Raw genomic sequence first — 144,179 nt, 5'->3', positions numbered from 1 at the left:
TAGCAAGTGGAAGGGAAAAAAAAGAAAGAAAGAAAGAAAGAAAGAAAGAAAGAAAGAAAGAAAGAAAGAAAGAAAGAAAGAAAGAAAGAAGGAAAGAAAGCCCAAATTCAGCAGCCTATCCTCTTGGTTTTTTGTTGTTTTTGTTGTTTTTGCAAAGATCACTCTGAGAGATTTTTCAAAAATCCAGCAAAATTGCAAACGTCTCCAGCACAGATGATCAAAGCCCTTCCTATGGGATACTACTTCATAATTGAATCATGCCAACTGCCAGGAAGTTTATACCCAACCTACATTTTCTGTGATGTTAACCTATTATTCCTGGCCCCCTTGTGTACTTATATTATTCTCAAAGATATCTTTAAATAGCCCCATACCTTCCATCTTACCAGTCAAACAAACATGTACAGGAGAAGTTGAATGCATAAATAGTCTCAGTTCATCTATTTGCAGTTCAAAAGATTGGCTCACAAAGGGGAAAACTAGAGTTGAAATTTTCTCTTTAGAAGTGCTTAGACATTCACGGGAGCAGAGACAAAAACATTCGTTGCAGAGGGTCAGGTCGACACAGCGGCTTTTTATTTACTAGGGGCCATGACTACATTGCTGTTCTAAGACTGGTCATCATTTTGCTAGCTCTTCCAGATGCATAATAATTGGCATCTTTTCCGAGGTGGGAAACTCCATATTCTAAATTTCAGTGTTTGATAATGTTCTGTTAAAATGGATACATCTTTTGGATTTGGATTTACCTAGACCTTAGTTAATGCCTTCCATTTTATGGACATGAAAACTGAAGTCTGGGGAAACGAATGCACTCTCCCAAGATCAAACAGCAAGACAGTCAGAACTGGGATTTGAACGCAGAGTTCTTGACTTGTTCCTACAGCGTCTAACCAAAGACAGCTAAGAGACGTCTGTCGTGTATCCTGGGACTAGCGTAGGGGTGGGGGAGTAGTTTACAGTTTCGCTGGTAAGGACTGCTCTTGGGACATGTGACTCCCTGGGTATCAGGGAATGCAAAGAGACAGCGCTGTTGGGCTCTTGGAAAGAGTGAGCCTAGGAAACACATGTTCAGAAAGGATGGAAGGATCTACCTTTTAGTAATGGAGTCCCCTTAAAGTCAGGGACCACTGCACCACTGGGATGCACGCACTACAGGATGAAGCAGGCAACAGAATGAAGACAAAGGATGGAGATGCTCTACCTCCAGGGTAAAAGTATAGCCCTGGCACAGCACTAATGTCACAGCCAATTCCATTTCCAGGACCAACCAGGGATGAATTCCGAATCCCGTAAGATCTTGGGTGGATGTTGACAGAGCTTGGAGTCAGCCAACTGCCAGCTGAAATTTTCTGGATGACTAGAAGAGAATATTTCACCAGTCTCCTCCAGTTGCTGAAGGAGTTTTGGGAAACATGTACTACATAATTATGATAGATTGCTGAGACTGTGAACTGAAAAAAATAATTTCACCTCTGTCAATGTAGTATAATCTTCCTTCCACTCCAGGGTGTCCAGAAAGTTAAATGTTATCAGTGGGAAAATTGCACATATTAAAATCTTTCCAACTTTAATGTTGTTCCAAAGGAAACGACATCATTTATTTCCCTGTACTTTGGAAGTGGCCAAAATCCCTCCAGGTCAGAACCAAACAGCTGCAATTAGCCAACTAATTTGGACAAATGAGAGAGGGTCTGTTTGCCCAAATTACCCAAATAATTGGAACTCTGTAGTCCTGGAACCCCAAATAGCATCAGCCTAAGTCTGAATCTTTGTGGTTATCCTCCCAAAGGAAACAATATATTACACTCTGTAATTTGGGGAGATGATCTTTTTTTCTTTCTTTTTTGACGTTAGATCGATTGGAAACCTGTGGCAGGAGAATTCCACATGGATAAGGGAGAAAGAGATCCAATTAAGTAGGAAATGCTAACAAGCTGCTTGAGTGAGCTCCGAGGCATGCCGGGATATTGCATGTCCACAAAGAAAATATTAATTTTAAGCTCAAAGAGAAAAAGAAAAACGGGAATTTAAGGGAAGAGGGCGAATAAGAAAAAAGTGTCAGGATATTTATATAAACTGTCATGCCTGTGTTTTTGTGAAGGCTCATGCCCTCTAAGCAGTCAATCAACACTCTCTCTGATCACAGACTTCGCTCTGATTGAGTGGGGAGATGTCAGCCAAGGAGAAAAACATGTGGAAAATCTGTTAACCATGTGTGTCATTCCTGATGTCAACATGTAAAGGAAGTAGGGGAGAGACCAAGCATTTGTTCCAAGGATGATAAAGAGCACTGTTGACTTTTAAAACTATGTATTTATCACCACCATTGTTGTTGTTGTTGTGATAATGGTAATGATGATGAAAATACACATGATTCAGTGTTAGCCCAACATAAATAAAACGGGACCACCTGGTGCCTGGGGACTAATGGAACGTCAGCAACGTGTGGGTAAGTAACTGTTGGGGAGTCTAACTTTGTATTTCTTGCCAACAGAGAGCTGAAGACAGGCTCCTTTTGGGAGACACTGGGAATTTCTTTTTTTCTGGTCTTATCTTAAAACCTCTTTCCTGACAGGGTATAGAATTCAAGACAGCTTCAGACTAAGAGGTCAGGGAGAGCACCCGCAGCAGTTGTGTTTAGGGAATCACGTGTCGGCAGGTGTGCTGGGGTATCAGCGAGAACAGTGGGCGGGCGATCAGAATTGACTTCTGGTTGTAGCAGTATTAGCGCTTAATCTGGATGACAGTGGAAAAGGCATCGAAACTTCCGAGCCCTGGTTTCCTGCATAGTGAAATGTCTGGCCCAGAGCAGCACCCCTCCTACCATGACAGGCATACAAGTCACCTGCAGGTCTGGTCAAAACGCAGGTTCCGGTTCGGGAAGTCTGGGAAGGGATCTGTGCTTCTGCATTTCTAATAAGCTCCCAGATGATACTGGCCCATGGACCACTCTGAGCAGCAAGGGCTAAGAAGCTTAGGCGATGTTTGCATTGTCTCAATTAGGGCGTCCGGGTGGGGCTGATACTGACCCTAACCCCCAGCTCTTAGGATGGGCTCATGTCTTACGCCTAACCAATCAGGGCACTCTATCTCTGTGATAGGTGCACATTTGGGCACATGACCCCACGGCAGGTTAATAAAGCACAGGGCTTTTGCTGCTGCAGCTACTGTGAAAGTGATATACACTATAGCTAGAATGTTAGGGACTGTGGGAAGCCGTTTTGTCACATTCTGGTAAACCCTGTCTGAAAATACAGTTAATAGAGAGGAAAGCAAAGCTGAGAGATCCAGTGACATCATTTGAACTTCTAGATACAGCCCTGCCTGAAGATGAATATCCCTGGCTTCTTTATAGTTATACACGCCAGTTACCAATGTAACGGCTACAGACATGATACACTTATAAACTGCAGGTGCGTTTTCAGTGTTTTCTCTATCACTTTCTTAATATAGACCAGAGGTCAGCAACATTCCCGTAAAGAGCCAGATAGTAAATATTTGAGGCTTTCGGAACACAGGGTCTCTGTAGGAACTACTCAGTTCTGTGGCTGTAGCACAAAAGCAGCCATGGATAATATATAAACATACGGGCATGGCTGTGTTCCAATACATCTACTTACTATTTTATTTATTTTGTTTTTTAACTTATTTATTTACTGTTTACTATGGCTGTTTTACTAGGCATCCAGCCCACAGGCTATAGTTTGCCAACCCTGGTTGAAACAATTAACAAAGCCTTGATTTGTAGTATTTGCCAATTTCCATGGCAAAAATTAATACCTGCACCGTGGCTGATGTCAAGTTACCAATGTAATGTCACTGAATGCAGAGCTGGCAAAAAGCTAAGCACCAGGTCACCATTCTACAGTCCCTACCACATAGATGCAATGGAGATAACCTCATTAACATAGGTAATAGTAAAGTGTAGTAAAATTAGGAAGCAGTAAGTTTTAAATACAGTATTTATCTCCTTTGTCTTGGTATCATTTCTTTAGTTGTAAATTTATAGTGTTTACTGTTTAATAATAGTGTGTCTACCCAGTTCTTTAAAATTTCTGAAAATTTAGCAGCCGGCTCTTATGGGGTAGCATGAGCTGAGTTCAGAGCGTCATTGCACCCTCTGTTACCATTTTTTAAAGTTCAAAAGCAAAACAGAAAAATCAGGGTCCAAAGATACCACAAACAGTAGATCAAAGTTTGGAAAGGGATTAACGGCATCTTTAGGAATTGCAGTTTAAAATTCCAATGTATTAGACAAGACCTTTTTGAAATGGTAATGCCTTGTACCTGAGTAGAAAAGACAATTAAGATAATGTGTTAATTTTCCCCTCGAATCTGACAGTAATATTTTGATCCTGTTAATTACCCAGAGAACAGAAAATGTATATAATGCGATAGCTCTGTGCAGAGCTGACATGCTTGCTGCCTGGTTAAGTAGGCACACTTATCCTATAATTAGCTGCTTGGAATGCAATTTCCATTCCTCCCTAAATACACCCACTAAAAAATAAACCAATGTGGCGTTTCAGTGCTTCTCCAGCCTGGTCTTCCCCCTTGGGAAAGCAGCCAATGATTACTTACTAAAACTTACCCTCCTTTCAAAACTATCAGAAAATAGCAATCTGGTTGCTAATGATTTCTGGCAGGTGAGGGTTAATCAATGCCCTAAGAACACTGAAAGACCGTGTCATGACAGCCCCAGTGTGCTTGCCTTCTGCAAGGGATAAACTTATCGATGTCACTAACTGAGCGTTTTAATGAGAGTTCATTTCAAAAGGGCGACCTTTGAAGTGGGCCAGTCAATCTGTAATGGGGAGAAATGTGGACCCCAAATTATTTTCATAAACTGGCAAACAGGGTTTTTTAGCTAATAGTCTGGGGTTCGGGACAATACTTTCTTCGGAATGGCAATTGTGGCTGGTTTAGTTGTGCATTTTACCAGATGTTCTATATTTATTCTTTTAAAACAAGACACTCCAACATCTCTCCAGGAAAGCTAATAAAGAGGGTAAGTTTTTCCATTAGAATAGTGGCATTTAGGCTCTTACATAATGGTAATCTACCCATGGTATTTAACATGGAAAAGCACCAATCATTTCTATCTTGTTTCATTCCTATCACATGTCTGTTCTGATCTCTAATATTTTAAATAAGTGTGTTAGGGTGGAAACAACACTGAGTCTGGGGTCAGAACATCCAGGTTCAGGGTCTGACCTGTTGTTTCTAATCGTGGGAACATGACAAAGGCATGTAAGTTCTCTGGGCGTCAGGTGTCCACATCTGTGAAGAGGATCATCGGACCATCAAGGAAGTACTTCCTAAAACACTGTACCACGGTAAAGAGTTGCTATTTTTGCTTTTGGAGCCCTTGTTTATAACAGATGCTCCCAGATCTACACAATAAATAAACGCATGAATGCAAGTGTGCATCCCTTCACTTCAGTCTGCGGACTTTGGAGGAGGCTGTGTAGTAGAGAGCTTACGATCATGCACTCAGGGGAAACTGGCTGCCTGGGTCTGAATCCCAGCTCTGCTACTTACTCAATGGCTATGTGACCTTGGGTGAAATTACTTGATCTCTCAGTGCCTCTGTTATTCCTCATCTGTAAAATGGGACGGTGAAAACCGTTCTTCACTGGATGGTTATATGAGGTAAAACGAATTAATATAGGTAAGCTTCTTGGAAAAGTGACTAGCACAGAATTAGTGCTCTGTAAGTATGAACTATTATTGCTTTCAACACGATGTAGAACATTCACCAAAGAATATACTACATTCCATGTTCCACACTCAGCATTTAATAGTTCAGACTTATTTCTCCTGGGAACAGCCCACCAATAAGAAAATGTCATTTCTCCTTTGAAGTTTTGCTGGGACACACAGGCCTGGATTCAGAGGTATCCTCAACCTCTTGGTGGTCATTTGCTCTCCTTTTTCCTCTTTTTGTGGCTTGGATCTGCTCATGGGATACATTACAAGAAGCACAGGCGAGCCTGGGGCTTGGCTAAGACCGAGGGATCAGGGCTGTGCTGTCTCGATGAATAATGGCAACAGTTGAAGTTCAAGTTAAGCAAGCTTTGTCGAGGTTGGGAATAATAGGATCAGTGTTTAATAGGCCAAACAGTTTGGTTGACTTTTTTTTTTTTCCCTTCAGTGTGCAAACATGGGCTTGCCCCACATCCCTGAAGAAGTCCAGCTGCTCTCTTGGGGCCCTTTCTTCAATCAAAGCCAAAGCTCCTCCTCTCGGGCCAGTGGGCCATTGCCCACCTTCTCCCCTGGGGAAGTGGAAGGGGTATCTTCAGCACCTCCTCCAGGGTCCTGTGCCTACAGGGAAAGAACCCATCGACATGCCTATGATGGCATGTTCGTGTGTTCATTCATCCAGCATCCATCCATTCCTCCTTCATCTCTCATTCAAACACCCCTTCACTCCAGCTTTTGGTTCTTCAATTGCTTATCCATTCACATACTCCTTGAACACCTTCTGTATATCTGGCACTGTTCCTGGCCCTGGGAACACAATAGTGAACTAGAAACAGTGTCTGCCCACATCAAGTTCACATTCTAACAACACCCAGGTAAAGCTGATGTGGCCACAGACCATCCTTCAGGTAACAAGGCACCAGATAGTAGGGTGCCTTCCAAATGCCACACCCTCGAAATGAAAATGCCTTTTCTCAGAAGCATTCATCTCTCCAGGTGGTCTCAGTGCTGTGGTGGATCAAAAATGATCAGGCATAGGAAGTGTTCCTAATCGCCCGAGTTCCCCCTGCCTAGTCTTATTAAACTCTATTCCCAAGGAGAGGATAGAGAAGGATGCTTTTTCTTGAACCATTTTTCTTACTGTAAAATTAAAGAACTTAGCTTGAAAGAGGAGTCAGATGAGGGTGTGCTTTTAGGACAGAGGTACCTAGCAGGTACTCCTAAAATCACACCCTTTCAGCAGCTCTTTATGCTGCCTCTCACTGAGCATTTGTTTTCTCCCTGCCCTGTGTCAGGCATTGCGCAATCTACTAGGGATCTAATGGTGAAGAAGGCAGTTAAAACCTCTGTTCCCACAGACCACGGGGAAGCCTGACCTAGCCTGGGGCTCAGGAAAGCTCTCGTCATGAAAGCACCCTTGTTATTAAGATCTGAATGCTGAGAAGGGTTTAACCAGGAAAAGGGCAGAGTCTACACAGAGCGAACAGTATATGCAAAGGCCCACTGATGGGAGCAAACAGAATGTGTTTGAGAAACTAAAAGGCAAGAAAGGAGAAGACAACAGGGACATAGAAGATGGGACTGGAGAGGATGGGGCCAGGTCTTCTTAGGCCCCGTAAAGGCCTGGGGGCTTCATCCAAACAGCCCTCAGAGATGTTTTAGGGTGGGCTAGACGAACATAGGTCACTCTGGCTGTTGTGATTTCAAAGGCCTGGAGAGGACCGGACTAGATCTAGGGGGTCCATCGTTGGCTTCTGCAGCGGCCCAGGCAAGGAACAGTGGAGCTGGGCCTAGAGATAACACCTGGAATCACAAAGAGACCCAGGGAGGAGCTGCTCTTGCTCCCACGCCCATCCTGGGCTGTCGCTCCCACAAGACCCTCTGCCTGGTCAGTTAGGCTCCATCTCATCTTCTCCCTTTCAAGGCATGGACCACAGCCTTTCAACCAAGCAATCCTCCCTGGACTCTAGTCCAGTGTCTGCCTTGGTCCTAAGGAGCAACCAATCCAGATAATGAGACAAGATACAGAAATGAAACTGTTAGAGAAACTGCAAAGCAATGAATGAAATGGTTGCTTGGTTAGTAGAAATTTAATGTGTAAGTGCTGAAAATCCATGGAGCAAAGATGGGATTCAGAGGTGCTGAATTATTAACTGGAAATACATAGGAACTCACACAAGAGGCCCTATAATCCCCAAGAAGCAAACTGGTGCCTCATAAGCCAAATATGGCCCATTTGGTGTCTTTTGTTAGGGTGGCACAGTGCTCACTAATATAGTGATTTTTTTTTTAATTTTAGAGTTGAAATTAGATGCCAATTTTCTACAAATAATATAAAACATTGGGAGATTTTATATTAAAAAACTGAATTTCCAAATCCTGTTGGGGCTAAGGAGAGCCAACCTATACCAAACCTGGGCTGCACTTCCTCAACCTGGGTGTGTCCTGCTTTCCAGGTACCACAGTCCCCACTGCTCCCTACTGCCTCCCGATAGAGGCTGATGCCATTTGCTGTATGCAATCTCACACCTGTGCTGTTTTGTTCTTACAGCAAAGAGGAACGTGACCTACTTCTCATCCCCTCTTCTCTATCCTTGGCTGGAACATGAAAGCGAGACAGAGAGGGCAATGTGTTTCGGCGAAAAACATCAAAGCAAGCAAGTTTCTACGGGAAATTGAGGAACGTTCTTAAGTCTTATTTAATATGCAAGCAAAGTGTTTAAGTATTATTTTTGTTTGTTTGTTTTTAAACCCTGCATTGGGTTTGGGACTGCTGATCCAACCCACCGTTCTCTGTATAAAAGCATAAATGGGGCCCAGAGAAGTGAAGCAACCTGCCAAGGACCACACAGCATTAAAGGGCAGGGTGGGACCAGAACCAATAGGAGGAGGGTGGAGGAAAAAAAAAAAGAAAATGAGTGAGAGGTGGAAAAAATAGGACCACCTGGGCAGAGAAGGGTTAAGTGCCTGAATTAGTGAGTGGAGGGGGAATAAAGCTGGAAAGGAGAGATGCGAGAGAGAAGGAGGTTTTTCAAAAGTCCTGAATCCAAGAAGTATGGGGAAGTATGACAGAGGGAGTGGAGAATGATTAATGTTACTTTGCAAATACAAGCAGCAGGAAATACAAGAGATCCAGTGAGGGCACCCCTGCAGTAACCATAAGAAACAAGGAGCACCTGCCCAAAATGGTACTTATTAGAGTGGACGGGGAGTAGTAGATGGGGATGATGGGGGAACTCCATCTAGCTCAAGTCTAACGGGAATGGCCTGGGAAGCCCCGACTCTCTGCCTTTTGCCTCTCTAGGGTTCAGCACTGTTCACCCTGGGACTTGGATTGGGGAAGGCAGAATGGCTGGGATCTCAGTTATGATTCCTCTTTCTTGTTCTTGGTCAAGCAGATTTCTAAACGGACACTTTAAGAAATCTAAACACCAACATTCCTTTTAAATCAGCTAAATGGTTGGAATTGCCTCCAGTGTCATGCAAAATGTAGCTTTCATCTCTACCTGGTTCATTTGTAAGTCAAGACATGATCATAAGAAATGGAAAGAGATGACCATTTCTGTGACTCATAAGTTTCCCCATTGAGTTATTGTGTTTGAAACTTCAGTTTGACAGAGACTGAAACACACAAGCTAAGGGCAACAAATATCAGAACTGGGAAGTTGAAATTAGGATCTTAAAGAGGCACCCCCGTGTTTATTACAGCATGTTTATTCATGATAGAAGACCTAGAAGCAAACTAAATGTCCATGGATGGATGAATGAATAAAGAAAATGTAGTATATACATACAATGGAACATTACTCAGCCTTTAAAAGGAAAGAAATCCTGCCATTTGCAACAACATGGATGAACCTGGAGGACATTATGCTAAGTGAAATAAGCCAGACACAGAAGGACATATACTGCATAATACCACTTATAAGAGGAATCTAAAATAGTTTAACTCATAGAAGCAGAGAGTGGGATGGTAGTTGCTAGGGGATGGGGGGAGGGAGAAATGGCGAAGTATCAGTCAAAGGGTAAAAAGTTTCAGTTGTGCAAGATGAGTAAGTCCTAGAGACCTACTGTACAGTGGAGTGCCTACAGTTCACTATACTGTATTGTTACACTTAAAACATTTGCTAAGGGGGCAGATCTTAAGTGTTCTATCAAAAAAAAAAAACAGTAATAAAGAGGGCAGGGGGAAAATGTTGGAGGTGATGGGTAGGTTGATGTCATAGATTTTGGTAACGGTTTCATGGATGTGTACTTATTTCCAAACTCATCAAGTTGTGTACATTAAATATGTTCAGCTTTTTTTATGTCAATCATACCTCACCAAAGTGGTTTTAAAACAGTGAACATTTCCATAGCTCTAAAAGGATACATAAGACCAAGTGTTGGTGAGAACAGTAGGAAACAGGAACTCCTTCCTACACATTGCTGATGAGAATGTAAAAGGGTGTGACCACTTTAGAAAGCCATTCTGTACTGGGTAAAGTAGACAATGTCTAGCAGTTTAGGTCTAGGTACCTGTCCCAGAGATACTCTTTGTGTGCACCAAGAGACATTACCCCCACGATGTCCACTGCAGCCCTATTTCTAACAGGGAAAAAGTAGAAACCATCTGAATGTCTCTGAGGAGGGAGAGGGCAGTACCCTGGCTGCCATGGAGTCCCAAATATCCAGGTTAGCTTCATCTAACCAGGGTGAGGAGAGCAATCCCCCAGTGGTTGCAGCAGAGATAATGGCAGTGGTACAGACCGACTGATGTGTCCTGTCCCATTGGGGAATGTCAATGGGGAAGAGTCATGCCTCTTAGCAAGGGCTGGGGCCAGACCACCCGTAACAGTGAACCAACCCTCTCAACTCATATTTATATTCCCAACAGATGCAAACAAAATACATCTGTATTCAAACTACTGCCCTGTCCTCAAGTTACATCATCCTGCTTATGTTTTAGGGTCTAAGGGTATCAAGTAATTCAAGGGATGTTATCATTAGAAAGTGGCATTTCCAAGTCTCAGATCCCAAAAGAGCATCTTTTTCCTAGATACTCTAACTAGTACATACAATATATTATTAATGATTATGATCATAGCTCTGGGTTACCAAGAAAGGTTAACCACCCCCACCCAAAAAAAAAAAAAAAAGCAAAACAAAACAAAAAGAAAAGAAAAATGTGTAACTATCAAAAACTATTGAGAAAAAAATTCCCAGCTCTTAAATGTCTACATTTGAGGTATCTGGAAATTTTACTCATGCGAAACATCTTACTCCCATTGATACTAGATTAAGGAAGTCTTCTTTACATTATCTCAAATGAATAAAGCACTGTTTCATTGTTTCTCAAAGCATCTGTAAGAGCGTGGTGACAGAGGAAATGTCTGCCTTTGAAAGGAAGCCTTAAGGGGTTGTGAGGTCTCAGGAAGGTTCTTAAACGACCTAACCAGATGTTTTGAAGTCTGATACACCCCTAACCCAAACTTAAATTCAGAACAAAGTCAAAAGCAATAGAGTCAAATTGATTCCAAAATGCCTTCTCTAACAAATCTAATTGTTTACACCAACTGACTTAACTGGGACCTCATTCATTCCAACTTGGCATATCCACTGTGTGGGCATGGAAACAGTGAGATGCATCATAGAGTCTCAAAATGAGAATTCAGGTAAGTCCTTAGTGCTGGCTAAATTAAGACTCCACATTTTTCAGGCTATATGGAATCACAGCTAGGAGCCAGAGCCTAAAGCCAGACTGCCAGTGTTAGACTATCATTTGCTAGCTGGGTGACTTCGGGAAAGTTACTTGCTGCCTTCACCCCTCAGTTTCCTCACCTGTAAAATGGGAAGAAAAATGGTCCCCACTTCACTGGGATGTTATATGGATTAAATGCAATAATACAATAAAGAGCATAGAACAGTGATCAGAACAGAGCAAATGACCAAAAACTTTTCCCTACTGGAATTATTTTATTTTTTTAATATTAGCAATATTACGTAGATAGCGATACTATGAACAAACTGTTTTTTCTTTTTATATGTAAATGTAAGACATTTAAATTTTTTAAAACATTATTTTAAGGAAAAAATTTTTTTCAGAAAGAGAAAGAGAAATAAGAGTTTGTCTACATCTCTCCCACCAAGAAATAAAAATCATGGGGGAAAATGTGGTTCCTTTAGTTGATTTGTTTATTTTGTGGATGGGGATATTATTTGAATTTGAATGGGTCTGGTTTGGTACATACCACTTGAGACATGAATCAAAAATGCATAGACAGAGTCATACAGAATGGTACAGAACTGCATCCACTCCAGTCTAGCCCTCAGTTAAAAGAACCACACAAAATCAAAAGGACACCAGAGTGGGGTCTGGAGACCTGATTTGTATGGTTAGCATGATTTGACTGCTAACTTGATGGGTGACCCAGAAGAAGTGAGTCAGTTCTGCTCTCTGGGTTTCAACTTCTTCACCTACAAAATGAATGGGTTGAACTAAGTGACCAATAAGTCTTCTTCGGCTGTAACTGCTTACATGAAGCTGTGGTTTCTGACTGCTCCAGTGAGAGACTTGACTCTGGACTTTACCTCTAGCAGCACCATAGCTCTGGTCCAAAGCCAACCAGCCATGTACTCCATCCATACGGGCCACTTGCTCACTTCCTGCTATTCGTCTTCAGGGACCCAGGCATGAGGATGTGAATGGACAGTCCAAACCCATTGCCCCTCTGGGAGAAACAGCTCAAAGTACATGCCTTGCTGACTCCAGTTCGAGTCACGTTCTCTGTTATGCATAAAGCCCTGCTTATCCCACTGGAGAGGAGGGTACGAACCACTTTGTTTAAAGCAGGTTGAAGAAATAAATATTCGAGAAGCAATAGCTCATTATTTTGGGGGGACTCTAGAATGAAAGTCCAAGGTAGAAAAACAACACAACCACCACAGCATTTCCATTCTGAATAGACAATATTATGCCAGGAGCTCTGAAATAAAGATAGTGTGATTCGTTTATTATTCCTTCTCTTTAAAACCTGCATTAATTCTGATTTCTATTTAAATAAGAATGATTAAATTTTATCAGCTGAGATGGAAATATTGTGATAAACACTGGCTCGTGGCCAAACTAATCTCCCAAGCCCACAGCTTACGGCCATTGTCTTGTATAGATATTTGAATGGCAATGGGCTTTTATCAGTATTTCTAAAGGCACTCATTTAATTATGTGGTTGTAAGGATTTTCAAAACCCAGAAGAATACCATCAATACATATTCATTTCTTGGATTAATTCAACATTAACATCAGAAAATATTGTTATTTAAAGGATGCTAGTACTTGTTTTTGCTTTTGCAAAAAATGAGGCATCCAATTCCCATTGCAATGGTGTCTTTTAAATGTTCTGTTTAACTGAAACTATGAAAATGCAATACCCAGTGAGGTAATGCTGGAACTTAGAATTATAGAGATTAGAGGACTCCATACATCTTTAACAAAGAAGACTTCACAGAGGTTGGACTGTAGCAAGGGGGGAAAGAATCTCCAGACCAGGAAGTTTATACACATGTGTGGATCTTGTCAATCAAATAAAATATTTTTGAAAGCCCCAGGAAAAAAAATATTCAGGGGCAGGGGCAGTAGAGGTGCTTCCTGCACAAAATTTCCATACCTAGAAACTTGAGTGATCTAGATTTCATTACCACAGGGGGTACTACATTTCTTCAAGAACTGATAAAAGATACAAAAATATATCTGACATGTTTAGCATTAATGTTTCCTCCAAAGCAGGTCTCTATTTTTCAACATTGTGATGAATATGTTTGTGAAGCAAAGACTCACATTCTACATTAAGCTTGGGATTTCTTCTTGTATCAGGCTGGTTGACCGGGACAACTCCATTCACTGGAACTGGGACCCGTGTGGTTTGTGTCTGCAAACTCAACTCCTGCTGCTCTGTTTTTCGTTTGTCTTTCAATCTGACCAGACCAGCAGGCAATTCTTCCTATGCTGATCATTTGAGGGGAGATGGTAGGGATGGGGACTGGACAGGCAGAGGAAGAGAGCAATGGGGAATAGAAAATGAGCCCTTTGTCAGTCTTGTTAAGAGTGATCTATTCTTAGGGTTACCAACTGTCCTGGTGGTGACGGGTTTCCTGGGATGAGGAACTTTCAGTGTAAAACCAGGGCAGTCCTAGGCAAAGCAGGATGGTTGGTCCCTCTATACTATCTTTCTTTTGACTTAAGCTTCCAGGTCAAGGCTCCAACAAGCTAAGGAGGGGGCATTTAGATTGGGTTGAGGATTACTGAGAGGACCAGCCTGTCATAACAAAAAAGCTAACTAAAATTCACAGAGCACATTTATTTTATAAAATCAGGGAGGTGAAGAGGATTTTAAAAACAATTTCCCCAATTCCACAGGATGGTATTCAATTTTAGTGAAAAATGGTTTAGTGATCAAATAATGCTACTTTAAAAGGTTCTTTTATTGCAGGACTTATCAGAGCCTTCAATGAGCTAATATGTACTATTCATTAACAGCATGCTGTTAAACATGTTTGACCACAGAATCATTTTTTGCAAGGAGCATCTTATGATACTAGTGCTTGGAAGGTCCTACTTTAGGAAACACTGTTCTAGGCCAAATTCTTCATCTTAAAGATGGAAAATAATGCTCCGGCCTGTCTAGTTACAGGCAAGGCTGGTGCTACAGTAGTTTCTCAGACTTTAATGTGCATAAGAATCACCTGGGCTTCTTGTTAACCTGAACATTCTGATTCCACAGGTCTACAGTGGGGCCTGAGAGCCTATATTTTTCACAAGCTCTCAGGTGTTGATGCTGCTGATGCTGCTGGACCACACTTTGAATAAAGAAGTAAGTCTCCTAACTTTATGCTTGTCCCACTGCCTTGGAGGTTCTTTGTAAGTGGAACTAACTGATGCTTCTATCAAAGCAGCATCCTGGAAACAATGATCAGTACATATATATAAACTAAAAAAAAAGTGCAGTATATTGTATGTATGTATTTACATGCAATATAATGTATATGTGCAGTTAAAGCATAATAATTCTACCTAATAAAACTGAAAAAGGAAAAAAAAAAAAAAGCAGCATCATGGCCTTATTCTGGTTTCACTGGCTGAGTTGATATCTCCAGTTCTTCAAAGCTCCTCCCTGTAGTGAGAGGACACCTCAAGATTAAGGAAGAATTTCCTGGAAGCTAAAATAAACTTTCTTTTTGCTTTATAACAAATCAGAAACAGATAAAGCTTGTCAGCAAAGTGGTCTATTTGAAGGCCCTGTACAGAAATTTAGATTAAAAGTTATTCAGAATCATTGTTTAACTGGACCAAATCAACAAAAGACATTGTCCAGGCATTTTTCAATTGTTCTGGAAAGACATGTCATGCATCTCACCAAAACTTGCCCAATAATTGTGCAACTGTCTGGTTATTGCCAAAATATGAACAGACAGGGACTACCAGATGTTCACTCAGCATGCAGAGCTTATACTACAAGGAAAACACACTCATCCTAATACTTTCAGAGCTTTGGTACCTGCCTGTGTACAATCCCCACATGACTGCACGTTGCTGATGTTGCCAAGAAAAATCAGCCTTCTGAGATTGTTTCTGTATAATAGCCATATGCCTTGTCAGTTTAGGGTGGGGGAGGGATGGTTACGGAGGAACGATCCAAAATGAAGAAAAATGACTTACTTATTGATGAAACGTTTTACTTTGCAACAAAGGGTTGTGATGTAATTTAAAGGACAGACAGCCTGGGACAAAGAAAGAAGACGAACTGGACCATAATACAGATCTTAAACCAATGAAAAGAAAAGCTGGGAGGATGCAGGATTAGGAAGAAAGAGCCTCAGAACATAATGTTCATCTGATAAATTCCTAACCAATTCAACAGGAAGCTCTAGAACAAAGGTTGCCATTGGTGGAGCTCTGCATTGGGCAAACATGGTCAATACCTGGGGACTGCCAAGGAAGAGCATGGTCTCGGCTGAAAGCCGAGGTGGATTATGAAGGCGAACAACTGGAGGCCGTCAGGTAACTGTCTTCCTTGCAGCTGGATGGCAAGTTCTTTCTGGAAGGGAGATGTGAGCAGCACACACTACCACCTCCACAGCATGTAGATCAATGTCTGGTATGGTCCAGGCACTCATTAAATGCTTCCACCAACTGCTTATCAAGTGCAGAAATTATTAATGATGCTTATAAAATATCAATTATTATTTATGAGTGATGAATATTCATAACCACATCAAGACAGTAGCCAGCTGATGAGCCAGACATGCAGTCAACTAACAGGGCTGTTGGATCCATTGCTGCATCTTCAAAAGTTGAGCTCTTTCCTGCTCCCTCCAAGTGACCTTGGCTTTGTGCATACAGCCTTAGGAAAGAGGCCTGTATGGACCAAGGAAGCTCCTGATTGATGATGGGTCTTTCTGGCTCTTAGTCTTATAAGCTTTCCACTGAGAACAGAAACGCCCCAAAGTGCTAACGGTAGGAATATGATCATGCATCCTACATGTGGGAAGGACTTCATACACCATTAAACCCCAGGAGAACATATATTATTAAATCTGTCCTCCTCCATCAACTCTTCTCCACTAAAGGTTTGCTAAGTAAAGGCATTATTTAGCTAAAACAGTCTTCACATGCCATATCCTGTGGCATAGTCTTTTGAGAAGTGTAACTATGTTGTAATAGCTTGTGATTATCTGTTGAATGTCAGTTGCTCCTCTAGACTTGGCACCATGAGGGTAAGAACAATCCTTTGGATCCCCAACATCTGGTACTGGTCTGACAAAGACGTAGGGGCTCAATGAATGAATGAACAGTGAGACACACCCCTTTTTTGATCTGTTTTTGGGAATCTAGATTTTCATGCATCAAACTTGGTCTGGGAAGGAGGTACCCTTGTATTCCCAGGCTCCTCATGAAGACAGACACAGAATAGATCATCTAACTCAAGGGTTCTGGAATAATGTGCCCAGTTCAGTCAACTTAATGGCCAGGTTATATTTTGTTTCAATGTTGCATATTGAAAATCCTCCTAAAATATATTAATCTACAGGGGTGGGGGTGTAGCTCAGTAGTGGAGTGTGTGCTTAGCGTGGGCAAGGTCCTGGGTTCAATCCCCAATACCTCTGTAAAAAAATAATAATAATAAAAAATAAAATATATTAATCTAGCTATCTTGTCAACCAATAGTCATTAAGCACCTATCACATACCCATCTAAGAGATTAACAGTTGTTGATCGACTGTCTCTCTTTTATCCTACTTGTCCATTTATTCTCATTCTCATTTTTCTGTATTTCTTTATCCATCCATATATCCATTCATTTATTTATGCACACCATACCTCATTCCAATACGGACTAAAGGTGGTTTATAGAGATTCATAAAATACACCACTATAATATAAATTATGTGTAGGTGAAAAATGAAAATGAAAAAGCATAAACTCAATATGTATGGGCTGAATCACTAGTAATTCAAACTCTTAATGACAAAAAAAAAAAAAAAATGGTGGCCTGGACCCTACTGATCATAGCAGGTGATCAGGTGTAAGATCCTGGGGCAGATCTACCATAAAAAATTCCCTGTGGACTAAGTCCTGAGTTTTCTCATGGCCCTGCAGTTGCCTCATTGTGTGGCTTGGCAAAGTCTATCCAGTCTCTGGACCTCAATGTCCTCATGAGAAAATAAGGGGCTAAATGGACATCCTTACCTACATCTAAAGTTAAGTTATACAGGACAAACTGGATTGAAGCAAATCAATTCAGCAATTCTGTTGGTCCTGTCACATTCCTCAGTATAGCTTGAGAAAAATGATCAGTGATGCCTAGAAGGTGTATTTTGAGCATTTTATCCTCAGTGGGCACACATATCACGTGGAAGTGTTCTGCTAACAACACCCCAAACTGATGTTACCTAATGAACCTTTCAAAATATTTTGACCTAAAGAATAGGCACCTCAGTCATGGAAGTCAACTCTCAGAATTTGCAAGGATTTAAATGCAAACATTTTGTGTATCAAAAAATAATAACTAGCACTAACTGAGTTTTGCAAAGACTAGGACTCTTCTAAACATGTGATAAGGCATCATCTCATTTAATTCTGGCAACAACCCTATGACACAAGTTTTCATCTTACTGATAAGGAAACTATGGCACAGAGAGACTAAGCACAATATCCTATGTCACAGACTGGAAATGTGATCCCAGGAAGTTGGAGCCCAGAGCCGGGCTCTTCCCCCTTAGTTGACCACACCTCCTCCCCAAAATCTCATACCTGTGGCTCCCTAGATGTTCTGTTAGCTTGTGGCTTAAATTTTTCTTAATAGCCTTATTACCTATAATCTGTTTCTGATGCTTCCAACTAATAACCTAAATTTAAACAGATACATGAGAGTCATTTTAGAACTGATTACCAACTCCAATAAAATGCAGGGGACAGGGTATAGCTCAAGTGGTGGAGTGCATGCTTAACCTGCATGAGGTCCTGGGTTCAATCCCCACAGTACCTCCTCTAAAAATAAAGATGTAAATAAACCTAATTACCTCCCTCCTCCCCCCCAAAAAATCCTAAATAAATAATAAAATGCACAAAGATACTGTTACTCTAAACCTAGGGTTGGCAAACTTTTTCTGTGAAAGGCAAATGGTAAATATTTTAGACCCTGGAGGTCATAAAGTCGCTGTCCCAGCTCCTCAAATCTGCTATTTATATATATATATATAGTGAGAAAGCAGCCAATATTTAAACAAATGAACATGGCCATAGTCCAATAAAACTTTATTTATGGACACTAACTTTTGAATTTTACATAATTTGTAAGTGTCATGAAGTACTCTTGTGATTTTTTTTTACAACCACTGAAAAATGCAAAAACCATCCTTACTTTGGAGGATGAACAAAAACAGGCAGGGGGTTGGATCTAGCCCATTGGCTATTGTTGGCCAATCCCTGCTCCAAACTGCTCACTTACATCCGAATCAATCTTTGGGAACAAACAAGGCTTTTTCCTAAGAGAAAAATAAAACCACCATATAGTCAAATACCTAGTTTCTTTACAATAGGAATCTATGTTTCCTTGGCCAGACTTTGTTATATTTTCCTAGAGATGTAAAATTCTGTGTCAATAAATATTTAACCATCAAGAAGGTTAAATTCCACGTCTACTTTGGCTGTCAGTAAGCAGAGGTCAGGGCCGTGGTCTGTACTTGTTTTGAAATTCAAGCCCAAGACAAAGTAAAATATATTCCCAAATATCTACAAATGCACACATGAAATATAGGTGTATATTAAAGAATAACCTAACAGAAAGTACTTTAAATTTCACAGCCACTGCTAAATGCAGGCAGCTAATCCTATTTACATTCATATTAGCCTTGGTATCTTTTTCCCTAAGATTTACCTATTTGTATGCTTGCATGAGTTAAACTGCCGTTTGCATGATATCAGTACTTTTGTAATTTAAATCTATAAAAGGCAATTTCTTTTAAATATACTTCCTAACAGTGGGTGAAAGAGGCACCAAAGTTATTTGAGGGCTGTACACCTCGCTGAACATGTGCGCTGAACTCCAGGCAATATGCAGAATGTGGGAATTAATCTTATACTGTAGGAGCGGAACGGGAAATAAAATCAAGGCTGAGAAAGAAACTGCCTTTGAAAAAGACCAGTTCGAGTTAGCGAACGAAAGAAATGGTGTGTTTTAGAATGGGTATTTAGACAGGTAAAACTTCCTTTCTGCAAGAGTGAAGAGGACTGTTCGTTTTTCTCATTGTGATTTTTTTTTTACGTATCAAATAACTTTAGCCTCCTGGTAAGCAAGTTTTATAACTGAATATAGCCAACAGAACATGGTTGACTATTTGGTGGCAAGGGTCAAGTTTAAGGTGTCAACCATGACTCTCCATGAAACAGGATACAATGTAAGTAGGTATGTATGGTGGGGAGGGGGGTGGTAGGGTGAGACTCCAAAGATATGGAACAAACTTTATCCAGTTGGAGCTAGATTTCTTCATATAATTCCTATGAAGTGTTCCCCCTCACTACCTCCAGTTGACATAAATGAGATGCAAATAGGTTAATGCATAATCTTGCCCCAAAGAAGTAGTGTCTTCTGATATGTAGGGCACACACATCAACATGCTTCTTTTCTGAGCAGAGCTGGGATTTTCCGAGTAAAAATCATTGAAGGCGGGTGGGAGTGTGTGAAATCAGAAGCGAGGGACTTCCAGATGCATGCCCCGACTTCTGGCTACATTGAGCATGTCCTCCCAAGGGAACTGGCCCTCGGGTTGAGTTCTCTACTTTTGATGCAGGTGAGAGCATGCCACCCAGAGCTCACCAGGTCAGAGGCTTGAAGGAACCAATTCCAAACCTCAGTGGCATGTAGAAAGTCATCCCACAATGCAGCCAGAAAAAAACAATGTTCCAAACTGGGCACCCGGAGGAGCGGGATTAGTCAGACTGAGAGCCTGAGACCTGCACAGAACTAGACCCACCTTCAGATGCACCTCAGGAAGGGAATGTCTCTCCATTTAATCTCTCAACTTCGTTCTGTGATCCTTCCTCCTGCTGTAATATCTACGCACCAAGTATCTGGATGGAAATGGGGCACTTTGTTCACTACCCAGATAATCACACAAAGCTTCAGCCACTGGTTCATGACTCCTGAAGGACACTCACGTGCACGCGTACAGAGGCACAAACCTACCCACCCATCCCAAATCCACCACCCTGAAAGAAGTCATTATAAATGTTTCATGTGGAACTTTCACAACCCATCAGACTCACCAGAGTTTTCAAATTAACTCCCTTTCTGCCCAAGGGGATCGCTCTGAAAGAGATTTCTCCAGCCTCAAACCTCAGCAAGAAAATTCTGAATTTGAAACAGAATGCAAATAATGCATTTTGACTCCCTAATCAACAAATGGGATCAACTTGAATTGATTAAGAACCTTTGAAATTAGCTGTCTTTAATTCTCTCCATGGCCTGCTGCTGGTACTCTGAAGATATGGGGGCGTGTGTGTGTGCGCGCGCGCGTCTGTGTGTGTGTTTGGGCTGAAGTTGGAAAGATTGGTCTCATTTTCTTTCGAAGTTCATATAATGGTCTTTAAAAAAATTTTTTTTTTAATTTTAATGGCGACACAATTCTAAGAAAGCATGCATTCACCTGGTGCAATTATATGGCTTTTCGTGAAGTACATTTCCAATAGTTACTCGGCTGCATGAAACCTGCACAACTTTAGTGCGAAAAAAAACCACCATAAAATCTGCAATGAATGTATAAATAATATGCAACTGTCTAGACAGTATAGGTCACTTGCAAAGAGAGCAGGTCGGGGGAAAAATTGTCCATCAGTCAGACAACCATAACTGATTCTGATGCTAAATAATGGCGGAGATATTCAGCATTCTCTCTATGCGAAAGGCTTCGCTGAGCATTCCGCTCTTCCCAAGCCAGCGACCTTCTAGTTATACAGTGCTTTATGCAGCCTTTGGAAAATGCACTTGCTATTTAAACATTAAAATTAATGCCCAAAGAATAGCGGTCGAGGGGAGGGGGGTGTGCCACTGACCTGTGTGATTGGCCTTTGGTAAAGCAAAAATAGTCCTTCTACAGCGATAGTACGAGCTCCTCACGCCCACGGAATCTTAAACGGATGTAGTTATGGAAACTTCAGGATCCAAAAGACGCGGACACGCTCACGCACGCAAGCACGTACGCAGGCACGCACCACGGCACGCAAGCACGCACGCGCGCATGCTCAAATTCCATGGGACGTTTCTACTGTCAAGAAATAATGTGTAAGGATAGGTTCAGGTACTTAAATCTTGTACTTTTTAAAAAACATTATAATAATCTGTGTACATAGCAAAAAAAAAAAAAAAAAAGCGTGAAACCCTATCAAATGTGCTAAATAATGCTTGCAGCCTTTTTGCACTATGATCATCTCAGCAGGCCCAGAGCAAGACGATGGCTGGTACCGTCACTGCCCTCCGAAACTAGGAACACAGGTCTGGCTCATCAGTTTGTGCCCCGGAGTGGGAATGGCCACCCGCCCGCCCGCCAGCCTGCCAGCCCGATGGTCCCACGTGTCCTTAGAGAGAGGACCCCAAAGCCGTGCTGCCGTGAATGAGGGCTGATGCCCGCAGGAAGGGAGGTCTGGGCTAACCTTGCCAGGGAGGATGTCGGTGGGCTGACGGGCGGCTGCCCTGCTCTGAGCCGAGCAACCGCACTCGCCAAATGGGTCAGACCCTTAGGGAAGATGATGATAACAATAAAATGAAGGAGAGTTAATTGCTGCCGTTTACTGAGAACGTCCTAAATGGCAGTCACTGAGCTCTAGTAAAGGGTTTCCTCTGGAGGACGGTCTCATTCCACCCTTACCACAATCCTACGAAGTTGCTTTGATTTATTATCCTCATTTTACATTGGAGAAACTTGAGGCTCAGAAAGGTTAAATAACTTGCCTGAAGCCAAACAGGAGTAAGTGGCTGAGTGCCAGTTGAATTCCGGGTTACTTTAAAACTAAGCTCACCTCTTCACCTCTGTGATATTTGGCCTCTCCGGCTGCCCAGATCCGCCCCTCTAACCCACCACCCCGTATCCTCTCCCCACTACTCCTGCTCCTGGCCGACTCCTGGCCGACTCCTCCCCATGAGGGGCGGCGGGCACAGTGCCTGGGGCCCATGGCACGAGGACATTTGCTCCTTGCAATAAGCAAGATGCATCCTTTCTCTGTGTTGGTATAAAGACAAATAAATCCAAACCTGTCTCTATTTCTCTTCTCCCAAAGCAGTAGTAAAATATAATTCTGATTTTTTTTTTTTAATGGAGGAAGGGGACATGAAGACAAAAGTGCTTGAAACCCATAAAAGTCATAAAGCTGCACTGTACCCACTAGATCCTACAGATCGTTTACGGACTATCTTCTCTCCCTAGAGGGAACTGTGGCTGGGAGAGGATAAGGAACATGTCCGAGCTCATCCAGCAAGTGACTATTAAACCTGGACCTGGCATCCTCCCATCTCAGTTCTGGGCCATTTCTGTATCAGAAATGAGTCAGAAACCCAGCTGGTTGGTTCCAAAAAGGTTCTTCTTGGAGTTTTCCCCTGGGAGTGGGTAAGTGTGTCCATCTAAGATGGTATTTGGCCTTTGTGTTTTGATCTTCAGCATCTCACAAATTAATGTCTTCGCACATTTTTAAATAAGGTACAAGCGAGAAGTGAGATGACGCTGGGTGGTTATTTCCTTGAGGAAAGGTCCTTCCTTTTATATTAAATACAACCCTGTACATGAAAGGGTCCTGAGAAGGTTAAAGAGTGCTTATGGAGCTGAAAGACATTATTATGGAGAAAGCATTTATTAGATGGGATGTCTAGAACTGAAAAATGAAAACAATTTCCTTTAAAAACTGCCAGCAGACATTCTGGAACACCAGTCTCGGTAATCTACCTTTTGGTATTAAATTTGTCGGAAGCGCCCTTGCTCGGGCCCTGGTCACCCGAGGCCTCCCTCTGCCATCTCTCTCTTCCAACAGGCAGAGGTCTCCACCAGGTCGACCTTGTGACCAGGGCTATTTCATCCTCCCCTATCCCTTCCTTCTGGGCTGCCAGTGTTATTTATTTTTAATGCCTTTGATTCATTTCCCTCTTGTTTTGACCAGGCAAACCACACACATCTGCTGCCACCAGGAGGTGTCAATAGTTCATACTGCTCCATTTGTATGCCCCAAACCCCAATGTAGAGCTGATTCTGCCCTGCCTGTATCTCAAGTTTCAATTTCAAAGTATTATGCTGCGTTCTTGGCATTAAAGATTCATGGGTTGAATTAAAGATTTATTTTTAGGGGGTGCATTATTATAAGGCAAATCACGTTCTTTTCATTTTAGACATATTGGCTATTACGATTTCATCTCTTTTGCTAAAAGCTCAATTACATCAGTATCACTCGAGACTCTCCAAACACTAAGCTAAAAGCCAGACTTCTCAGCAGCCAAGTGCCTATTGCCCTGTAAGGATTAACTTTTCTAAGAATGCATCCCATCCCTCGGATGCAGAGTTATCTTCCTAATAAAAAGCTGCTCAAGTTACCCTTCTGCTTAAAACCTCTGCTGGCTTCCTGTTGCTTACAGAAAGAAGTTTAAACACCTTCTTTTGTCTTACAAAGCCTTCCACAGACTGGCCCTAGCCTGCCTTTCACAGTTCCTGCTGCACCTCCTACTCCCCTTCACACTGAAGGAGGCCAGGCCCTGCCAAAACAGCTCATCTTTACCAGCAGGTCCCCTCAACCTGCAACCTTCATTCAAGACCTAGGTTAAATGACACCCAAGTGTACCTCACCCTGGGGCAGAGTACTTACACAAGAGTCTGTGTGCCTCTATAATTCAGCTTACCTGGCTGTATTGTAAAATATCTGTATGTCCATCCCTTCCACCAGACTGAGTTCCCAAAGATGGGAATTGAGAATTATTCCTATTTGTAACTCCAGGGTTCAGTACAGGGCCAGGCACACTCCATAAAGATTAGTAGGTGAATGAATAAATGCATAGTTGAATGAATGAACTCAACTGCCCAAGAACTCACACGCATCGTGGTCAGCAGAGCAGGACAACCAAATTGACAACAACATCAACATTTCGAGTCTTATATTCAGTAAATACAGAAAAACACAAGTATGTACACAGAACAATGACATTTCCTACCTTTATGAAGGCTTATGACAGGCTGTGACTAATGTAAGTGCTCAGGAAATAATCCAAATGGTCCAAGCCTTTGGTAGAGACCAGAGCTTCTGAGATGTGTTATGCTGGGTAGAAGGCAGGTGTTTGGGAGAGAGAGAACAGTGTCTCTAAACGGGTGACAGCCACCTGAGCTTGTAAGACAGCATGGAAGAAGCCATTCTTAGCAAGAAAGGGCCGCAGATGTTTAGCTGTTAGGGGTGAAGAAAGTGGCAAAGACAAGGACCTCTGGGGAAGGGCAGGCATGTTGGATCGGGGATTTTCTAGAAAAAGTCAACCATGACCCTGCTGACTTAGAAGCAGTGAGAGTGGCTCCTTTGAAGGTTGAGGACGCTTTTACTCAGGGACTCCATCCTGGACAAAGTTTTCCAAGTGCTGTTTTGAACTGTGAGACAGAAAGGGCGAAGATAAAATACATTGAAAGTGGACAGCTCTTCCCTAACACTGCTGGTCCCTCTCTCCCCTTCACTTGCTGACCCCAAATGATAGAGAGCCAACTGCCTGGGTGGTGGAGCTTGGCTTGGCCAGTCCTGTCTGCCTGTAAGGGGAATCTCCTTTTGCTCCTGCATCCAGGGGATAAGCACATTTTCTTGGGTCTGGCATCTCCTTTCTGGGGGCAGGCTGGAAGGCCTTTTCTATTGGTCTGAACTCATGAGGTTTCTCAGGTAGGAGACGGTGATCCCATCTACCGTTGACCAAGGAAGTGTCTGCTTTCCAAAGAGGCTGTCCTCATACCTTGTCTGGGAGGAAGGTGTGACATGCAGGATGTGGAAACCCAATTACTGGGCCACTGATTCCAGCCACATTTTCTAATTAAGTGAGACCAGCAATAAAGATGACATTTTGACCTTTATCTGATTCTTGTAGATATTTCTTGATGAATTGAAGGGAAAGGATTTCTATTAGCCACTTCTGAAAACCCAACACATTGCTTGTATTCTTTTAGCTCTGAATTAAGTAATGTGCCCCCGGACCACTGATGGCAGGAACCCAGGGAGCGATCTCTTTCTTCAGCTGACACTTCTAATTTAGGAGTCCCATTTGATCTCATTTGGGATCTCCATTTATGGTTCCAGAAGAGAGCCCTGAGTCCCACAGTAGCTGGAGGTATGAGCTAAACCAAAGTGTGACAATAAGGACCACACCACCAGAAAGAGACAGAGTACCTTTGTGAACTACAAGCCCAACTGAATCCAACTGCTCATTGTACTCAACCAGAAATAAGCAAAGCTTTACTAAAGAGAAATATAGATACACCTCAGAGATATTGTAGGTTCGGTTCCAGACCACAGCAATAAAGCAAATATTGCAATAAAGTGAGCCACGTGACTTTTTTGGTTTCCCAGTGCATAATAAAGTGAGGTTTACACTATACTGCAATCCATTAAGTGCGGAATAGCATTCTATCTAAAAACAATATACATGCCTTAATTAAAAAACAGTTCATTGCTAAAAAATGCTAACACCATCAGAGCCTTGAGAGAGTTGTATTCTTTTGACAATAGAAACATCATAGATTGCTGATCACCATGACGAATATAATAATAATGAAAAATTTGAAATATTGTGAGAATTACCAAAATGTGACACAGAGACACAAAGTGAGCAAATGTTGCTCAAAAAATGATGCCAACGTGGAGTTGCTGCAAACCATCAACTTGTAAAGAAAAAAAAGCAGTGTCTGTGAAGGGTAATAAAGTGAAGTGCAGTAAAACAAGGTGTGCCTGCAGAGAGATACTAAAGGATCATTCATTCAAACGGAATTGAACTAGCTATTTTCTTAAAAAAAAAAAAAATAAGACTTCACCTGCATTGAAACAAAATCAAAGCTTCAAAATATTTTCTGAATCAAACTGATATTTCATTCTGTTCAAGTATCAAATACATATTAGGTAGCTTTTTTTTTCCCAGCCTAGAAAAATATTCATCAAATTCAACCATGTGTATTGCTTCCCTCTCATCATTTCAGTTCCCCTAAATTAAGTCACATTCCCTTCTGCTGACTGCCTTTCATATCTGTTTCATCTTTAATAGTATATATGCATGAATGACCAATAAAAATAGTCAAAAGATTTTTATCTAAGTTGGTATAATATTTCCTGTGTTCTCAAAGAAGAAATTTTGAAATTCATGGCTGAGGCACATATGATGATGAAACTGCCTCTTAAGACACTTTAAAGGAGTTCTGAAGGATGATCTCTTAATAGATTGCAAGTAGATGAAACCTGTCCCATTGCTATCCGGGTAGTTAGTCTCTGGGGCTTCTAGTTCTGACTTGCACACTGCTCAGCAGAGTCCTCTTTAAATAGGAGGGCTGGGGAATTGTATGCCTGTTTGATTATTTGTTCATTAGCTCATTCATTCATTCATTCAAAATATTCAGTGAGCCTCTCTGTGATACACCTTTAGTGGATCCAGGGAAATTAACAGTGAATAAATCATAGCCCTCCTTCAGGTTCACAGATTAGTAGAGAAAACAGAAACGTCAGTGGATAAATCACCATAGAATAAGGGCTACAGAGAGGTAACAGGGAACTCTGAGAACTCTTTATGTTTCTGATTAATGCTCATGATCATTTCTTTTATCTGTAGATGAAACATCTATTTCCAGAGGATTCTGGTTCAAGGAAATAAGCTTATCATCTCTGTTTAACTGCATTCTGTCATGCAGGAGGTACTTCTAAACCTCACAAGGACTTCTGAATAGTGTCAGCTGCACAACTGTCAGTAGACTGGGCTTCGGTTAGAAACGACACAAAATAATAGTCGTAACCAACTGACTGTGAACCTTGGGTCAGGCACTTTTCAAAGCACCTTAATTCACTGAGGCCTTAAAACTATGCTGTAAGGTGGGTACTGCTGTCATCCCCATTCATAAATATTGAACCTGAGGTGCAGAGAGTATGAGTAACTCCTCCAAGCACACCATTTGTGGATGGTTGAGAATGCACTTCTACTCATTCAGTGGAATATAACCTGGGGAGGCTCTCTTGAACTAACTCCCTCCTATTGGTTCCTTCTCTTTCTCTCACAAAAATAATGTGCAAAATTTTAAAGCAAACAAACAAAAAACCAAAATAATTGTTCTTCTTGAGTGTCAGGGTTCTAAGTTAATAGACATTTTTTCTTTTCTCAGAAATTGAACTCCTTGTCTTCTATGAATACTTTCAAATAGGTCTAAAACAAACAACTTACATTTTTAAAAAAGCATCCACTTGAAATCTAATAGGTAAAAATTTATATTAAAAATTACATAAAAGATATAAAAGTAATCATCTAATGTTTCTTACAATGAGTCAAACCTAATTTGAAACAAAATCAGTAAAGTTCAGGTCCCTAGATAAATTTAAGAAATATACACATAAAATAACTGCAAAATCATAGGTTATTCAAGAAAAATCACAAGAACAAGGCCTTCCCTTACTTGTCAAAGATAAAAGAAGATTTATTGAATGCTAGTGAAATAAAGATTTGAGCATTCATTCTGCCTGAGGGACTGTATCTTAGTTATCATTCCTAAAATTCTCACAACTTGAGACAATCCTTTGAATTAAAACATTGTCTGCAAAAAGCCTCTATACGCTATGTGTTACCTAAGAGGGGAGGAAGCTCCTTATAACATATTAGCATCTTGTGATAAATTATAACAGCTTAATTTGTCAAATTAGCCAACTACAACCTTGGAAAACATTCAGCAGAGATATAAAAGAATAAGACTCAGGAAAAGTCCTTTTTAACTAATGGTGAATCATTATGGCTTTTCATGGATTTTTGAAAATACTATTTCTTATTGATTTGTGAGAGCTCTTTATATATGCTAGTGATAATCTGCTGTTTTGGCCCCTTAAGCATGCCTTCTCCCTTCTTCTGCTAACAGAATCATGCTGTATTATGAAAAATGCATTCCAAGTAGTTTGTGTGGCACTGACCTACTGCTTCCCTGCCACAAGTGCAGCACATGATCCATGCCTGCCCAGAGACATCAGTGAGTAACACACTGAAATCTCAGAACAAAAGAGAAATAGGATCAAAAGAGAAAGAAACCTTCATTTAGCCACAGGGATGATTCAGTGATGGACCTGTGTCCTAGACTGGGTCCAAATCCTTCCAAAAGTGTCTCTGCTGGAGCGATCAGAGAAGCAGCACTCTTTCCTGGGGGACTTGTAGGCTGGTAGGATATGAGGGACTGGGCTGCAGGCACCCAGCATGGCTTCCTCGTGAAGGGAGCTTCAGGCCACTCCAGCTCTGGGCTCTCCAGCTGCAGAAGCTAGCAAACCCCCTTGTACATTTCAGCAAGTTTGATCTGGACTCTTCACTTCAGCCGAAAGCAGCCATACAAAAGCACATATTGAAGATATAAACATTTTGTCTGTCACATATGCAGTAAGTGTTTTCTCCAATTGTGTGTTTTCTAATTTTGTTTAAGGAGGTTTCTGTCATATGGAAGCTTTTTGTTTTTAAGGAGTCAGTCCTTTCCCTCTTTAGTGTTTAGCTTTGATGATGTACTTCAAAAACCCCCCTTAAACTCCTTCTCCAACTGAAATTAACACATAGTTATCTATTTTTTCCTAGTACTTTTCTAGTTTTGTCTTTACATTTAACCTTTAATCCATCATGAATTTGTTGTATCATAAGGTTGTAATAGGTAGCCATTTTTCTTTGCAGACAGACAGTAATCCTAACAGTATTTGGTGAACAATCCAGTCTTTTTCCAATTATTTCAGTGCTGCCTTTACTTTGTCCCAGTCCATATTTATGCTTTGATTTTCATCTTGGCTCTCTATTGTCTTCCGTCAGGGGATCCTTCTTCCTGTACCAGTTCTGCACCAACATTAATTAATGGATTCTTATACCTGGTAGAAAAAGTTAACTCTCATTCTTCTTCTGGCTATTTGTACACATTTATTTTTGCATTAGTTTTAGAATCTTTTTTTTTTAATTTCATAAAAACCTTGCCGAGATTTGTTTGGGACTGGATATGTGAATGAATTTAGAGAGAAGCAATATCTTTATTATTTTGATTCCATCCCTGCAAAGATGCACACTTGAATTATTAAGGTGATTTTTATGTCAATCAGTGGAGGTTAATAACTTTCCTTACGTTGGTCCTGATCATTTTATAATTTTGCTGATTTTTTAAATGAGATTGTTTTAACCATTATGTTTTCTAAATAGTGTTTTTGATTATATAGGAAAGCCATTGGTTTTGCAATTAGGATGGTAAACCCTCTCGGTTCTAAAAATTTCTCAGTATTTCTTGGATTTGGCTGGTGAACATTTCTAATAACTGTAAATAACAGTATTTTTGCCACCTCCTTTGTAACACAGAAACCTTATTTTTTATTTTCACTAATTACATTGGTGCGCACTTGCAGAATCCTGTTAAAACACGTCACCTGTAACAGGACATGTTGGTCTTGGTTCCAGCTACAATGATATGATTCTAGTGAGTTTTAATACTAAGATATTGACTTACTGGTTTGAGATTGTAAGTATGATAAAACCGTCATACCTACGTTAAAAAAGTATTCTATGCCAGTTTTACTAAGGTTTTTTTTTGTTCTTTTTTGCCTTTTATTTGTTTTTCACTGAGGCAAAAATCTACCTGTGAAATTCACAGCTTTTACTTGTTATAGTTTGATGAGTTTTCAAAAATGCATAAAGCCACATAACTCACACTTCTAACCAAATATGGAACATTTCCATCATCCCAGAAAGTTCCTTCCTAGCTCTTCCATGTGGAGCCCCTTCCACACCCTGTTCTGAGGCAACCATCACTCAGGTTTCTGTCACTACAGATTAGTTTTTTTCACTGAGATATAATTCACATACGATAAACTGCATCCTTTTAAAGTGTACAGTGCAATGACATTTATTATGTTCACAAAGTTGTACAATCATTGCCACTATCTAATTTTAGAATATTTTCATCACTCTGGAAAGACACTATATACCCATTAGAAGTCACTCCCCATCCCACCTCCACCCAGGCCCTGGCAGCTACTAAACTACTTTCTGTCTGTATAGATTTGCCAGTTCTGGTCCTTTCATATAAACGGAATTGTGCAATATATGGCATTTTGTGTCTGGCTTTCAGTAAACATAATTTTTTTTCTTTTTTGTTAATATAATGTTTTTAAGGTTTGCTGTATTGTTGTATGTATCAGTCCCTTTATTTTTTATGGCTAAATAATATTTCACTGTATGGATATACCACATTTTATTTACCTACTCATCAATTGGTGGATACTTGGGTTGTTTCCACTTTTTTGCTCTTATAAATAATTCTGCTATGAACACTTGTGTACAAGTTTTTATTTTTTTGTAAACATGTTTTCTGTTCTCCTGAGTATGTATCTTAGAACATAGGTTAGTTTTGCCTGTTATAAAACTTGACATAGATGGAATCATACTTCTTGTGCCTGGCTTCTTTTGCTCAGCATAATTTTTTTTTAAAATTCATTCATGTAGGTTGCTTCTTTTTATTGCTGAGTAGTATTTTATTCTATGAATATATCACAATTTGTTGATCCAGTTTCCCAAGGATGGACTTTCGGTCTGTTTTCAAATGGGGGCTATTATGAATAAAGCTGCTGTGAACCCTTATACACATCTTTTTATGAATCTGTATTTCAGTTCCTTTAAGTATACAGCTAGGAATTGAATTACTGGATCATAGAGTAAATGTATATTTAGCTTTATCAAAAATTTCAGTGTCTGCCAAGTGGTTATATCATTTTAAATTCTTCCCAGAGATGTATTCAAATTCTGATCACTCCACATCCTCATTAACATTTGGTACTGTCAACGTTTTAAAATCATATCTATATTGTGGGTGCGGAGTGGTATATAATTATGGTTTTAATAAATATTTTTCTGATGGCTAATGATGTTGAGTGTTTTGTGTGTGCTTATTAATCATTTGTCTCTCTTCTATTGCAATTGCCTGTTCAAGTCTTTTCACATTCAAGAAATTGTGTTGTCTTTTTAGTAATGAGTTATAAAAGATGCAAGTTCTCAATACTAGATACAAGTTCTTTGCCACATATATTTTTTGTGAAAATTTTCACCCAGTCGGTAGCTTGTCTGTTCCTATATTTGATGTGATTTGATAAGCAGAAATTTTAAATTTTGATGGAATCAGGTTTATCATTTTTTTAAATATTATGGTTATTTCAATTAGTATCCTTTCTAAGACATCTTTATCTACCTCAAGGTCAAAGAAATTTTCTCCTATGGTTTATTGTAAGAACTTTATAGTTTTAGTTCTTACAAGTAGGTCTATGATCCATTCCAAATTAACATTTTTATACAGTGTGAGGTAAGGGTCAAGTGTCATTATTTTTTCCATTTAGATATTTAGTTAACTCCAGTTATCATGTGTTGAAGGTTTTCCTTTATGGAATTCTTTTGGTGACATTGTCAAAAGTCAATTGATTGTGTAAATATGGGTTTATTTCTGGGATCTTTCTTGGGTCTCACTGATCAGTCTATTCTTACACTGTATTCTTATACTATCCTTACAGTATTCAGGCACACTCTATTGATTTCCAAAATATAGTTGATGTACAATATTATGTTAGTTTCAGGTGTACTACGTAATGATTTGATATTTGCACATGTTATGAAATGATCATCATGATTTGTCCTCATGCAGAGTTTTTACAGTATAATTGACCATATTTCTTATGCTGTACACTGCACCCTTGTGACTCATTTATTCTATAACTCAAAGTTTATATGTCTTAGTCCCCTTTACCTATTTCGCCCACCCCTCCTACTGCTCCCTTCTGGCAACTGCCCATTTGTTCTCTGTGAGTCTGTTTTCATTTTGTTTTGTGTGTTTAGTTTTTCAGATTCCACATAAAAGTGAGATCATACAGTATTTGTCTCTGTCTGTCTGACTTAATTTTACTCAGCATAAGATTCTCTATATCCATTTATGTTTTGCAACTGACAAGATTTCATTTTTATGAGCAATAGTCATATATACCACATCTTCTTTATACATCTTTCTGTTGACAGACCATTAAGTTGCTTTCATATCTTGGCTATGGTAAATAATGCTGCAATGAACATTGGAGTGCATATATCTTTTTGAATTAGTGTTTTTGTTTCCTTTGGGTAAATACCCAGAAGAGAAATTGCTGGATCATATGGCAGATGACAGTTCTATTTTTAATTTTTTGAGGAACCTCCATACTGTTTTCTGTAGTGGCTCCACCAATGAACAATGCAACCGACAGTGTCCAAGGGTTCTCTTTTTCTGCATTCTCTCCGACACTTGTTCTTTGTTGTCTTTTTCATAATAGCCATTCTGAATGATGTGAGATGATACCTCATTGTGGTTTTGATTTGCCTTTCCTTGATGATTAGTGGTGCTGAGTACTATTTCATGTACTTGTTGGCCATCTGTATGTATGCTTTGGGAAACTATCTAATAAGGTCCTCTTTGCATCTTTTAATCTAGTTGTTTGTTTTCTGATGTTGAGTTTATCAATTCTTTGTATATTTTGGATTTTAACCCTTTATTGGACATATTGTTTGCAAATATCTTCTCCCATTTGGTAGGTTGCCTTTTTCTTTTGTTGATAATTTCCTTCACCGTGCAAAAGCTTTTTAGTTTGATATAGCCCCATTTGTTTATTTTTGCTTTTGTTTCCCTTGCCTAAGGAGGCAGATCCAAAAAAATATAGCTGGGACTGATTCAAAGAGCATACTGTCTATGTCTTCTTCTAGGAGTTTTATGGATTCAGGTCTTACATTTAAATCTATAAGCCATTTTGAGTTTATTTTTGTATGTGGTGTGATAAAGTAATCCAGGTTGACTTTTTGCCTGTAGCTGTCCAGGTTTCCCAACACCATTTACTAAAGAGGATTCTTGCCTCCTTTGTTGTAAATTAATTGACCATATAAGTGCAGGTTCATTTTTGGGCTCTCTATTCTGTTCCATTGATCTATGTGTCTGATTTTGTGCCAATACCATACTGTTTTGATTACTGTACCTTTGTAGTATAAGGAATGAAGAAGTGTGCTGCCCCCAGCTTTGTTCTTTGTTCTTCTTTCTCAAGATTTTTAACTATTCAGAGTCTTTTCTTTTTCTATATAAATTTTAAAATTATTTGTTCTACTTCTGTGAAAAATGCCATTGGTATTTTGATAGGGATTACACTGAATGCAGAGATTGCTTTAGGTAGTATGGTCATTTTAACAACATCAATTCCATAACAACATAAATCCATAAGAACATAATATCTTTCCATTTGCTTGTGTTGTCTTCAATTTCTTTCATCAATGTCATAACTTCTGAGTACAAGCCTTTTACCTCCTGGACTAGATTTATTCCTAGGTATTTTATTCTTTTTGATGCAACTGTAAAAGAGCTTGCTTTCTTAATTTCTCTTTCTGATAGTTTGTTGTTAGTGTATAGAAATGCAACAGATTTCTGTATGTTAATTTTTTATCCTGCAAATTTACAGAATCAATTTATTCTAACAGTTTTTCCATGGTGTCTTCAGGATTTTCTATACAGGTGACCTTGGAACAATACAAGTTTGAACTGCACAGGTCCACTTATATGTGGATTTTTTTCAATAAATGTACAAAAATGTATGTGTAAGAGTTGTATTGAAGTGGATAGCCTATTCTTAACATAGGATAGGTGAGTGATATTTAATATAAAATTAACAATGTGTTACTTTTCTTACTGTTTTATATCTTTGCTTTCAGAGAATTACATTACTGTACAGAATGCTTCTCTCTCATAACTGGAGAAACTGCTTCTCAGCTTATCATCACAGGTAAGAGTGGCTTTTAAAATAATGTAACAATGGGTTCAATACTGTATTATGAATATGATTGTAATACTGTATGCCATAAAAATTTTATAGCAATTCGTTCATTCGTGTATAGGCTAGGTTACCATGAAACAATTGTATCAGTTACACGAGGCTAACATAAACCAATTGTATCTCTGCTCCTTTGTTATCAATGTATGAATCATTATACCCGTAAAGAAATATACATTTCTTTTTCACATTATCTTTTCATTTTCAATATCTGGTATTGGTAACATGTACTTTGTATCTACTGTGTTTTGTATCATATAAGCCAGTATTGATGTAGGTACTGACAGGTAGACAATTCATCTTGTAAACGGGTGACATAAAATTAACAGTATTGAAAAATATAGTACAAGGCTGTAAATGTCTTTTCTCTTCCTTCTGGTTTTCCTAAAAATATTTTCTTTTCTCCAGGTTACTTCATGGTAAGAATACAGTATATAATGTATATAACATACAAAATATGTGTTAATCGAGTGTTTATGTTATTAGTAAGGCTTCCAGCCAACAGTAAGCTATTGATGGTTAAGTTTGGGGGCAGTCAAAAGTTATACAGAGATTTTCAACAATGCAGGCAGGGAGTTGGCTCCCCTAGCCCTCGTGTTGTTCAAGGGTCAACTGTGTGTAGTACCAGGTCATCTGCCAACAGTGACAATTTTACATCTTCCTTTCCAAATTTGAGTTCCTTTTATTTCTTGTCTGATTGCCATGGCAATCCACGTTTGCTCTGATACCTCACTTCTGAAGTTTCTGGAGTTCTGACTTCTCACCAAGGCAAAAACTCTCTGTATTATTTTTCCTTTTGACCCTACTCTTCCCTAACCCCTGGATTCATGTGTTCCTAAGTCTCTCCAGGCCCCAGCACAACAAATTTCTTAGGTCTACTTGGAAATTTAGTTAAACATCTATTTTATCCTGTATTTCTTGAGATTATCTACAGAGAAAAAGAAGGAAAAACAATATTTAATAGGTAGAGTGATAGCAAAATTATTAAAACAGGTGGTTTGATTTTTAATTTCAGTTTAACATCCCCTGCAAAACATACACACGTATAATCTTTAGTCAAAAAACTGGAACAGGTACATAATAATGATAGAGAGAAAAGATGGTACAATGATGATTTTTTAAGATGTAAGTTTAGTAAAGTTAATGCTATAGACTCTGGTGAACACCCTCTTACAGCTTCACCAACTCAGTAAAAAGTCTTCTAAAATCAGCCTTCTTAACTTTATTTTGTCTCATCTCCCTTACTTTCCTTCCCTTGCAGAAATATTAAATTTCCTGTCACTTTGCCCAAGATGGCCTCTTAGTTTTGTGATATTGTCAACTCATGTGACACTTAATTACATTGTTAACAAATTTTGTCATCTCTCAGCAATCTCTGATTCTAACTGTAATGGGGTTCTTAGTAGACCTAAGTTTTAAATTTTCAAAATTGGAAAGCCATCATTTTGGAATCACAAATGTTGCTGAATTCTAGGATAGGATTTGGAATTAGTGTTGGAAAAGAACTTTCCTTTTTTCCAGGGAGGTCCCATTTGAAGGTTGTTTTAGTCAACAATGTATATAAGACATACACGTACCCACTGTTCTTGGAAAAATTCCTGAATCCACACAGTAACCAAAATGGAGACGCATGACACCGAGGCACTGAGTTCCTCACTGTGCTCCTGGGGAGTTGTCAATCTCTTTTCTTGTGAAATCTGGATTTAGACTGATATTTGCCTGAAGAGCACTTTTCCCCCAGCTGGGAGATGTGTCTCTGTTTTAACCTAAACATTGCTCACAAGAGATTACAAATTATGGAGATGACCCAATCTCCCTTTCATCTATCAGGCCAAGAGACGTGACAAGAATGTGGACTTCTGGGTTTGTCTTGTCCAGGCCATGAGGATTTAATGACATCCTAATGGAGGAGCACAGGCCTTTCCCAGCAAGGGAGGAGCTGTTCCTGTTATTAATCAGGCTGGGGCAGGAGAGGAGGCTGGTCTTAAACTAGAGAAAAGATTTCTTCCTCTCTCTGAGGTCAAGAAAAGTTGGGTCTGGAATCTAAGGAAGGAGCATCCTTGGAGGTGACAGGGATAGGAGACACCAGTTTAGCCAAGTGGAGGTAGACCAATAGCCAAGATGAAGCCCTAAGTGAGGTCAAGTCAGGGCTGTGGGCTCAAGAGGAGACCCCTGTAGTATTTACTGGTGGAGTGAACAGCTTGTCCAGGTTTGCCCAGGACTGGCACAGTTTTAAAAGTGTAATTTCCTGAGAACTTCTTTGGTTCTGGGCAAACTGGGCCACTTGATCAACGTGGGTGTTAGTCAGATGGTCTCCTTTGTGTTGTGCTACTGATGCCCCCAAGACTCCAGTAAACTTGGGTTGGAAGTCCCAGCTCTGTCTTAGCTGTGCTTTGGGAAATAAAGGGACGGGCACGCATCCACATGTGAGGAGAAAGCTGTGCCAACCAGCCCAAAAGTGACTTCCCAAAGTGGAGAGAGGCAGCCAGCTGAGACCTTGAGTGTTTTGGGGGTTGGGGGGTGGTAATTAGATTTATTTATTTATTTATTTATTTATTTATTTATTTATTTATTTATTTATTTATTTTTAATGGCGGCACTGGGGATTGAACCCAGGACCTCATGCATGCTGAGCACACTCTACCACTGAGATATACCCTGCCCCCCGACCCAAGACCTTGAATATTAACCAGGACTGGTTACAGGAACACTTCATTGGCCCCAAGAGAAAGGTGGGGGAGGTGATAGTGATAGGACAAAGACCAGACTTCCTTCGGGGACTTAGATTATCATTTGAGTATTAAAGAGAACTCTTGACCTTGAAGCTGGTAAACTTGGGGACATCTGGGTTACGTAAACTTCTAGACATCTTCCTATATGGTATGGAAAAATACATACCATCCTCAGAATTGATTTTCCATTCATTTCTTTGGTACCAAACATATGTGACGTTTTCATTCCTAATGCCGTGTGTGCCCATGTAGAATTGTGTATACATTAGGCTCTTCTTCAGTGGAAAGACTTAAATAACAGTCTTAAAACCTACCTAAAACCTACCTCTACCACTTCCTAGTTTTAGGACCTTAGGAAAATATCTTAGGTCTTCGAAGCATCACTTTCTCTGCGTCTTTCAGTCTTTTAGAATCACTCAGGAGAATTAAATGAGATCATTTCTGTCAAGCAGGGCCACATTATGGAGTCTGTGGGCCCTTGTCACATTGCCTTTGTAGACTGCTTCCTCTATAAAAAAGGATTAAAAGACAAATATAATCCACGTGGGATTCATTACTATATTCATTATTATTATAATAATTTTTAAATTTTATTACATGAGTTGATAATACATTAATATATTATATTATTATTATACTCATTGTTTTCTTCTGATTTGAAAAGTAATTAAAACATTTCTGTGGGCCCTGGGCACTGTGGCCTGTCAGCCAGCCCTGATGTCAACACTTAGTAGGTGCGCTCCCCAATTTTTATCCCCTTCTCTTCCATTGCACGTCAAAAGAAAAAAATTCTGAAAACTTCAAGTGGCAGATTAAAATTCAAGAAATAAAGTAAAAAGAGAATGTTCCCCAAGCCAGTGGATATCGGTAACAGCAGGTTTCACTTATAGTGAATATCACTTTACTGCTTTTAACAAACTTCAAAGAAAATGTTGTAAGGCCATTCATTCTACATGTCTGTTTCACATCAGTCACAATTATATCCCAGCTTCACTTCTCTCCCCTTGTTATACCTCATAAATTGTGTAACTAGAATGTATGTGTAGTATATGGATTACATTAGGAATTGTCAGAAGTAGCCTGATAGTAAGCATTTGCAGTCACTCACCCCCCACCCCCGGCATATCTGAACCGCTCTGAAGGTATGTTAATACACTGCACCCGGAGTAACAGGGCACAGAAAGCTCAGGGAAGGGACCCTGCATTCTTACCAGCCCCTCCAGAGAACTAAAATGGCCATTGTGACATTTAAACAACAGTGCTACTGTTCTTATGACAAGTACATTCACTTCCCTGTTGAACGGTCGTACAAAACTAAAAACAAAAATCAAATTTCCACTGAGAATGAAACCTTGTTTGCAGTACAGAGTTACAATGTGGGTTTCCAGAGCGGCTTAGTTGAGCCCCAGAAATGTCATTCTAGCAGTGAGGAGTGAAATGCTGTTGTCATATAAGAAATGCTCTCTGCCGAGTGCCCGTGATTGGGAGAAACTTCCCTGGGCTTCCAGCTTGGTCATCCTCTGCTCTTTTCATTTATGGCGAAGACCCCTGGGTGTCAGCCTCCAGCCTTCGCATAAGGAAACAACTACAGAGATGAAATGGTAACCTGGGGCCTCTCTGGCAACCACATGGACAGCAGCAGAGAAAGTCACCTTCCCTCCAGCCTCCCCACCCCCCACCAGGAGTTCTGTCTCCTCTCCTTGCAAAGAACCAAGGAAGTGACTCATCAGTGACCAGCAACTTTTTCTGTTTAAAAGATGTAAAAAAAAAAAAAAAAAAAAGTTATATATATATGTCAAAGAATACAGATTCCTTGCTCTAAATGAAAGAGCTTTAATAGATTTATATTTATCACCCCTCTTGCATTTATAAAATTCAAGACTGTCTCGTTTATCTCACACTGTTAGAGAGAGAGCTGCTTCCCACATGTGGCTTTTCCTGATAACCCAAGCTTTCTACCCTTTGAAGCACCAGCACTTGTTAAAATTGAATCTTTTTTTTTTTTTTTACAGAAAAATTCCCAAAATGTTACATGTCTCCCAGGCTTTTAAAATAGACTTTCCTGAAACATAATTTAGCCTCGTGGGGGTCACCCTATGGCGTTATGCTAATGCGTGAGAGGCATGATGGTGAAAAGACCCTGATGTCAGGCTGGGTTCCCCTGAAACTATGATGCAGCCCTATTGACCATGAATCTTTGAGCACCTACAAATCTCTGAGTGCTGACATAGAAGGGGAGTAGAACCTGCTGCCTCTGAGAGATGCTGGGAGTGTTAAGTGACCTGCGATGTATTTAAAATGTTCAGCATGATGCTCGGGAGATCGTAAGCATTTAAAAAAAAAAAAGTGTCATAAAACTAAATGTACAATAAAATAAAGAAAATGAATAAGCAAAATTAAAATGTAATAAAACTATAATAAACTGAAAAAGTATTGCTGTGACAACAGAGATGCCTTCAGAAGCTTCTTAGGAAGCATTGTTAATTCCACCTACCCAAAATGGCCCTAGATCATCATGCTTTTTGAGTTCCTTATCTTATCAGTTTTACTGGGCTAGCAATTCTCCCTTCTCACTGGGGTCAGTGCCTACTTCTCGTCATATCACCTCTAGTATTTTGCGCCAAACGTCCTGTGAGATGGGAAACCACATAAACAAGCTGGAGAGAAGTGTTCTTAAGTAAGAGCAAAAGGGTTCTCAAGCATAGCTCTAGATGTTTTTTTCTGAAGCGTGGGGGTGGTGGGTGGTTACTATAACCTTTGTTGTATTTTATTAGTCAGGATGGGCTAGATTTTGATGCAGAAACAAAAAACTCCAAAATCTCAGGGGGGCTAACACAGCAAAAATTTGTTTCTTATTCATTTTATGTGTCCAGCTGGGTTGCAGGACAGCTCTCTTCAGCATGATCATTACAGGATCCAGGCTGGCAAAGGTTTCATCTCAACATGTGCTTCTAGGGTCCACATGTAGGGGAAGCGGAAGTGGTGAATTACTCAGTAGGTCTTAACAAATTCTGTAGGAAATCACATATGTCTTTATGCTTACATTTCATTGGGACACGCAATCAGCATGGCAACACTTAGCTTCCGGAGGGCAGATACATGCAGTACTGTCATGGGCTGGCAACAGGATGGGGGACAACTGGGTTTTCTCCTGCATGACTTTGGGTTTATATATTTTAGGTAATAATAATCCCAGCTCATGCTTACTGAGTGCTTTTACTATGTTCCATTGGCAGTGGTAAGTGATTTCCATGTGAGAACTGTTTCCCCCTTTTTACACAAGAAGAAATTGACTCAAACTGGTTAGATTGCCTACATATAGTCTTAAAGATAGTAATTACATGGTTAAATTGATACTCAAAGCAAGTCTGTCTGAAACCAAAGCCCACATTCTTCACCACCTTTTTCTGAATCTCAAATACATTCCAGATCACTGAGATTAATAGACAACATTGAAATAAGTAACTTATATAATTGTTTTGTCGGTACAATTTTATCCACTAAGGAATGTTCAGAACTTGCTTGGTCAGTTTCTTTTCTCCATTGCCTTTCCATCAGAGGGACTGCTTTCAATTTAACAAACATATTCTGAGCTTTTACAATGTGTTTAGCTGTGGAACATGCCATGAGGGATTCCAGGGCAGGGTATAATAAACACCACAGTTCTTGACCTCGGAGATTCTATAATCTTTTGGGGGAAATACTGAGTAAAAGAAAACAATTAAAAAGAGATATAAAATATAAGATAATTCTATAATAATAAGAGAGCTAAACAGAATATAATTACATACTATGTGCTATAGACAGTTCTATTTGCTGTTGTCAATACTGGGTGATAGGAAGAAGGGTCTTTAAGGACTGGCAGGATTTGGACAACAGAGACATGAATCCTAACATAAGCAGAGGGTGTATGAAAAATGAAGAGACGGGCCAAATGGAGATGAAAAGTATGTGTTGAGAGGAGGAAAGAGAGCTGGGCTGACTGAAGGACAGAGGCAGATTCTGAGGGACCTTGGATATCAGGGAAAATGCTAAGCATATCCCAGAGGCAAAGGGAAAAAGAAGACATGTTTCTAAGTGTTTTTAAATTGTTGAACATCTCAAATAAAGTTGACGTGTCCTTTACTCCCCAGCCCCTGCTGGTCGCCATCACCTCTTCTTTTTCCCAAGGGAAGACCAGTGTCATGATTTGGAAGGTAGTATTCCAGTTCGTAATTTTATATTTTTCTTCTGCTGGTACACAAATTATGCGTCCTGTTTCTGTTCTATTATGGCTACCTTTGCATTCATAGTCACACCTAAATTAAAGTCTAGAATTAATTACTATCACTTACCTCCTTCTAAATAATATATGCTTCAACTCTGATCTGCTTTCTCATCTTCCATGGTTTTATTACTTAGAAATTGACTTCTCTCTTATTTTTAAAACTCATCAAGGAGGCATTTTAAATTATACTATTAAGTATTTGTTTAGATTGACCAACTTATTTATCCATTTAAAAAATATTTCTTGCATCCCACTTCTTCTTTTCTTGCCAAAGTAAATCTTCATGTACTACACACCAAAGAACTGGGGGCCAAGATAGTCATTTGCGTCTGAAATTGCCTTTATTCTACTTTCACTCTGGAATGACAGATTTTCCCTCAGCAATTTAAATGCATCATTTCTGTGCATTTCTAACTATATTTATAACATAACAGCTGTATTCTGCCTAGTTATTGTTGCTTTGAGAAGTATGCCCTCAGTCTAACTGGCATTCATTCGAAGGTAGTTTGTTTTTTCTCTCTGGTAGCTTTTAAGGTTGATAGTTTGTAATTGTACTACTGTGTTTAAAAGTGGGCTTGTTTTTAATTATACTGCATGAGACTGGTGTGCTTCCTGAAAGATTCGTGTCTTAGATAATGGAAATTATTGACTACTATCTATTTGCTTTTCTCTCTTTCTATTTTTTCCATTTGGAACTTTTAACAGACATAGACCATTTAATCAACTTCCATATTTTTCATCTCTTTATCTTTTGTGTTATATTCTGGGTGATTTCCTGCAATGCGTCTTCCAATTCACTTAACCTCTCAGCAGTCAGATCTACTTCACAGTCCAACTGGTCTATTAGGTTTTCATTTCAATTACTATATTTTTCATTTTTAGAATTTTTTTTCCCTCAAATCTGCCTGTTTTCAAATACTTTTATTCTTGGTTTGTGACTACTATTCCTTTCTCCATGTCTTGAAATACTTTTTTTGTTTTTACTTATTGTAAAGTCTTTTTTTTAGATGGTTATTCTGTTATTTCCAGTTCTTGAGATACAAGTTCTCTCATTTGTTCATCTCTTGGCTCCATTTCATTGTGGTTGATGTTTCCTGTGATTTCTTTTTTTTTTTTTTTCTAATTTTCTTTTATTCTTTCTGTAAACTCTTCTTCATGGAGATGAGCTTGAAAGGGGAGTCCACAGAAGTCTCATGCGCTCTGAAACATCCTTTTGGAGTGTTTTTACAATTACCAATTCTGGACAAGATTTTAGGATAATTTCTTAGTTTTGGGTTCCCATAGCCCATGAGTAATAGGAATTCAGGCCTTATACCACTTGCAGCACAAATTTCCTTTTTGTGTGTGTGTGTGTGATTCTTATTATTACACAGCCCAGGAAAATTACAAACTTTTCTGCTATTCCCCTAGGCCAGTGGATGGTTTCTCTTGTCCCCGATTCAGAAGATGCTAGATAAACTCTTCAAGACTCCTGGCTTTCTGCAGGTGTGCTGGGAGCCTGGGCCCTGATTCTGGTCTCATGGGACTCAGGCCTACATGATTCTGCTCATGGAGCTTCGAAGCCTCAGCTGCTAAGGCCTTGCTCTCCTCCTGATTCACGTGTGAGCATTTCCATCTCACCTCCCTCTTATCACTGTACCTTTGAGTCTTCTCTTTGTTTCTGGCACTTGAGGATTACCTTTTCTTGATTTCGAGGTTTAAATTGTATTAAAAATTGAGGAGGAGGAAGTATGTTCACCAACATTCATGTATGTGTGAAGTGGGAGGGTTGCTTTTATATTTTTCACTTTTTTTGCATCAGCTCAGGTTGGTGCTATTGAACTGCAGCCATGGAAACATAATTTCATGTAAAAAATGCACAGGATTCAGCAACTGATTATATGGAATTGACCTAATTTGCATTCTCCCTCCCCCCAAATAGGAGGTACTGAGACAAGGATTTAAGAGCAAGCAATGAATATGGGAGGTGAAGGAAACACCAGTAGGGAAATGAAGAACTTAGGGGTGGGAAAGTAGTAAATAGAGGGTGTTATCAATCTAGTTACTATTCTGGGCAACTGGAACTTACTCCCCCTGGGGAAACTGTAGGATCGCTGATCTACAGAGGGTGAGGAAGCTGTGGTATTTTTACAGACTACTGCATGTCATTGATTGAGAGTTGCTTCTGAGAGGTAATCCACCAACCTTTCCATCTTGCCCCATAGATGGGTTTAGTTATATATTTAGCTATATATTGATGTGCAATAAGTTATTCCAAAACTTAGTGGTTTAATATACCATAAATTGTTATAATCTCATATTATTTGTGAGGGTCAGGAATTTTGGATTAGCTTAGCTGGTTGATTCTGGCTTGGGGTTACTCACGAGGCTGCAGTTAAGAAATCAGCAGGACTTATTTGAAGGCTTGACTGGGGCTGGAAGATCTTCTAAGATGAACCCACTCGCATGGCTGGCCAGTCAGTGCTGACTTTTGGCTGCAGCTCTCCATTCCCTTGACCCCTAAAATGTGCTCAGGACAAGGTCTAAGGCTTACCCTGAAGTGAGTTGTCCAAGAGAGTGAAGCCAAAACGATTTTATAACCTCCTCTTGAAAGTCACACTATTTCCACCACATTCCATTTGGGAGAAGCGAGTCAAGTCAGGAAACCTGGCCCACATTCAAAAGGAGAGGAGGGTCAAAGACCCTGTGAACATATTTTTAAGCCATCACAGCAGGCAAAGGGGCTTTGGCAGCCAAAGACAGCCTCAAGCAAAGAATGCAGGTGTCTGTGGAAGTCAGGCAGGCTGAGGCAGTAAAGGCTAAAAGGAATGGGTGCGCACCAACAGTGTCCTCTACAGGAACAAATAAAGATAAGGCCCATTTTCCAGGCTTGGGGAAATAGACTTGGCTGACAGGAGGAGTTGCAAAGTGACATCGCAAAAGGCATGGAGACAGAGAGGGGTGAAGATTTAGGGTATTTGAAGTACCAATCTGCTGCAACCACTAAGAAAGAAAAAACACTGCCAGTTAGATGATGATATTCCATTGATCGTCTGATGTATCCCCCAGTTTTGGAGATAAAAATATGAGAAAAAAGAACATCTTAGAGTCAGCAAATACAGTAGTTGCACAAAGAATTTCAGAATTTCACATATACAATTGTTGTAAAAACAAACAATTCTAACTTTTATCTTCTATCTTATATGGGAAGTCATTAAAAATTAGGCATTGGCAGCTATGTGACATGGAGTTTGCAATTAGTCCTTAGTGGGCCATGTCCCTGAACTTGAACAAATCATTTACTCTCTCTGAGCCTCAGTTTTCACATCTGAAATGTAGATAAGGTAGTGCTTTGATTCTCCTACAGACCAATTTAAAAATGAGTTCCAGATAGCTTTCAGATTAAAATGTTATCGAGATGTTAGGTGCTACGAATGGGTAGAAGCAGCTATAAAACTCCCAAGCAGAATGGATGAAAATGATCATTTTCTCCTTGAAAGCGCAAGAAGTTACTAATTCCTCATGCAGCCAGGCAAGCTGGAACGATTTCTGCATTTTCAAGAAATTTCACTACTTAAAGGCACAAGGGGAAAAAATGGGAGGTGGTGGGTGGGAAGTTGAGGATAGTCTTACACTAACAGATCCTGCCCATAAATGAATTGAAGAAAAGCCCCCGTTGGTCATTTTCTAGCTGGTGTAATAAACCCAGGCACAGGAGAGCCACGTACCTCATTGGCTGCGACAAGCAAACCCGGATACTGTTCACATGTGGCTGTTTCCTGATGCTGTCTGTGCAGCCGTAACAGAGACAGAAGTTGGGGCTCTCAGCTAGAAAAACCCAGGCTGCCACTTGGGGAACTTGAAAGCTCCCAGTATAAAGAAGTGACATACACCTGAGCAGGTCTGATATATATTCCTTTCTGCAGAGGGCAGTGGAATACATTCCTGGGCCATTCATCATGTTGCTAAAATTAGATCCAGCTTAGAAGGAATGATATATTACTGATTACGTAATAAAGATAGCTAAATTTCTCATGAGAAACAGAAGGAGGAGATATAGTTAGGCACAGGGCAAATATATCCTTGATATGAAAAATGGATTCATTAAGTATTTAATCTTTATACCATTCCTATGAAATAAATGCACACATACATCACACGTGTGTTAAAATGACTTGATAATTAATATTGTTACACTTGAGACAAATCCTGGCCCTCAATTGAGAAGTCATGTCATGAGTGGGAGAATGCAGGCGGAGGCATGCCCTCCACCGAACTCTGAATGGGGTGGCTGGGCTGCACTCTGAAAACCAAGAGAATCACCCCATGTGCACATAGACAGTGAGCTATGGGTTTGCATCAAGATTTTATTGTATTTGGTGAGGCTCAGTAAGAGTCACTGGGGCTCTCCTCAAGGAGATGGATCATATATTTCTAAGGGTCATGAAGACGGCAGCTGAAAAGATTCCATGTACAGAAGGTCCTCTGAATTGAGTATAGTCTTCATTCTCCCCTCTTCACAAATAAACCTGCGCCCTCCGCATCTCATTCTATTTCCCTCCTCCAAGATCCTTGATGGAAAGGGCAAACTTCACCTTTTTTTTTTTTTAAGTGAGGTACTGTGGATCGAACACAGGACCTCCTGCGTGCTAAGAATGCACTCTGCCGCCAAGCTATACCCACCCACCCCCAACCTCACATTTTTTGAAACCTGTAGCCACAGTGGAGGAATTTCCAGATACCCTGGTGATGCCATCCCGAATTAAAACAAACACGAGTGCGTTTGGTTGGAGTTTAAACAAACACAGATTTGTAGCACCTCAGGTGTCAAAGATCAGTAAAAACAAATCTTAGTGAAATGAAAGAAGAAAATAATTCTAAGAATAATAGCTTGGAATAGTAGATTGATCTCACTAAAGATTGTTCCAAAGAGATTATGGTCTGGAGAAAAACACTAACAGGCTTCCAGGGGTTAAAATCTCATTACTTGTGTATTTATACTACAGGAAAAGAACATAGGTTTTGTGGTCAGATGGACTTGGGTTCTTGTCCTGGCTCTGTAATTTTTAGACAAGTGATTTAACCTCTTTGCAGCCCTTCTTCCTCATCCATAATATAAAAGTCAAAATCCTCTAACCACACTGTTCTGAGGCTGACCGTGTGCACAGCATCTAGTACAGTGCCTAGTTTAGAGAAAGACATCAACAAATGCTAGTTCCCTTCCATTCTCCATCCCTTGAATCTGCCTGCCGTAGATGAGCACAGAAGGATAATGCCAGGATCTTGTCCCCTCTCTCAGTGATGAAAAACTGCTTCCTTCTACCTTACCAGGCTAGAGGGAAGTTACAGTTCTAGAGAGTTAACAGGGGCACGTTCATGGGGAAGGTCCCTGCAGTGGTCGGGATAGGCTAGGCTCTGCTGCAGTAAAAAGCCCCGCTGCTCTGTGGCTTAACACAATAAAGGTTTATGTCTCTTTCATATAATCTGTCCACGGTGGGTCAGCATTGCTTAATTTAGTCACTCAGGGACCGAAGACCCCACCATCTTTTGATGCCACCATTTTAACACAGGGTTGACAGTTCATTGTCAGAGGAGAAGAACACAATGATAAAAAAATATGTAGTGGTGGCTCTTCATGGCTTCCACAGGGAAGTGATATATGACACTTCCTCTCACATTTCAAAGGGGCAGGGAGGTACAACCCACTCAGGTGCCTGCAAGAGAGGAGATTCAGAGAGTTGAGGCCCTTGTTCCAGAAGAAAAGGGGTGAAGGGAGTGCACCTGATACGACCAAGTCCACAGAGACTCCGGAGAACCCTGCTGCGGTCGCTGTAGGGCCCTGACTCCCCCGTTCCTTTCTTGGGAGGCAGCTTTGCATGGGGGGCCCCCAGGTCTTTGCCAGGATCTCATCCAAGCCCATTCTTACCTGGTTCCTACTTGTGAGGGGCTCTCTGAAGTTTCCATTATTAACTTGTCTAAATAACTCGTACGCCTTTCTCAGCCCACATCCAAGTTGCCAAACTTTTGGATGCTTCATGACAACGTGATCACAACTGTCACTTGGTCACCTTATTTTCACCTCATATCGAATTAAACTCCCGGTATAGCTGATGCTCACACGATTTTTGCTTCCTTCCCAGAAACGCTCAATCAATATCTCCCTTATTTGCTTCCCGTCTGTGGTTGGCTGACTGCATTAATGGCCCCCATTTTTCACCCCTCCCTGTGTACAGGCCCCCTGCACATGGCTTTGCATGGCCTCCTGCTAAGGACATGGAGTTTATTTCTCCAGGAATTCAAAGGCCTTGTGAAGAGCCGTGTTCAAGGAGATTGTCCCGTCGGGGGATTTGGCGCCAGCTGAGTTTGTCCGGCTGTGATGAGTCAGGAGGGAGCCTCCACTGTGATTTGGGCTGGTTCAGTCTGTTTGAAGCAGGAACCCAGCTGGGGAGTAAGGCCCTGGGTCCAGGAATGCGAGGTCAGCAGGAGCTAAGCAAAGAGTAGCCAGGCCCAGAGGAGCCACAGGAGGTTTGGGCCGAGGGTCCAAGAGGGCAGCTGGGGACCAGCCAGGATATGGAAACAGGAGACCAGGACCCAGGAGAGGGTGCTGGAGTGACACAGCTAGGCTCATTGGACTCTGCTGAAGATCGCAAGACAAGTTTCAGAAACCAACAGGTAGAGAGGGGGATCCTGGGGTCTTTCCAAGTTTGGTCAGCATTGGGTAGGCAGGGCTGGTGGCTGCTACCCTAGTCACTCCCTTCTCTCAAGATTAGACAGTAGCAGCCCACTGATCCAATGGTTCTCATCCCTGGCTGCAAATCAGATCACCTGGCACACTTTAAAAAACACTAGTGCCTGGGCTCAACCCCCCAGCGACTCTGATTTGATTGGTCCTGGTTGGTAGGATACGTCATTACTGGTTTCATTTTTATTGAAGTAGAGTTGATTTACAATGTTGTATTAGTTTCCAGTTTATTTACAGCAAAGTGATTCAGTTACACATATACATATATATTCTTTTTCAGATTTTTTACCATTATAAGTTATTACAAGATATGGAATATAGTTCCTGGTGCTATACAATAGGTCCTTACTGTTTATAGGATACATCATTATTAATACTGTACAGCTGGAGTGGAGAGCCACTTACCTAATCTGCCTGTCCCCCAGCCCTCCCTCCCAGGGCAGACCTCCAGACTCATCTTTCTAAACCATAGTTCAGTTAGGCATCCTATCTGCAATTCTTAAAGAAAAAAATTAACATTCACGCACAGGTATACACGGATGAAAAAACCTTTTTGTTAAGAGTCACTTTTTAATCTGCTGATTACACACGCAAGTTATTTAGATTTAGAACCTGTAAGGTAACCAAATGCAGTCATTTGTCCCAGCCATATATCTGCATGCCCTCCAGAGTAATGATCTGAGTCCTTAAAAAGACAAGCAGTGTATTGAAAGCTTTCAGAGTACTTTGCATTAAAGAGATTCCTTATAAGATAAATTTAAAGCAGATCATAGCAACTTAAAAATGACAGAATATTAGCTTATCAATATATATATTTTTATCTATTCTCACCAAAGCCTGGAATTCCAATTCTTAATACAGAATCTTATGTGCTAAAGAGAAGATAAAAGAGGATGCTAGGATTGACCACCACTGAGGACTTCTTTGGGATCAGGCATCAAGGCAGGCCTCTTGGAGGCAGTGCTATTTGATTTCAAGCCTGAGTGAAGAGAAGGTGGCATTTCTGGGACTATCGAGGGGAAAAGATTTCCAGGCAGATAGAATCATCAGCAAGAAAGCTCTGCAGAGGATTCTGGCTTGGTGGTCAATGAAGAAAGGCCACAGTGAAGCCTGTTCAGAAATTTTTTATCCAAAATGTGGAGACCCTAATCAGCTGAAGGGCAGAAAACGAATACCCAAAATAAATGAGGAGTAGGAGCCAAAGACAGTTTCAAAAGACCACGAACAAGCACAGCTGGTGTTACAGACAAGGATGCTGGGGACCATATTACGTGCTTTTGCATAACGTTTATCAAGAACAGAGAATGGCGTGGCCCTGCTCGGTTTTCCCTATGAGTGATACAAAATAATCTTTTATTAATATTATTTTAAATTTGCTACCATTGTACATGATCTCAGAAGACCAACTAGAGAACATCTGATAGAAATCAAAGGAATAAATGAATATGAAAGAAAAGACAATTATATGCCCCAATAAAAATTTCTGCCCATTCTGCTACACTATAAAGTATTTTGTAAATGTAAATATTGTACATAAATGTTAAATAAATATATTAATGTAATCTTCCTCTGGGTTTTTTTTAAATAAGCATCTCAGTAGGCAAAGAATTATCATTTCATATGTAAAAGTGCTCTCAGGCTGTTTTCCAGCCTCTGACAGTTACCACAAGGAAGCCATTACGTCAGTAGAGACAATGTGGGTGACAGTTGAAAGCCCTGGATTGGGAGCAGACAGAACTGGGTCCAAATTCCTACTTTGCTGTTTAATAATTGTGTGACCTCAAACAAAGTATGCAGTCTGTCTAAGCCCTTGTATTGAAATGTGCAAAATGTGATAATTCTTTTTGTTTAAATTGTCATTGTTGGAACAAAATGAGGTTATTCAGAGAATATGGCTCAATGGCTGTGACATCCCATGTTCACTGTTACCATCATCGTCTCATCAGAGGGCTTGGGTGCGTGTAGGGATCTCGTAATCGTAAACTTGGAAATACACAAGGATACTCAGGATGGAAGAAAACTGTGGCATGGCTGCTCCCCTCCCGGTGGAAGACTTGGAATGGACCACGAGCCCTCTGTCCCTTTATCCATCAATCCTCTCTGACAGTTAAGAATCCAGAAAGGACAAGATCAGCCTGTTACCAGCTTGTCTGTGCATTTAGCCTTGCCAGTTTGGCTTTTCATCCCTCATTCAGGCATTTGACAATAATCTTAAGAATTAAGAATGGTTTCTGGAGAGAATTCTTCCTGCAACAAACTGTCACCTGGAAACCCACAAAGGATATCACCCATCCATACAAACAGGAAGCCAACTATACAATAATTAGTTACTTTGGAGAGTTGTAAAGATTAATGTTATTCATGATGGAGAAAGATACTCTACTTCAGGCATACTTCGTATGCTGCTAGCAGGGGTATAAACATTTTTTCCCTTTTCTGCTCAAAACAAAGACAATGAGTGCATTAATTAGGAACGATAGGATTTATTCTAGGTAACAGCTCAGAATATAAATTGAGAGATGAAAAGGACTCCATAATCAGAAATCATCCATCACCACCTCCTCTGCTGGTGAAGTTACACTTCTAGAGTTCCAGTGCTGTCTGTCCTGAGATTCATTCTGCTTCACGGTTTTGGACTCTCCACAGAGTAACTGATCAAAATGACTCCAGCCTCGTGCTTCACCAGAATAACCACAGCCTCCTCTGGACAACCAGCGGTCCTTGAAGGCTCAGCGTCTTTTGACAGAAGGGGATGGCTGTTTCCTCACTGACATCATTAAAGACCTAGTGTATCAGGATGAAAACTTTTGTTCCCTGTTGGACCAAAAAGACACATAAGGTTTAAAAAAACAGGCTGCCTCTTTTAGCTGCTGCTACTGATGGCACCATCATCTCATAAACACAAATTCTTAAGGGTCTAGCTTGGGTGCAAGCACACTTAATAATCCAAGTACTAGATGGATTCTGTAGAACAAACAGGCTGTTTAGTTTCATGGGAAAAAAATAATGACCCCAGAGTGAGGACTTGGGTTCAAGTCTAAGGTCAGTTACTGAGCAGCTGAGTGACCTTGGGCATGGCCATTTCCCTTCTCAGAATGTATTTTTACTCATCTATAAAATGGGAATGGTAATATTTATTCCAGGTTCCTCCTAGCCTTGTGGTAGAAATGAAAACAGAATGTGTGGAGGTGCCATGACACCTGCCAGAGGCGGCACCGTGTAAGGTGTCATTGTCCCCAATTGCTGGGAATCATTGAACGCCACATCCTCAGACTACATCGGCAAGCTGACATCTGACAAATGAGAACTCATTATTGTGTCATATCCCATTGTCTCTGGCTGTTTTCATCCTCAGCTGATGGGTGGGCCTACAGTGCCCTGTCAGCATAAATCCTTGGTAGAGGGCATCTCTCTAAAGGTAGCATTCCTAGCCCCTGCCCCAGGCCATCTCTTTCCACATGCTCAGACAGCCAAACAACTCCCACTCAAAATGCCTAAAGCAAGAAAAGAGAAGCATGGGAAGCGCACAGACACCTCTGTTTTAGATTTGCCCACTTTTGTCAAAATTCTTTATAGATCCAAAGGGCCACAGCCTCTTGAGATCTCTGTATAATAACAGCTATTTAGTTACCATTTGTTGAGCACCTACAGTAGTTGGTCATGGTGTGGACTACCTCACAACTGACATATGACATACTGTTACTGCTCCAAATTGAAAGACTGGGAAATTGAGACTTGGAGAGGTTAAACAGCTTTCCTGAGGTCACACAGCTGGCTAGTAACTGGCAGAGATGGGACTAGACTCTTGGTCTGCTTGGTTTCAAAGTACATGGTCTGACTACTACATTGTCAAGCCTTTCCTGAAACATTGTTCTATTGTTCCTGTTAGTTTTGTCTAGAATCTACCCTTGGGATTATAACCCTTGGGTGGTTATAGAGCATTCAGACGTCCTTCTGCATCAAACTCAATACTGTCAAAGAATTCATTTTTCCATCCAACAGCTATTTCCATCCTGCAAACACCTCCTGTCTGCTGGGCACGGCACTGGGGAGGGACCGGTCACAAGCTGTGAGTGAATCCTACCCCTCAATCCTGTAGCGCTTCCAGGTGAGGATGGAGGAGGAACCGCAACCTTCTCCCTAAGATTTGTGGGCGTGCAGTGCGTTAGGAAAATCTCTTCAAATTAAAATCCAAACTCACGGGGATTTTCTTTATCGTCTATAAAAAGATTCACCTTAAGATAGGATTTCTTTAATTTCATTCATTCAATCCATGAAACAGTAAATATCTGTTAGGGCTCTAGTAGGAGTCAGTCACCGTGCTAGTCAATCTAAAGGTAATACTGCATCTGTAAACCCTTTGTTTACTCACAGCCATTCCAGAAACACTAGGGAACACCTAATGTTAACACGTGTTAATTCTCAGTTATCCATCCTGACGGGGAAAGAAGGTAGTTGGGATAAAAGGTGTATATATATGCATCCATCTATCTAACTATACTTCACACTTTAAACTTCTACAAAGACCTTTTGAGCTTATAAACAATCCTCTTAATTTGCTCTGTGGAAGACATATTTATAAATGGTACAATAGCTAAAATTAGGCTGCAAAAAAAGAGGTATACAGGGAGAATGGAAAGGCAGAATAGCTAAGCCAGAAGTGAAGTAAACTCTTGAATAACTATCATTGTTTTTAGTGAGTTTTTCGTGGTTTCTGAGCACCCAGGTCAAATCAAGCTTTCATTTTTCTGAATGATGCTACCACTCTGTACCCTTAAGCTTATTTTCAGATTTGTGGGGGCCTTCTCTTGGAGAGATGCAAACTCCTTGAAGGAAATAGCCCTGCCATATTTCTTTACACCGCTACAGTGAACACAACAATTCTAGGCACATAACAGGCACTGAATGAGTACTTGCTGGTTAGTATATTAAGATTCTTGGAGAGGTAACAGTAGTACATGAAGGATTTCAGAGACCAAAAGCAAAGGTATTACCTAAAAGTCACTATCTTCCCATTTGTTGAAGAAGGCAATTAGAATATCGTGGTAAAGAAGCCAAGTTCTGTCATTTTCTATTTCTGCATCTTTGGAAAAATTACTTAATCTTCTGTGCATTGGTTTATCTTCATCTGTAAAAATGAAAAAAATAAGAGTGTCTATATTTCAAAGCTGTTGTGAAAATTAAATTAGTTAATACAATAGGAGCATTTACAATACTAACACATGATATGTATATAATAAATGTTATATACATATAATAAATGTTAACCATTCATGATTATTTTCTCTTACTTTTGAGAATGCAGAAGTCCTTTAAAATGAGAAAATAAGATATAATGGATTGAATTATTTCAAACATAATAGGAAATTTAGTCCTTGCCACCAGCAAGCTTAATTTAAACAATGAAATTCAAGCATGACTTCCAGGTAAAGAAGGCAGATCGCATACAAGCAGCTCCTTTCACTCCCGACCAAGACCACTAAAATGGCAGGAAACAATCTTTTCAAGGAATAAACTCACAAGGATTTGGAGAATAACAGAGGACACAATGGCAACAAAGAATTTTCAGTCAGACCCTCACATAGATGGAAACTGGATTTATAACAGTTCCGGCACAGATTGCAGAATGGTGGGGAGGGATTAGAGAGGTGGTGAAAAACACAACGGAGCATCCAAGAGACATGGGATGATACCCAGAGATCTAACCTATGTGTAACTGGCATCTCAGGGGGAGAAAATAAAGAGAAACAGTACACAAGAATTTTCTAAAGTGAATGACAGATACCAAACAATAGTTTCAAGACAGTCAAAGAACACCAAGCAGAATAAATGCTCCCCCCCAAAAGCACTGCCACATCATAGGCATATCCTATACAAGCTGCTGAAAACCAGAGACAAAGAAAATTATGAAGGCAGCCAGTGAAAAAAGACATATACCATATAGAGGAATAAAAATTGAAGATAAGAGTTGCAGAAACTACTCAAGACAGAAGATAAGGAATGGGGTCTCTGTAGCTGAACAACAACAGAAACCTGTCAAGTCAGAATCCTATACCCAGAAAAAAGGTCTTTCAAAAAGAAAAAAGAGATACTTTCCTGAACCAAAAACAAAAAACAAATCTGAGTGAATTCAATGCCAGTAGACCCACACTGCAAGTAATGTTAAAGATAGTTCTTCAGGCAGAAGGAATACAGTAGCCGGTGGAACCTTGACTCTACACAAAGAAATTAAGAGCACCAGAAATGGAATAACTAGAGGTAAACAAAGTTCAAAATTTATTTATTATTATTTTAATTGCTCTGAAAGATAATTACCTAAATCAGAAATAGGAGTATTGTGAATTTATAGCATATGTAAGAGTAAATATGTAGCAATAATAGAATAAGAATGAGGAGAAATGGGGATATATTGTTGTCTGTATACTAGACATGAAACAGGATATTATTTGAAAGTAGACGTTGATTAAATAAGATGTACATGGTAAACCCTAAAGTAACTGCTAATTTTTTTTCAGAAGAGGTATACATGGTAATTCAATAGTGGAAATAACATTGAATCATAAAAAAAAAAGCTCAATTAATCAAGGAGGCAAAAAGAAAGGAAAAAAAGAAACAAAGAACAAATGGAACAAATAGGAAACAGCTGGTGAGATGGTAGATTTTAATTCAACCATATCAATAATCGCATTAAGCCACACTAATTCAAAGACAGATTGTTAGACTAGATAAAAAGCAAGACCAAACTATATGTTGCTTACAAGAATACCACTTTAAATATAAAGACATAAATAGATTAAAAGTAAAAGTATAAAAAAAGATATTCTATGCACTCATTCAAAAGAAAGCTGAAGTAGCTTTATTAATATCAAACTAGACTTCAGACAAGAAATATTACCAGTGATAGAGAGGCTTATTACAGAATGAAAAGGGATTCAATTCTCCAAGAAGACAAAAACATTCATGATTTTATGCCTATAAATTCAACAACCTAGAGCAAGTGGACAAATTTCTCAAAAAGTACATTTTACCAAAATCAGCACAAGAAGAAATAGAAAAATTCAAAGAGCTTTATATCCTTTTTCAAAATTGAATTCATAATTTAAAACCTTTCAACAAAGAAAATCCTAGGCCCAGATGGCTTTACTCACAAATTCTATCAAAGGTTCAAAGACAAAACTAATACCAAACTCTGTGTTTGTGTAACAGACTCTTTGAGAAAATAGAAGGAAATGCTTTTCAAGTAGTTTAATGAGGCCAGCATAACCCTGGTACCAAAACCTGACAAAGACATTACAAGAAAAGAAAATTAGAGACCAATATCCTACATGAATAAATATACAAAGTCCTCAATAAAGTATTAACAAATCAAATTCAGCCTTATATGAAAAGGATAAATGTTATTAATAAGTGGAGCCTATGCAGGATTATAAGGTTGGTTTTACATTATGAAATCAGTAGTTGTAATTCATCACATTAACAGAATCAAAGAGAAAAAAATAACATCTCAATTAATGCAAAAAAACATTTCTGACAAAATGTCACACCCGTTCATGAAGAAAATCTCAAAACACTAGGAAAAGAAAGGAAATTCACCAACCTAATAATGGGCATCTATGAAAAAACAACAGTGAATGTCATACTTAATGGTGAAATATTGAATGCTGCTTCGTTCGGGAACAAGACCTCCACTCTCTCTGCATCTATTCAACAATATACTGGAAGCCCTGGTTCAATAGTGTAAGAAAAAAAGAGGTGTATAAATTAAAAAGAAAGAAGCAAAACAGTCTTTTTTACAGTTGACATGATTGTATATATAAAACATTCTATGCAGTCTACGCCCCGAAACTACCACAACTGAAAAGTAAATTTAGCAAAGTCACAGGAGTTGAGGTCAATATACAAAATTTAATTATAAGTCAATATTTTACCAGCAAACTATCAGAAAATGAAGTTAAAAAATAATTCATTTACAATCACAGGAAAAGCATAAAACTACTCAAAAATAAATTTAAGAAAAGATAGATAAGACTTGTATTCTGAACACTGCTACATATTGCAGAAAGTTATTAAGTAAAAATTTAAACCATATAACACACTTAGGGATTGGAAAAATTAATATTGCTAAAGTGTCAGTTCTCCTCTAACCTATAAATTCAGTGCGATTCCAATCAAAATTTCATGAGGCTCACAGTAGAAATGAACAAACTGATTGTATATGTATATGAAAATGCAAAAGATAAAGAATAATAAAAGTAACCTTAAAAAGAAGAACAAATTTGGAAGACTTATACTACCTGCTTTTAAGACTTACTATAAAACTATAATAAAGACACGGTTACTTGCACAAAGATAGATAAAGTCAGTGAAGCAGAATCAAGTCCTGAAATACACACACTCGCACCCACACGCACACATCCAAGGGGGACAGGAAAGTTTTTGCAACAAATGATGCTAGAACCATTGCAAATCCATACGTAAGAAAGAAGGAAAGAACCTAGACCTCTACCTTACACCATACTCAAAAATTAGATTTAAGTGGGAAGCCTTCATATGAAATCTGAAACTAGAAAGCATCAATGTTTCCTAAAAGGAAATACAGGAGAATATCTGCACTATCCTGTGGTTGGCAAAGAGTTCTCTGACAGGATACAAAAAGCCCCAGTCATTAAAAAAAAAATCATAAAATGGACATAATCAAAATTTAAAATTTCTGTTCATCAAAGGACAGCATTAAGAAGATGAGAAGATAAAACACAGACTGGGAGAGATATTTGCAAAGCCTATTTCTGACAAAGGACTTGTTGTCTAAACTATATAAAATGTCTCTGAATCAATAATAAATAGACATCCCAATAGCCCCAAAATGGAAACAACTTGAGCATCAACAAGTAAACTGACAAACAAATGGCAGTATTCTCGTACAGTGGAATACTGTTTGGTAGTTAAAAGGAGTCAATTTCTGCATGAATCTCCAAGACATCATTTTGAGCAAAAGAAGCCAGGCACAAAAGAGTACCTACTGTGTGATGCCATATAGAAAGTTCTAGAGCAGGTGGAGCTAATCTGTGATTAAAGAAATAAGAAAAGTGATTGCTTCATGGAAGGGGACTGATTGCAAAGGTAGACAAGGGAACTTCCTGGGGTGATGGAAACGCTCTGTAGTTTGGTGTACAGTTACATGGGTAGACTCCCCTGTTAAAATTTATTGAACTGTACATCGAAAATCTGTGCACTTATTGTCTATAAATTATGCCTTGGTTTTAAAAAAGGGTAATTAAGAGAAAACCCACCTTCATGGTGAGTGGAAGAAGCAAGTCACAGCAATATGACTGCACTTACACAACAGAGAACAGGTAAAGCGGGACAACCTATTTCTCACCGTGGGTTTATATTCTAAATGATCTGCTGCAAGACTTGAAAGCAGTTGCCTCTGACAACTGGCTTGAGATGGCCATTTTTCTTCACAGAACTTCCACCTATTTGATGCTTCAAAATTTGTGCGTATATAACTTTAGTAAAAATAGAGACCAAAATAAATAAATAAATAAATAAAATCATACCCATTGGCACTGGAGATTACTAGCTTAGATAGAGAACTGTGGACATTTGTTTCAAATAGGAAATTATTTCTGATGGGTGAATCCAGCAGGAGCTTCGGGCTGTGAAGTCCAGGAGACCTAGTCCATTTGCTGTTGGTTGTGTCACAGGAGCCGCCTTATTACCAGTCAAGCATCAAAGGCCGCAGGGGAAACTCAGCACATCGTGGGTGACAATACACTGGAAGAGAGTGCACTGAACTATCTAGAGTAAGGGGGTAGAGCTGTGACAGAAAACTGGTCTGCACTCCCTAATTACAAAGTCTCACTTTCAGCAAACTGACACCAATGTTCAGGCAAAGTACATATCGTCTAATTAACCAGCCTACACAAGAGCTCAAGCCCAGTGCCTAGGCAGGATTCAGCCGAAAAAAGGAAACAAGGACTTGCAAATTCTCAGCCAACCCCCATCGGCCATCTCAGCCAACTGCTACAAGATTTGTCCATTTTGTTTTCACACATCTCTCCTTTCAGGGCTCTGCTTGTAATATTTACAGAAAAAGGCAATGCTGGTAAACAGTTTCACACAATGAGGTGTGAGAGTTGATAGGGTCCTATTCAAGCTCTGAACTCTCCTGATGAGCTGCCAAAAGTTGTTATGAATGGCCCGGCTGACAGGGTGATGACTGATAAAGGAAAAAACAAACAGCTCTGGTAATTCATGAAAACACACAGCGCCAAGACAACTCAAAGTGGCGAGTGACAGTTAAGATAATGGAATTTTGGAAGCTTTTCTTAAGGGGTCCTCTCTATAGAATTATTCTGTTAATAGATTCTCCCTTAATGTGGCTAGATCTTCAACTTTTTTTCCACCGAAAAATATTTATTATGATCGCCAGCAGAGAGGTGCTGGCCCATGCTTTTATACTACGGTCAGTTTTCCATACAATTTCCTCTTCCCAGAGCTGGATGAATTTTAGTTGAGGCCTGTGTCTGCCATTTAAAGAACGAAAATATCCCATTTCCATTTCTATTACTGGAAACACTTCGAAGCTCTCTTCCCTCATTTCTTTCATTTATAAACCATTGGCCGCAAACCTTTGATGAGAAAATAAATATCGGTTTACACACTCAACTGCTAATATTTTAAAAGAGAACAATTTAAATGTGGCTGAAGTCAATTTCCAATTCACATAGCCTATTTGGGGTTCATTTCCTTAAATCAGGCGTGACCAAGCAAGAAAGTACCAATTCGTCAATGTTTTGCTTTTGTACCCAATGTTTTTTCACGAAGTGCATTGTGGTTTCTGTAACAATGGCCTATTTCTCAATTAATGTTTTAGAAAGCAGGAATATAAAGACATACACAAAGGAAGTGTACGTGCACACAAAATACTGCGCACAGGGGGACATGTTCAGAAGATCTTTTTTAGAGTCTGGCTACCATGGGGTCTGAGGATAAGCAGCTTTTTAGAAATGCAGAATCTCAGTCCTACCCGAGCCCCCCACTGAATCACAGAATTTGCATTCAAACAAGATCCATCCCCAGGTGATTCATATGCACATCAAGGTTTTGAGAAGCTCTCTAATTTAGATGATTGAGTTTTCCTGAATAGTTTTAAGTTTCATAGATGATAAAGCTTATAGGTAGGAGTATTCAGGTTTTCCAGAAAGTTTAAAACTATAAATTGGGAGTTCGGGATTTGTAGATACGCACTAGTATGTATAAAACAGATAAACAGCAAGGTCCTACTGTAGAGCACAGGGAACTGTATTCGGTATCTTGTAATAGCCGTTGAATAAGAATATGAAAAGGAATATATACGTGTATAACAGAACCACTGTGCGGTACACCAGAAATTAACACAACATTGTAAACCGAAAATGACTATATTTTAAATTACTTACAGCCATCTCCAAGGCATTGAATGCCTTCATTCAAAGTTCTTACCTTCTTTTCTTCCTCATGAAGACGTCCTGGAGCATCCAGAGCTCGCCAAGCCTTCTAGGGCGGTTTAGCCCTTCTTGAATCATGTTTCTTTACCCCAAACATTCACAGACTCATCCAGCACATTTCTGAGTGGTAGGCATGGTGCCAGAGCCTGGATTTTAAACATTCAATCACTGTAGGGAACCATATGACTTTTATAACAGTAACAAAAACATTTAAGAAACATTTAAAAAAAATCATATCTTGATTGTCATGTCAACAGTTCGGCTGCTACAATGCAGAGTAGAGTATCTTACAGGAGAGGTGACAGAATCATTGGAAAGTTCTAGACAACAGAAGTGGCCTTCACCCACCTGCTAAAGTTTGCAAAAAACCACCATTGGACTTGCATTCCTTCCGTTTTGTGGTTGTTAGTATTTAGAGTCTTCTTTAGACTTGAATGGATCTTGAGACTTAGCCCAACTCTCAGCAAATTTCCTGGGTGTCAACACATTCAAATACATGTGAATTTAAAAGCGTAGGATAGACTGGAATACTGTAAACAAAGACAAAGGGTAAACTGGGGGAAAATATTTGCCTTAAGGGCTCATTCCCTTAATTGACAAAGAGTTTATATAATTCAGTTGGAAAAAACATACCCAGTGGAAAAGTGGACAAAAGAGGTGAACACAGGCAATTCACATACAAGAGTAACAAATACAAGCAGGGAACAAATGGATGAAAATGGTGCTTAATAGTACTCATAATTAAAGACATGCAAATCAAAGCAACTGTGGATGAATGGATCTTACCTATCATGTTGGCAAAAATGAGAATGTTTGATGATATGAAACAGGCACATTCATCTACTGTGGGTGAGAATGGACTGATTCGGCTGTTTCAAAGGGCAAGTGGGTAGTATCTATCAGAACTGTGAATATATATACCCTCTAACCCAGCAACTCCACTGCTAGGAATTTAACCTAGGAACATACTCAGAAAAGTACCTTAGACCGGATGGATGAGGCGCTGCAGTGCAGTGTGGTCTGCCATATTAGATGTCTGGAAGCAGCTTCAAGGAGTCACTCCAGGCGGCTGGCACCTATGACAGCACAACCCACCAAGGGAAGACCATGGCAGTCATGCAGAGTCGAGTGGAGCAGCTAGGCTCTCAGGGACCTCTTTCTGCAACATTCCACGTGCCCAATTTAAGTCTCGGCATAACAGAGTGATTACAGAGCCATTTTGCAATGGAGCCACTTGAAAATTGGCTTTGGAGGAATAATTATCATCTCTTATGGTCTTTCAGACTCCCTAGAAAATTGTTTGGTGCTGCAACAGCTCAGCATGTCACCTGACTCCAAGGAAACCTCTTTGGTATGTCCAACATGTGTTAAAAGCAGGTACTGTTGTATAACTGAACTACTATGCTGTACACCAGGAACTAACACAACATTGCAAACTGACTATACTTCAATAAAACATTTTTTAAAAATCTGAAAAAAAAAAAAAGCAGGTACTGTTAGTCTGACGATCAGTGCTGGTGTCATATTTATGACACATGGCCAATGACTTAAATCATTTTTGGCATATGACACGAGCCTCTGACATGTTGCCAAAGTAAAATGACATAATATATTGAAAATGAAGAATGTTTAAAACTATATAGATCCAAATGGCCAGCATGTAATAACACTTTCAAATGTTAAAATGGAATAATAGAAAGCACATTTTCCCATTCTGAAAATGCATCCTTCTCAGAATAATGATAATCATATATAATAATAGCAACAAGCATCTACTTAATACCTCCTATATACAGACACTGTTATAAAGACCTTCTAGGATTATCTCACATCCTTCTCACAACAGCCCTCTCGGGGGGGGGGGGGGGGTACGTTTAATATCCCCATTTGATAGACAAGAAAACCGAGGACCAGGGAGGTGAAGTCACCTGTCAGAGGTCACACAGCTGCTAAGTGGCAGAAGCTCCATTAGCAACATTGCTACAAACAACTGCTTTTAAAGGAATCCAGAAATTTCAATGGGCCTTTTCAAACTCACTTCATAAACTGAATGATATCTCAGACACACACAGCTGAAGAAGAAATAGTGTGTAAATGGTATGCTTGGCTTGCTACATGAAGGTCATCAGGCCAGTGACTCAGCTTCTAGGACCCTCTGTTTCTTTATCTCTGAAATGGAGATAATGATAGTATCTGAATTTAAAAATTTGCTGCCAGGATTCAGCACTATTATGAGCTGAATTGTGTCTCCCTCTCCCACATCCTAAATTTGTTTGTTGAAGCCCTTATCTCCAGTACCTCAAAATGTGACTGCATTTGAAGATAGGGCCTTTAAAGAAGTGATTAAGTTAAAATGAGGCCATTAGGGTGGGCCCTCATCCATTCCGACTAGTGCCCTTAAAAGGAGAGGAAATGGGGACAAAGACACCAGGGATGCTCACTCACAGAGGAAAGGCCCTGTGAAGACCCAGCCAGAAGGCAGCCATCTGCAAACCAAGGAGAGAGGCCTCAGGAGAAACCAAACCTGCCAACACCTTGATCTTCGACTTCCAGCCTCCAAAAGTATGAAAAAGAAATCTCTGTTGTTTAAGCTACCCAGTTGTGGTATTTTGTTAGGGCAGCCCTGAAAAACTAAAACAAACACAGTTGAAATGACTACAATAGAATTTGGAAAATAGTAAGTTCTCAAAAAATGGTTTTACTATTAGTTCAGTTGTGAATATTCACACAGACTCACACACACACACACACACACACACACACACACACTCACGGCCTTTGTTTTGGCTTCAGGGACATATATCCTAAGGTAAAAAATCTGGAAAATGCTTCTTTTCCAAACAGTAGACTTTTCATGAAACCTTAATTAAAAGACCAAATATAGTTCAATTTTCAAATGAACAAAATCTAGTTAACACAGGTGAAAAGTCAGTTACTATTACACCACATCATATTATGACGTTAAAACAGCATGTGACTTTAGAAAGCTCCTTTCCTTCTGAGGCAGCACATGTAGTTAAGTCTAGGTTGTAAAATGATGCCTTTTGGACAGTAATACACAAAAGTCATGACAGAAAAAGAGTGAGATGATCCAAATATAAACCAGTGTAGACCAACAGAAAGTACACATTTCCTTGAATGAAGTTACTTAGATCAGAGCTGGTATATAAATGTCATCTCAAGGGCCAGTTGCAATCACTTAAACTTGCATTGAGAAAGGTTCAGATGACACATTTGGGCTCAGGAAAGAGGGCCAGGGTGGATGAGGAATGGCTATTTGATCATGGTGAGAAGGATAGTTACTATTCTAGATCTGGAAATTGGCTAATGGGCTCTTCTGACTTCCATCTTTTATGTGTAGGGCCCATCGGAGATTCAGGCTATTGTGCAGATTGGATGGATTTCAACACTGTAAGTCAGCCATTCTGAATTCACTAAAAAGTAAATGTTCTTTACACAACTATTTTTTGAGACGTTTAAGCTTTGTTAGCTAAGAACATAAGGAAAACACTGTCTGGAGCTAACAAAGGCCATTAGCCACATTACTTTGGGGGTTGCTCTAAAATTCAAGCTGACAAAATGGAATCAGAGATTTTCAGAGGAAGACAAGTCTTTCCTCGAAAAGTCACCATGGTAGCCTTTTGGTTACCACCAAAAGATAGGTGTGTGGCTCATACAAGTGCATCAGTCTCTAAGTACCGTTTGACTTAATTCCTGATAAGTGCATATTACCATGGAATAGGCCAGGTTGTGGGATGTGTTATCCACTGGGCTGTGCCCCAGAACATGAGAGGGGACATACTGGCCCCATAATGGCCCAACTCCACTTGCGCCTACCTAGAGGACCAAAGTTCCCACTATAAGCATGAGTCAGGGCTGATGAGGCAGCCAGCCAGCCCCTTCCCCTCTGTGACCCCCAAAGGAGAAAGTCATTCCTAATGATTAACAATTAGCATTTGCATCCAAGGTGCCATGCTGAGCCCAGTTGTCTCAAGAAAGGTGCTAAGAGGTCTAAGACTCTGGGGTTTAAGCCCCAGATGGGCCGATTAGCTTCACACAGAGAAACCTCCAGCTTTCCAACCTCAGTCCACCCTGTGGGTTAAGTGGAGGAGACAGAAACAGAGTGACAGAGAGACTGACTCAAGTCAGGCTCAGCACCAAAGGGCAGGTGCAGCTGAGAGGGCCCCGCCCCCTTCCTCCCCAAGATAATCATGACCAAAGTCATAGTCAAGACCCAATATGCATCACTGCAGGGGAAACAGAAGAACATCTTTAATGTTCTAAGTTAGTCATGGCATCCTAAATGAGTGATGCCTACAGTATCTCACACGGTTCCTTACACGCAGGGATGCGCAGTAAATATCTGTTGACTGACTACACTTCAAAATAAAAATCAGCCTTTTGCTGTTCATTTGCTCTAACAAATTATGCTAACATCTCTGTTAAATCGGTTGTAATAAGTTGACTCCTGCAGCAACTGATTGCAGAATGTTAAGGATTCTGCCAAAAGTTTGCAAAGTAAAAAAAAAAAAATCAATCATTACATTACATTAAGTTTTCCTTCAATATATAAAGTAGAACAAAATAGGGATTGTGTTGGTTTATTTTCAGTGTTGAAGATGATCTAGAAGACTTTAAAGACCTCTTTGAGATTTAAGAAATTCTAACAGGCCAAAAAAATAAAAAAATTCAACAGGCTAGCTCCTGTTAAGATGTTCCCCAATCAGGGGGTGTCCAGGTGGCTTATATTTATTCCAGCCTCATTCATGCTTTCCAGCTATGCACAGCAGGGATTTATAAATGGCGTATTTCTCATGCCATTCGGTAAGCAATACCTTCTCAGGCTGGCTTTGCTCGCCACCAGCAGAATTGTCATACAGTGGAAAACACTCCAAACGATTGCTTTTTTTCCTGAGAGATGTAAAGAGATGCGCTTTTATATACAGCAAGGAATCCCTTAACTGATTCAGCCTACACTGCACATCTGTCATAGGAACCTTTCCAACTGAAATTACGTTTAGTAATGCTTTTTTTTTTAAAAAGTTGCTTCTAGAAGAATGCAATCTCTCCTTCAAATATTGGGTTTTCTAGCACCTTCTCTGAAGAAAGCCCTCAAATTTCTCTGCCATTCCATCGTCTCCTGCATAGCTCTAATAACCAGAAAGCACAAAGATGGAAAATGAATTCAGGCAGCATAAGTGGTAACCCTCTCCCAAATTTCCTCTTCTCTGCAACCCTGTGGAATACTTTTTGAAGTCACAAGGAGCTCCATGGGAGGGGAGGGCTGACTTTGGCTGCCAGCAAGCTGAAGTGTTTAGCTACTTAACACGGGGCCACATGTGGCAGCTACAAAAACATCTCCAGGATGTGAAATCTACTTACTTCCACGGTAATCCCCATGCCCTCAAATCTTTGGAAACGTTAAGGAACTATGGGATTAGGTAAACTTGGGGGGAAGGATGGAGAGAAAGGCCTGGTGATTTGAGTCCAAATCATGTCCTGCTGTTTTTATTCCACATCATCCTATGAGTCTGCAGTCCCGGGCAGCGAGTGTTCCTTTAACACAAAGGCCAGTGGCATCGGGGATTTGGAAAGCCAACCAACGGGAATAGTAGGTGTTTTGCATTAATTGTAAGTCAGAAGGAAATACATGTCAGAGTAGAACTCTAACGTGTCTTTCTCAGGCTAAGCACTGGCCTTATCTAAGTTACTCTAGAGTATACCTACCTTTATCCTGTGGACAAAGGGTTGTGTGCACTTGCCAAAAATGGTCTGGGGCCAGCTTTTGTGCACTTTGCCTGCTTGCACTACAGATTCTGTTCCTACTGCTTCCAGCGAGCCTTCAACTGCTAAATGCTCACCATGTAAGTGATGGGTGGCCGGAAACGTTAGGCTTCCATTTTCTCCTGAGTGCTGACAGGAGTTGGACCAGATAGATGATGACCTCTGTGATCCTTTCTTCCTCTGAGATGTCATGACTCCAGCCAGTGAGTCTGTGATGCTGAAATGTAGGTGGAGGAAAACACCACAGAAGCCAGCAGAACATGACTATATCAGCAGAAGCCTTAGATCAGACAGACCCGGGTCCAAGTCCTAGTTTGCTCATTCATGAATCCCATGAACTTGAGTGAGCAACTCGCCTTCTTGGAGCCTCAATATCGTCACTTATAAAAATAGGAGTGATAGGGATAATCTGTCCCTGATGGGAATTAAATGAGATCATGCATGTTACACATGTGGTGTGGTACCCAGCACATAGGAAATGCTCGATAGATGTGCACTCTCATTATTAACATTATGAACCAACTTCCAAACCCAGAGCACTGATCTACACACTCTTCCCCAAAAGGGACAGGGGGAATCACAGCTGGAAGACATATGTGGGGGTAGCGAGGAACAGGCAATCTTCCTCTCCACATGGATCCCAACTTCACTCCTTCATAAAGCAGGGTATGGTCCTGAAACTGGCACTTCATAGGCAACAAGGGTGCTTCTGACGGCAGCTTCCTCAAGGCCAGACAGAAGGAAGATGTCACACTTCCTCTAGTCTAGAATAATCTAGCTCTGCTTTGGTTAGCCTCGTTTATTCATTTGACAAATATGTATCAAGCAGGTGCCAGGATTTGAGTAAACAGTGATACAAGATAGGGCTGGCAGCCTAGGGAGGAGAAGACACAATACATGAGGGAGAAGATGGAAACCCAGGACAGGTTCTCTGAGGATGTGACAATATAACTAAGACCTGAATTAGTCCCTTTTTTGGGGAATCGGTTGAAAAAAAAAAAAAAAAGAAGAGAGAGAGAGATCATTACTAGGCTACTTTCTTTTCTTACTGAGCCAGCTAGTATAGGTCTGTCTCCATTTGTGAGTCTTCTTTGGGGCTGCCCTGTCCTCTCCACGAATGAGCATATATATGCTTAGGGCATATAGAGCATCATGAGAATAGCACTCTTCAAAGGAGTGAACTTGTTCCTGTGGTATCTACAAACTAGCAGAAGGGACAGGACATGCATATAAACCATTTATGCAACTGGCAATAGCCATCAGGCCAGCCATGACCAGGAAGTCCAGGGTCACGTCCAGGGGGACTTAGCACATCTATTTGAAACTATCCACTTCACCTGTGTCCCCTTGTGTATCCTCTCCCTCTTCCCCAGGATGTAAGGTCTCTTCCCAAGAGCACAGATCTGGCAGAAATTTAATTATTAAAAATTAATCTAATATTAATTTTAAGGCTTTTCCAAAAAAAGGTGATTCTCAATTAGATCCTATGTTGGAGGAAAATACTATAAAAAACTTTATTGGGATAGTGACATTTGAATATGAACTGAGTATTACATATGAAAATATTTTACTTCCACATATACTTCTTTAGAATGCTGTGAAAGGATGAGCTCCATGAAAATGAGAAGGAAGAAAGAAGAAGACATAAAACAAGAAAGCGGAGACTCTAACATAGGAAAACACAAAGATAAGTTTCAGGATGACAGCCAAGCAGCAAAGCAAGAAAGCAATCAATCCAAACCAGAGAAGGAGGAAAAAGGGTTTCCAGAGAGAGTTCTCTAGAAAAGAAAAACCAAAAGAGAATTGATAAATTATTATCTGATACATGTAACTGTTCAGAAACTGTTGATAGTGATAACAGATTTGATGGAGCACATGGGAATGAATCAGATGTGGAAAGAAGTCCACTATTAGCTTCAAGAAAAATATTTTAATGGTTAGAGAAGTGTAAGCACATATTTTGCCCGGGACTAAAAACCAAATTTAGCTGAAAGTTACATTGGGAGAATCAAGTTTTGGAGCAATAGGCATGGTGAAGTAACAAAGTTGTACACTCCTATGTCATGAGTGGAAGTCAATAAAACATACCTATAACTAACTGATAATCAAGGCAGAAATCATATTATTTAGAAATGTGAAGGCAAGTGACAGAAGAAAGAGCCAGAGATTTTTTTAAGGGTTGCCTCTGCAGAGTAGAGAGGAAGTGAAAAAGAATGAGGTACAGACCTTCTATTTTTCTTTTAGTGCTGTTTCACTGTTAGCTAATTCATCGTTACCTTGATGAAAATAAAAAAAGATAGCAATAAATGAACAGAAACACCAGCGTAAACCACAATCCAAACAGAGGTAGGAATAGCTGCTATAGAAATGAATGTTGTCTTTCTTAATGGAGTGGTAAAAGAGCAAACTCAGAGAAGCAAACTTGGGGATGACAAATATGAAAGACCAGAGTGAGTGATGGGCAATATTTCAGATCACTGAAAGGCCCACCTGGAGAACCATGGACTCTGTTAGCAGGGCTGGGACTGCAGGGAGGCAGGTAAAAGCACCTAGAATGCAAAATTCAGGGAGGCACTCACTCTCAGCATCATTTGAGGTCCACCTGACTTTGCAGACACTGAGAGTAAGCATCTCAGTTTTGCACCCTCTGGGCCTCCCTTGGCCCAGCCTAGCGCCAGCCTGTCCCCACACTCACCCACCCTCACCCAGAGGTATAGTGGGCTGTAGCTGCTGTGTTTGCCACTGAGAATTCCTCTCCAAACAGAGGGAGAAGCAAGAAAAATGTGAAATAATAACAGACTCTTCAAAAATAGGGAGGGTTTGAAAAAAAATCACAAGGAGCAGCATACTAGGGCAGAGGCTTCCTTCTGTAATCAGAGGGAACAAAGACACAAATTTGATGTCAATTAAACGTCTAGTCTACCAAGAAGATAAAGAAGAAACAAACTTTCACTCCCTGAAACAACAAAACATCAAAATACATAAACAATTTATTGGAAATACAGGAGAATATCTGAAAACCATAAGCTTCTAGAGACGGACAGTTTAAATATACAGAAAATAAGAATGTAGAGTATTGGAAAAACATAATTAACAAGCTTGATTTAATAAGCAGCCTTAAGATACTTTTCCTAAAGAGAGAAAGAACATTTCTTAAAGGTGTAGAGTGTTTACAAAAAATGTTTGACTGCAAAGGAAATCCAAATGTACTACCCAAAGTGGAAATTATACAGGCTCCATTCTCTACCTATAATGAAAAAACACCAAAACCAGAAATAAACAATAAATGGCTCTCTTCTTCTTGCCCATGCCCCCCACCACCACCATATTGCTCCAACCACTTGTCTTTTAATGCTATTTCAAAATAACTCTATGGTTAAGAAAGAATAAAAGTATAAAATTATTCATATATATTCATAACTATTCAGTTATTTAAGACAATGAAAGCAACATATATAAAAACTACTAGACACAGCCAAAACAGGTCTTAGAGGCTAATTTATAGCCTAAAAATATGTATCGAAAATCAAGAGAGAGGAAAAACTAAACTATACATTCAGCCAAAAGACCCAGGAAAAAGTCAACCATACAAACTAAAATAAGTGAAAGAAGAATTCAGATGAAAGGGAAATCAAACAAGTGAAAAAGAGAGCATATCAATAAAACCAAAAAAAAATTTTATGTATATATAAAGACCAATAAAACTCTGGCAACTCTGACAAACAGTGGAGAAACCAAAGTAAACCACATTTGGATTAAGAAAGTAGACATTCTTAGAGATATGTGGAATATTTTTAAGCAAAAATATGTAGAATTTCCAATGATAAATTGAAAATCTAAGTGAAAAGGATCATTTTAAGAAAATGCAAAATATTTAGAAAATAATCAAATATTTATTCCCTCTCCTCTTCTCCAAAGACAAAACAAAACACATATTCATTCATTCAACAAATATTTGTTAGCTATTATTCTGAAATATTGTAAAGAGTCAGGATTAGAAAGATTCATCCCTGCCCCTAAATTAGTCTACAAGTTCAATCTATTCCCAATCAAAATCCCAAAGGAAATTCAAAGTAAAATTTGCAAACTGATTCCAATGTTTAGCTTAAAAAGAAAATGTACAAGAAGTTAAATTTTATTTTGAAACATCATATGTAATTATATATATATATCTTTATATATTTCTTTTATAATTCAAGATTATTTGGTAGAGTTTTTTTTTTAATTAGAAGATTTTAAACTTACTTTTAATGTTATAATGGTAAAAAGTGTGAAAGTTGCAGGATTAGACAAATGGAATATTCCAGAGAACTGGCAATCCAGAGATATATGGAATATAGCATTAGACAAAGGTTATCTTTCAAACCATAGAGGGAAAAAATGAACAATTTACAAAAGGAACCTGCAGATATTACTAGAAATAAAAGTTTGTTATCTCACATTGCACACCCAAATAAATCCCATGTGAGTTAAAGATCAAAACTTCAAAAACTAAAAGTAATAGAAAAAAACGTGGGGAAACTTACTTGTAATCTTGCAGGTGGTAAAAGGCTTCCTTATACCTCAATCCATAAAGGAAAATTTAGTAATATTAAAATAAAACAAAGTAAAAATATAAGCAACAGGCTTAGAAAAAAATATTTGATAAAGTATAACCAAGAATCCACAGCCATTATCAATAAAGATCTGTTGTAATTTGATAAGAAGACAACACTATGGGAAAATGAGCAAAGACAGAAACAGGCCGATTCTCAGAAGAAATGTAATGGCAATAAACACATGAAACCACATTCAAACTCACTAATAAGGAGACACAATTGTTTAAAAAAAATATTTCTGCAGGCTCACTATTTTGGTTAAGAACGCAGACTGGTGTGCCAGATCTCCTGGGTTGAGGCAAGGCTCTGCTATCACTTGCTGGTGACCTTGGCTGGGCAAGTTACTTAACCTCTCTGTGCCTCAGCTTCTGTACATGTAAAACAGAGATTATAATACATCTTAGCTCTTTACTGCAGTGATACAATGAGTTAATAATATGTAAACTGCTTTGAATAATGCCTGGCGCAGAGTAATCACTCAATAAACATTAATTCAGTGTTTTATTATGACACAGGCACAAAGATGCATGCACACCTGCTGCAGTCACACACTCAGGCACACTCAGAAGGTCACTGCAACACTGTTGTCATAGCACAAAACTGGAGGTGACTTGAAATGACATCAACAGGCAATAGATAATACATTTTATACCTCCAAAATATGGAATGACAACTAGCTATGAAAAGGAGTGAGGAAGATCTGGGCACCAAAATAGGAAAATATCTATGATAAGTGGGGGAAGAAAGCAAATCACAGACTTCATGGAATGATCCAAAATGTGTCATGTATATAAATAAATACACATCTGTATGTGCACATGTACATATAATATGCACAGAAAATGTTATGGATGTTGGATATGTTGCCAAACTGTTAACAAGGTGACCACCAGACAGGAAAGTAGGATTGGGGGAGAGGGTAAAAGGGAGGGTTTATCAAATAAATTTCTACATTTTTCTTTTCTCTCTCTTTTAAAAATAAGCACGTGTGTTCTAAAAATAACAGAAAATAAAAGAAAAAAGAAATCATGATCAGTTAGAATATGTTCTCAAAAACATATTCTGACTCAGACAAAGATAAGCAAAAGAAAATTGTGAAATCAAAAAGTCCCGCAACTTTTTCTTCTTTAAAGAAAAGACAGAATTATTGGCAAAGGAATTAGTCGAGTTAGGCTTCAAAGAATGTCAGTTTTGCTACGGTTTTTCAAATACTTTGAACGTGGGGAAACATGTTAAAGTCATACATCTTTCACAGACAAAGATTCTACCATAAATAGTCTCCGTTAATTGTTTCCATTGTCCATAATATTTTGTAAGTTTTACATCCTCGGGAAAATAATGTTTGCCAAATTCAAACCAGGGACCTTCAATATTACTTAGCTGACATAAACAAATTAAAATGAGACCGATCTAAGCCAGTTGTGTTTATCAACCTGATCCCCTCTGAAAAGGAGAAATGAAGTCAAATGCCCTTTAATACTGTTTATTAGTGGAGTAATATAATACATTTTGACAAGTTGAACAGTTGTAACAGGCGGCTGTTAAAGTCTCTACAGGGCCTGTTTAGAATGAAAACAGGAGTGAGACAGCTCTATAACTGGGTTTTAAGAACAGCTCAGCCATCAACAATATCCTAACCAAGTACTTTTATCCAGTTAATTTACGGAGGGAATCCCTTAGGGTTTTCAGCCGTCTACCACTGTAGCTCATTAGAGCCTAATATCCAACTTTTCTCATTGTAACACTGAAAGCATTTATGCTTAAAATGTAATTAAACTTAAAACAAACAAGATCTTTATGCCCTGACAGTCGTGCTATTTTTAAATTGACAAAGGCATGAACTTATATAGGATTATTTAGAAAGCACTATACATTTCAGCCACTTACGGCAAGACATTTGCCCAACTGTTCATCCTGCGTGCAATTACAAATCTAAATACTTGGGTAACGGGTTTCTGCTGGGAATTAAACTTGCAGATCTCTTACCAACGAGTAATGTGGTAAGACTTGCTGTCCAATGAGGTGTCTTATTGAAATATCCCAGGCCGTTTCCCTTGTCACAGCTGTCGTTTCAGCCGCTTGCACTCACAGTGTATAGCTTTCATTACGAAAATAGAAATTTGTGTCCTGAGTGCTGTTACATTACTAATGCTAAATATTTAATTCCCTGGGGTTCCAATTATGGTTGAGCACTGGCAACACTGATTCTACTTTTTAATAACAACTGTAAAAGCAATTTGAGCATTTTTCAATTAATTAAATACATAGTGAACGAGTAACCTCTTGTCATTTTGCCCTCTAGGACCTGAGCTAATTGGTGGAGAATAAAATGTTTTGAAAATCAACCGATATTCCGGTCTGCACACTGTTACACCATTAAATTACAGTTTGCGAAATGAAGTTTGTCTTCTAATAGTTACGCTCAATATAGTCTGCAGATGTGAGAAAGTACCTGCGTTTTAAGTACTTAACGGTGCCTCTAATTAGAGCAGAGTTGAAAGTTGAGTGTAGTTTCTCTAAACACCAGTCAGCATCAATAATACTTTGCCTTGTTCACAGATAAGTGCAACAAATTTCAGCGTAGGAAAGTTTTCCAGTTTTCATTACACATATTCACAATTAAGCTTATACCTTTTTAAAGTTTGCCCATAAGCATTCCTATCATTTGTCTATATGCACACGCAAAAATTCAAAAATAAATTCTTAGGTTTTTTTTCACAAGAGAAAGGTTCAAATCAAATGTCTGGGAGTCTTTCCTTTTTAAACACTCTGTTGAAGTTTCTCCTTCTACCATAGAACAACGTCGTAAATAAACTCTAAATTGGTTTTTCAGCCTTAAAAGGATGGTGAGGATGAATCATAAAAGCAGATGCCGTTTTACCCACATTTTTAAATGAATCTTTTTCTGAAGTGCAATGAAATCTGATTAAAGAGACCATCTCCTTGTAGAAAAACGTCTTTTAACAGGTGTTCTTCCAGCTCCGAGTCTTGATTGGCCATAATCTAAAATCCATGCTCAGAAAGTGAATGCCTTTTCGGCAGCTGTCTTTCTACCAGAGATGATCCCCTAAACAGGTTTCACTGAATTAGGAATCTCTGCAGAAGCATTATGGTTCATGGAAGAAGACACAGAAAGTGAAATGAATCACTCTGGGAGAGAAGGAAAAAATAATAGGGAAAATTTAATCATTTCCATACCAATTTTTAGGGTTTAAATCTTTAATATTTCCAAGATGTTAGCCACATCTTTGAGAAATGAATTTTAATTACAGGATTAACTTGATAGCACCAGTCTGTTAATATAAATAGAGCAGCCTAAATTTCCAATTTTTTAAAAACTAAACTGGATAATGAGAGCATTTTAGAAATTTGGGGTTGGGTTGGCTTCTTAAGAAGCAATCTCCATTCCGTCAGCAAACACATACACACATAAATGAAAAGAAAAATACAAATTTGTTAAAGGTTTATTTAAATATTATTCTATTTGGAATGTAACATTTTAATAGACCTTCAAAAACAGTGGTTTAACATAGCCTATCATTAACAATTCTTAAAACAAAAAGCCATACAGTTTGTAAATAACAAATTAAATCCAGTCACGCAAACTGTTGTTGCCAGACTAATGTTTTCAAGCTCCAAAATAGGTATATTCTGAAATCTGAAAGTAAAAATAAAGGAAACTTGTGCTTTGGATACAAATGGTACAGATACTGTTTGTATTAAGAAATGGATCAGAATAAATTCTAAAAACACTTTAGCACCTAGTTTTGAAAAACAATAATTTCACCAACTGACTACTAATATGTGGTCACAACTAAACAAAACAATATTTGATTCTCTAAAACACTGGACAGTTATCTACAGTAATAACTAAAACTATTACATTTAGTCCCAGGATCCTCAAATTATTGTACACGACTGACCAGTTGGTCCTCGGCTCCCAAATGGGCAATCCTCCCCCTCCTCCCGCAGCAGCAGGGTGACGGCTAGTTGAAGATGACGTACTTCTTCCCCTCGATCACAGGCTGATCAAGTTCCCCTCGTCTCACTCTGGATGAGCTGACACTTCATAATACTCAGAGGGGTTGGCAGCCCCAACTGCACACTGAGAACTAAAGTGTCTGCCCACTGTAAACTAATAAGTCTCATCTCGTACTCACCAGCATGATAACTTAGGAGCTAATGGGGGAAGACTTTCAGGTCTGGGAAGCAGAGGATCTGGGCTCGATCCTGAGAGGCTAACAGCAATGTGACCTTAAACATGTCACTGGACACCTCTGCACCTCTGATCTCCTGGCTCTGACATGAGGGACAATATAACCCTTGCGTTGTTCTGAGGATCCAGTGAGAAAACACGATGAGACCACTGGAGAAGCTGCAAAGCACCACGGAAGTGTCAAACAACCAAGTTTCCAGTCTAATGTTCACCTGCCAGCAACTTTAATAAAGGTTTTTTCATTCAATTTTTGTGCAAAGAACCTAAAGTAAAAAAAAATGAAACACATCCATAATAATGTGTATTTAAAAAATCATAATTATTAAGGATTCTGCAGTTTTGATTAGAGATGCTTTTTTATTTATTTATTTTTTATTTTTTACTGATGTGTAGTTGATTTATAATGTCAGTTTCAGGTGTACAGCAAAGTGATTCAGTTATACATATACATACATATATATTTTATTTTCAGATTCTTTTCCATTATATGTTATTATAAGAAATTGAATACAGTTTCCTGTGCTAGACAGTAGATCTTTGTTGTTTACCTATTTTATATTCAGTAATGTGTGTAGAGATGCTTTTTTAGAATTAAGGTTTTAGCTTTAGTCCCAATAAATTACAAGCCCAAAGAGCATACATTTAGCATTTTATGTAAAAAAGAGGAAAAAGAAGCAATAGGATAAAGAAGAGAAGGAGAATTTGAAGGGTATTACCACAATATAGGCATCATTTAATAAACTATGAACTTAAAATGAGGCCTGTTTTAAACCTGATTTTCTTTTCTAATGAGTATTCAATTAGCTGCCTTAGCTCCTAGAGACAAGGCCCAGAGCTGCCCTGTCCTGGCTGGAATCAGCTGCTGCAGAGTTTTGCAGAGTAGAGAAGCATGTTAGGAAGACGAGGCACAGCAGATCTGCCCTGTCTTACCACCTACTGGATAGAACACAGAGAACTGAAACATTAGCAAATAAGGGTTTTCAGGGAGACAACAGTTGCTGGCAAGTCAATACACAACTGTGGTAGCTGACCCATCAGTGGGTCCCCGGAAGCCCTTTCTCACGCCTGCCTATATTCTCATGAGTTCCGTCACGTGGTCTCCAGGTCCACAGATGTATAAAGCAGCAATTTGAAGGTGAGTGAGAAATACAGATGACAGCAACTGAACAAAGAGGACTGGTTTAAGGAATGCCCATGAGAATTAAGAAAAAAATCCAAAAACATCCAAGTCTTTTCACGAGAGCTGAGTTATGCAGTGCAATTCTTACTGAGTTGTTATCAAACTTCAGTGAGACTCGCTATCTTATTTTCAAGAGGGGAAAGTATGATCCATTTAAAAAGGTTTCCATCACAAATAGTTAATGTTCATTCTTAAAACTTGGCTATCTTGAATAACCCACTCCCCGAGGGTTCCAGATTATTGTGGTTTTTTACTGTAGTTAGATAGTTTTATGGTTAATGTACTGTGGTATAAATAAATATAGCTTAGCCTAAGTGTCTCCACTGAAAATATGTACATCATAAAATGACAAATAAAATAGGTCAATAACCAAACCCATAGTAAATAATTCAAGCACTGAAGTATACAACATTAGAATAAATGAAAACTAGCCCTCTTCAACACCGACAATAAATTTATTCCAAATGGACTTTTCAAAATGGAAAACTAAATGTCCAAAGGTACACGATGAGAAAAGAAATATAAAATTGCTAACTTATAACCTTTTGATAAAATCTAAATAATCACATACTACACTCATAAGAAGAGGCTGCAGGAGAATAAACCTAGCTTATGCATCTGTGTGATGATCAGGTAATAGTCTACACCACTCTTATGTGATTTCACATTGTAATGACCTAGTAAGTGCTCAATAAATTGTGTTTATCTGAAATACAGTTTACAAGAGGTCTGGTTGTCATAAATACAAGATGCAAGATATCAGGAATATCACCAACTTTTCTTGGGGGTGTTTAAACCTCAAAGACATAAGGAAAGGGAAAGAATTTGAGATTTTAAAGGAAACCACTCCACTGATGGCTGTAAAGTACACACTGATTTTGACTGCATCTGGGGGCAAAAGCTGCTGGGTGAATAATGTCCCATACTGGTTAGTTTTCAGAGTAGGAGACTGTGGCTAACCTGAGGATACTTCAAACAGCACCAGAAGATGACGAGGCCCACGTCCAAGTTCCACCCTCACAGCTTCCCTGGCACAAGCATTGCTACTAGGTCAACCTGTTCAGTCAGGCACAAAAGACGTCCTGATTTGTGACTCTGGGGAACAAGAGTCACAGGGTGACCTCTGTGGAGCCTCTTTGGGGTATGGGAGGTGACAGAGGCTGTCATATTGATAGCAAGCTTCCTTCACCTGCTGCCCTGGTTCTGATGCTGTCAGGGTTTTAGTAACCCCACTCTTTTAGATTTTAATTTACATGGCTATTTGGTTTGAGCATTTTACAGAATGTAGGACCATTTGAGGTAGGTGTACTTACCTTTAATGTCACTGGCCTAATGTATGCATTGCTGTATTGTCTGCCACTCTATTAACGCAAAGATAGGTGGGAAGCCCCATGAAAAACACCAGCAAGACCCCCAGGCAGGGCCATTACTCTCCTGCCACCACCATCTGGCTCCCTGGCCCAGTGGCATTATCTCACTTTTTGCCTCTGAAACAGTTTACTTCTAAGAAAGTGGAACTTACCCCTAAAATTCTATTGGTTTCCTGAGCTAACTCCTGATTGGTCCATTTGTAGTGATTTATTTGCATGGAGCTCACTCCTGATTGGTCCATTTCTACCACTCCTGATTGGTCCATTTCTCTCATTCCTGATTGGTCCATTTCTACAAAGCTTGTTCATAATTAGTCACCTTTGTTATAACTTATTTGCATATGATGTTACAAAATGTTGCAAAGTCTAGACTGGTAGCCTATAAAAGGCTGTGTAAACCTACAGACAGGGTCCAGAGCTTGGAGTGTTAACTCCTCTGGGCCCGCTGGTGTAATAAACCTGAGTTCTCCAACTCTTCGAGTGCTGCTTGATCTCTCGCCCAGATCCAGGTTGCTGTCACAACTGAGCTGTAACACACTTTGCTGCAACATTTTGACATCAGTAACTTAGCAAATTTTCCCATAGGCTGTGAATCCTAGACAGTATAGTAGGCCATGGACATGGGCATCATCTCTGCTCCGAGGGTTACCCCAGTTTATGAAAAGCTTAAGTCCACTTTCCAGGTCCCAAATCCACATAGCCACCCAAACACAGGAAGTGCACTAGGGATACTACCAAAACACTTTATGGCAGGGTTTTAGTTCTCAGTTCACAGTAGGAATCTCATGTGTCTATCTCATAGAGACCTGGGTTAAGGTTTAATTTTACAAACTTCCACATGTTCAGTGTAGATCATGCATCTTTCACTCCACTGGTAAAGGGTGTTTCAGGCTGCTGCAACTGACTGGCAAGTAGGGACAGATGACTCATTGTTTATGCTATTTTGGAGGGGAAAAAAAAATCTAAGAATTTCAAAACTATAAAGGTAAACTTAGCGAGGCCTCGAAAGGCTATTTAGAGACAGGGCAGAAGAAAGGGGACATTTTCTTTCCTTTGAGCAGAGGTGGGCAAACTACAGCCTGTGGGCTAAATCCAGCCTGCAGCCTGTTTTCATAAATGTTACTGGAACACTTCTGTAAGAGTGTCATTGGAACTCAGCCACACCCACTTGTCCATGGCTGCTTGTGCCTTGCAGTGACAAAATAGCTGCAACAGACATCGTCTGGCCCACAGAGCCAAAAATATTCATTATCTGGCTCCTTGAAGAAAAAGCTTGCCAAGCCCTGCTTTAGAGGCTCTGTCTCTGAGAAGGATGGGAACCCCAGGAAAGCTGCCTCCATCCTGGAAAGCTGGTCTCCTCATCCCCTGATATTGAATGGCCTTTTCTCCAGTCTCCCCCAGCCCTGAGGCATTCAGATGCAGGTTTTAGTGCTATTTGGTAATTCCTCCTACCTAATGGCCTGAAATGCCTCCCCCTTTCCAGCTGTGAGAGGCCCAGTGAAGACACAAGGACATGAGATGATCAGAGGTGTGGCTGAATCTCTAAGTTCCCCTTCCAGCTCCATGTTCACTCAACATTGATTGAGCACCTAGGCCCGCCTCACCTGTGCATTTGACATCAGATGCAGGAAAACCTCCAAGACGATGATGTTAAAGGATATGTGGGATTTCACCAGAAGAGACTGAGAGGAGGGAAGACCTTTCAAACAGAAGAGGCTGCTGATGCAGAGTCCTTGCATATGCATAACAGAGGTACAGAACAGAGGTGGCGGTGCATGCTGTGGTCTACTCTAGGAAAACCAGCTGCTGGGAGAGAAGGGTGCACGGGCTGGAGTGGGAAAAAACGATGCTACAGGGACCTCTGGTCAGAGGGTGAGCAGCCTTATGAATGGTGCCGAGAAGTTGAGAAGTGTTGGGCAGAAGGGTGTCTCTAAGGATTTAAGCAAAGACGTGCCATGATCTGATCTCCATGTTACAAAGGTCGCTCTGATAGAGGGGTGAGGTAGTACGGAGTAGGGTATGTCTATGCTCGCCCACATGCCACTGTATCTTCCCCACCACGTCCACTCTGAAAAGCCCTAATCAGTTTGACCTCCTTCCCCAGGGATCTCAGCTCACCTTCTGGATAACTGCAAAGATGGTGTAAATTCCCACCTCAAATCATCATGTTCTTGATTGCCTCCTAGTCCCATGCTTCTCCACCTGTAGTGAAGGGCCAATTGTTTATTGTTGTTTTGTTTTGTTTCTAATTTCCAAGCTTCTGCAGACCAATATTTTTATAAAACATAAAATCATGCACTTGGGTATCATGGCAATGTCAAATTACTCAAGTTTCTAAATGCTTTCTCTCCTGGTATTTATCTTGTCACAGTCGGATAAAGTATGTTTGTGGACTTTCGGTTTCTGGTCCAACATGTAAGGAGCTTAGAGGTCACCAACTCCACTCTAAAACAAATAAAAAGCTGAGCAAACTGAAAAATCAACCTATCTTTCGAGCTCCACAGGAGAAGTGAGGTTACAGGGCAAGCCTCTGCCCCTAAAATTCTAAAATTGGAGAGAGACAGGTGACTACAGAAAACCACAACTTACTGGATAGAAACCCATAAGCAGGAATTCCAATGCATGAGTTCCAGTGCCAGGCTTGGAGAACTTGATCTATAACCGATAAGTTGCTGAAGGCTCAATGTGGACACCTCCGAGAGACAAAAATTCCAGGCGGGCCCAGTCATAGGGCCCCACACGTTTGTGAATTTCAGCTGGATGATATGAGACATACCAGTGAGATACCAGTACACACCTATCAGAATGGCCAAAATCCAGACACAAATACTACCAAATGCTAGTGATAATGTGGAGCACCAGGAACTCTCATTCATTGCTGGGGGGAATGCAAAACAATACAGCCACTTTTGTCAGACAGTCTGGCAGCTTCTTATAAAGCTAAATCCTCTGACATATGATCCAGCAACAGCACTCCATGGTATTTACCCAAAGGAACTGGAAATTTACATCCACACAAAGACCTGCACACAGATGTTTATAGCCACTCTATTCATAAGTGCTGAAACTTGGAAATTACCCAGATGTCCTTCATTAGCTAAATGGATAAACTGTGGTACGTACAGACAATGAAATATTATTCAGCATTAAAAAGAAATGAGCTATCAAGCCATGAAAAGACATGGAAGAAACTCAAATGCATGTTGTTAAATGAAAGAAGCCAATCTGAAAAGGCTACATACTATGTGATTCCAATAACATGATATTCTGGAAAACACAAAACTACGGAGATAGTAAAAAGATCAGTGGCTATCAGGGTTTGGGGGGAGGGGAGGGGTGAAGAGACAGAGCAGAGAGGATTTTTAGGGCAGTGAAACTATTCCGTACGTTACTATAATGGTGGCTACCTGTCATTACACATTAGTCCAAACCTATAGTATGTACCACACCAAGGGTTAATCTTAATGTAAACTATGGGCTTTGGGTGATGATGTGTCAACACAGGTTCATCAGCTATAACAAATGTACCACTTCGGTGGGGAATGGTGATAATGAGGGAGGCCTTGCTCATGTAGGGGCAGGTGGTATATGGAAAATTTCTGTACCTTCCATTCGCTTTTACTGTGAATCTAAAACTGCTCTGAAAATTAATCTATTAAAATAAAAAGCTTGTGGTCTACTACAGTACCTGGACCACACTTAGAGTTGCACTGTGGACTGTGGCCTTTCCAAGCACAGAGACCTTGATTCCTCAACCCTGTGTCCCCAAGTATCTCTGATAGTGGGAACAGAATAAGGTGTGGGATTTGAGAGGTTTTAAAAAAGGTAGACTTGATCTAACCTGTAGACATTATGAGAGTAACACTGATCTGATTTGGTAACTGGAGTGAGAGTGATGCCATGAATCAAGACAAGATGTTCAGAAGGGCAGAGAAAGCAGGCCCAGGGTGGAGAAGACAGAGGAGGGGCGATCAGGAAATGTCTTAACTGAAAATCCGAGACCAGGGCTCAGGCAAGGGGGCAGTGCTGATGCAGGGGGCAGCACCCCAGAGAGCAGGTGGGAGGGAGGTGGCCAGCAAAAGCAAAAGCAAAAGCAACACAGTCAAGGGCCAAAGCATTTCAGAAGCCAAGGACACTGTTCCATGCGCAGACAGGTTAAGCTGGGTGAGAACTGAGAACTATCAGGTCTAGACAACTTAAGATAACTAGAAAACCAGACTGCATGAGGATGAATGGAAAATGAGAATAGAGAAAACTAAGAAAAAGACACACTTCTACAAACCCAGCTTTCTGCAAGTTCAGCAGTGAAGGAGGGAACTACTGGGAGTGGAGCTTAGAGGGGGAGACTGGGTCTGGAGGGAATATTTTAGAATGGGAGCAATGGAGGAAAAGAAATTAAGTGAAGAGGGAGAATTTTAAAATATATAAGGGAGGTAAGAAATCAGGAGAAAACAAAAAAGAAGAAACAAGAGGTTGACTACACAGTAGCAGGGATATCCATTCCCCCGAAAAATGAGGGATCGTGTTAAGTTAGGCACAGGAAAGGTATAGAAATAACAAACTGTGGTTTGTTGAAAAAAATGATCTCATTTGGCTTTACAGTCAAAAGTCTGCCTTAGTGCAGCTTCTGAGAGGATGTTGTTTTCAAAGTCAAAATTTCAAGGCAGTACCAGGTTCCAATTTCCCTCTAACTCTAAAACCTGTGTATTCAGCTTCAACTTTTCTGTCCTTGCCCTTTTGAGCAAATGAGTCACAACTCTTTATTTCTTAGCCACTCAAGAACAGCCAGGAGCCACTGTCCGTTTATGTTCCAGTCCCCTGCTTTGAGGAACAATTCCACCAGCCCCATCTCAACAGACAGAAAGTCAGGGCAGCACTGAATCCTTTCTTGTTTTTCCTTCTGTGAACATGCCAGTGCCCTCTGGAGGCATAAATGTTCATTATTATGGGATTTGAGAATCGTAAGTTGTCCTCACGATGTATATCAATTATATTAAATGGACACAGACAGACATATCATAAAAAGCTACCTTCAGGATTTATAATCTGCCAGTTAAACTCTAAATTCTGTGAGAAAAGAACCATGCCCACTGTGGTCTCCAGTCTGGTCAATGCTGTCCAGTACCCAGTACCCAGTACGTGCTGAGTAAGTGCTTGTGGATAAATGTCGGCGGTAATGAGACCCAGATAACATTACTTACTAATCACTTAAGCACATGTTGTAATCCAAAATCATCAAGTTTCTAAAAACAAAAATATTCCCCAGTGCTTTTTTCCTGGAAATGTTTTCCCCCTCCCTCTCTATCTTTAAATCTCTCTACACAGTTGACATTTAGTATACTCAACTCCCCGAAATGTTTAGGGGGCAGCTAGAGCCGGGAACACTCTTTCATTTTCCTTCCTTTATATCCTTCTAAGCCCCATCTTTTTTAAAACAAACACTACTCAATAATATTGAACAGTTCATCTCAGATTTGCTTTTCATAGAACCATTAACGGCTGTTATCATTTAATAACGAAAGAAAACACATTTCTTGAGAAATCTGCCTTTCAGAGAAAAGAAAATAGACCAATATGAAAGAACAGACTATGTTCCCTGCCTGCAACTAGACTGTGAGTTCCAAACTCCCTGGATATTCTACCAGCACCTCAAAACCACTGTGTCCTCTCCCACTAGATCTGCTTCTCCCAGGTTTCCTGTCTCAAAACCCTGGTACCACAACCTCCTTGTTGCAGCCATCTGGACACCCTCGTTGCCATGCTTTTCCTTACCCCCATATGTAACCAGTCAGTCACGTGTCCTTTTATCTCTAGTGTCTTAGTATCTCCCATCAATCCATCAACATCTCTTCTTCCCCTGGCCACTTTCTCAGCTCCAGCAACTGTTCTCACACCTGGATAGTTACTTGCAAAAACCACCTAACTAGTCTCAGCATCCAGTCTTGCTGGGCTCCCCCACACTACCAGGGGAAGTGATATCTCCCCAGCGCAGCCCTGAGCAGATGAAAGTATGACCAAGTCCAAGCTGCTCTGTTGCATTGGCAGCCAGGCCCCTGCTTACTCCCATCTCTTTCCTACCTCCGTACATACCTCTCCTGCTCCTCCCAAAATCCTTGGAGATTCCCCAATGCACCATGCTTTCCCTTGTCTTTCTTTGTTCGTCCTTCCTTCAGGGCTCAACCCCAATGCCCCTCTCCTCCAGGAAGCCTTCCTTGAGTTTGCCCACCCTCTGCTGGGCTTGGTTGGGGACTGTGCCCCTGTGATCCCACAGCACCCGACCTTTCCTTCTCACCATGCTGTGCTGAAAGGTCTGTTTATGCCTCTGTCTCCCTGGTAGGTGCTTCATTCCAAGATTACAAAGGCAAACTGTTCACCATCTCACCTCCAGGCCTGAACCCAAGGCCCACTTTGTTGAATTCAGGGAACCCTGCTGTATTTGTATTTGATTCCCTGGATTTTTCACAATGTTAAAACACAGAAGGTATGCATACATAATAATGAATAAATGGAACCTCCTATTGGTTAAAATTCAGTTCTGAGATTAACATACTTTAACTTGCTACTTGTACCCATACTAGGAGCCTAAATGTCTGTATGATGCATACAGATGGCAAGTAGACATTTATTTCTGACATGTAGAGAATAAAACATTGTGAAGAATAGGGTTGTGATACAAGCATGTGCAGACTGAATTTCCAGAATTGGGGATAAGCATCCTCAAGTTGGCAGAGTTTGCTCTGGAGTCAAAAGATCCTGATTATCACTTACTAGCAAGTCATCTCATCTTCCTGGGATGCAGTTTCTTCACATGAAAAACAAGTCTTCTCCAGCTTCAAAAGCCTGCAAGTGGAAGCTGCCTGCTATTTTTATGCCTTGAGTTTGAAAGGTGTTTTGAATAAGAAGGCTCCTGGAAAAAAATTAAAGAGGCTGCTAATGTGTCTGCAACTGACACTTCAGTATATTCATACGTACAGTTTCAAGATGGCAGGTAGGGTAAGGTAATTTAGCACTAAGTTGTTCTAAAAACATTTTGTGGAGAAAATATATATAAACAATTATGGGCAAAATTATAAAGTGCCTGGTATTTTAAAAGAATACACAGAGAATACAGCAATCACAGCAGAGTCAGGAAGTCTAGTGGTAACCAACCTATGATTTGCAGTATTTGTAAAAAAATTTTTTTTAAACTGTCTAAAATAGCACCGTTTTTTCTTTTCCTTTTTTTTAAACTGCTAGATAAATAGTATTACAAGATGATTCCACAATGCTGGGCCATTATATACACTCAGAACTTTTAAGTCGCCTACCTAATGTAGCTCTTTCCTAAAACACAATATATTTTGGCCTCCTCATTGGCAATGGCTTATAGTTGGGGACACTGGAATCCGTATTATTACATATAAAAGCCTGAATATCTTAATTTTGATGTCTTTTATAACCCCTTTGATAAAACCTAGTATTTATATAAATTTAAAGAAACTCTAATAGTCCCTTAGGTTTCGTCCTTCTTCCAAGTTCCCAAGTTAAAGGGCTTCAGTCGTATGAGAGCTTCCTAATTTAGCCTCCTAAAACTGGATGCATATTTAGAAAAGGCTCTCAGCTCTCTTACTACCTTGAACACTTGGAAAAAAAATGCACAGAAATACTTGCATTTTCTTAGGGTGCCCCAGTTTCTTAGTAAAGCCACCAGCTCTATATACCATCTTACAAATATATTCTTAATGTAACTGTTATCTTCATGTGATATTGCAGTTTTAATTTTGGAACTCTTCTAAAAGAACTTTGTTATTTTAAGCCTAAAATAAATTTAAAATTTTTAAAGTATCATAGTCTTACAGATTATGCACTTAAGACATCAGAAAAGTACAGGCTATCTTATTCCTTATCAAACATAAAAGGAGGAAAATAATATTTTGTTTTTCACATACACGCACGTAACCAGACTGAGCCTCATAACCAAGATACTTCCAAGCCCTAGTTTTATAAGGAAGGGTATCCATTTGTTTTTTCAAATCCACATACTTAAATTCAAATATGGCTCTTAGAGAAAGTATGCCACATTTATGGTGAGTTCTTAAAACATAGCACTCTGTTAAATATACTTTGGTGCAGTGACATCCCCTTTTGAGGCCCCAGGAAATTCGAACGAGACCAAATTGCACCCCACCTCTAACAAACCACCCTGCAGCTCACTTCCCTCTCCCCGGGTGTCCTCGTCTCCGTGTCACATACATGCTCCTTCACAACTCAAGACTGCTGTTTTCTGTGAAGCCTGCTCGGGCAGCTTCAGCTCTCCTAGTCCCTCTCCTAAATTCTGAAGGTTCTCGACTTCTAGGAATACATAATCATGTTGGTCTCCATCTCAGTTTCTTTCCACTCCTCCCCGGCCCCCACCTGACTCCCCACATCCAGCCTAAGAAAGATGAGAACCATGTAATCAGGGCCTTTATCTCTTTACTGCCAGGGTCCCAGTGCCTAGAAGTGCTACAGCAGGGATGCTTCCCTCGCTGCTTAATGATGAGTGACTACTGGTACATAAAGATTCCAAGTGTCCATACTATCTTTTGTCCAGGTCATTTTTAAGCACAAGGACTATTTCATTATCATATGTCATTTATATCACTATGGTTATGACCATAATGGGCTAAACAGTAAACTATATTTAGAAGCATTGCAAGATTGGGGTCCCCTGAGCCTAATGCCTCACTCAAAACAGTCAAAGAATTATAATATCGACTTTTGTCGGAAAGATTATTGTAATCGGTTAATGACATCCAGTGTTTCTAAAAAAAGAAATGGAGCTACATCTTCAGTGAGAGTTCTAAAGTCAGAATATATGATGGAAAATCAGAATAAATCCTTGAAAATCCTTTCAGTGGGTCTCTTCCAAAATACAGCACACATCGTGGGGAGGATATAGCCCAGCGGTAGAGTGCATGCCGAGCATGCACAAGGTCCTGGGTTCAATCCTCAGTACTTCCATTAAAAAGATAAATAAACTTTAAAAACCTAATTACCTCCCCTCACCCAAAAAATAAATAAATAAAACAAACAAAATATACCACACATGGCTATTTTGTACATGCCTCAATATGTCCAGTAAGTATACCATAACTGTAATTTCCACCAGGGCTGGGAACAGAGCTGCTTCTTCCATTTAGCATCATGTGAAGTAGTTGCATTTTAGAGGCCATGTACTGGGAAAAGGTACTTTTTGTTTTTTATCTCCTTCTTTTTCTAAGTGCATGTAATTGAATTAAATAGACATTGAATGTAATACCACTGAACACAAAGTGTAAAGATAATGAATTAATTCTACAAATAAAAACTGCAGGCAACATGGTAGTGATCAATTGAGAAACTATTACAATACATCCTTGAATGTCAAGTCTCTACCAACACTTGGAAAATTCCCCCCAAATTTCCCCCAAGTAACCTGTCAGCTTTGCAGCATCTCTTCTGTAGTGTATGGCCATCTTTATTCCTTTACTTAGAAATTGCTCACGAAAAAAAGTAATTTTTTCTTAAAAGTATTTCTCTAAAAATAGGAACTAAATCTAGGTTGTGGAAAAATGGTTTTTGACATCTAGCTATAAGTTATTTAAGATAGTCTGTATGTTTTAAAATCATAAACAAATCCAGTTAAAGCAAAAAGCCCACAAAAATGTAGATGTCCTCTTTGTCTACCCTTCCATATATACACAAAATCAATTCTAGCCTTAAAAAAAAAATACCCTATGTAATTATCATATGACCCACAATCACACTCCTGGGCATTTATCCCAGGAAAATGAAAACTTGTGTTCACACAAAAATCTGCACACTAATGTTTACAGCAGTATTATCTGTAATAGTGAAAAACCAGAAACAACCCTGAAATCCCAACTGGCGAATGGTTAAACAAACTGTGGACAGCCATACCATGGAATACTACCCAACAATAAAAAGCACAGACTACTGTATCAACGGATATAGCTGAATCTCCAGAAAATTGTGCTGAGTGAGAAAAGCCAATTGCCAAAGGTTACATACTGTATGATTTCATTTATGTAACATTCTTGAAAAGACAAACTGATAGAAATGGAGGACAGTCTAGCGGCTGCAAAGGTTAAGGGGGAGAGCCGGAGGGAAGCAGGCTGTGATACTGCACTATATACTGCACCTACTGGGGGAAACCGGGTGAAGGGTACAGTGGACCTCTCCATTATTTATTACAACTGCATGTAAAACCTATAATTATCTCAAAATATAAAATTTAATTTAAAAAAAAAAAAAGGAATGCTGTAGCCTAATACATTTACCTTACCGTATGGAGATCTGAGCTTACGGATTTCTCATAGCACCTTCTCTGTAAAAACTATAGAAGTAGATGAAGTAGAAAGTGGGTCATTTACAAAACAGTCACTCACAGCAGTTTCTTCGAGTGTCATCAGCATCTGTGAATCTCCCCAGTTCCCTCACTGGGGGCTAACTCTGGTCAGACATACCCCTTGCCAGTGTTCACACCACAGAAGCCCGAGGCCTGCCTGCCACAGAGGAATCCTCCCGTTTTCCTACAGCCGCCACAAAGGCCACAGCAAGGAATTTCCCAGTGGCAAGGCAAACCATCATTATTCAGTCTACCCAAATGTAAGAACTCTGTGGAAGATTAGATGTCAACCTTCTTTACATAAACCAAATGTTCAAATGCATAACAAATGCTCTGCCAGTTAAGATGATTCTCTCCTTGTATCTGAGTTGAGCTAAAAGGTTTTTTGAGGAGAAAATGTTCTATTCCAGAGGGACTAATATAAAGAATTAAAATATATATACAGATACCTTTCAAGTCTTTTTTCTCCCGTAAATATAATAGAATCACATTAGAAAGTGACTTTAAACCAATTCTAATAATATCAGACTGCCAGAAGAATTGCTATGATAGAGAAAGGGATTTTTTTTTTGGAACTTTCTTTTTCAGATATAAACATTCACTCAATGCAATAATAACATTTTAGAAAAAAGTCAACATATAGAATTGATTTTACTTTTTCTATACTTTGATTAAAACAGAAAATGTTCGGTAATACACTACAATGCTAAGCATTTTAAATAAAATTGGTGATCAAAAGAATCTTCTGCATGACAACTGCGGATTTGAATTGGAAAAATATTGTAATCTATAAATAAGGGCATCCAAAACACATTTAAACCACATAAGCACCTGATTTTTCCATGTCCTTTGCATCTAGAGTGAACAGACCACAGGAAATGTCAAAGACCGACAGCTGAATCTAAAAGAAAAAAAAATCCATTTAGTTGTCATGATCATTGTCACCATCAATCCCTAATATGTTCTTACACTTCACCGACCTCACTTAACTTTGCCCTGCTGCTTTATGCTTGGGAGAAGACAAATCACTAATCAATTATGTACACTAATTAAAAATGCTACCTTTCGGAGCCATTTTAATACCTTAGGAATAGGGGTGAGTATTTCCTCTAACTGTTTACTTTTAAACATTTTCGATAACATATTAGCCAGGATGCAGTGAACATTTGCAAACACTTAATCCTACAGTCTACATAAACTATCAAATTGCCCCCCAAAAGTAGCGGTGCAATTCTGGAACTGGTTGAGGTCACATGGAAAATAGAATTATATGCTAATTTGTTCCTATATTAAGTTATCATAGAGGGTCAGGCCAAACAGTAAAATGAATTCTGGAAAAAAAATTAGATTGGTATGTACCGTATCAAAGTAAACTGTTTATCTTAATAGATACAAATACAAGAAAGATTTTTAAAATGGGGGCATTTTCTCCTTTTCAAAAAAATAAATGTGTCCACCAACCCCAAGCAGTGAATTGCATGATTTAAAAACACTTTATCTAAATAGTTTTTCAGTAAAGGAGAACAAGGGCAGGATTTTTTTTTCAAGAGGAGAAAAGAAATGGAAAATGGCGTAGTATTCAAAAGAGAATAGTTTCCCTAGAAAAAAACTTTACCTATGTATTTATTGAATTTCATTCACATAAATATTTCTGCACATGTACTGTAAAATGAACAGACAGCTTTAAACTAAATGATGAGCTCAGGAGGTGCTCACCATAATACATTTATTATTTTACTTCAAAATAAACTAAACAACAATACAGATGTTTTACTTAGAATAGATTTGTCTGACGAAAATACACTTTGCCTTAAAAAAGCAATTAAGGAAAAAAATCTATATTCATTTTTTTCTGGAAGGCATATCTATAGATAGGCCTTATCCATAGACAAGTTCTATGGATACAGTATCAATTTAGAAAACTATATTAAACCAAATTAATGGATGGAGAATTTAGGCTACCAGTTTCATATATGATGACGACGTAACCTTTATATTTCTATTTTCAAAGCTCCTTTTATAGAAAAAAAGAAAGAATATGGTGGAGGGGTGAAGAGGAACTAAAATCTTACAGTATTTGAAACCATGGGACCAGTATTTTACAAAGCAACCAGTTTATTGAAGGACACAACTAAGATAAGTAAGATGAGTAACAGAGATCATCTGTGTCACACCCTCAGGCAAATTCCCGGGAAAATACAGAATGATAATTTTTTGTTCTAGAGTCTACCCTATTTTCCGTTAAAAGATATGCTTATATTTTTCATGTTATGGCAACATTTCTGATGCGATGCTACACAAGAAGCAGCACTCGCAAAGAGCCATCTGAATTTTCTTCAAATCCTGACTCATTTTTACTTTTGCTTTCAATAAAATTTTATTACTATTGGTTATTATAAAATATGTTAGATTCCCATGGAATATCAGTTAGACATCTTCAAATACTTACTGTTCTATTACATGTAACCGGCACTGCCTGCCCTATTTTCTCCTTACCAAGTTAGACATGAGGATTCTTATTTAGGCATAAGATCATCAGGCTCCTAAATGGACCATAAAATAAAGCTATATACTACTCTACTATCATTCTTCTTTGAAGGACCTAATGTATTGGGATCTTAATCCATAAAAAGTTGAGAATTACATTTTAAAAGGGAGGGAAAGCCTAACAAAAATGAAAACATGCACTGATGCCTAAAATATCAGGACTTAAGTAAATTAATCTTCATTCCCACTGAAAGCAATCTGATGTCCAGGGACTGGGAATTACTCTACCATAAAATACGGCACATTAAATACTACAATAACCCATCTGAAATGTCTTAAGATAATTATTATGTCATCTACAAGTGATTGTATACAGACTTATATTGTAATATCCAATACTGGAGGTTCTGATGAGAAATATGCTGAAATTGTAAAAATATTAAGTTGGCTGAAGATAAGAGCAAGCAAATCAGTAGCTATTCTATGACGAAAAGTAAGAGTGCAAATAAGATTTGCAAAAGAATCGATAAAAGCAAGGGCAAAATATTTGGACCCTGGTTATCACAGACAACACTATCATTCCTGATGGTTTGCATATAAAACTTCTTATCTCTACCAGCAAGTTGAAAAGAATGAAAAGCTTCTTACAACCAGCTAAAAAGGAAGTCTTTACCATGCTCCTTGAAAAAGCTCATTTTCACATTACTCAGGCTTCATTATGCTAAATCAATATTCGTTTAGTCACTGGGGTTATTGACATATTTTAAAATAAAAGTATACCCTTCAGCTACTGCACTCATTACAGGTAATTTGTCTTGTCAGAGAGCAGGGAATATTATCCTAGTCTTTCAGGGGCTGACAGCCCATGGAAATACCTCCCCATGGTTACAACTGTAAATAATTTTAAGGTAAAATATTGAAAAATCAATGACTGTTTCCTGCAATCTGTCACAAACAAATCAATCATAATCTGTACTGCCAGAGAGTATGATTTGAAGGAGATGGGAGCAGATGTAATTCTTGGCTGGAATCTCTCATTTCAAAATCACTTCACATAATGGTGTCATCATTTAAACACTTAACAGTCAGTGCAACTGCCACTGTAACATCTAGTTGGACAAAACCACAAGGAGGAGGAGGAGAAAATGCCATCGCTATTATGTTAACAAACATTTAATTCAAACAGTTGCTGCATTAGTAAATTTCAGCTGAAAACAGTTTTACCTGCCCTCTTTTTCACAGTTTCAAATTAATCAAGGCTGCTTTTCTGTGTACTAATGCTCAATAAATTAGTCCATGACTCAAAATCTTACTCTCTAAAGCCCATATTCCTTTTATTTTAAAAGCCCACTGTAAAGAACAAAATTTGGAATTAATAAATAAAACATTTGGAGTGTAGACTGTCCATAATTCTATCTATATAACAAAGACAAAAAACAGTGTCATAGATGTCAAGATTATACTTTTAAAGAAGGTTTAAAGGTCTCAGTTGCCCTGATATTAAATTTTACATTTTCCTTCTATTAATGAATATTACGTATCAACTTTGTAATACTGTAGCACATTTTAGATGACAAGTAAGACCTAGTCCATTCAAAAATACCCTTGCATTCCATACACAAGCTATACCATAGGTTGCTATTTTAAAAGCTGGAGTAATAACCCAAGTATATGAAATCTAAAAGTTGGTCAAGGTCATAATATTGAGTTGTTCTGCAATTGTAAACTGCTTTCCAAGTAATCACTTTGATATCATCATTTTTTTCCTAGGCTACATGTTATGTTAATGGCTTTCTCAGCTGCTTCCAACCTCTACCTAGGCATGAATAAAAGAATCTGAGATGGGTATATTTCCCCTTCCTGCTGTATTAACCTAAAACATCATTTGATTTAAAGATTAAAGAGTTTTTTTCCTGAAGGTTTTTGTTTTTATATGTAAACTAGCTCTTTAATGGAAGAAACTGGTTTTAACCACCACTGCTGCTTACCAATTTCCTAATTATATAATTAGACACCGTGAAGCCCTTTATTCTTCTATTAATATCCCTCCATAGATAGAGTCCAGTGAGTAGATATTTTTTGATGACTAGAAAAGTATATCATTTTTCTTAAAAAGGAAAAAAAAGATATAAATACCACTACACAATTTAAGCCTGTGTAAACATTCTTAGACACAGTGATTCGTCGTTTCTAAAAGGGTTTTACTCTGTTTTTAATTTAACTTGCACAGGCAACGTAGTAGGAAAAGACAGAAGCTTTTACATATCGACACAAATTTTTCATTTTTGTTCTTCAAGAATCTTTGATTCACTCTTTAACACCAACATTACATTTTTTGAGAATGAAAAGGCATGCAGGGGAATTATCAAAGATCTCATCCAGAATAAAACAGAGTCCTCCATCCCATGTGAATCCTGCAACAGCTGCAAAGAAAGCAGCAGCCAACGTAGTGAGAGGAGAAGGAAAGGATTACCCGTAGCCTAGGATTGCACAAAACATGGAAAGGGACCTAGAGCTGACCACGAGGAAAGGAACCAACGTACGGGAGCTAGAGCAGCCCAGGCTGGGCCGGTCGAGCTCGCTGGCAGGGCTCTGGAACCAGCTGTCAACCGGCAAGTCTCCCGCTCAGGGCTAGGGGGACCGCCCCGCAGAGAGAGGGCAATGAAACCTGGGAGGTCAACGAGGACAGCTAAGCAACGTGCTCAATGCATGCACATCAACCACAAACTAAAATGACATCTACTAGAACAGAGCAGGCCACCATCACAGATCTCATTCTCAGAAAGACGCTATTTTAAGGGTGCTGAGTATGCCTAGATGAGATTTCTCAGCTCTCCCAGCACAGCCCAGAGCCCTGGGAGAAGCAGCTCAAAAACTCAGCACAGGAAAATCAGATCGTTTCCACACCCCAAATTTAAAGAAACTGCTGTCTACTAGATAAAGTTCTTATATGTAATAAAGGCGCAGGATTACAGAGGAAAGTATTCTTTTAGAAGAGATAATATTACCTCTCTATCTTCAGAATCGCCTCCTTCCAAAGCCAGCACAGTAGCTCCATTATGAACTGCAGATTCTTAAAGAGAAAAACAGCAAGAGTTAGCTTCATCTTTCCTACTGCTTCCTTCCTTCATTGAATTACAATTTAATTACCAATACTTCCATTGATTTTATTCCTGAATGATATATTTCTCAAAAAGCTTACTCTAGCCATTTCCACTAGAGAACATTTAGTAAAACCTTCTCAATTAATCAACCATAACCTATTACTGTTGAAAGGACATGCTTTCTTCATATTTTCAAGAGCAGGGAACCCCCCACCTATATCACACACACACCTATTTGATATAAAAAGAGTATTAGTTTTAATACATTTGAATAAAAGTCATATGTAAGAAATAAATATGAATCTCAATAATAAATTGTGGCTGATAACAGATATAAAACTCAACCAATGTGCATATATGTTTAGATTTTTCTTATACTTATCCTTAGGAGGGGGAAAACAAATCTAATCCTCCTGGCTTTTAAATTCAACAACTTTACATGTGGTTAAAAAACAAAAAGCAAAAACTAAGCTTAGAGGCAAACAAAGAGGGATTAGATTGTTTACTGTTTAACATTTTCTTTATATTTGTATGTTTTCTAAGTCACTGTAATGCTTCAGTTCTTGGTCATACATACTCCATAAGGCCCAATCAGTGACAGGGAACACAAGTGCATTACTTAAAAACAATTATGTATTACTTCATATAATGTTAAAAATCACCATAATGCCTTTGAAAGTATTCACAGAGAAGCATTTATTCTATGGCAGGCTGTACTAACTTGAGCTACTTTCTGTAGAATTAGCTTTTTTTTTCTTTGGAGGGGGTCATACAACCATCTTTTTTACTTAAGAAAATATTCATCATCACGAAATCCCTACTAGACAACACAAATATTCTGCACAACATATTTTTTCTCATAGCCTGTCTCATAAGTTTGTACTCAGCAGCCCCTATTTTGATGAAGAGTGACATTTTGTGCACACCTGTATATCTATTGTCATTAAGAGTTTAGTACCCATGACTAGAGCTGATACTCCCACTAAATTTATTCTTAAAAGAACGAAGTAAGGAAAATAATCAAAAACTGGAATTTGGTATAAACATTTCCTTTAAATAATGATTCTATTTCTATAACATATCATAACCTTTGTTTTGCTTTTTATGAAAAGCACTGAGTTCATAAATTTCACTAACCTTAAAAAATAAATTATTCAGTGTATTTCCACGAATCAAAAATTTTTCTATTTACTAAACCTTTGTTTAATGCATTGGTAAAATTTTAACAACCAAAGGCCTCAAGAGATACTCTCTACATTCTGTATTTAGTCCGTCCCTATTACCAATATAACTGCTTCAGTAAAACAAACGTGGATGCTATTTTGAGTTTACTCCATACACAAGCACAACTGTGCAGACACTCACTTGGGGGTGAGCGTGGGGATGCGCAAGGACAAATTTCAGGCAACATCTGGAGGAACCCCATAGTTCAGAAGTGAACTTAGCTGAAAATATCCAAATGTATCATGGAAGCATCACACTTACAACCTCCATAGAAAACGGAAATGATTCTGTTTAAGGAAACACAGAAGGCTAGTTAAATACTTTTGGGATATTAGATATGAATATCTAATCTAATTTTCTCCAAGGTATCACTCTATATTACTGCAAATAAACAAGGAAAGGCTGTATCAAGGTGTGGAATATCATTAGCCTGAGAAAAGGCTAGAAAAATGGATTACATAAATGATAACTGCAGGAGAAAATTATATTCTCTTCTCCTGAACAAATGTTAAGTGCATCCTTACTAATAAAGATTTAAACTTAAATTCCAATAGAATATACTGGTTTTCAATTTTGAAGCATCTAAGTTAATTTGCCAAGCTAACCTGGTATGTAGGTATACTCTAGCTATAAAAATACTGTAGGTTTATGCAGAAATAAGTCATGAGTGTCACACTCCAGAGTAGTGCTGTGAAAGCAAACTGGAGGCATTACTGAACAAGAAAAAAATAATTGCAAGATTTTACATCTTCTTAGAGTTGTATCAGCTGCCATTGTATTAAGATAATTATTCTTTATGAAACAGCTAACAATTATACCAGAAAGATGTTAAAGCTACAGGAGTCGTCAACACAATGTTGACATTGAAGGGAAATACACAAAGATACTGAGATATTACCACACAAAACAGGCTGTGCTATCTCAAGAGTTAAAACGTTACTCCAAATATGATACTGTTTTCATAATCCACTTTAAAGAACATGTTTAATTCACTAAGGATTACATGATTTCATTTACTTGCACATTATCAACCGAAGAACACTGAAATTTTCCCTAAGATTTCTATAATTAGAAATATATTAATAATTATTTAGTGTTATTCATTAAAACAGATGATAGGTAATTAGTTCATATTCCTATTTCATTTCTTTTAACACAGCATATCGAATTTGAAAGTAATATTTGGATAATAGCACAGGGATGCTGATCTTAGCTGCCAGAAAAAAAATTTTTTGATGGGGGTGTTGGGAGGGTAAGCAAAGCAATTATCTGAAAATTAATGCTCTTGTTTTACTTTCAGCAAATGAATCTAAATAAGTCATTCTCTGATTTTAGTTTACCATGTAATTCTAGCCAGCTAATTATCCCTGGAGTCAGGAATGAGCTGTGACTCTACACCTGGCCTCTCCGATCAGACGCCTATGGCCTCCTCCACTTTCATTTCCTCTTTCTACAGTGAGTTTTAATATTAAAGAAAAACATTCACACATCTTATATACACACTGATGGACAGCCAGCTTCCAGGAAATCATGAGCTACAAAGAGAGGGGGGTAATCTTAATGCAATACTTATGTTGAAGGGTATTAGGTGCTGGGTAAGTCAAGCATCCGTTCTGCTATTGTTTTTGCACTCAGAGATTTGAAGTAAAGGACAGTAGTATTATTTTAGTAGTCACCCAGGTTATGAATCAGATCCTTAAACTAAGAAGAGTCTAAATGCACTATCTTCACTTGTTCATCAGTTCAAATTTACAGAACCCTATTTTGGAAGAAATAAAACCGTTTTCCTTTATTTCCGGCAATTAAAAAGAGGCATTTCATAAATAATGTAGCTAAGTACTTGATCATAAGAAAAAAGAAATTGTTTCAGGTCATTAAAACGTTCTAGGAGACTGTTTTCCAAAAACTGAAGGGGCATACATTTCTTCTATATTTACCTTTTTATTATATTCCTGGTTCCTGCACATTAAGCACACCTTCCTCTACAGATTTTTTCTGAACACCAACCGTTTGCTTAAGAATATACTACTCTATTTATGTTTTTCTTTCTAAAACAGGAACCATTATTCCACAAAGATAGAGCACAAAGAAAGCTGACAAAGGCATTGCCAAAAAGCCACAAGTAGTATTAATACATGCCAGAACACTTAGCACTGAACTATCATTTCTCTCTAAAACTTCTGCTGCCAAAGGGCTCACAAAATCTGGGAGCTCCAAGACAGGTTTCTAGTGCAATTAAATTCTCCAAAAGCAAAACTGTACAAAAATATGCCGCCCTTCTTATGTCACCATTTTATAGACATTTTCTCAGGATCTTAATTAAGATAACGATGCACACCTGTGTCAACATTCTCTGGCAAGACAGCCTTATCAATCATAATCCTTTAAGTACACTCCAAAACAGCAAAGCGATATGACAGAAGCAATCTGTTGCCTTTCCTAGCGTCAGTGTTGTGTCTCTCCTACAAGAATGATGAGAGCTTTAAAATACAGCAGATCTACTTTTATGAGTCTTTAAAGTTTTAACTGTAAACAGTTATTACATTAAATAAACAGGCCTAACCTCTTTTGCACTTGATTTAAACAATGACAACTGTACAGCCAAAACTCGAAGAGCAAGCTCGACGCCCGTGTCTTGGCAATACAATTGTGGATCTTATTTTAAAGCTTTAAGTTTTAAGAGTTATGCCTAACAGGATCCGTGCAGACATGACAAACCAATAAACCCTTAGGAAGTTTTAAAATTAGAATTCTTAAACATTTTACGTTAAGAACAATCAGGGCATACCTATCCCTAGTGTAAGTTAAAATGTTCAGAAAGATACAAACGCAATAGTAAGCCAAAAAGAAAGAGTCGTCTTGGTAACCTGGAACCAGAGGGAGCTAGCTTCCACCTCTGCTGGGGGAGAAAGCTTCAGTGACAAGAGACCAGTTAAACTACTGCTAAAAGTAAGCAGGCTCCCAAACGGGAAAGCTGAAGAATAAATGGGGCAATGGATGGTGGGTGGGGGTGGGGGGGGAGGGGAACTTATCCGTATCGTCACTACTACCAAGACAAAAAGTTAAAACCCCGTGGCTACCAGAAAAAACGTGAAAGCTTTCACATGAAAACGGAGAAAATCCGCCAGATGCTATCTGAATCCCGTCTGCCTGCTAATGATCAGCTCTTTCCTTCCACATATTAACACAAGTCTATCTCAGACGCCGGGCGGCCCGTGGCCAGCCGAGCAGCAGAGCCATCAATGTGCAAATAAAGCAGAAAATAGAGACATCCTTAAGAAATGAGTCTTAAATTTGACGTAGAGCGGAGGTGACAACCACAGCAACAGAACCATAAACTCTATAAATGCTTCAATATCTTTCAGGATTCTCTCCAGTCCTTGACACCAAAAAGGCAGTAGAAGAAAACGGGGGTAGGGGGGGAGGTTAAGTGTAGTGGGGGGATAGCCTAGCGGCCCAGAGTGGCAGGATGATGTAATGAGGATGTCTGTGTGACAGACTCAGATTCTCGGTGGCACAAACCTCCAAGGCTCCACTTCAGAAATCAGCATCCTGGACGCGAGCCGAGGGGGTGAAGCTGCCGCGCGTGGATGGAGGAGACACGCCCACGCGCGCCCTCCCGGGGACCGTCACATCAGGAGAAGCCCGCCCAACATTCACGCGGCCCTTGCCCACCGGGCGCCCGGGGGTGCGCGGGGCACCGCCGCGTCCATCCGGTTCTCGAGAGGACGCGGACGCCGCTCGAAGGGCAGGAAGCCCGTCCGCGAAGGGGCGGGTACGCGGTGGCACGGGGGACCCGAGGCTCACCTCTCCTCCGCGGCGCGGGCGTGCGGGCCTCGGACGCTCCCTCGTGGCTGGCGCGAGCCCCCGGCGGGCGGCGCGCGCGGGCCGTTATCGACCGTTAGCGCGAGGGGCTGCTGCGACGGCGGCGGCGGCGGCGGCGGCAGCGGGCGGAGCCGGGGGCGGGCGCAGGGGAGCAGAGGGGCCGCGAGAGGCGGGAACGACGGAGCAGGGAGGGGAAGCTCCGGGGAGGACCTCCCCGCGACCACCCGGGAGGACACTGCCCCTTGGTTGCCTGAGAAGCTGCCACTGGCCGGCTCCGCGCAGTCCTGGCCACTCGGCCTCGCCTCAGTCTCGGCCGGTAGGCTGCCACCTCAGACAGGTTGTGCCCGCCACCGCCGGCTTCCCGTCTCCATGACAATAGGGCGCCGACGCCCCGCCCAGCCCCGCCCCCTGGGCGCCGTGACTCGGAGGGAAGCGGGCTCACGTCGCCGAAGGGCGGAGCCAATAGAGGCCAGTGTCCAATTAGTGAAGGCAGGGAGGAATGGGGCTGGGCGGATAGAGAGGTTGTCTGAGAACGTCCGCCTGAGAGGCGGAGCCTGGGGGAACTGACGGAGGGGAGGAGTCAGCGCGCGTGCGTGAAGTCGCGCTGCACAGAGTGTGCGAGTGTGCAGTGTGTGTGTGTGTGTGCCCGGACTGGAGCTCAGGAAATAAAATGTATCTCGCCTGTCAGAGTCATTGCGGGAAAGTTTGTGTGTTGTCATCGGCTTGCGTGTGACCCCCATTATAAAAGGCCACAAAGTCCCTGATCTACTGGGCTTTAGTGGAGTGCCCAACACTATGCCAGCCCGTGTCCCGGTTCGCCAGCGCCCCTGTCTGTTCCAGAGTTCAAGTGCTTCTGTGCCTTGTGGCGGCGCGGGGTGGAGGAACAGGCAAAGGGTCTGTTTTGTGTTCTGTGTGGCCTTCGTGGGCAAGGGCTCGGCCTGTGACTCAGTTGTGTGTATTTGCCTTTACAGCTCCTCACTGGACAAACAGTGGTTAAGTTGGTTACTCCTCCGCGGAGCTTTAGCAGTAGAACGTGGGTGGGTGCTCGAGTGCATGCTAAGGGGAAGGAGACCCTCACTCTCCTCCACCACCAACCCCGGTCTGGCGGAGCTACGTTTGGGTGATGCAAAGCCCCGAGAAAGAGGCAGCGATCTATGGCGGGAGGGTGTTAAGTGGAGTCCAGGGACCTACTCCGGCGTAGCTGCTTCTCTGTCTGGCTGCTCTGGCCCACTATCTCTGCAGAGAAAGGCTACCCCGTAGTACCGGGTTCCCAGTGTCTCCTCCTTCGCAGTCTGGCGGGGAGTTGGTGGAAGGGAGGCCGGGCCAGAGACGTGATGTCCAAGGCCTGTCTCTTGCCCACCTGCTGCTACTGGCGGAGAGGGACAGTCACCCCGGACTCCCTGCGTCCTCGACGCGGGCATCCATCTGGCTCTCCCAGGGGCCTTCATTCCGGGTCTCCAACTCACTCTCGGGTACCCTAGGTTGAGGGAGAAGCCAGGGGGGGGTCTGCAGCGATCCGCTTTGGAACTCAGCCTCCTGGCGAAGGAGAATCCGCTAACTCCTTGATTTGCTGTGGCAGAGCGTTCACTGGCGCGCGGTCCGCGGCCTCATTCCCTTTGTGCTTCCGAGCGGCCGGACCCAACACCAAGGCCCGCCTTGCATCGGAACCGCCGCTCCACCCCGACTTAGCAGGGCAGGAAAGTTGGAAGAGATCGGTGCGCCCGTGATGTGATTGTCATCCTGGGGCCGGCGCTCGAGAGTCTGAGTGAGGGAGAGAGAGGGAGAGACCGAAGAGGGGAGGGGGGAAAATAAGAGGAGGGGGGAGAGGAGGGCCGCGGAGGAGAGGCGGGCACGAGGGAGGGGCGAGGGGAGCGCCAGCGAGCGGGAGAAGGAGCCGGGGAGGAAGAGGGAGAGGGCGAGGCGCGCCTGGCGGCCGGGTTGGCTGCGGCCGCCCAGAGGCTCCTGCCAGTCCTCCCACCGACTACACCCCGGGAAGGAGGAGCTTCAGGCGCGCACAAGGCGTCAGAATCCTCAATTTCCAACTTAGCATCTTGGCAGGACCTTTGCGAAGCCAAAAGGAGAGCCCCCCAGTGCAAAGAGCGAGGGGGAAAACAGAAAGCAGCAAGGGAGGGGGGGAAAAACCCTGCCGGGGCGAGTGAGGCGCGCAGAGGAGCGGGCGCAGCGGTCGCAGCCGGCGGCGCGCGGGAAGCCAGCAAGGAGGCGCCGCGGGCCGGAGCCCGGGAGCCAGGACCCGAGGAGCAGCGGCCCGGGGCAGCCGGAGACCAGGTGCCCGCCCGCTCGCCCTCGCAGGGCGCCGCCCGGCTCGTTGGCGGCCGCGGCGCGGAGCGCCCCATGCCCGTGTGTGGCCATGTCCTACCCGCAGGGCTACTTGTACCAGCCATCCGCCTCGCTGGCGCTCTACTCGTGCCCGGCGTACAGCACCAGCGTCATCTCGGGGCCCCGCACGGATGAGCTCGGCCGCTCGTCGTCGGGCTCCGCATTCTCGCCCTACGCCGGCTCCACCGCCTTCACGGCGCCCTCGCCGGGCTACAACTCGCACCTCCAATACGGCGCCGACCCCGCGGCAGCCGCCGCTGCCGCTTTCTCTTCGTACGTGGTGAGTGAGCGGGAGCCGGGGTGGGCGAGAGCAGCTGGGGCCGCGCGGGGCAGGCGGGGGCTGCGGGGACACGGGCCTCGGCTCCACCGCGGACCACCCCCGCCGAGCCTCGCGGCCCCTGCAAACTTAAGCGATTGTCTCGCTCGACTTCGCCCGGGCCTGGGGCTCAGGAGTTGCTCGGAGAGAAGAGCCGCGTCTTGCTCGGATCGCGGAGTTGGCGGAAAGGGTTTTTTGGGAGAGAGATCGCTGCAATTAAAGAACAGCATTTGGTTCAAACGTGAGCTCCAGGCCGCCGTGTACATTTACTTTATTTATATTTTATTTTTGGTCATTTGGGGAAAGTAGTTCAAAAGAAATAGACCTGAAATCTGAATAGAAGCGTGCTAAGTCTGTGTAAATGTGTTTGGCCTCGCCTTTAATTAGTCCTCCAAAATGTTGCAAATCCGTAATCCTATCTTCGCAATCCGATTTGGAGGTATTAAATTTCTGAAAAGTCGGCCGAGCTGCGGTGCATCCGGGATTTTTCGGCCGGGTGCACTTTCTGGAAAAGCGCCGTGGCTTCGGTTTGGGATAACACTTTTGGAAGGGTGGGAGCACCGGGACAAGGCTTAGCTTTTCGTTTGTCTTACTCTGTAGGGAAGCAAAAAAATGCCCCGACTTCCTTTGCTCTCCTCCTCTTGCTCCTAACGTGCAGCCACTCGGGCGCGGAGCGCAGAGTCGCTGCCGCTGCCCAGGCCTCTCTCTGGGTAGAGGGCCTGGCTGCGGTGGCCGGATCTGCGCACGGGGGGCGGACGTGCTCGGGCAGACGGGGGCCTACTGGGTGCCGCCGAGGCCAGGAAGGTTTCAAGCGACCCCAAGGACTGGACTCAGGAGTTGGCGCCCCCGCTGCCCTACGAGGAGGAGCGGTTGCACTGGGGTCTGAGTCCTCCAGCCCTACCCTAGTGGAAGCCGGAGTGCGGCCCTTGCAGCCCAAAGACCCCTGGGCGCACGCAAAGTGTGCTTCGGTCGTCCAGGTGGCACTGGGGATTATGGCCCACTCTCACTTTCTCTCTGCCTGTCCCCTGCAGAGCTCTCCCTACGACCATACACCCGGCATGGCAGGCTCCTTGGGGTACCACCCCTACGCTGCGCCCCTGGGCTCCTACCCGTACGGGGACCCTGCGTACCGGAAGAACGCCACGCGAGACGCCACCGCTACGCTCAAGGCCTGGCTCAACGAGCACCGCAAGAACCCGTACCCTACCAAGGGCGAGAAGATCATGCTGGCCATCATCACCAAGATGACCCTCACCCAGGTGTCCACCTGGTTTGCTAATGCGCGCCGGCGCCTCAAGAAGGAGAACAAGATGACGTGGACGCCGCGGAACCGCAGCGAGGACGAGGAGGAGGAAGAGAACATTGATCTGGAGAAGAACGACGAAGATGAGCCCCAGAAGCCCGAGGACAAGGGCGACCCCGAGGGCCCCGAAGCAGGTTGGTGGATGCGGGAAAGGGTGCGTTGAGCGGGAATAAGAAGCAAAAAGCAGTGGAGTGGGGGATGCCTGGAGAGGGGGCCCACAGGGCCTGGAGGTTGGGGGCCGAGGTCTTTGCCTTTGCGGGCGGGGACCTGGTTCCCCTCTGCGCGTCTAATCGCCTGGGTTTCGCCCGCAGGAGGAGGAGAGCAGAAGGCGGCTTCAGGCTGCGAACGGCTGCAAGGGCCGCCCACCCCCGCCGGCAAGGAGACCGAGGGCAGCCTCAGCGACTCGGATTTTAAGGAGCCGCCATCCGAGGGCCGCCTCGACGCGCTGCCCGGGCCCCCCCGCGCCGGCGGGCCCTCCCCAGCCGGACCTGCGGCAGCGCGGCTGGCTGAGGACCCGGGCCCTCACTACCCCTCGGGCGCGCCGGCTCCGGGCCCGCACCCAGCTGCGGGAGAGCTGCCCCCCGGTCCCGGAGGGCCCTCGGTCATACACTCCCCGCCACCGCCGCCTCCACAGGCGGTGCTCGCCAAGCCCAAACTGTGGTCTCTGGCGGAGATCGCCACATCCTCGGACAAGGTCAAGGACGGGGGCGGAGGGAGCGAGGGCTCTCCGTGCCCACCGTGCCCCGGGCCCATAGCCGGGCAAGCCCTAGGAGGCAGCCGAGCATCGCCGGCCCCGGCGCCATCGCGCTCACCCTCGGCGCAGTGTCCCTTTCCAGGCGGGACGGTGCTGTCCCGGCCTCTCTACTACACGGCGCCCTTCTATCCTGGCTACACGAACTATGGCTCCTTCGGACACCTTCACGGCCACCCAGGCCCAGGTCCAGGCCCCACCACGGGTCCGGGCTCGCATTTCAATGGATTAAACCAGACCGTGTTGAACCGAGCGGACGCTTTGGCTAAAGACCCGAAAATGTTGCGGAGCCAGTCCCAGCTAGACCTGTGCAAAGACTCTCCCTATGAATTGAAGAAAGGTATGTCCGACATTTAACGCGGGCTGCGTCGGTCCCGGACTTTCCTAATTTATTAAAAAACATGGCCTTGGCAGTTATTTTTCCATCAACATGAGAGAAAAACAAAACTACCCCTCCTATTAAAAAGTTTATAATTCATGGAGATGGATGACATAAAAATGTAAACATCTCCACCTAAACACAAAAATGTCTTAACCAACCGAAAAGGAAAATTACAAAAATGATTTGTATTAAATCTTACTCTGTATATTTAATGTAGCATTTTGTATTTAAATTGATAATTCAATATCTTTGAAGTAAATTATGAAATTAAGACACCTGTACAGGCATTTAATGGTTTTTTTGTAATATAAATATATACATTTGTGTTGCCCCCAAAACTGTTTCATAGTTTAAAAAATACAAGTTTAATTTAATTTTTTACACCTATTGATTTTTCTGGGTATGAGCTAAAGTATTATTACAGAAAGGAAACAGGTTATACACTTAGATTTAAAAAGTAAAAGAAACTGCAGCCGCCTTTGTAAAATGCAAAATATTTAATTAAAAGAGATTTTAACATAATCAGAGCCACTCATTACTTTTTAGAAGCCTCAATAAACTGTCCATCGCCATGGACGAAAGGTGCAAACTGCAACTTTTTCCCCCTCGAAGTGGGGAATGAAAGGTTCTACGAAACCTAGTGTGCCAGCGAGAAACTGTAATTAAGCCTCAGCCCCGGGGAACCTGGCCCTGCCCGGAATGCAGATTTGGTGATGCGGGCTGCTTGGGGGAGATTGGACCCCAGAGGAGAGAGGAGAGAGACCCAAGTGTGTGCCCAGAAGGGAGAAGAGATGGCAAAGCCAGCTAGAGACACGCACCACCCGAGCTCCATCGCTTAACCTAATTACTTCCAATCAGTGTCGTGTTTTATGCAAAGCAATCAGCTGGTGAACTTTGCTAATGAGTTCGATTTTATGCCGGATTTAGCCCTTATTACTATTTCAAAGGTGCTCTGGGCTAATGCTGGCGGGGAGCGTTAGGGGATGCCAAGGAGAAGGCTTTCCCAAGTCAAAGTCTTCTCTACCCCTTCAAAATTGGCCGTTGATCTCTTCGCTGGATTTGATTAAATTAGTAAATGTTCCATCCGATACCGTGCGGGTGGTATGCGGCCGGGTAGATCCCGGCGCAGCCTCCGGGCTGGGGCGGCGGACCAGCGAGGGGACGGTTCCCCCCTTTCACAGGTAGGTGTCACACTTGTCCTGAATTACAAGCCTGCACTTTGCAGAGTCGGAGATTGGAGACAGAGTGGGCAGAAGTGGGGGAGGGAGCGCCACAGGCGCTTGGGGGAAGCGAGGGGAGCCCCGAACAGACCAGAAGAGCCCCTACCGCCCCACCCCCACAGGCCCCTTTTTGGACAAGGGGGCCTTCAAAAGTTCGAGGATATTTGCCTAGATAATGAGGCCGTTGTGGACTTGATCAGGCTTGTCCTCACTTAAGCACTTTTCCCATCTCGGATTCAAGAGTCCGAGTAGCTACAGAAAGTATTTTTGAGGTTTTATTTTCTCCATTCAAACCGGCATATTTCATATTAAAATGAAAAGTCAGGTTGCGTCTCAATCCCAAATGAGGAAGAGCTACCGCCCTGCGTATGAGGCCCGTCAACTCTCTCCGATGCTCGGGTCTCCATTTTCCGCGGGAGATGTGGAACCTGGGACGTGTGGAATTTCGTGGGAAATTTTCAGTGATCGAGGGAGGGGAGGGCTTACAGCAAAAATATATCTCCGCGAGAGGAATTAATTTGCTCTATTAAACCCAAGCCTGAATGTAGAGAGGATGTGTTTGCACATAACACCGGTTTAATTAGGCTAAATCAAAACGCACATATTTGCATTTCTACTCAAGATTACTTTAACCCTGCTTGGTTTAAAAAACACAGCCCAAACTTTCACCGGAGTTTTTGCTTTTGCTGCTTTCTTTTTTACCCTGCAACGGAGCTCCTTTAGCTTATTCGAATTTAAACAAGTTTGAAAGCAGCATTGTCCAGATGTTTTCGAGAACAGCAGTCGACTTCAGAGTATAAATTAGTGAGAAAATTCACGCAGGGAAAATGGTTTCAAAGCTGGAAGTGTGAATGATTAAATATGCATGAGACGATCGTATTTTATTTTGTCCCTTTAATTATAAATGATTTTTTAAACAATTGAATTCCAGAGATGACTTTCCCTACCCCCCGCGCCCCAGCTCCCTGCATCCACTCCTCCAACAGCCCTGTTCACAATCAGCTTTTCCCCCCCTGTTGAATATGCAGCCCCAGGAGTCACCATCTCTTCTAAAAAAGCCAGAAGAATAGGCCAGTCCCCTTCTCTTAAGAGAGAGTTTAGGGACGACATCAGCTCTGCGGGGTTTGGAAGCACTGGCCCTAAACCCTGCCCAACGATTTTAAAAAGAAAATTACAGGCCTCCTTGTGTTCCCGGGAATATGCAAATAGCACGGCGCGGGCCTCCCGGGTCTGATTGCCCAGGCTCGGGGCTGGGAGCCGAAAGCCCGCGGGGCTGCCTGGGAACGGGAACCGCGCACTGGGGAGCCCGCGGCGTTTCTCCCCAACGAGGAGCTGCGCAAGGCGCCTCCTGGCTAGGCAGCGAAACCGCCAGAGGCTGGAAGGCTGGTGCCCAAATCGCTGCCCCCTGCTCGCATCCCTCCTGCCCTTGGCCTCTGCAGGATCTAGGGTTTTCTTTGCGTACTTTGTCCTAAGTACAAGCCCCAAATTAAGTTTAGGGTTTTCTCCTTTGCAGAGCTGAGTTTCGCTGGTCATTGGTTTTTCTGGTGTCTAGAGACTTTTAAGTTTGGGGGCGGCCTGCCGGGCAGACCCAGGTACGGACATTTAGGAAATGCTTCCCGCGTTCAATCCCAGAAGTAGCTGCATGCCTGTAAGGTCCCAAGTCCCTCCTCGAGGCTCGGTGCCTCCGCTTGGCCGCATCTTGGGCCGTGTCGAAGGCGATGCGCCTTGGGGTTGCTGGGGGAAATCTTCAAGCATGTGCCAGGATCGGGGCTTGTTCGCAGACTTGGACTGGGGCGCGGAAGTTACGTGAGGCAGCGCCTAAGACACCTCGGTGCTGGGGCTGCGTGGGCATTTGCCACCTGCGCTTGGCTGCGCTGGTTCCATCCCCTAACCAGAGCCTAGCTTGGCACTTAGCGACTAGAAGTCGCTGAATCCCTGGCAGTGAGACCGAGGGATCACTGAGTAGGGTCCATGCAGTTAGCCTCCTGAGGCAGCGCCAAAGCGGGGACCGGTTGGGTGCAGGGCCGAATCAGTTTCGGGATTTGGGGTGAGGAACCAACAACCCAGTCAGTCCCCGAGGGCGAATACGCGGGCATTGAGAAGAGGCTACGGAAGGTGCCCTTCCCCCTTTCCGCTCCTCGGATCGGGATGCCAGCACCCGAACTCTTGTTCCCCGGGCTGGGTGAGGGGCCTCCATCAACACCTTCTAGTTTGCAAGCCCCTCGGGGCCTCTTATTGTCCGTAATGTGCGCAGCCCTTGGAGCCTGGAAGATTGGGGGCTGGGAGGGTGGGGTGAGGTGGTCGTGCTCGCGGTTTCAGAATGGACCGTACCTCCCAACCCTCCTGTCCCCCACAAGCTGCCAACTCGGGCGGAGGCACAGAATAGTGCCTTGCAAAGGGCCCAAAGTGAAAGGAATGTGATTGCGCTCCCAAGAGGGAGCCGGAGGCGGATGCAGTTTAGGAAGGGCGCCGCCTACTGGTCCCCGGGCGCCACGCGGCTCGCAAAGAGGAGGAGTTAGGCGACGCCCGGCTATGCCCCCCACCCACAGCGGGACCTTAGCTCTGAACTCCAGGAGGGTGAAACGTAAACTGATTCGCCACCCTACTCGGTGCGGCCTGGGACCCTGGACCCAGCTAGAGTTGAGGATTCAGATAGTAGCGCCTGTGACTAGAAGAGTATTAGCCCTTCGGATTCCTGCCACGGCTTTGGGCACAGTCTCGAAAACCAGGCGGCAGGCAATTGAGAAATACGCCGGCGGCTGGAACAGCCTGCGGGTGGGGGCCGCAGCGGTGCGCAGCCCAGGCGATGCTGGTGCTCCCGCTTCCCTTCAGGTGCACGCACTTCCGTTTCTGCTGGCCTTTCCCCACCCGGCCTCTGGACCCCGCACAGTTTTGTTTTATCTGCGGTTTGGCAAGTCGGGAGTCTACCGCGCAGCCGCGCCCCCAAAGACCATTTCTATCTTTTCGCCCGTGGGTAGGACATGTTTAGGAAAAGGAAAAAACAAACAAACAAAAAACTACCCTCTAATTCTTCAAACTCTCCAGTTTCGCAAGCACCTTTAATGAAGTCGGCGTGGCAAAGCAGGAGGTGCTCACCTGGACGTCCCCCTCTACCTCTCTAGAAGCGCTAATGGGTAGTTATCAACCGGTCTCCGTGGTGCAAGGATGCTGGGAACAGCGGGAGAGCGCCTTCTGCCTGGCTCTTCGCATTCCTTGCCACTTGGCTACCAAATAGGAAAATCGGCCTGACTACGATCTTACCTCCTGCCCTTCCCCCAAACTGGCCAAAGCGGGGGGACTGTCCCTAGACCCACGCCGTGGGTCTCCCTTTTGGACTAGGCCAGAGCTGGTCTCCTTTTCGTTTTCACGCTAAATGAGACTTGGGTCCCAGGCACAAGGTGGGGCCCAGGTTGTGGCCTAAAAAGATCGCGTCAGGGGCCGGGCTGCAGCTCTAGCTGCACACACCGCGCTGACCGGCCCCTCTAGGGCACTTTGGGAATCTCCTGCCTCCAGTCGGCCGCAAGCCCCAGTCCTGGGTCCCCAAGGCCGCTCTCCCGGCCGCTCTCGTTTCCGGCGCCCGGACGAGCCCGGCGCTCTCAGACGCCACTTTTCCCAGTGAAATCTGCTTTTATTTGCTCCGAGCAAACCCCTGGCTCTCAGCGCTCCCGCCTGATGGATGCAAATGTAAATGTGCACTTATTTAATTGGATCAGGCCCCAAGATAAAAGAGATAAACGGCTCCCCGTTTGCTAACTTATTTTCCGAGGCATGCAGCGCCGCGTGGAGGGGAAGCTAATGAAGGAGGGGCGCGTCGCTGGGTGCTCGAGCTCTCCGCGGCCGTAGCGCGCTGGCCGGTTGGCTCTGCTGGGGCGGAGGCTCCTTGTCCATCTCCCTAGGCCTGGGCCCTGCCCACCCGCTAGTGTCCCCTTGGGACCTTCTGGGCACCACGGCGGGAAAGTGAGAAGGCACCGCGTCGGCTTCGCGCTTGCAAATACCCAAGCTCTGGCCACAATGTTCTGCGGTTTGTTACCCTCTCTTTACTTACCCAACTCACCATACTGAACTCATACTGGCCGGGCCCATTCTGTAGAAAATCCTTTCTTACTCCCCTCTCAGGCGTTGCCTTTCACCCTAGGTGGGGATTTCAGAAAGACACGAGGGCCACGAAAAAGACCAGGAGCGTTCCCCCAACCCTGACCTCCCCCCCCCCCAGCCGCCAGAGTCCCGTGGAGCCGCCCTTTAGAGGGAAGGACCCCCTTCTCTGTTCCCAGACAGCCCTCTCTTGGATCCTGGGATTTCTTTCAGGAATGGAAAGAAGCCATAGATAATCCCCTCCCCCCACCCAATAATATATGCACGCAATACACGCAACCCTTCAACAATTTCGGTGGTGACAGAACCCCGACATCCTAGACTTTTGGAGGAGAAAGGGCTGCCTGGCTCTCTCCTCCCCTGGGCTGGAGTTCTGAACTTCAGCTCAAGGGCATCTATCTCCGCCACCCTGGACAAATTCGTTCCCCAATTTGGGGCCTCGGGTTTTCCCCGCAAAGTTTCTCTTCTGTTTACAAGGGTCGGGGAGAAGGTCGGAGTGGGTGATGGCAAGAGGTTGGATGAGACAGATGCAAATGGGTGCCAAGGAGTCGAGGAAAGGGGGCGCCCTAGGCAGAGACCCTCTCCAGGTAGCCCCCGGAGGCTAGGCTGGGCAGGGCTGGGCAGGGCGGCCGACGCTCCCCATCCCCAACGCGCTGATGGATTGGCGTGTCAGGAGAGCTCTGTGCGCGGAGCCCATCAGAAAGCACTTACCTCGCTAAACTGAAATTACTGTCTTTTCAGGGGCTAATTTGTGTAACTCCCATGGAGGGGCTTGGAGGGGGTTTGATGAGGCATAAAATGATGATTAATGAATTTATTGGCCGCTGCTCATCAAACAAGGGCTGGAGAGCTCCGGTCTGAGCCGGCGGCCTGGCGGCGGCGCTCAACACAGCTAGGGTTGGGACTCCGGGAGTCCAGCGCCTGCAAGGGTTTCCCCTTGTACCCAGCCCTGGCTCTGGGCGCTTTCCTTGCCTTTAGCAGCTTTCTGCTCACCAGCCTCGGATTGGGGCACAGGCTCCAGCAATGCCACCGTCGCCCCCTGCAGGCGGGCTGCTCAGGCCTGAGGGGAGGCAGTACTCTTGTGGCTGCAGGCCCAGAGGTGAGGCAGCACCTCTCCAGTGTCCTAGAAGCCAGGACTTGAGTGTGACCAGGGCACCCCCGGCAGAGTGGAGATGGAGATGTAGGCTGTCGTCCAGAGACATAGCTTACTGGTTGGAACATTGGGCCTTGGTGACTCAGTCCTACCTCAGCAACTTACTAAGCTCTGTGTCTTTGGGCAGATCAAATAACCTCTCTGAGTCTCAGTGGCCTCATATGTACAGTGGGCCTGTACCACCTCTGTTTTGTGAGGATTCTAGTGAATGGCACATAGCCATCCTTCAATATAGTTATTAGGGTCATGTTCTCTTAAGTCTTCACTTCATTGGAGATGCTAGCCCGGGCCAGGGGTGGCAGGGGAGACTGGGGCTTCAGGTTCTGACTTGGGGAGAATCCTGACAGAATGGTTGATGTTCTTTAGCACTTACCCCCTCCCCACCTCCTCTGACTATACGTCACTCTCTGGGGTTTGATTGGGGGAAATACTGGGGAGCTTGGGAAGGCAGGTCTGGTCAGACCTCAGCTTTGGGGAGCTGACTGGACCTGCGTGGGGGATCCCATGGGCAGAATTGAACTTCAGGTTAGTCCACAAGATAGTTTAGAGCTTCTCTCACTCATAAATAACCCAGCCTTTTCCTGCAGGCTCCTGTCCTTTGGAATGTGTCCCCAAGGGCCTTTTAGCCACTTCCCTTGGTCTCAGTCAAGAACCTGCAGCTCATAAACTTAAAAACTCAGCCTGGACCCTTTACCTTCCCTGCCTCCCTTGCATCCCCCACACTGCCCTGTCCAGATCTCCCAACAATTGGCTCTACCTTTCCCTCCCCGGGACATCCTGCCCTGCTGGAACAGAGCTCAGGATAAGCCCTTGGCATTGATCCATCCAGGAGAAGGCTTGAGCGGGCCTCCATGTTAGTGCAGTTACACTTAGACTATGCCCTTACCTCTTCCAACGTACATCAGTTGAGCATCTGTGATATGCCAGATGCACTGGTCTGGGTACTGAGGATTCAGTGATGAATAAAATCCCTGCCCTCCTGGAGCTTACATGTTAGAGGAGGAGACAGCGTAAACAAATGAGTGTGGTAATGGCTTATCACAATCTCCAGGTGATGAGCGTTAGTGAAAAAAAAAATTAAGTAGGGTAAGGATATGGAAGGGAGTGTGCTTTTTGAGGGAGAGCAGTCTGGGAAGCAGTCTGGGTGACATCTGAGCAGACACCTGAGAGAAGTCAGGGGATAGGCCATCAGATATGGGGGGGGGGGTAGAGGAAGAGTTCTGGGCAGAAGGAATAGAAGTTCTGTGCAAAGGTCCTGATGTGGGAGCAGGTTGGAGCAGCAAGTAGACCTTTGTGGGAGGGGATGAGGGAAAGGTGAAACCAGGTTCAGGGTACATGGGGCCTTGGATGTCCTGGTGAGATCTCTGGGTTTAATGCTGAGTGAGAGAGGGAGGAAGAAAGGGAGGATTTTGAGGGGAGAGATGGGATCTGATTTATGTTTTAAAGGCATCCCCAAGACTGAGGAGCTGAGACTCTGAGAGGGCAAGTGTAGAGGTAGGGACCAGTTAGGAGGCTGATGGAGATTATAGCGGGAGGTAATGCTGCCTTGGACCAGCAGAATAGCCACAGAGGTGGGGAGAAGTAATTTGAGTCTGGGCTATATTTTGAAGGCCGGGTCAATGGACTTTGCTGATTGACTGAATGTTGGACATATGAGAAATCAAATTCTGATGCCTCCAAGAATTTGGGCCTGAGAACCTAGAGGCATGAGATGGCCATTTGCTGAGATGTCACACAGTAAAGGGAAGAGCAGGGATTTTTTTTCAGACAAGCAGGCTATAAGATACTGGTTGGCCTGATCCCCAAGCCCTTTGACCTAAAGGAGTTGCTCTTCTGGCCACGCTGGGCATCTCATGGCAAAGTACAGTGTTCAGGCCAAACCCTGAAGTGAACAGATCCTCCTTCCTGAGACCAGAGCTCTAACCCCATCTCTCTTATGATTTCTGTCTTTTTTTTTTTTTTTTTCCTTTTTCCTTTTCTTTTTTATCAGTGGAGAAATTGAGGTTCAGGAAGTGAAAATGACTTGCCCAAACTCACACAGTGAGTTTCTAGGCAGAACCAAATGGGAAACCCAGGTCTCCTAACTCCTTAGCTGTGTTCTCCGTCTGTCTGAGCCAAGCTAAGATCTCTAGGATATCTGTATTTTAACTGAGAGCTCTTGGAAACAAAATGCCGTAACAGAGAGGAATGAATTTATAATGGTGGAATCTCAGACACTGTGACAGGCTGTCAAGGGAGATATTTTTAGGCTGGGCCGGGAAACATCTCAGCTCTCCTCCAACGCTGCTGGAGGACCGGCTGCCTCCTCAGGCCTCCGTGTGTGAAGTACAGATGAGGGAAAAGCGAGGACTATGTCATCTCTCCCCGACAGTCAACAGCAAGGATGTGCCGGGTCTGCCGTCCCTGACAAGGCCTGTTTGCTTCCCTAAATCATGGCCATCTGAAAAGATTTGCTCATTTCTCCCGCTGAAAGTGACTGCTCGCCCACAATCATCTCGCATAAGGCAAGCCGAAATGAACGTTCCTTTGCCCACCATTTTACAAAGTAACTCAGATCAAGCAGATTTGAGTTGGGGACAAGGCCTCGAATCATGGGTCTATCATGCACTTATTTTGAATTTCTTCTCTTTTTTTTTTTTTCAATACCTCAGCTTGGCTGTTTGTTTGTTTGTTTCCTCTCAATCTTTTTCTTGACTCCTAGTGTTGTATACATGGCCGTCAGCTTGGGGATATTTTCTGTAAAACTATCAGCGGCTTTGTCCCCAAGGGAACCCGCAGGCCCTAAGGAACAGCATCTCAACATCTTTCAAGCAGTGCGAGACATGTTAGTGCTAGATTCTGAATATCCTCACAGTTTCAGAATATCTCAGACACCTTACCAGCTAACACAGTTTGACATCAGACTTCCCACACAGTTGTCATCTCTGAGACTTTTTTTTTAGATCCAGACCACAAAGCTTTTTTTGTTGTTGTTGTTGGTTGGTTGGTTGGTTTTGTTTGCCTTCTGTTTGTATCCAGCGTCTAAATCCAAACCCTGTGGTAACAGGTGGCTTTTTTCCCAAATACTCGTACGTGCAAAGATGTTCATTGGTAGCTGATTTTCCTGGATCACATAAAAAAGAGGATGAGTGGCACCCTGGAGAAAAGGGTTCATTTGGAATAAATACCACGTCTTTGCTCTCATGAAGAATGTGGTAGAAAAACTGTTGACCTGGTTTATTTTGGTTGGTGGAGGTTTTTTTATTTTTCCTCTCTATCTCTCCAGATTTTTTTTTTTCCTTTCTTACTTTCTTTTTTTCTTTTTAATGTTCTCTTTTAATCTGTTAAATGCCTGACAGGTCCTAGAAAATGTCTGCGGAATGTCTGAGAAGGCTCCAGAGGACTCAAAATTGCAGGCAAAGAGCCCTTACCTTCCTCAGTGTTCCTCGAAACTTACTCATTTCAGCCCCACCCTCCAGACCCTTGTCACAGCCTCTGACTATTGAAACAGCCATTTACAGAACAATCTCCTTTGAATTCTGTCACCATTAACTTATGTATTTTTTTTTGTTTTTGTTTTTTATGTTTTTTTAAATTGGGGGGGAAATAATTAGGTTTATTTATTTTTAATGGAGGTAATGGGAATTGAGCCCAGGACCTCGATGCATGCTAAGCACGCACTCTACCACTGAGCTATACCCTCCCCCAACCATTAATTTATATTGAAAGGAATGTTTATACCACCACAGTCACTGGAAAATTAGTATTGCTTGCCATGAACAGAAGACAGTTATTTAAAAAAAAAACAATTAATTAAATGAAATTCTGGGCTGCCTGGGCTTTGAAGGCAACTGGCATCTCTCAGGGTCTCTGGTTGTTCTAGAGATTTCACCAACCTCATTATTTCTGTTTTGATTATATGGGTCACCTGAGCATCTTTTCCCCTTCACCTGAAGTCATCTCATTTCCCCCAGAGATGTGCTTACCAAACTCTGAAAAATAGTAAGTGCTCATTTTACAGATATGGAAACTGAGGCCCTGAGACATCAAGTAACTTGCTCAAGATCACACAGCTAGATGGTGACACAGCAGCCAGGGATGGGTGCTTCCCTGTCCCCACCCTGCTTCCCCCCACACTCCTTTCTTAATTAATCCCTTACATTCAAATCCTCATCTCAGGGTGAGCATCTGGGGAGGCAGGACCAGGATGGGAGGATTCTTACAAACCTGCTAAGCTTTTGCTCCTTCCATCCCACTGGTTCTGCCAGGCCTGAGTCTCTTTTTTCTACCTGGAGGTCACTCTTTGGGGATAAGAGGCTAAGACCCACAACCTATTCTCTTTGATGCCACAAAGGACTCTTGCCTTCCTTCTGCCAGGGAAGAAGAGAGGGTTGGAGCCTCCAGCTCTGAGCAAAAGTTGGCTTGAAGATGTAGATACCATCTCCCTTTGAGAGGTTCCTGCCCCATCAGTGCCTCATGTCCTCTTTTTCCAGATGTAATAAGCAGGAGGTTTCCATCACACTCCCCTCCTTCCTGAAGCTGGCCACAGAGACACATGGTAACTTTGTTTAGTGCTAAGAAGTAGGGAACTGTTGGGTTCCCAGCTGGAATATCACTCAAAGTTAACCCCCACCACCCTGCACACATACACTTTGCCCCCTCCCCTCTCTTTTCTTTTCTATCTGGGTGGGGACCTTTAGCATAGCTTGCTGATCAAGTAGGCCCTCCCATCCCGGCGTAGCATCCAGCACCTACTCTCACCTCTGCTCTAGGCCACCCTTCCTACTACCTGAAGTGCATCTCCAGAAGGACCACAAGTCACTCAAATTCACAATGTCCCAAATCTAGGTTTATTCCTAGGTCTTTTATTCTCATCGATGCAATGGTAAAGGGGATTATTTCCTTAAATTCTATGTGGTGTATATATCTATATGCATATAGATACACACACACACACACACACACACACACACACACACACACACACACACACACACAGGGAATACTACTCAGCCATGAAAAGGAATGGAAATTTTGCCATTTGCGACAACATGGATGGACATGGCAGGTATTATGCTAAGTGAAATAAGTCAGACAGAGAAAGACAAATACTATATTTTATCACTTATATGTAGAATCTGAAAAATACAACAAACTAGTGAATATAACAAAAAAGAAACAGATTCACAAATATAGAGAACAAACTGGTGGTTACCAGTGGGGAGAAGGAAGAGGCAAGGGGCAAGATAGGGGTAGGGGAATAAGAAATACAAACTATTATGTATGAAATAAGCTCCAAGGATGTATTTTACAAACAGTGGGAATTTAGCCACTATTTTATTATAACTATAAATGGAGTATAACCTTTACAAATTGTGAATCACTATATTGTACACCTGTGATGTATATATTGTATATCAACTATACTTCAATTTAAAAATAGTAATTAAAAAAGAAATATAAAAAAGAATAAAACCAGATAAAAAGACAGATGAAAAAAAATGCCTCAAACTAAAGTCACCTCTCCCCCAATCCTAGCCTTACCCCAACCCCTGATTGGCTTCTTTTGCCTTCCTTCATCCAGTGACTCAGTGGGAGGACTTTAGAGACATGCCAACACTTCTCTCTCCCCCATGCCTCACATGCATCGACTCCCTAAGTCCCATAGATCCTTCTGAGGGGTCATGTTCAACCACCTCCCAGCCACTGCACTAGACTGAGCCTTGTCATCTGTCCCATGGGCCATGCATGCATACCCTCCTGAAGTTCCCCCACCCTGAGTCATCTTTGAAGCATCAACATAGAGTCCAAGGCCTGGAGCATCCTGGGTATTCAATACATGTTGATGGAAATGAAAACCAAGAAGTGGATCCCAAGCCAGTGTACTTGGATTTTCCCATAGAAATACGACTTTTGAAATGGCTCTGGGGTCAGACAGATGTGAGTTCAAATCCTGACTGCTCTCTGTTGTCTTGGGTGTATTAGTGAGCCAGATTGGATGACCGAGAAATCTCAACAGAGAGGCCCAGAACCTGTGGTGATTGAGAAGGCGGACTCTGTTGGGTGTCAGACTTCTTGGATTCCATCCCCATGGGCCATTTGCCAGCTGAGCAACCCTGGGAAAGTTCCTTAACCTCTCTGAAATTCTGTGTCCTCCTCTATAACTAATAATTGTACCTACTTCAGAGGGTGAGGATTAAATGAGATAATGGATGCAAAGCCCACCAGTACACATGGTTGACCCTCAATAAATGTGAGTGCTCACCATTGTTACCCAGTAAACATGGTTTCATATTATTGACAATGACTTCATCTGAGAATTTATAAAATTGTGTAGTATGTTTTCTTTATTTCTTTTTTTTGTATATATATATATATTTATTTTATTCAAGTATAGTCAGTTTACAATGTGTCAACTTCTGGCATACAGCACAATGCTTCAGTCATCCATGAACACACATATGTTCATTTTCATATTCTTTTTCACTGTAAGTTACTACAAGACATTGAATATAGTTCCTGGTGCTATACAGTATGAACTTGTTTATCTATTTTATAAATCTTAACTACTTGATGTCTTTTTGCTGACCAGCAATGGTTAAGATGTCTAGAGTGGAAAAAAAAGCTTATTTTAAGAATCACTACTTGGAACATTATTTCATTACTTGAACTTTCTGCTGACTCGTCTGTTTCTTGGTAACTGAGTCTTTCTTTACCAATAACTTTAATTACATCAATCACTCATTCCAAAAAGTGCTGAATAATGAAAACTCCTCGAGGTGACACCATGGACTTCTGTCACACAAGCAGGAGCTTTTGGAGAGAGAGTAAGTTTTTCTTTCCTTTTCTTTGTGTTTTTTTTTTAAGTAGGGATCAGTACTTCAAATAGGGCACTTCATTTAGCAATCGTGATTTACTATCTACAAATCTCTATCAATTTATAATTAGCCATCTTCATAACAGGAGGAATGACAAGTCATAACTTCTTGAATTGAATCGAATGGAATTTGTTTCATCTTCTGACAGTTATTTTTCTGGCTATTCATGTCTCAATTCCACTGTGAGAAGAATAAGTCGCCTGCTATTCGCTGAGCTTGAAATGTTATCTGTTGCTGCAGAGAAGCAGTGATCCTCAATTTGGGGAGGGGAGTAGGGCGTGGGCTGGGGGTGGTGATGGTGGGAGTTGGCATACATCTCACAAAACCCTGCCCCGAAGGCCATGCTCTTCCTTCCTCCCATCCCCTCCAGGCCCTTGTCCTCTCCCTCTTTGACTGTGACATCAGCCTCCCAATAGGTCTCCCTGTCTCCAGGTACTCCCCCATCTTTCCATCTACATACTCTTACCTTATTAGTCAGGAGACAGTAGCCAGGGGACCTACAGAAGGTTGTAGAGTGGGAGAGTGACAAAATCAAAGTGGCACTTCCAACAGAGGAAAGTCCTGGTTCTTCTCTCTGTCATTTGAAGCTCTTCATCGTTCTGACCCCACTCTCCCATGTGACCCCATCTCCCAAGACACTTTATGGGAATCTTGTGCTCTGGTCACTCTAGCTAAATGGTCACTTTCCCAGCCCTTTTCCCAGGCTGCTTCCTCTGCCTCAGAGCAACCCATCCCTGTCACCTGTCTAAATCCACTCACCCTTCAGAGATTGAGTTCAAGTGCACCTAGAGGATTTCTCAGTGGCTCCTTTCTCTCCATGCAAGGCTACTGCTGAGGAAGAGGTGGCAGAACACACGGGTTCTGGGGTCGGGGAAAGCTGGGCTTGCATCTCATCTCTGCCACATGCCAGCTGGTGACCTTGGGCAGGTGCCTTTAACCTCTCGGAGCTTCAGTTCCACTTCAGTTCCACTACAGTGAAGTAATGCTGGTGACATCTGTGTCCTGGGGTTTGGTTAGAATAAATGTGATCCTGTCTGTGGCGTGCTTTAGAAGTCATTTATTTCATGTAGTTTGATGCATCCACTACGGAAAACGGTACAGATTCCTTAAAAAAACTAAAATTAGACTTACTATATGATCCAGCAATCCCTCTCCTGGACATATATCCAGAGAAAGCTCCAGGTCAAAAAGACACATGCAAGCTGATGTTCATAGGGGCACTTATTACAATAGCCAAGACATGGAAGCAACCTAAATGCCCACTGACAGATGACTGGATAAAGAAGTTGTGGTATATATGCAATGGAATACTACTCAGCCATAAAAAAGAATAAAGTAATGCCATTTGCAGCAACATGGATGGGCCTGGAGATTATCATTCCTGTAGCTGATTTTCCCCATCATTCTTGTAGTTGTAGACTGCATATGGGATGATATAATCCCACTGGCTAAAATATCTAATGGCTCTCTATTGCCCTCATACAAGGCTTAAACTCCTAAGTATGATATTCCTTTACACTTTAGGTTCTAAATCTGTTTGCCATTTCTATGCACTATTTGGCCTCTGGGCCTTTGTACATGCTATTCTCTCTGCCTGGCATACCCCAGTTCTCACTGTCTGTCCCCCACCTTTCTCCAGTCAACCCCTATGTGGTGAAAGATCTGTGCTTAAAGTTCCCTTTTCCCTCAGTGCTCTGACCCTCTCTGTGCTAAAGATATAAAGTAAAGGATAAGCAAAATTTACTAGTTGTGTGATCCTGGGTACTTAATTCACCTCTGAAGTTTGGCTTCTCCTTCTGTAAAATGGGACACAATCATAGGTAATAAGAATCCATTTTAGTTTAACAGTCAGTTTAATAGTTAGTGTGTGATTCATTGCCTCATAAGATTGTTGTGAGGATGAAAGGAGATCACTGCAGGCAAATTTCATAGGCCAGTGGAGGGATAAACATTGGCAGCAGGCCCAGTCCTAGCCTTAAGGAATCTTCAGTAACTTCAGACTCATACCACCACGGTTGACAGCTCCTTGAGAGCCATTTCCTTCTTTCTTTTTTTCCTATAGGAACCCCACCTTTGTGTGGGGTGGCAAGGTGCCCAGCCCTAGGGGATGAACTATTTATATGTAGGCCAGTTGTAATAATTCCATTCTTCTTTGCCAGATGCTCACTTTCCCAGCCTCCCTTGCAGCTAGGAGGCCATGTGACCCATTCTGGCCAATGAGACATGAGAAGAAATCTATGAATTTTTCTGAATCTCAATTTCTACTTTTATAAAATGAGGAGGCAGGATCAAAGAGCAGTGTTGCTTAATTCCCCAGTTTTTGTTTTTGTTTTTTAAGCAGAGGAGCTCCCTTTTTTTGGTTCCAAAGTAATCTTACATAGAATGCTAATATATAACAAAACACAATTGCTGTAATTGAAAAGGGAGATTGGAGAGTACAGAAACTGTATCCTAGTCTTCACAGGCAGCCCTGAAGCACATCTACAGAACAACACTTGGAAAGCCACTGGGTTGGAGCAGCTGTACATCCTGTCCTGGATATGTGTTATTTTACTTGTGTATATTTGGACACTTATTCTAGTCCCGTCATTCTGAATTTCCCATGGGAACCATCTCTCCCCTCCCCTGGGTCTAGATGCTTTTGATGAAATTAATTCAATTTTAATTCTAGGGTTAGATATATGATTTACACTTGCCCAACACCGCATCCCCCCTGGATTCTGTGATTGGTTCCAGAATGTTCACAGGACCCAATGTGGTCCAGTGAGATTGAAGTCTAGGATTTTTCATAGAATTGAAGAGAAGTACAGACTTTGTTTTCCCATTGAACTTGAACCCTGGGATGATGACATCTGAGAACAAAGTCTACATGGAAGAGAACAGAGCTGAGAGATGGAAAGAGACCAGATCTTAGAGACGCAGAGCCCTTGGATTAAGCTTTACCTGAAGACAGACCTATCACTGAATTTCAGCTTTGTGAGCTGATAAGTTTCCTTTTGCTTAGGTCGTTTTAGCTTCACCTTCTATATTTGCAACCCAAACAGTCTCAGTACAGATCCTTTCCAGATCTAGAATCTTGGGTCCTCTGAAAGGTAGGTATGAAGACTACTCACAAACGTTCCAGTTTTTCTCCTCCTGAGCATGCGGGACACTTGTACTTCTCCCGGTTCTGAGTGAGACATGGCATGTGCCTTCTTTTGCCAATGAAATGTGAGTAGAAGTGATATGTGTCACTTCCAGGTGGGCTCCTGAAAAGTCATGCACCATTCACCACTCTTTCTCTTTCCTTCCCATAATGATGTTCCAGATGGAGGCGGCTCTATCAGCCTGGGTCCCAGACTGAGGACAACGTGGAGCAGAGAGCCCTGCTGACCCTCAATGAATATGCACTGTGAGCAAGAAATAAACCGTTGTTGTTTTAAGCCATTGAGATTTGGGGTCATTTGTTATAACAGCGTAACTTAGCCTAGCCTGAATAATACACTCAGAATTATTCTCCTCCTCCTCCACCTCCTTTCTCCCTCCCTCTCCCATTGCTGCAATTCTCTGCCCAGCAGTCTTATATAACTCTACTTCTTAACTTCTCTTCTGTCAACAGACTATTAAAAGGCATCCTTCACTGGTCATCTCCTGCCTTCCTAGTGATAGTCAAGTGGACATTGGCAAGAGATCACCAACCTGACCCACAAAGCCGTGCCCCTGGCATCACTATCAGCTATTCATCAGTTACAGCTGTCAGTCAGTCAGTCAGCCTCCCCAGCATTGGCCTCAGCAGGAGGCACCTTCCTAATCTTATTACTGGACTCTCAGGGCTCTGAGCTCTTCTCCAGGAATACCCATTCATTATCTTAGGGAAATTAACAAGATCCTGAAGTTTGGGCTATGGTATTCATAACATAACACTCTGCCAAGATTTAAACAAATTGAAAATTTAAAAAATTATACACTTTGGCCTTCATTGTTAATATACAATTTCTAGGGCTTATCAGTCAATTAAGCTGATGTACAAGCTTCTACAGCTGGGGTGGAAATTTGACAATGGCTAAGATCTTTGGAAAGTAGAAAAGAAGAAGTAAAATATTCCTGAAGCTTGTGTGGGATCATCATCATGAACTCATATGACACTTGTGCAGCTCAGGAGTCTCAAACTTAATTTGTGGACATGGCCAGAAAGCCCAGGTAAATGGGCACAGCAGGCCATCCAGGAGTGGTGGCATTGTAGGGACCGTCACAGTTACACAGATACCTTTTCTAGGATCAGTGCTGGCTGATCATCACCATACAGGAATACAGACCCAGTGTTGCTAGTTCTTTCCATTTTTTCCCTCCCGGGGAAAGTTGAAATCTATATAAATCATTAACTACATCACTCCCCCCACTGCCCGCAAATACTCTAACATCCAAGTTTAGTGCACAACCACAGGTAGAATATTTGGTAAAATATAACTCGATCACCCTTATTATTACTGTATTATCTCTTCCCATTCTGCATTCTCTCCATTTTACAGACCAGGAAACCAGGCCCAGAAAGGGAAAGTGACCCACCCAAAGGGGCAGAGCCAGACTTTGAAACTCAAACCCATATGTTCTAAATGCTTCTCTTCTGCTTGTGTCCCAGCTGTCCCCTCACAGCTCAAGAATATGGCAGACAGCCTGTCCCACAAAGAGTCACGCTCCCACTTTCCTAGTATAGGTTGTCAGTGGGAAGCAGCTACCAGCTGGGACTACATTTCCCAGCCTCGCTTGCAGGTGAGGTCATGTGACTCGTCCTCCCCAATCACAGGAAGTTATGTGTCCTATTTTCAGGCCCTAGCAGTGAAGCCATGCATGTGCCTTCCCCACCCTCTCTTCCTCTTCCCAGGGCTCACTGCAGATGAACATAGCAAACTTGGAAACCATTGTTGAAGATGAAAGGACCACAAGGCAAAGAATGTGGGTTCCTGAATCATCATTTGGAGGAGAGCCACCTCCAATCAGGAGCATTCATTCCGAACTTGACATCAGGAATAAATAAACTTCCAGTGTATTTGAGCCATTATACATTTTTGGTTTTATTTGTTACAGCAATCTGTGCTACCTTAACCATGCAAATATAAATAGATTTTAAAAAATATTTTCTTTTTTCCCCTTTCTATAGTAGTGGAGGAATTTGTAATGGACAGGGTCATCCACTTGAATTCCAACCACTCGAGTCCGGTGGGCCTTGGGTGAGAACATGACTCAAAAGACGTTTGGTTTCTGGGGAGAGGGGTGGAGTGGCCCTGAGTATCACTGCATCTTGCCCCCCTCCCTGCCCCCACAGGCTTTGAAGAGGGACTTGTTCATATTTCAGCTGGAGGTGAGCATATTATCAATTGAGCCCTCCTGGAGGAAGACGAAAGACAAAACAAGCATTTGGCCTGTCTGGGCCACACACCCTCCACCAAGATAGGAGGGAACATGTTTGGGAACATCAAAGACAGCGTGATATCTTAAGCATAAGGAGATTAACATTTACAAAGGTTTGCCCCTCGGCCTGTTCCCAAGAATCCAGCAGACAGAGCCAGAAGGGACAATTAACATCCCTCATCTGCATTGGGGTCTTCTGGCATCTCCAATTAGTTTCTTTTGAGCTTTCTGCTGGATTCGAGATGCAAGAGGCAAAAAGTCTGGTCTCCTATTTCAACAAGAAATCTCTACGCACAAGGGAGATGTTGAAAAGCATCGGAAAGTGATAGCATAGGTATCAAGTCCTGGGGGAGAATTCTGCCTCCCCAAGTACCAGGTCACTTGCACACAGAGAGAGAGAGACAGACAGACAGTCTTTACCCATCTTATAGTCAAAAACAGTCAGTACCCTTCTAAGCCAGCCAATCAGTAAGAAAGCAGGGCTGAGACTGCGTGAATGGAGGAAGGATGAGGCACTAGTTTGTCTCTTTGAAGCAAGAGGCCAAGAATATCTCAACACACTCCAAGCACCAGCAACAGTAGGCAGTGGATGGAGACCAAAATCCCTTACAGCTGTTGGAAACCATACCTATTCAGAGATAATTGGCAATTAGCTAAACAACTCCTGTTTAAAATACTCCTCCTCCCCACCCTCAAAGACAGCTGTGTTTAAACAGGGGCAGGGAGAGACTTCTCAAGAAATGTGGAAACCTAATCTTCAAATCAATAAAGCACACCGGGGCTCTAGGAGTAAATGAGTTAGAGAACTAATAATCTGTCTAGGTGATGGAACCTCTCTTAAAAACCCACGGCTCCCGTTTTTCCCTTGCAGTAGGACATGGTGGTCAAGAACACAAACATTCTTGAAAGGCCTGGGTCCAAGGACCTGCTCTGCCATTTACCGGCCTTGTGAACTCGACAGGTGTCTTAAACTCACTAAGCGTCCGTTTTCTCATCTGCAAAGTGGGGATGATAGTAACTATATCGTGATGATAAAACATGATGGTGTACAGGGCTTGGCACAGAGTTAGTGCTCAGAAGTGTTGGCTCTGAGGCATCAAACCCAGACTTCCTAGCCTGGCATTCAAGTCCTCTGCAATTTGTTGCCAACCTACCCTTCCAAACTCTTCCCCATTTTCCTGTCTCCTCTTAACCAGCAACCCAAATGAACCAGTCCCCTGAGCCGTAATTTCCTAATATATGAAAAGAGATAGAAGAACTGGCTTCTCTCTACCAATCCTTTTTTCCTGTCTTGCATGTCAGTCTCACCAAGTCTTCAAGATCAGGCTCAAATGCCCTCATGCATGCTTTCCTGGGAAGGAATTGATTTCTTCTTGTAAAGCTCAAACCAGAGTTGCAAACTAGTGATCCTTTTGTTTGACTTGCACTATATTTTTTTAAAAATCAGAAAATATCACCAAAATTTTTGGATGTCCACCTCCTATAAAAAGAGTCAGAAGACTTGGCAATCCTGGCCCCACATTCCTAGACAAAAGCAGTTGTCTGGACATGGGTCACTGCCGCCCCCTGCAGGTGGGGCAGACATTTCAAGATTTCTCCACCTCTGTGGATTCCCTGGTTGATTTTGCCTGCAATGAGCCCTGAAGGTAACTGAGCTCCTCCTCCCCTCCCTTCTCTCCCCTCTCCTCGCCTTCCTCTCCCACTTTCTATTTTTTTCTTGTAGGGGCTGTCAGCTTTCCACCTTGAGTGGGGATTACGGGTATTTATAGGCATCTTCACCTCCTCTGCTATAGACTGAGATCCTTAGGGGTAGGGGAGACTCTCTTTTATTCACCTGGGAAGTCCGAAAGCCCTGGGCCAGTGTCTGGCTTGCAAGAGAGAATTAAGAGGGCACCAGCACACATATGAATGTCACTCCCTGAGTTGTGCGAACCAGCCCTGTGACTGAGCCAGTGAGTGAGTGAAAGGATGAATGAATGATGAAAGCGTGCACTTACATAGCACCTGCTATATGGCAGGCACTGTACCGAGTACTTCTCAGATAGATGAGAAAACGTAAGAGTGGATACTGAATGAGCGGGTCTTTCTGCTCGGCTCCCAGCTCAGGGCTGGGACGAGAGTGCAAAGACCATGGGGACAGATTCCAAGAGAATCAAAGAGGAAGAAAGCAGGAAGGGACCTGGGGAGTCAGAAGAGGAGCAGGACAGAGTGACCAGGAGCACAGCCTGTGGTGTGGAGAGGCATGGGTTCAAATCTCCCTCACTTCTAGCTGTGTGATCTTGGGCAGCGGACTGACTTAACCTCTCTGGCCTCCGTTGCTCATCAGTAAATAAGAGCTGTGATTGTGCCGAAGTTGTTGGGAAGATGAACTGAGACAGTGCATAAATGCTCAATAGCTGGTAACTGTCACAAGTAGGAGCTGCTTTGATCCCCTGGGTATACCTCTGAGGGAAGGGAACAGGCTCAAATCACGCAGTAAATGAGGGACAGGGACTGGGCCTCCTGCCTTCCAGACCACTGCTTTTCTAACACATCACTCAGCATCCTGAGCTGGTGGTCTGGAAGCTCCCGAGTGAGGAAAGCCCACTCTCCAGTTAACGGATGCTCCATCTCCACTACCCTCAGCTGGCCCCAGTCTTAGCATCTTCGGGCAGGAGATGACATTTCCTGCCACCTTCAACCTCTCGCTTCTCCCCCAGAAATATGTCCCTTCTTCCTAGGCTGAGAGGATGGGTTCTGATCTACTGTCACCCCACTGAGAAGGTCCCAGGACCACCGGAAGCAGCTCAGCCCCCCCGGCCCCACCCCTTCTCCATCCTCCAGCCATCGCCAGCAGCTGCTGCCTCCCTCTCCCCTCCATCCCCGCCCTAAGCCTGCCGCCCAGTTGGCCGACCTGTGTCCCCCCTAAAATTCAACTGCACCCCTGCCTCAGAGGACTGAAAAGAGTCAACCATCGCAGAGCCATCGATGAATGCAAGAGAAATTAGGCAGAGCCAGAGAGAGAGAGAGAGGCAGATACATAATTTATGGTATGGCGGAGTGTGAGTGACAGGCAGCAGCGGGAGGCCTCAGCACCTTATCGATCCTTTCAAAAAACCTGCGAAAGGGCCCCATGCTGAGGGCCAGGGGAGGCATCGAAGGTGCAGGCGGGGGCAAGGCCATTAAGGACGCACTGCGACCAGGCTGGCCACTGAGGGGCTGGGTGAGGGGCTCCGGCAGGTGGGGTGCACACACACACACACACACACGCATGGGCCGCCGATCGATGACACCATGTCAAAACATAAAATGCATGCTTTGGCTCTTAAGCCAAATGTGCGTGAGATTTTTTAAAAGCATTGATTCAGGATGGATCAATGGAAATCGAGGCCGATTTTTTTTCCCTGTGCAAAAAGGGGGTAATAACACTTTGCAGAGAGGCCCCCGGCAGGGGTGGCAAGAGTAAATGTTCTGTGAGGAGTGCCTTCTCCTCCTCTGCTGGCCGCCAGAGAGCTCTGGGAGGAAGGTCAAGGTGTTTGCCTCAGCTTGCCCTCCTGCAGTGGGGGTGCCCACCATGGCCAGGGGTGAGGGCATCCTCGACTGCATCGCCAGGGAGGGAGCTGCCTTCTGTTCCCTGGGTCCTCACCCTGTCATCATACCAGGATGACCCCACACCATCTCCAGTTCCTAAGCAAACTTGGCAGGCTCTACCTGCAAAATACACCCAGGATCCCTGTCTCCACTGCTTCCCCCCGATCTCCGCCATCTCTCACTTGGACTATTGCCTCGAGGTCCATTTCCCCGCACAGTAGCCAGACCCATTCCCATCTAACCCAGAGTAAAATTGGGTCTCGCATAATCTGACCGCACATCTTCTCCTCCAACATCAACTACCGCTGTCCCCTTTACTCCAGACCCCACTCGGAGATGCCTTCCCTGACCGGCCAACCACATAGTGCCCTCTGCCTGCTCCATCCCACCCCTACCCCACCCCATGACCTTTGTCCACTTTTTCTCTTGGCACTGAACATGATTTATATTATTGTTGCCTGTGGGTTTGTCTAGTTTTTGTCTATAATTTCTTTACAGAATATGAATTACATGAGCGCAGGGGTTTTGTTTGTCTTGTTCACTGCTGGATTCTCAGAGCTTAGAACAGGGTTGGGCACAGAGTAGGTGCTCAGTAAATACTTGTTGAAGTTTGTGGTAGAGGGAGTGAGAGAGAGAAGGAAGGAGAGGGGGAGGGAGGGAGGAGCCACAGCCAAGGAGGAAACAGCAACACATTATGAAGCTTCTATCAACACAGTTGCTATAAAATACAGAAACACAAAGAAATCCCACACATTTTGACCATTTAAGAAATCCCACCAATGAATATTTCACTGGGGCTATTCATCTATAGCTAAGAGTTCTAACCAGAAACTCTGAATTGAGGAAAGCGAGTTATCAAAAGCTGCTCTTCTTGGGGGCAAGCTCATCTGTCTGCCCAAGTCAAATGAAACTCAAGCAGCATCATAAATAAGCCTGCTACCCTACCCAGCTCTGTGGGGCGGGGCGCCGTCAAGGCATCATTACCTCTCTCGCCCTGGGGTCCAGGAGGGGAGCAGAGGCTTCTGCCCTAAAACTGTGGAGACAAGGGCTGTGAATTTTCCAAGTGTCTCAGGGGAGTCCTGGGCTCCCTGTCATCCTGGGCCCTGGCATCGGGGCCCCCATGTGGGGATGGAGGCTGGAGGCCTGACTTCATTTCTTTGATGCTCTTTCTGGAAACGCCCACCATTTTTCACTGTCCTGAGCACTTACTCCTCCAGGACAGTCAAACATGAAGATGAAATGAATCTTCACCACCCGTGTGAGAGACAGAGCGGCTGAGAGGTAATTCCACCAGCAGACACAGAACCTGGTCCCCCCTTCCTTTCCTCCACCGCCATGGCCCCATCTTGGAATGAAAAGAGGCCAGAATCATTTTATTTGGCCAGTGCTCACGAAGATGATAATCTAATTATTTCCCTAAATCATTTTCCAAGAGGCGAGTCTCATTCTATGTGCTATTTATGGGATAACTTAACCACAACTTGGAGTGGGGAGGGAAACAGGGATGGGGCGAGGGGTGGGGGGAGGGGAGATTAAAAACAACTTGCTTGAAATGATTCTCTCTCCTTTTACTTTTTTCCCCCCAATTGCTTCAATATGTCTCTCTCCTCTCTTTCCCTTCTCTCTCAATCTCACTCCCCCCTTCCCCTCCCCTGGCCTCTCTAAGTCTGCTGCTCTATCTGTTTCAATAGCCCACCTCTCATCTTCCGGCTCCCTGCCCCCTGCCTTGGCCCCCAGGCTGGCTCGCAGACAAACCTGACCCCTAATCATTTCTGACAGTAAGATCACCCCTGTGCAGAGTAGAGCAAGGTGCTCACCTTCCCTATCACAGCATCTTACTGGTACATCCTGTGGGTTTCCATTAGTGAGCCCAGCCCCTGGAGGAGCCTCAGACACAAGCATCTCATTCTTGGGTCTTTCCTGTGCCAGCTGAGGGTGGCTCCCACCCCTGATCTGGGCCATATCAGCTATTATCCGGTGCTGTTCAGATTTGGGGAGGCCAGTGTTTCCCTAGATACTTTCCCCCATACCTAGATGCTAATTTTGCATGATGATCAGTGACTCTCAGGCCTAAAGAAGGCTTTTGTCCAGGAGATACAACAGAAAAGCAGAAAGACTCTGGAGCCAGACTGCTTTACTTACCAGCTGTGTGATCCTGGGCAAATGACCTAACCTCTCTGGGCCTCAGTTTCCTGATCTGTATAATGGGGGTAAGCCATATCTCCTTCAGAGGATTCATGTAAGGGTTACATGTGTTAATGCTCATAAAGCACTTAGAAATGTGGCTGACACCTTGTGAATACACATTCAGTGTCAATTACCATCAGTATCTATCATCTCATGTCTCCATCCCACAGAGGGGCTGTCTGGCCTGGACCCAAATAGAAAAGGCCTATCAGTGTGCTGCTCACAAGGCTTAAACCTTGGGCAGATCACGTTCCCTCCTTGAATTTCAGGTTTACTATCTCCACAATGCAAGTACTGATAGCACCCCATTACAGGAGAGTTTGGAAGCTGAAATGAGTTAATACATGTTAAGAGCAAAGATTCTAAACTCAAGTTTCGTGAGTTCAAATCCTGGCTCTACCACTTACTAGCTGTGTGACTTCGGACAAATTACATAACCTCTCTGTGCCCCTAGATACTTCATCTGCCTGTCATACTCCCCCGTTCCCCACCTCCTAGGGTTTTGGGGAAGATGAAATGAGGTAATTCATGTAAAGCACTTAGCACATTGTCTAATACCTAGGCAAGTGTTAGTTTTTACTGATTACTCCCAGAAAAGTGTTTCTCATCCACCTTCTGTCTCTGAAGGATTTCTTCTCCTCTCTTCACTCTCTTCCCGTTAGGTGGCTTGGGGCAGAAGTTCCCAGGTTTTTAACTGAAATCCAAATCATTCTGACAGACTCAGGCTAGTAAGGTTTATCTCTGGAGGCAGAATGGGGAGCTGAGACGTCCCTGGGGAATCCATGTCCATGACAAACTGGAGAAGGGGATGTGGAGCTGAAACTCCTAGACCCAGGCCTTGAGAGCTGGTGCTGGGAAAGCCAGCAACTCCCAGTGTGACCTTGACAAACCCCTTCACTCTTTTTTTTGGCCTCAGTTTTCTCATCTGTCAAATGGAGCTGACTGCTTGCCCATTTTTCAGGTTATCACAACACTAAAATAAAATAACCAGGAAGAAAATGTCCTGAGATTGGGAAAGATGCCACAGAGCCCAGAACTGCCTGTTCCATGTGCGGTCTACGGGTGGCAAGAGACAGAGCCTCACTCAAGGGATTTCATGTCATGGAGGGCACATGGGCAGGAAACAGAAAAAGAAGCAACCCCTGGAGTGCAGGACTTGAAGGGCAGCTCCGGCCCTAAGTCAGAAATGCATGCATCACCTGTCTATACGGGCTGTACCAACCACCCTCAGAGGCTTCTTCAGCCTCCCAGGAAGTCTCTTTTTCCTCTACTTTCCCACCTGCTTTCTGGTTTTACTGCCTTAAAACATCATCTTGCGTGTGGCCTCGTTTGGCTTGAGAGTCCTCTCTCAACACCATGGGTCATGAATACACTTGTCCCTGGTCCAGGCAGCTAACATGATGGGTTCGTTGGACCAGGTGGCAAAGTGAACAGCATCTGTGCCGTCTAGGGGTGGCTGGTCACTCACCTGTGTGCTCTCAGACCCATCCCACTTCCTTTTCCCACTGTGCACTGCAGTGTAGGGATGGACCCCTGCAAACTACATTTCCCATAGTCCTTTAACAATGGGCTCCTAACTAGGTCCAGCCAATAGGAGGTGCTGGGGGCGGGAAGAAGGGAGAAGCCAGGGTATTTCTCCCTTTCCCCCTGTTGTAGGTAGTGTCTCAGGCCGCAGCCTTTTCCTACTGGCTGGCTGCTGTCCCCACAGTCCCATCTTTGGCAGGGTGGCCTATGCTGGTGGTCACCATTCCTGAGCTCTCATAGCATCAGCTCTTCCCCCTGTCCTTCCATTCCCAGTTGTTAATCTCAGGGTTGCCTCACTTTCTCCTCATTGCTGTTCTAGCTCTTCTCTTTGTAGCAAACTCCTGACATTCAATGCCCCCGTTGATTTCCCAGAGTGGGTTTTGTTTTCCTACATGTGCTCTGAGTGACAGGCACAAGAGGCAGCTGCTGCTTAGGTCACGGGAACATTGTCGAAGCCTCCCTCTAGCTAAGCCTGGAGTGGGACGAGGTGTCTCATGTAATCTTCCTTCCCTTCACATCTTTTATTACAATGGCAATTGTTTTGATATCTGTGGGATTCCTATTTTATGACCCTCTCCCCAGCAGGCTCTAAGTTCCATGGTGTCAGAGGCCATGTCTGACTTGCTCATGTTTGTACCCTCAACACCTAACACAGTGTCCGGCACAGAGTAGGCACCCACTAAGGTGCATGATCAAGTGCATGGATGGATGCCTGATGGAGCTGAGATCCAAAACCAGCCCTCATCCTTTCCACCACCCTCATTCTGAGACTGTCAGCCTGGTAGGCAAAGCTGATTATATCCAGGCTGGAGATGCTCCTCATCAAAGTCGAGGCCAAGACCAGTGGGAAAGGATCAGGTAAAAGCAAAAATCCAGATGTGCAAATTCCTTTCAATGAGGCAGATGTGACCCAGTGAGTCCATGCCAGGCGTAACCGTTGCATCTGATTCCTCATTTCCATTAAAAGGAATTGTAGCAGGTGCAAAAAACGGAGATTATCCCAAGAATTAAGATATGAAAAGCATGTTAGATCACTAAACTCCAATTAGGGAAATTAAATTGTGCACACTCCCCTCCTGACGCAATATCGGGAGCCTGCATTAGCTCTGGGCTCCGGTTCTAATAAAATTAGAGAATAACACTTTAATTGAATTGTGCTTAAAAGGATCATGCTGACAAATGTGATTGTATCTGGCTGGGATGCACACCTTCTCCAGCAATCATTAAATCCAATGAAATGCCAGTCTCGGGATCTTGACAGGTTTCTGAAACAATCTGTGAACCGTGCTGTATCTTGGAGTATCTAATCAATTTAGAGCCGCCTCATTAGGACTTGGCTGCTAACGGATACTTAAAAATCAAAGCAAATTACTGCACTCCATGGATAACTAGCTAATCATATCGATACAACACGGCTAGATTGTGTTGCAACAATTCATTTCCTCTTTAAGAAGCCACTGTCACCCATAATTTAGGGATTGAGATTCATAAGCCTGACGCAGACAGCTCCAATGTCAAGGATTTTCCTGAGCTCAGCACCAAGGGGTACATGCCACCCCAGCTAGGGAGGGTAAGCTAAGCCAGCCTTTTGATGCCTTTTATTTCCATCCTACCTACCCCCCAAGCCCATTCCTGAATAATGAGCCCAAGGCCCCTGTTGTATAACAGAGGAATTGGAAGCTCAGAGACAAACAGCATATTTCCTAAGATCACACAGCGAATTAGTGGCAGAGCCAGGATTTGGTCCTTCTCGATATCACATCAAATTTTCTAGTATCATTTTAATAGCAATGCAGAACAGTCATCATTCCTTCCTTGATAGTTTACTTGGGTCCCATTTTAATATTCTTACTAGTAATAAGCTTCACCATCATCATCATTATTATAATATGAACAGCCTATATTTATATAGAACTTATTACAAGTTTAATTCATTTAATTCTCTCAATCACCCTAGAAGTATGTTCTATGATTATTGTGGTGAGTCTTAATGCTGTTCACCCGGTGTTTCCGGCTTTCTCCCTCCAGGACTGCACTTCCTGGCCTCCTGTAATTGGATGGATCAGGAGACCATTTCTGGCCAATGAGTGTGAACAGAAGGGACCTGTTATTTATAGGCCAGAGCATGTTGCTAGTTCAAGATCTCCATCATTCTTCTTCCCTCCTGTTATCAACCAGAGACATCTGGATTGATAGCTACTCTGAACACCATGAGCAGAAACTCCTGGCCGACCCACAGTAGACTTGCAGCATGAGTGAGAAATAAACTCGTGTTGTTGGAAGCCACTGAGCTTTGGGGTTGTTTGTCACCACAGGATAACCTAGCTTGTCCCGATTAGTAGACTTATCGTCCCCACTTTACAGATGAGGAAACTGAGGCACACAGAGATTCGGTGGCTAGTTCTAGGTCCTGTTCAGGCACTATCAGTAGATTTCTCTACAGCCCTGAAATCTCCTTGGCTCCTCTTTCTACTTCCCAGCCTCTTGCCTCTTTCTGTGGCGACTCTCTGATACTCGTCTCTGGGCCTGCAGGGCTGATGGGGAGTGGTGGATGCCAAATCTCAAACCAGAGACTCAGGTCTAACCTATTCAGACCACTTACCGCCTGTCTCTCAGCTCAGGCGTGGGAAGATTTAATTTTTGGCGTGCTCTTTGTATAGGCATTTACACCATTGACTTTCTCTTAAGAAGTCCCTTTGGTGTCCTCAGAGATAAACATTGTCTGGCAGGTGCTTTTATGAGAGCCATGCTTTACCAAAGGACTGGCTCTTTGATGGAGAAATTCCAGGCTCAGGTTCAGTGAAGGTCTGGGCAGGAACCATTAGATGGGGACCTCTCTCTACCACTCCCCCCCCATCCCCCTGCCTCAGTTGGCAGCCGTGGATGTGAATCGTGGGTGAGGAAGACTGCAGTTCTGTTCTCACCACTGGCCTTGCAGGAGAAGTTTGAAGGCTGGGGCTGGAGGTAAGGAGCCTGAACCCCCAGCCCTAGAAGAGGGAGAGGAGGAAAAAATGTGCAGAAATTGTATACAGCTTCAGGAAATGTCTACCCTCCACCAGCAATATCTGAGTCGGTTAAGACGGTAATTGCAGACCTTCCCCGACACAGAGAGAGGGCAGGGTGGCAGGGGCCTGCTATTACCATGTCCTCTCGGGCACAACAGCTTGTTTGCAGGAGGGCTGTGGACTGCGGGGCGATTGTCTGGTGGCTCCGGGGGCAAGGGCTGCTCCCTCGCACCCCGCCCCTACTCGCTCCTGGGCTCATGCCCAGGAATCCCAGTGACCAGTCCTTGGGTGCCCCTTGCCAGGATGCTCAGAGGAGCTGGTGCTGGGCTGCAGATGTTTACTTAGGTTCTATTATCTGCTCGTGTTCATGCCTCATACACCAACCCCCGACCTGCCACAGGCCCAGAGAAGGAGAAAAGGCCAGCCCTGCCCCTAGATGGGCTGCTTTGTTGGAAGACAGTTGGGGCCTGAAGAAACGTAACCTGCATCCAGGGCTGGAACCTGTTACCCACCCACTGGGGGACCCTGCAATTTCCTTCCCCTGTCACATCCTCCATCTTTTCATTTTGAAATGGGTCCCACGAGATTAGTGCTTATCAAATTTAAGTCATAGACCCAATCCTTTCAAGGATGGGGTGCTTCTCCTGGATGCCAAGATTCAACACCAACTATTTTTATTTTAATATCACTCAGATATTTGTAGTTATGTTGCAAACAACAGAAAGCAATAAGCAGAAAACATATTAATGGAACACTGCAGAATGGCTAACAGACTCTCCTTGGAGACCAGGGAACAAGGATGGAGACCCCGTAACATCAAATCAAATGGCAGAACTGGTCCTACAGAGCTTGGGGTGGGGCTGCTGCTGGCACAGGTGCCAGGGCTGTCTCTGCAGACACCACCCATACTGCACCCCCAGTGTAGCAGCTACCACAGCTGCCAACCTCCTCTGGAAGGGTTTTCTGTCATCTCTCTCCTTTTTCCCATCACGAGCTTCTATCAAAATCTAAAGAAAGTGCATCTGATTGGTGGACTCAGGTCAAGTAACTGTTCCCTAGCTGCAAGGAAGGCTGGGAAAGCAAATTGCTGACATTTTCAGCTTCTCTATTTGTAAGTGGACCCTAATTCATAAGATGGGAATTCAACTGTCATCAGAAGAGCATTCAAATGCTGGGTGACCAAAAAAAAAACGGCGTGTATCCTCTGCAAATTACAAATATAAAGCTATCTTATAGCCCTCATACAGCTATATAATGCAAACACATTGATGAATTAAGTAGAGATGCAGTTTAAAAGTAGTAATATTCATATTCAGAAATAGTAACATTCAAATTTTAAAATAGAAATATTTAAGGTGAAGAATAATATTGTTTGACCAAAACCAAACCATCACCTGAAATAAGACGATGGCACTGACTGCTACACCAGTGCTCTTTTGAGTTCCTGAAATATTCTGTAATACATTTGTCAGTTGCTTCTCACTTGTCATCTTTTCACATTAAGCTTATCTGTTTCTTTCCTTCTTAGCCCTCAGTGATTACAGTTGAACTTCTTGACACCAATGCGATTGGAACCGCAGAAGTAGACAAGGCGGTGGAAGGTGCGTCAGTTCTCAGTTACAAGGTGGTCGTCCCAGTGGTCAGAATATCCTGAGAATAGTCATGAATATGAAAACTCTTTATGGTCTCGAGTCCTCCATTATCCAAGGGATTCTCCCACATGCTCGTCCTTGGACTTTGGTATGGTAAACATTAGTCCTGCTTGACAAAATTTCCAGTTTCCTTCCCTTTCCAGGCACAGAGGAATTGTACTGTCTTTTCCCTTTAAAGTTAATGTGGCTTTGTGACTTGCCCAGATCAGTGAATGTGTCACTTCTGCGTGTAAGCATTTCAGAGTTAATTCAGGATTCTCTGCTTTCCCTTCACCCTGTCACACTGGCCAGTGATATTCCAGATGGTACCTCCGTCAGCCTAGGTGAATGAACATGACATGGACCAGAGTTCCATGCCAGTGTGATAATCATGTGGTATGGTGAGCAAATACATCTTTCTTATTTTAAAGCACTGAAATTTTAAAGTTGTTTGTTACACAGCATGACCTAGTCTTTCCTGACCAATATACTTAGTAAGGTAGCTGTGTACAATTGCTAAGATACAATTGCTTTGATCTCCTTTTTATACAACAAAGAACTCTGGCACAGAAAGTTTGAGAACCTTGTTCAAAGTCAGACAGGTAGAAAAATTCAAATGTAGGATTTAACTCCCAGTCCAAGTCATTCCAAATCCCATGCTTCTCCCAGCAACTCACACAGGGGACAATACAGAGTCTCTGTAACCAGCAGGCAAGGCTGATAGAAAACATGACATGTCTCGGTGGCTGGCATATACGTTTCCAGAGCTGCCTGTGTAAAAGGCCATTCTGAGTGCCAAGTACATTTCCATTTACTTCAAAGTTTCCCAAGTTTAAAAGTGAGGCATTCTGAATGTTTAAATTTAAAAAGATACAGTTCTGAAATTCCTCCCAACAGCCAGGGATGTTGACAAGATGCTAGATGCCTTTGGAGTTGTTGGGCTTCCATTCCAAGAAGACGACTCTGGCTGTAAACCTGTTCACAGGAGTGGTGTGTGTCCCCGTGGCTGTGGGTGGCCATGCAGCTTGCGGGAGAGGGACTCTTCTTTCTGCCTTGAGGGCTCCATCCACCTTCACTGGAGAAGCAAGCATCTTATCCGGATGCCTGTGAGACAGGTGGCTCAGGAAAATATTGGGGGGGTATTGCAAGTTTGCGGTCACCCCTACAGGACGATATTAGGGGGATGCGCCTGGAAGTACGCAGGTGCTGCATATTTTAACAAATATTTTCTCCAAATGAAGCAGCATTCACTGGAGTTTCAGAGCGCAATTCTGGGACTCTGTATGCTCAGTACATGCCTCCTGTCACTTGGGACTGGAAGCCACTGGTCCCAGGGCCTGGGGCAACCATGCTCATTTTAATTCTTATCTGGGAATAAAACACCTACATGCTTATATCCTTGATTTGAGTGGCTCAAGCAACACTTTTTTTTTTTTTTTCCTCTGTTTTGGAGGTGGGCAGAAGGGGAGGGCACCAGAACTGTGTCAGGAACATTTGTGAAAGGCTTTGAAATGAGCAGGGAAAAAAAAAAATTGTATGTTCTGTCTAGTTCATCCTTCTGGATTATCTGTGCATTTCTTACTCTGTCTTTGAGCTATTTTACATCTCTGAAAGCTGTAGAAAAGTAGTATTAATTCAAACGCTTCTTGTCTGTTGGAATGCAAATGAATTTTGTTTGGTCGGAATGCAATTGACTAATGCCATGCAGATGGATTATTTTGGCATCTATTTGTAAGTTCATTTCCACTTTCTCTGTTGCCTATATACGTGGGTTCTTTGAGTTCTTCTTTGAACAGCTGTAATGTCTTACTTGTGCTTCATTAATTAATAGGTTAAATAAAATCTTTGACACATGTTCCCTTTATATTTGTATGTAAGTCGTGATTTTACCTTCTATATACATGTGTGTGTAACTATACATAGATATGTATATAAATCTTTTAACAACTAAAAACCCCCAGAGGGAGAAGGAAAACCCTTCGATACATTATACTCCCCTGCTTCTCAGGAGCCTCACACTCACCCTGGAAGAGAGACTGGGCAAGGACTGTTAATTCCATTTTGCAGCTAAGGATACTGAGACCCAGAGGGGGGACTATCGGACGCCAGAGACCACACAGCTAGAAACGGTGAGGCGGAGAGTTCAGACTGAGGTGTCTTTGATCCTAAAATCCGCGTTCTTAATCACTTTGCCCTATTTCCCATCCAGCTATCCCTTGAGGCAAATGGGATATGAACAGGGTGGATATTAACACTTATCCATTTGGTAAATGATGAAACTGAGGCTCAGAGAAGTTAAATGACTTAGAGGTAAATCTGGGTCCAGAACCCAATCCCAGACCTCTGTTTCCTCGGCCATCTTTACATAATCCAAGTGAGTGTCTTTTTCTAGCTAGGATGTGAACATCTGTTCTAGCTTTCTGTTTTTATTTTTGTTTTTTTTCTAAAGGCAGGGAAGATTACTAGGTGGTTTTGGTTCCTAAAATGCTCTCTGGACCTTTATTCATAGAAGCATAAGTGAGACTGGAACCTGAGCCAAAGCGGGCAGCATCTGCCTTGCAAGGTTCAGGACTGGCCCCTGGAAAGGGCCGGCAGCTGCAGGGCTGGCACGGGCTGCTCCTCTGGGGCCGCGGGAAGGTCAAGATCTGTTGAGATCCCTGCTCAGAGGGCTCTGCCCGGGACTTGCTAAGGCAGAGCAGGGTCAGGACTGGGAGGTGTCTAGAAGCGTGGAAAACTCTCGGGCTTTGGGATGAGCCAGGCCTAGGTTCAAATCCTGCTTCTGCCACTTACCAAGTGTGTGACTTTGAGCATTAAATGTGTAACATGAGTTTCTTTATCTGTAGGATGGAGATCATCACCTTAACTTCACGGCGGGACCCCAGTCCAGCCTGCCTTCCTCTCAACCAAGCCCTGTGCCTGTGGGCTGCTTCTGCCCAGAGCGGCTGCTGTTTCTCAGTTCACACATATCATATGGGCCTGCGTGGGGAGAGTCCTTAGAAACATCTCACCCTCCCTCACACTTCTTTCCTCTCTCCAATCGTATACCTCCTTCCCTTCTGCAAGATGGCGGCAACTTGTCACAGCTGGCTAGTCATGTTCATTGGCGTCGGCTCACAAAGAGTAAGAACGACCAGGGAGAGGGAGAAAGATCAGAGAGGCCAGGCCCAGCACCCAAGCCCTCCCGCTACCTGAGCCTGAGCTGGGGCCCCGCCCCGATAACCCGAGTCAGGTTGTGGCCCAAGTGTCTTATTTCCACGTCCCCAAGAAAATCCACCCTAGAGATGCCCGAGGTCTGCCCCTCTATGCAAACTGGCTTTGCTGGGCTGTTGCGTCACCCCTGGGTCCTTATTTTCGACTCCTGCAGACCCAGGTCCTGCGGGAATCCTCTGTAAACTTACCTCTCGTCAACGGTCCCCGTTCAGGAAAATTGGCTCCTTTGACACCGTTTTAGACAAACCATAATGTGTGTGGAGCTGAAAGAGGTTCTATTTACAAGTCTGCAGGAAATAGCCCTGGGCAGAGGATGGTAATTGTAGGGTGAAGGTTCACCAGGGGCGCAGAGGGGAGCGAGGTCCGCCCTAGGGAGAGGGGGCTGTGATGGCGAAAGAGAGTGGAGGGGCTGCCTCTGCCCCCAGGACCTGCGGGGCAGAAGGGTGGACGTGGGTGTGGAGGTCCTTCCTTCTCTTTCCTCTGAGGATGCTGTCCCCTCAGCACCTCTGTGCTTCATACCCTCTCCCGGAGAGCTCCTCCCCCAGGGATTAAATGGCTCCTACGTGCACATCCTTTGAGTCCTGGTTCATCCTTTGAGTCCCTTGAGACCTTTCCTGATCACCATTTCCAGCCCCCTACATGTCACACACACACACACACACACACACACACACACACAATTTCTTCATGGCACCCATCACCTCCAACCACACTGATTCATTTATTGGTACACCGTCTGTCTATTCCTTCTACAACATGAGTTCCACAAGGATGTAGGGCTTGGATTTGCTCCCCATTGGATTCCTAGTCCCTAGAAGAATGTCTATATGTGGGTGGTGCTTACTCAAAAAGTATTTGAGAATGACTGAAGAAAGGAACAGATGAGTGAATGAATGACTGATTAGATTCCAATGTCAAGGGCCTCTTAGGTTCCCTCCCCAGATGGGACCCATCTCCCCAGGTAGAGGTGGGCTCCCTCATGCAGTAGACCTTGACTTTCAAGCTGAATAAACCACAGTTCCGAAGGGGCTCCCATCTGGTAGAAACCACGGGGAATCACCCAATAGCTATGGTGATCAGAGCCAAAGATCTGAGGCTCAGGAAGTTGGGTGATGTGACCCACCATCAAGGTGTGACCGAGCCGGGGTTCAGAAGGGTCCTGGTCCCCTGGGCCCAGCCACTCAGCAGATGAGAAAGCAGAGAAGAGAGCTATATAGCTGACCAGGGTCCTCGCTTCAGCTGTCCTGGAGGAAGCGGGGCTCGCTTGTGGGATTAGATGTGTGGAGAAGGGGCACAGGTGGTGGGGGCGTGGCTGGGGTCTTCTGGGAACAAGGGAAGGGCTGGCAGGGCCTGGGGAGGTGACGCCATCCTGCAGATTTCTCCCAAACCATCCCTCTGGCAGGACGCCTCTCTGACCCGGCTGCCCTTTGCTCCAATTACAGCTGTTCCTCAACTTCTCAGACATCTGTCCTCCACCTGCCAGCTGTGTGACCTCTGCAGGTCACTGAACCACTGCCCCCCAGAGACTCCCGACTAACAGTGACCATGACTAACATTAGCCAAAACCAAAGTGCTCCTGGGTGGGTTTGAGCCCTCTGCAGCCTGTCCACAGGGGAGATCAAGGACCAGGCCCTCCTGACCCAGGAAGGGAGGCCGGGCCCGTGAGAGGGCAGAGGCTGGTCACCTCAGTCTGGCCCCAGTATTTTTAGCATCTTCCCTCCTTCCCTCCCTCCCACAAGCCACTAGCCCACTCCTTGCCCAAATAACAGTCACCAAAATAGCCCTGGCAGTGGACTGAGGGGCACTGGGAGGGTCTCCTCCCTCCTGCCGGTCAGTCAGGCTGAGCAGAGGCCCCAGGGCTGGGCGAGGCCCAAGCGGAGGCTGTTAATTGTACCTTTGGTCTGAATAAAAAAATAGCTCTGCTCAGGGCTGATGGCAGCACCGGTTCTGAGGAGCCAGGTACCAGCTTCGCCCCGGCCCCTGGCCTCGCTAGGGATGGACGCCTCAGGGCCTGCAGTAGGATGGCACCAGGAAGGCAGCAACCAGGTGGGCACAGCGACCAGAGGGAACATCTTGCTCGGTTCTTCCTGTCACATGAGTCATCCAGATGAAGAGACCGAGGGTCAGAGAGGAGGTGTGTGCTAGGCAGTCGCCACCTCCCTACTGAAGCAGGGCCGAGTCGATAGCCCTTTACCTGCTTTAGTTTTCTTTAGCACTGCTCATGCCCTGGCATGGTATTAGGTATCTGTTTGCATCTGTTATCTCTTGCCTCCCCCACTAGAACGTCAGCTCCCTGAGGTCGGGCCCTGGGCTGGCGGTTCCCCTTCGTGTCTTCAGCATCTAGACTAATGCCTGGAGCTCAGTAAATTCAACATTAGCAAATCATTTGATGAAAAAGGAAACCACTATGTACAGCAGATCTGATCAGTTCTGGGACTTCTGTCACGCCGTGACAAGCCAGAGGAAGAGGCGGAAACAAGAAGCAAGGCCCCACCGGCACCAAATTCCCCCAACCAGCCCCCAAACATCAGTAAGATAATCCTCCCCATGAAATCTACTGATTTCAGAGTCCACTCTCTATCCTCAAGACAGCCCTGGGCGGCAGAGATGGTCCTAGTTAGTCACAATAAACGAAGCTCCTTCTAACTGCTCTATTTATGTAACTAACACGGGCAGTTCTGGTAGTAACCCCAGGAACAGTAAGACTTGTTATTATCTCCATTTTATAGATGATGAAACTGAGATCCCAAGAGATAAAAGTGACTTGACCCAAATTGCACAACCCCTAAGTATCAATGCTGGGATTTGAGCTCAGGCAGCCTGGCCCCAGAGGCTCTGTCTTAACTTCTGCACGTACGGTCTGCTGTCTAATGAGGCCCCTGCTTTAGATAGGTGGTGACATTCCCTTGGCCAGACTGGACGCTCATCGCCCTGCCTCTGTGAATCATGTCATCAGTGGGGCTTCTCTTCAATGGTTTTTAAAGGGTTTCGTGCATGTCATTTCATTGGCTCTTCATAGCAAGCCCAAGAGGTTGTATTTTTATTCAATTTCTCCCCATTTTTCAGCGATGGCAGCAGAGGCCCCCGAGAGGGTAAGTGGCTTGCAAAAGGTCACCTTGGGTAGGATCTCTCGATTTCCTCTGCTTTCACGGTGCACCACCCTCTCGGCCCAGACTTGGGCCCAGACTAAGGCATTTGCAGCTATTTGGCCCCTGGGCCAGGGAGGCAGCGCCAGCAGGAGCCCTCATCACCACTGGGTGGCTGTTAAACACATCCTCGGCATGTTATGACTTTGCCACCGTGCCGCACAGAGTTGCCTTTACGACAGCACTATTAAAGCCAATCATCAAGATAAACAAATTCACTGATAAAGGGTTGGACATCAGAGAGTTCCACTCAAGGGCACAGGCTGCAGACACGTGACAGTGCGAGCAGGGTGTGACCTGGAATCACTGCCCATGGCCCCCAGCAGCCCACCCTCCCCAGGAAGGCTTCTCAAGGGGTGAGGGGACCTGGATTCCAGGGTTTTCTCCATGGATCAATTTGTGCCTTGGATACCTGATCTTGCCAGTGGGGACAAGCGTCTGTGCTTTGGGGTTCTTTTGCAGGGGTTGGTCTGACTAGGATCATAAGTGATGAGACACAGGGTTTTAAGGTTGTGTCTGCAGGGGGACTGCCCCACAACTCTTACCCAGGACAAATCTCCAAGTTTTCAAGGTCATCTTTCAATGTCCAATCTGCCTCTATGGTTCCCTAAGCTTTCTCCTTAGTGACTAGAAAACTCAGAGAACCTTTCTCCAAAGTCTAGATTTTTTTCTCTACCCCCCCCCCTTTTTTGGCTCATTCATTTTTTTTCATTCATTCATTTCTTCTGTGTTCAAATTTACCTCCTTTCTTCCCCCCTTTATCATATATTTATCATATATTACACCCTCATCTCTCTCTAACCCCTCACTTGATTTTTTTCCCTTATAATGCATAACTACTTGACATAAATTACTTCACATCTTCACGCTCTGTCTCTCCTACTAGAATGTCAGCTCCAGGAGGGCAGGGATCTTGTCCAGTCTGTTCACCTCCGTGTCTGCAGAGCTTAGCACAGAGTCTGGCACAAAGGAGGAGTTCAGGAAATATTTACTGAATGTTAAATTCATTTGCCCAGCACATGTGGAGTAAGGCCATCCCATAGGAAATGTCAATTTACAATTCCCCTCTCAGAATGGGTCTGTCCCAAGAGCTGGCTCGTCCGATGATGGTTGTAACGCAGGCCACGGGGACAACCTTGCATTCCGGGTTGGACAGGGAGGCTTTAGCAAGAGATGCTATTTTTACCTGGGGGTTCAGACACTCCTCCACCTGTTCTGGGAGCCCACAAAATCTCCTCTGGGTTCTTACTCCCACCCAACTAAAGGGAACAGACCCTCTTTGATGAGTGCTATGCACCAAGGATCTGTCCAAGATTTTGTTTGAAGAAAGAGTTCTGCCAAGTAGAAAACAAACTCTTGAATAAAAAATTTGTCCTTTTTTTTTTGAAGTACAGTCAGTTACAATGCATCAATTTCTGGTGTACAGCACACTGTCCCAGTCATGAATATACACACATATATTTGTTTTTATATTCTTTTTCATGAAAGGTTATCACAATATATTGAACATAGTTCCCCGTGCTGTATGGAAGAAACTTTTTTTAAATAGAGCAATAGAGCAGCATGTAATACACTAGCAGGAGCACTAGCATACTTGTCCTGTCAGGGATCTGGCAGGACATCTTTTCAGTTTTGTGGGTCATACAGTCCAGGGCAACCGCTCAACTCCTGTAGGTTGAAAGCAGCCACCAACAACCTGCAAACGGTCAGGGGCTGTGCTCCAGAGGAACCTTTTTTTTTTCATAAATACTTACATTTCTTGTAATTTTCACATGCCTTGGCATATTCCTCTTTAAAAAGTTTTCTTCAACTATTGAAGCATGTGAAAACTCTCCTGAGCTCTCAGGCTGTTAAAAAACAAACAAACAAACAAAACCAGGCAGTGAGTAGGACTGGTCCATGCCAAGTTTGCTGATCTCTGTAGTAATTGGAAAATTTGGGGTCAAGTCCTTGCAAGAGCATCACCTCTTCAAGTAGCCGTGAGCAGGTAGCTATGGTAGCCTCCGGGGGCCCGTTTCCCCCTCTGGAAAAGACGGGCTTGGGCCAGAGGGTCTCCAAACTTTAACACCTAACGGTAGAAATTTTGGGAATTTTGCTGGGTGGATGGAAGGAGACACATTTGCCTGGAGGGAGGGAGGGAGGGAGGGAGGACGCTTTTCCGGGGGTCCTCAAACCCCATCACCCGGGAAGAGGAGAGGGTGTCTCCTTGGCTGTGACCAACTCCACTCTCCTCCTCTAGACGTTGAGTGGGTCTTGGAGCCTCAGGGCCCCAATGACCCAGGGACAAAGGGATTTTGGCTGAAACATCAGAAGCGATCATCTCTACCCCTTCCCAACTCCCAGCTGGGGCGCCTCACCATTCAGACCTGCCCCCACCCCCCTTACCCCAATGCCTTGCTTAACAAAGACAGAGACAGCAGTTGACACTGTAATGTTGAAAATTGCTTGTTTCAGAACATCCCAGTAAACAAGCCCGTCTTTGTTTTAATCCCAGCCTAGCTTACTGTAGTTAATTATAGGAATTTGTGGCTATTTATGTGAACCGAGGACAGGCAAAAACATTCATTTGTCGGCCGTGTAAATGCTGGGTGGGAGTGGGCTCCCAGGACCGAGAGGACCCAGGTAGCATTTGTCCTGGGGGCTGTGCTAGGTGGGGAGGGCCCAGGTGTGTAATTATCCCCTCTGCCCCCAAAGAGAGAGAAGGCCGCTATAGAAAGTGACACCTAATGACTGTTTTCAGCCTACACTGGGTAGCAGGGAAGGCTCCGGTGTTTAGGGCAATTGCTTGAGATGTAAGTCTTGCACCTGCCAGGTGAGCTGGGTTATTTCTGGGCCTGTCCCCCATGGCTCTGGCAAGAAGGAAGCAAGGACAAGGTTTCCCAGGGGTTTGAGGAGTCAGGATCGGGGCCACGGAAGTTCGAGGGCCTGGGTGCCGCCTCTCCTCCCTCCGCTCCAGCCCCCGAGGAGCCACAGTTAGTGAGGAATGCTAACAAAGAGGAGACAGCACTGGCTAAACAGAGGCTCTGCGACAATTCCCGGCCCAAACAAAGCCACCCAGGCCCCCACCCAAATGAGAAACAAGCCAGGCCTTTGTACACACTGGATAATTATCACTCGCAATTACCCGAGTCAGGGCAGCCGGGCTGTGCTGGGGCGGCAGGCATGGAGGGAGGCACTTCTGACAACGCTGGGCATCTGGGGGTACAAAACCTGCTGCTCAGGACAATTCTCTAGGACACTGCCTGTCAGGGGAAACTCCAGGGGCCCAGGTGCCCTGCTCCAGACTCCCCGTGGCCTGGACTTTCGCTCTGGGATGGCTGTCAAGAACCCCGGAATGCTGAGCTCATCTGCACCAGCCAGCCCACACTCAGTGGGTTTGAGCCCACTGTCTAAGCTCAACTCTCACTCCCTTGACTCCTGCTGTCCATCTCTGAGTCCTCACGTGTTCCTCTTTAGGTGTTTCCTCTCTCTGGCCCCCAATCTTCCTCTCGCTCGCTTTCCTCATCTCTTACCTCCTTGGGATCCAAATCCTTCCTCCTCCAGGAAGCCTCCTGGGACTGATCCACCCCATGTTCATCTCTCCTTGCCTGGCCTTTCACAAGTTAGTGATGCACTAGCTTGCACATGTCTCTTAAGTGAGAGAGTGTGTATGTATGTATGTGTACACAAGTGCCACCCTGCCAACTCAGTTATGAACTGACTAACAATAATCCCAGAGGTCTTAATTATACCCAACATTTACTGAGTGCTTACTATGTACCAGGCCCAGCACTAATGTTTTCCACATATTTATCATTTACATCTTATGGTCAATTTAAGAACTACTTCTATTATTATTATTCCTATTTTACACTTGAGGAACCTGCGGCACAGAGGGGCCAAGTAACTTGTCGGAGGCCACAGAGGGGCAGTGATAGAGCTGGAGCCCGTGGTGAGCTGGAGCTGGCATGTATCAGCTCACAAGAGCGAATCATGTGCATCTTTTCCAGACCCTGCATATAGTCATAGCGGTGCCTTGAAATCAGCCATGAGGGTAATATTCACAGCCTGATGGGAATCAGCAAATGCCACACATAAGAGCTCCTCCCCTCCCCCGAGAAGTCGGCTGTCAAACTATTTCCCGGCACACCACGGGACTGGACGCGGGCTGCCCAAATACCAAGACTGTGCTCCCTGCATTACGGGTTCGTGCATTTTGCTTCTCCCCTGCTGGTGCCCACACCGCAGGGCAGCTCTGGGCACATTATCAATGAGCTTGTTCACCTGTCCCCTCAGAAGAGCAGGGGCTGATTTCCAGACTATTCGATGGGGAGAGGGAGCTCAGTTTTAACTTGGACAAGGATAAGACATCGTCCTCTTCTCCGGCCCCAGCTGCCCTTTGGTGAACAGAGGTCCCTGCTACCCATCTGTGAGCCCGGATCCCTGGGCC

The 144,179-nt window shown here is 42.9% G+C and overlaps 1 protein-coding gene and 1 long non-coding RNA gene across 7 annotated transcripts; one reads left to right on the top strand and one right to left on the bottom strand.

The window, feature by feature from the left end:
- Positions 1 to 50,496: 50,496 nt before the first annotated feature.
- LOC105097510 (uncharacterized) lies at positions 50,497 to 97,729 on the bottom strand. 6 transcript variants are annotated; one of them, XR_004138920.2, is made up of 12 exons: positions 97,661 to 97,729; positions 92,534 to 92,598; positions 87,870 to 87,939; positions 83,438 to 83,576; positions 79,259 to 79,425; positions 78,788 to 78,871; positions 60,503 to 60,597; positions 59,870 to 59,993; positions 59,517 to 59,667; positions 55,627 to 55,753; positions 53,024 to 53,157; positions 50,497 to 50,843 (listed from the first exon to the last, which is right to left on the bottom strand). It is a non-coding gene; the product is annotated as an uncharacterized LOC105097510 (long non-coding RNA). The 6 variants fall into 6 exon arrangements; XR_004138919.2 differs by lacking the exon at positions 79,259 to 79,425; XR_010382302.1 differs by lacking the exon at positions 79,259 to 79,425 and having other exon boundaries at positions 55,670 to 55,753.
- Positions 97,730 to 99,593: 1,864 nt separating this feature from the next.
- IRX5 (iroquois homeobox 5) lies at positions 99,594 to 103,289 on the top strand. Its single transcript, XM_031458430.2, has 3 exons — positions 99,594 to 100,295; positions 101,363 to 101,768; positions 101,946 to 103,289. Exons 1-3 carry the CDS (start codon positions 100,047 to 100,049, stop codon positions 102,740 to 102,742), a joined length of 1,452 nt encoding a protein of 483 aa, XP_031314290.1. The 5' UTR covers positions 99,594 to 100,046; the 3' UTR covers positions 102,743 to 103,289.
- Positions 103,290 to 144,179: the final 40,890 nt, after the last annotated feature.

This window comes from Camelus dromedarius, chromosome 9 (assembly GCF_036321535.1).
Source record: "Camelus dromedarius isolate mCamDro1 chromosome 9, mCamDro1.pat, whole genome shotgun sequence".
In the NCBI taxonomy this organism is placed as follows: domain Eukaryota; kingdom Metazoa; phylum Chordata; class Mammalia; order Artiodactyla; family Camelidae; genus Camelus; species Camelus dromedarius.
This window is presented reverse-complemented; position numbering and strand designations above follow the sequence as displayed.

What these genes read in the sequence shown, in the direction of transcription:
- IRX5 (XM_031458430.2), top strand. Translation starts at nt 100,047, where the DNA reads ATGTCCTACCCGCAGGGCTACTTGTACCAGCCATCCGCCTCGCTGGCG. An exon ending in CCGCTTTCTCTTCGTACGTG is followed by an intron (nt 100,296 to 101,362) that starts GTGAGTGAGCGG and finishes TGTCCCCTGCAG; the next exon opens with AGCTCTCCCTACGACCATAC. An exon ending in CCCCGAGGGCCCCGAAGCAG is followed by an intron (nt 101,769 to 101,945) that starts GTTGGTGGATGC and finishes TTTCGCCCGCAG; the next exon opens with GAGGAGGAGAGCAGAAGGCG.